Consider the following 144,179-nt stretch of genomic DNA (forward strand, 5'->3'; position numbering starts at 1 on the left):
TTAAAGATATAACTTTCTAGGCAAAATTCAAAAACTTTTTCAAAAAGCTCTTATTTCTTTCTAAATGGATTCCTAGACCTCAGTTGGAAGGGTTATTTGTAAGTCGTCCTGCTTGCATTAAGTTGATGTCAAAGTATCACCCCTAGGGCTGGTCTCCTTTATTTGGAGAATCTCCATCTTCATCTATTTCTAGCCAGCTGGAGGAGAAATTTTGACTGTCCTTTCTGCCGCTTCCTTTCTGCCTCTCTATTGTCCTTCTTCCCTTGAAATCAAAAGTAGGCAATGTCTCCTTTTTATAAGAAGAAAGAGAATCTCATGCTTTTCATAGCTTTCTGACTGCAGTTATTTGAAATTTAAATATAGAGCTCCTAGTAATAGTCTTGGTATAACTGTATTTTGTGCTTGTGTCTGCGAGATTCTTAGAACAGATTTCTAAAAACCTTATATTCTTATCAGACCATTACATTTTGAATAACATTCTTAAACTGACAACAGGATTTATAAGGAGACATTTAAAGTGCTTTTATCACGTCTTTCATTGGCGGTATGCTTATACACGGAAAAAAAAACACTAAACATAGGATGTAATGAAAACCTATCACATAACATCACAAATCCTTTGAATCCTATGTATGCAAAATAATTATTTTCAGATAAAGCATTGTTTGAGGCCTTCTGGAAAGAGAAACTCACATTATATCAATTTTTCTCCTACTTCCAATTCTGAGGAAAGTGCCTCGGGAAATGGAAATAAAACAGGGAAAAGTATGTATCAGTGAAAATAAAGACTTGAGTTAATCTAAGGTTTGACTGATAAAGGTGGGATAAAGGAGAAGCAGGAAAAGGAGAAGGCGAAGGAACATGTGTGCTGATGATCTCGTTTTACATGGAGGAAGAACTAAAGTGCGTTCTACTCCCAAGGCTAAGAGATAAGTGTTGTTTCAAATGCTTTGGACTTATTAAGAAATAACTACAGATGCAATTTTAACAAATTATATGCACCTTCCAAATTACTGGGAGAAAAAAAGTTTGTGTAGAAAACAATGAAGGAAATGAAGAAAATAGCAAAGAAACAAAAAATTGCGACAAGTACATTACAATACATGTTGTCATAAGAATTACTTTTTTACATGTATTTTTTTACAGATGTGGTCTTGCTATTTTGCCCAGGCAGGATTGGAACTCCTGGGCTCAATCTGTCCTCCTGCCTCAGCCTCCTGAGTAGCTGGGACTATAGATAGTGCCACCATGCCTGGCTAAGAGTTAATTTTAAGGGGTTAAATCCTTATATTGAAAAGCTTACCTATAATGTACAATGACCTAGTGAAGAAACAAGTCCAACTGTGAAAAGCTGGGAAGAGCAAATAGAAACCATAGAAAGAAGGGCTTGCAATTGTATTTTAGATAAAGAAGAATTCAAATAATGAAATGCTAAATAGGACTAATAGCTCATTTTACACTTATAAAAGTAAAATTCACAAGAAGATGTGACATCATGAAACAGTGTGCCAAATATCACAGCTTTAATGCAAGGAGAAATTTCTTAACAATAATGTAAGATAGAAACACCCCTCTCTCATATCTTGACAAATCAGGCACGTAAAAAATAAATGAGGGCAGAGAAGATTTAAATGGCAAAACTAATGGACATGATGTAACAGTTACGTATACACATCTGTATTTATAAATAACATGGCTTCTTTCTTTATGTCCAGATAATTTGAACAGAAGTAGTTCATATGTTAGGCCATTGTGAAAATGCAGTACATTCCCCAAAGCAGAAAAGACCATGGTTTTGGACTACACATAATAAAACCAGAAACTAGTCTCAAAAGATACACATTATAGCAACAATGAAAACCAAGCATTTGGAAATTAAAACAAACCAAAACCATCTTACTGAACAAGTCGTGAGTCAAAAAGAGAAGTAAATCTTCAGTGATACATGAAAAATTATAACGAAAAAACAACAATCATCAGAGATAAAGTAATGGCATTAACTTCTTTCATGATTAAATAGGAAGAAGGCAATTCAATAAATTAGATATTTGTCCCAGGAAGTTCAAAAGACAAGCTTAAGGAAATCAGACAGTATAAAATAATTTTTAAAAAGTATAAATTAATATATTAGAAAATGAAACCAATACCACCAATTAATGTAAGACTGGTTCTTTGAAAAGTTTATGTAAGAATAGAACAATAACAGTAAGTATTTGTTTTGGACACACATGTATTGTTTTAAGCGCTTTATATGTATGAACTAATCTCATCCTTATAATGAGCCAGTATGGTAAGTATTAGTAGTATCTTTACTTTTCAGTGGGAAAATTGAGGCCCAGAGAAGTTAAATAACTGACTGAAGATCATAAATCTAGCAAGTGGCAGAGCTGGAATTTGACACTAACAGTCTGGTTCCAAAGACTGTGTCCTTAATTCCCAACTATACTCACAATTATTAAGGAAGATGCTTACAGACTCATGGAAACAATGTCAATTTAAAAATCATAAGTGAAAACAATGTGTATGATACTATAGTAAAAACATGGATGATTTAAAATATTCTTCATAAGTTATTTATAGTGAAAGCCATCTGGCAATATCAGATAATGTTCAGATGAATAATTATTTCTGTGTTTCATCCATGTCAGTGCCAATGCATTGCCTTAAGGATGTATTATTAGGCTAAGGGTAAAGTGGTAAAGTTTTCACTTCTCGGCATGGCGCTGTGATAGATACCCGTTGACTGTAGTTCTCAACACTCCTTTCTGCTTTTTAGAAATGCTTCCTTCCTTCCAATAAATGCTTTTGCCCAATTCAACCATGTAGTTTGCATTGAGGTTGTCATCGTGTAAGTCTCATTTCCCTTGTCAGATATGAGCACTGGACTCTACTTGGGCCAATCAGAGCCTTTCCTCGGAAGTTTTGAACTTTGAATTGGAGAGAGCAAATCTCATGTTCTTCTTTGGTGTGGTGGAGAGGCTTGTCTTAGTCATACTTCTGCTGAAAACAACTAAAATTATGGTCAAAACAAAAAACAGGTGTTTGAAACAAGGAGCTACCACTATACACATATTAGAACGGCTAAAATCTAAAACGCTGATTCTAATGTGGGGCAACAGAAACTCTCATTCATTGCTGGTGGGAATACAAAATGGTACGAACACTTTGGAAGACAGTTTGGCAGTCTCTTACAAAACTAAACATACTCTTACCATACAATCCGGCAGTTGTCCTCTCTGGTACTTACCCAAATGAGTTGAAAAATTATTTTCACCTAAAAACCTGCACACAAATATTTAAAGTAGCTTTATTCATAATTCCCCAAATTTGGAGGTAACCAAGATGTCTTCAAGAGGTGAACAGATAAACAAAATATGGTGTATCCAGACAATGGAACGGTATTCAGTGATGAAAGTAAATGAGTTACCAAGTCATGAAAAGACCTGGAGAGACTGCAAAGGTGTACTACTAAATGAAATAACTGATCTGAAAAGGCAACATACTGTATGATTCCAATTAGCTGACATTCTTGAAAAAGAGACAGACAGGCAGATAGTACAGTGGAAAACAGGTCCAATAGAAAAACCTAGATTAAAGCATGGAGAGGGAAAACAATGGACAGTGCAGAAAATGCCGTAAGACACACTGGGACAAGGCCTGATGTATATGTGATTGGCACCCCAGAGAAAGAGGCAAAAGAAAATGAGGCCAATAAACACCTGAGGAAAGAAAGTCAGCTAATTTGTCAAACTTGACAAAAGACATCAAACCACTGATCCAAGAAGTACTATGAACCCAAATCAAGATGAATTCAGGTAAAACCACACTTTGGTACATAACAAAACTGCTGAAAATGAAAGCCAGAGAAAATAATAAAGGGGCCCAGAATAAAAACAAATAAACATTATCTTCAAAGGAGTAACAATAAGATGGAGAGTTATTTTTTAAGAGAAATAAAAACTGAAATGGCATCTTTAAAGTGTTGAGAAAGAAAATAAACCATCAACCTAGGATTTTGTACCTAACAAAAGTATCATTTAAAAATGAAGGACAATGCCAGACAAAAAGCGAGAGTTTGTTGTGAATGAAGCCACAATAAAATAAATACTAAGAGCTATTCTTTTTTGTTTGTTTTTTGAGACAGTCTTGCTCTTTCACCCAGGTTGGAGTGTGCAGTGGTGCGATCTTGGCTCACTGCAACCTCCACCCCTCTCGGGTTCAAGCGATTCTCCTGCCTCAGCCTCCCAAGTAGCTGGGATTACAGGTGCGCATCACCATACTTGGCTAAGTTTTGTACTTTTTGTAGAGATGGGGTTTCACCATGTTGGCCAGGCTGGTCTCAAACTCCCGGTCTCAAGTGATCCGCCTACCTCGGCCTCCCAAAGTGCTGGGATTATAGGAGTGAGCCACTGTGCCTGGCTAAGAGCATTCTTTAGGCAGAATAACATAATCCTAGATTGAAGCCTGGTAATGTACAGAGCAATACAGACTAATGCAAAGGATAAACATTTAGGTAAATCTACATTAATATTATTAAAACTTTATTATAATAAGATGTGGTGGGTTTTATTATATATATGTATAATTAAAATTTATGACAATAAGAGCACATAGGTAGGAGAGTGTGAATGTAGCTAAATTGTTCTAAGGACTTGCCTTGTCTGAGAAGCAAAAATTAATTTACATTAGAATATAATAAACCAAAGATATGCATTATAACCTCTAGAGTAATGGTTGAAGTAATAAAAAAGAAGTAAAAGCAAATGTGGTAAAAATGTAACAAAAATATTTAAATAATCCAAAAGAAGGGAAAAAGGAAGAGAGAAAAAATACAGATGAAACAAGTAGAAAATAAGATGGTAGATTAAACCCAAATATATTAATAATTATATAATATAAATGGACCACATAATTCAATCAAACGATAAAGATTTTCGGGCTAGATAAAGTCCAATTTTATGCTGCTTTTGAACCAGTACATTTCTGATTCTCTCTAGGGTAGCTCCACAGACTTGTTTCTTGAAACCACAAGAGTTCTGATGAATACAACACACAGCAAAACTTTTCCTGACCTGACCTCTGGTCTCCTGTCTTGATTTTTCCTCTTATACTCCAATCAGACCAAACTACTCAGAATTCCTGGGAACTGTCCAGGTCTTTGCACATGCCTTTACCTTCTTTGCCTTCTGACTCCTATTTGTTCTCAGGTCTCAGCTAAGACTTCCTTATAGGAAACGTTTTCTTGTCACTAGGCTAGGACTAGGTAAAGCACTCTTCCTCTGCACTCCCACTGCAGCCTGTGCTTCCCTTGATCATAGTGGTCATGGCAGTGTCAAGATTCAGGAAAATTTGATTTCCAATGTTGTGGCTTCCTAATTGTTTAACGTTGGGAAGTCACTTCTCCAAGGCTTGATTTTCTCATCTGTGAGACAAGGATACTAGCAGTACCTATCTCACAAGGTAATCACGATAATTAAATGGCATTAGACATGACACATGGTTAGACTAGTGCTTGGCACATAGCAAGTACTCAGTAAATGCTGAGTAGTATTATCGTCACTTCAGGGGTTTGTTATGAAGATGAAGGCACAATGTTTACGCAGTCTCTTTATTTCTCACTATAAAGCAATTCATCTATTTAGACATACTCCTCTTAGGCAACTTTTAAGTTTTTTCACCATTGCGTAACACTGCTCTATATTTTTCACTTTCAGTCTTGTCTTCAAACATCTTTTTTTTTTTTTTTTTTTTTTTTTAAGGAGAATCTGTATCACTGTCTCTGTTCCTGCTTCTTTATGCTCTCCAGTGAGAAGATCCAATGTGTCTCCCACCTTGACCATTTTGCTTTGCTTCTGCAGTTTTCCCCCATTCAGCCTGAGTTCATCTTTGTAGAATCCATCTTCTCATTGTTTCTCCCAACATCGAGGCCTCTGCTCAGGAAAATATTGTACTGAAAAGACTGCACTACTTTTTCCAGGTCTTTATAATCTTGGACCATAGTAGGCTCATCCTCAAGCTCCTCTTCCTGCTCACTCATCTCCTTAACAATCAACTTCTTCATCAGCGTCCTCGTCATCTTCCACTTTTTACAGAGACTTTTCAGTGGATTTTTTTTAGAGCTTATATTACTTTTGAGTCCTATAGAAAATGGAAAAATATGTTCTGGAGATATTACAAGTCCTGGGAGTCTCAGTGAGAAAATATTATGGAAAAGGGTTTTATAATTTGATGCATTTAACTTAGTACTAGAAAAAATATAAGTATTGAGTCCAGGAGTACAGAGTTTGTGTGAAAGTGTCCCTTGGAGCACACCCAAGAGTCCAAGCCAGGCATCTGGCTTTCTTAAGACACTGGCAAGCAATCTGACACTAGACATAGCCATGGCACAACCTGTATATTAGGGCCTCTCGTCCCCTGTGGCTGTGCTGACTGCAGGCCACCCTCTACCTATTTACAAACTATCACAATGCCTGGCGCATAGGAAGGCCTATGTAATTATCAGTCTGTTAGTGTGTCTGTCTTTTAGTGGACTGTGAGTTCTTCAAGACCTGGAACCGTATTGGAGATGGATTTAAAATCCCATGTCAACGCCATCATCCATGCTTTTCCTACTCTACATTATTGCCTCCTTTGAAGAAGTTGGGAAGCAGATGAGTTTTACTTTCAAAGTATTCCTTCCTTTCTTTTCTTTTAAGTTTAAAATATTTTAAAATTATTATTTTTGTTGGATTTTTGGGAACAGGTTGTGTTTGGTTACATGGATAAGTTCTTTAGTGGTAATTTCTGAGATTTAGAAATCACCCAAGCAAGGAGTTAATTATGGCAAAGTTAAATTAATGTTTTTTAAAAAATTTTACTTTAAGTTCCAGGATACATGTGCAAAACGTGCAGGTTTGTTACATAGGTAAACATATGCCATGGTAGTTTGCTGCACCTATCAGCTCATCACCTAGCTATTAAGCCCTGCATGCATTAAGTATTTATCTTGTTGTTCTCCCTCCCACTGTCCGCCAACAGGCCCTGGTGTGTGTTGTTCCCCTCCTTGTGTCCGTGTGTTCTCATTGTTCAGCTCCCACTTGTGAGTGAGAATATGCATTGTTTGGTTTTCCGTTCCTGTTTTAGTTTGCTGAGGATGATGGCCTCTAGCTTCATCCATGTCCCTGCAAAGGACATAATTTCATTCCTTTTTATAGCTGCATAGTATTCCATGGTGTATATGCACCACATTTTCTTAATCCAGTCTATCATTGATGGGCATTTGGGTTGATTTCATGTCTTTGCTATTGTGAATAGTGCTGCAATAAACATATGTGTGCATGTATCTTTATAATAGAATGATTTATATTCCTTTGGGTATATATCCAGTAATGGATTGCTGGGTCAAATGGTATTTCTGGTTCTAAATTCTTGAGGAATCACCACACCGTCTTCCACAATGGTTGAACTAATTTACATTCCCACCAACAGTACAAAAGCATTCCATTTCTCCACAGCCTTGCCAGCATCTGTTGTTTCTTGACTTTTTAATAATTGCCATTCTGACTGGCGTGAGATGGTATCTTGTTGTGGTTTTCATTTGCATTTCTGTAATGATCAATGATGTTGAGCTTTTTTTCATGTTTGTTGGTGGCATAAATGTCTTCTTTTGAGAAATGTCTGTTCATGTCCTTTGCCTACTTTTTGATGGTTTTTTTTTTTTCTTGTAAATTTGTTTAAGTTCCTTGTAAATTCTGGATATTAGACCTTTGTCAGATAGGTAGATTACAAAAATTTTCTCCCATTCTGTAAGTTGTCTCTTCACTCTGATGATAGTTTCTTTTGCTATGCAGAAGTTCTTTAGTTAGATTCCATTTGTCAGTTTTTGCTTTTGTTGCAATCGCTTTTGGTGATTTCATCATAAAATCTTTGCCCATCCCTATGTCCTGAATGGTATTGCCTAGATTTTCTGCTAGGATTTTTATGGTTTTGGGTTTTACATTTAAGTCTTTAATCCATCTTGAGTTAATTTTCATATAAGGTGTAAGGAAGGGGTCCAGTTTTAGTTTTCTGCATATGGCCAGCCAGTTTCCCAGCAGCATTTATTAAAATAGGGAATCCGTTCTCCATTGCTTGTTTTTGTCAAGTTTGTTGAAGATCAGATGGTTGTAGATGTGTAGTCTTATTTCTGAGATCTCCATTCTGTGCTATTGGTCCATATGTCTGTGTTGGTACCAGGACCATGGTGTTTTGGTTACTGTAGCCTTGTAGTATAGTTTTAAGTCAGGTATCATGATGTCTCCAGCTTTGTTCTTTTTGGCTAGGATTGTCTTTCTATATGGGTTCTTTTCTGGTTCCACATAAATTTTAAAGTAGTTTTTTCTAATTCTGTGAAGTATGTCAATGGTAGTTTGATGGGAATAGCATTGAATCTATAAATTACTTTGGGCAGTATGACCATATTACTTGGCTAATGATTCTTCTTAGCCAAGAGGATGCAATGTTTTTCCATTTGTTTGTGTCTTCTCTTATTTTCTTTAGCAGTGGTTTGTAGTTCTCCTTGAAGAGGTCTTTCACATCCCTTGTTAGCTGTATTCCTAGGTATTTTATTCTCTTTGTAGCAATTGTGAGTAGACATTTATTCATGATTTCACTCTCTACTTGTCTGTTGTTGGTGTGTAGGAATGCTTGTGATTTTTGCACATTGGTTTTTGTATCCTGAGACTTTGCTGAAGTTGCTTATCAGCTTAAGGAGCTTTTGGGCTGAGACGACGGGGTTCTCTAGATATAGGATCATGTCTTCTGCAAACAGAGACAATGTGACTTCCTCTCTTCCTATTTGAATACGCTTTTTTTCTTTCACTGGCCTGATTACCCTGGCCAGAACTTCCAATACTATGTTGAATAGGAGTGGTGAGAGAGGGTATCCTTTTCTTGTGCTGGTTTTCAAAGGGAATGCTTCCAGCCTTTGCCCATTCAGTGTGATGTTGGCTATGGGTTTGTCATACTTACTCTTACTATTTTGAGATATGTTCCACCAATACCTAGTTTATTGAGGGTTTTTTAACATGAAGGAATATTGAATTTTATTGTAGGCCTTTTCTGAATATAATGAGATAATCATTTTTTTTTGTCATTAGTTCTGTTTATGTGATGAATTACGTTTCTTGATTGTGTGTGTTGAACCAGCCTTGCATCCCAGGGAGGATGCCAGCTTAATCATGGTGGATAAGCTTTTTGATGTGCTGCTGGATTCGGTTTGCTAGTATTTTATCTAGGATTTCTCGTCGATGGTCATCAGAGATATTGGCCTAAAGTTTCTATTTTTTGTTATATCTCTGCCAGATTTTGGTATCAGGATGATTCTGGCCTCATAAAATGAGTTAGGGAGAAGTCTCTCCTTTTTGATTTTTTGAAATAGTTTCAGAAGGAATGGTACCGGCTCCTCTTTGTACCTCTGGTAGAATTTGGCTGTGAATCTGTCTGGTCCTAGGCTTTTTTTTGGTTGATAGGCTATTTATTACTGCCTCAATTTCAGAACTTGTTATTGGTCTATTCAAGGATTCAACTTCTTCCTGGTTTAGTCTTGGGAGGGTGTATGTGTCCAGGAGTTTATCCGTTCCTTCTAGATGTTCTAGTTTATTTGCATAGAGGTATGCTATTGTATTCTCTGATGGTTTTTTGTGTATCTGTGGGGTCAGTGGTGATATCCCCTTTATCATTTTTTGTTGTGTCTATTTGATTCTTTCTTATTAGTCTAGCTAGCAGTCTATTTTATTATTTTTTTCAAAACACAAGCTCCTAGATTCATTGATTTTTTGGAAGGATTTTTTGTGTGTGTGTCTATCTCAGTTCTGCTCAGATCATAGTTATTTCTTGTCTCCTGCTAGCTTTTGGATTTGTTTGCTCTTGCTTCTCTAGTTCTTTGAGTTGTGCTGTTAGGGTACCAATTTGGGATTTTCGTAACTTTCTGATGTGGGCATTTAGTGCTATAAATATCCCTCTTAACACTGCTTTAGCTGCATCCCAGAGATTTTGGTATGTTGTCTCTTTGTTCTCATTGATTTCAAAGCACTTCCTGATTTCTGCTTTAATTTCATTATTTACCCAGGAGTCATTCAGGAGCAGGTTGTTCAATATCCATATAGTTGTATGGTTTTGAGTGAGTTTCTTAATCTGGAGTTCTAATTTGATTGCACTGTGGTCTGAGTGACTGCTTGTTGTGATTTCAGTTCTTTTACATTTGCTGAGGAGTGCTTTACTTCCAATTATGTGATCAATTATAGAGTAAGTGCCATGTGGCACTGAGAAGAATGTATATTCTGTTGTTTTGGGATGTAGTGTTCTGTAGATATCTCTTAGGTTTACTTGTCAAGAGCTGAGTTCAAGTCCTGAATATCCTTGTTAATTTTTTGTCTTGATGATCTAATAGTGACAGTGGGGTATTAAAGTCTCCCACTATTACCATGTGGGAGTCTAAATCTCTGTAGATTTCTAAGAACTTGTTTTATGAATCTGGGTTCTCCTGCATTGGGTGCATATGTATTTAGGATAGTTAGCTCTTCTTGTTGAATTGATTTCTTTACCATTATGTAATGCCCTTCTTTGTCTTTTTTGATCTTTGTTGGTTTAAAGTCTGTTTTGTCAGAAACTAGGATTGCAACTTCTGCATTTTCCTGCTTTTCATTTGTTTGGTAAATTTCTCTCCATCCCTTTATTTTGAGCCTATGTATGTCTTTGTACATGAGATGGGTCTCTTGAATACAGCACACTGATGGGTCTTGACTCTTTATTCAGTTTGCCAGTCTGTCTTTTAATTGGGGCATTTATCCCATTTTTACTTAAGGTTAATGTTATGTGTGAATGTGATCCTATCATCATGATACTAGTAGTTATTTTGCACAGTAGTTGATGCAGTTTCTTCACTGTGCCATTGGTCTTTGTATTTCAGTGTGTTTTTGCAATGGCAGGTACCAGTTTTTCCTTTCCATATTTAGTGCTTCCTTCAGGAGGTCTTGCAAAGCAGGCCTAGTGGTGACAAATTCACTCAGCATTTGCTTGTCTAAAAAGTATTTTATTTCTCCTTTGCTTATGAAGCTTAGTTTGGCTGGATATGAAATTCAGGGTTGAAATGTTTTTTCTTTAAGAATGTTGAATATCAGCCCTCACTCTCTTCTGGCTTGCAGGGTTTCTTCTGAGAGGTCCGCTGTTGTTAGTCTGATGGGCTTCCCTTTGTAGGTGACCTGGCCTTTCTCTTTTGCTGCCCTTAACATTTTTTCCTGCATTTCAACCTTGGAGAATCTGATAATTATGTATCTTGGGGTTGATCTTCTCATGGAGTATCCTACTGGGGTTCTCTGTATTTCCTGAATTTGAGTGTTCGCTTTTCTTGCTAGGTTGGGAAAGTTTTCCTGGATGATATCATGAAGTGTGTTTTCCAACTTGGTCCCATTCTCCCCGTCTCTTTCAGGTACTCCAATCAGTCATAGGTTTGATCTTTTTACATAGTCCCATAGTTGTCAGAGGTTTTGTTCTTTCCTTTTCATTCTTCTTTCTCTAATCTTGTCTGCCTGCCTTAATTCAATAAAATAGTCTTCAATATCTGACATTCTTTCTTCCACTTGATTGATTCAGCTTTTGATACTTGTGTTTGCATCACAAAGTTCTCGTGCTGTGTTTTTCAGCTCCATCAGGTCATTTATGTTCCTCTCTGAACTGGCTATTCTAGTTGGCAGTTCCTATAACCTTTTATCATGGGTTTTTACCTTCTTTGCATTGGGTTAAAACATGTTCCTTTACCTCAGCGAAGTTTGTTATTACCCACCTTCTGAAGTCTACTTCTATCAATTCATCTATCTCATCCTCCATCCAGTTCTGTGCCCTTGCTGGAGAGATGTTGCAATCATTTGGAGGAGAATGATCTGGCCTTTTGAATTTTCATTGTTTTATCGTTAGTTCTTTCTCATCTTCATGAGTTTGTCTAGTTTCGATCTTTGAGGCTGCTGACCTTTGGATGAGATTTTTGTGGGGATGATTTTTGTTGATGCTGTTGTTGTTGCTTTCTGCTTGTTCGTTTTTCTTTCAGTAGTCAGGTCCCTCTTCTGTAGGGCTGCTGCATTTTGCCGGGAGTTCATTTCAGGCCCTATTCATCTGGGTATCTCCCACACCTGGAGATGTCACCCAAGGAGGCTGGAGAACAGCAAAGATGGGTACTTGCCTTTTCTCTGGGATCTCTGATCTTGAGAGGCACCAACCTGATGCCAGTAGGAATGCTCCTCTATAAGGTGTCTGGCAACCCCTCTTATGGGGTCTCACCCAGCTTGGGGGCATGGGAACCAGGACCCATTTAACAAAGCACTTTGGCTGTCCCTTGGTGGAGAGATAGTGCTGCATTAGGGGAGAAACTCACTTATCTGAGTTGCCTGGATTCCTCAGAACTAGCAGAAGGAAAGATTAAGTCTGCTGGTCCATGGAGACCATGGCCACCTCTCCTTCTAGAGGCTCAGGCCCAGGGAGATCAGAGCTCTGTCCCTAAGACCCTGGCTAGAGTTGCTGGAGTTCCTGGAGTTCCTGCAGGGTTGCCCTGCCCAGTGAGGAGGAATGTGTCAGGGTCCAGCCTGAGGAGGCAGTCTGGTCATGGTCTGCAACAGCCAGTGTGCTGTGCTGTGGGGAATACCTCTTGGGACCAAGCCATCCAGTCTCCTCACCTCCAGCAGGGAAAAATCACTGGAGCTATAGTGATGGCTGCCGCCCTTCTTCCCAACCCTGGGAGTTCAGTGTCTTAGGCAGCTAGCTGCTGCAGCGATGGCTGCCAGCCCTCCCCCAGGGAACTTGGTAGTCTTAGGTAGATTCCAGCTGAGTGGCTGTTGAGAACCTGTGCGGCTCTGTGATTGGGACCCAAGGCCCTGGTGGCATGGGCTCTCAAGTGGGATCTTCTGATTTGGGGTTGCACAGATCTGTGGAAAAAGCAGTTTCCCAGGCTGGGTAGCATGCTCACTCACCACCTCCCTTGGCTGCGGGTGAGGACTCCCCTTGCCCTGTGTGGCTCTCAGGTGGGCCAACACACCACCTTGCTTTTCATTTTTCTCTGTGGGTCATGCCAACCACCTAGTCAGTCCTGATGATAGAATATGGATACCTCGCTTGCCAGTGCAGGATTCTCATGCTGTTTTGGTTCTTCTCAGTGGGAGCCTCTGACCACTGCTAGTCAGCCATCTTGGCCCTGCCCACCCTTCGTTGTTTTTTTTTTAAATTTGTTTCCTCCGTTTAATCATGCTACATTTCCTTCCCTGTGCAAATGAGCTCTTGGGAAGGAATCTAATAGATTCATTCACACAAAGGCTGATTAAATTAATTATGTGATCTCCAGGACTGTAATGCTAATGATTTTGAACATCCTTTAATGTGCTTATTTGCTGTCTATTCATACTCTTTGATGAAGTATCCATCCAAGATTTTTGCCCACTTTTTAATAGTTTGTTTTTTTATTGTCAAATTATGAGGGTTCTTTACATATTCTGAGTACAAGTCTGTTGTCAGGTACATTTGCAAATATTTTCTCCAAGTCTTTAGCTTGTCTTATTATTTTTTCTTGACAGTGTCTTTGGCAAAACAAAATCTTAAAGTTTGATGAACCCCAATTTATCAATCTTATCTTTTATAGATTTTGCATTTGGTGTCAAGTGTATGAACTATTTGCCTAACCCTAGGACATGAAATATTTTTTCCTATGATTTATTCCAAACATTTTAGTTTCATATTTCACTTTTAGATGTGTAGTCTATATTTATATAAGATATGAGGTTTAGGTTAAAGCTCATTATTCAACATCATTTTAAAAAGACCATCTTTTCTCCACTGAATTGCATTTGTGCTATTGTCAAAAATCCATTGGCCATTATTTGTGTGGGTCTTTTTTTGTGCTCTCTCACCTCTCCCATTAATTTATATGTCTATCCCATTGCCATTACAGTGCTGTATAAAATACTATAGCTTTATAGTAAGTCTTAAAATTGAATAGTGTGATTCTTTCAATTTTATTTTCTTTTTAAAAATAATTGTTTTGGTTATTATAGTTATTTTGCCTCTCTCTATATATTTTGGAATAACCTTATCTACAAAAATTTCTGCCAGAGGTTAGAATTGAAAATTGACCCGTTTTATGAAAATTGACCTATTTCAATGAAAATTGACCATAAAAATAGGTCAATTTTTATGGATTTGACATCATTACTATGTTGAATGTCCAATTAGTGAACTTGTTATTCTTCAGTTACTTAGGCCTTTAGGATATTTCATAAGCATTTTGTAATTTTCACTATACAGATCCTATATGTATTTTGCTAGATTTATAGCAAGGTTTTTTATTTTGGGGAACTATTGTAAATGGTATTGTAAAAAACATTTTGATTTCTAATTATTCATTTCTGGTAAATAGAAATATGATTGGTTAAATTGTGCATATTCATATATTCATGAATGTTAAACCCACATATTAAATGGGTTCAAGATATTTAAAAAATACTTTTTTTTAATGCAAGCAATTATGTTCTCTACAAATAAAGACAGTTTTATTTCTTCCTCTCCAATCTGTATGCCTCTTATTAATTTTTCCTGCTTCATTGCACTGGCTAGTACAGTTCTAAATAAGAGTGGTGAGAGTGTTCCTTTGTTTCAGATATTAGGAGGAAGGCGTTTTGTCTTTTACTATTAAGTATAACATAGTGTTAATTTTAAAATTGTTTGCAGAGATGGGGCTCTCACTATGTTGCTTAGACTGGTTTCAAACTCCTGGCCTCAAGCAATCCTCCCACCTCTGCCTCCCAAAGTGCTGTGATTACAGGCATGAGCCATTATGCTTGGCCAAGTTTTATTTTATTTTTAAGATGTCCTTTATCAAGCTTAGTTTCCTTTTGTTCCAAGTTTGCTGAGAGTTTTTATTGTGAATGGACATAAATTTTATCAAATGTTTTTCTCTTCATCAATTTTGCTCCTAGGATAAAGCCTATGGTGTATTATTCTTTTTGTCTGTTGCTGGATTTGATTTTCTAATATTTTGTTGAAAAGTTTTGCACGTATGTTCATGAGGCATATTGGCCTGTATTTTTCTTGTCTTGGACTGTCTTTGGTTTTGGTATGAAAGTAATGCTGGCCTCATAGAATAAATTGGGAACTGTTTATCTCTTCTTCTGTTTTCTAGAAGAGATTATATAGAATTTTTTTTTTTTTTTAAAACATGTGTTCCCATGGTGAAACTGTCTGGTTTGAAGATTCCTTTTTGGGGGAAGATTTTTACTACAAATTCAATTCCCTTAATAGTTAGGATTATCATTTGGATTACCATTTCGTCTTCAGTAAGTTTTGCTAGTCTATGGGAGAAATTGGCCCATTTAATCTACTTTATCAAATTTATGTACATAGCATTGTTTGTAGTAGTCTCTTACCCTTTTAGTGTCTTCACGCTCTGTAGCATTAGCGCCTCTTTCATTCACGAGATTAGTAATTTGTGTGTTCTATCCTTCCTCTTTGTCAGTCTTTCTAGAGGTGTATCAAAGTTACAAATTTTTAAATTTAAATTTAAATTTTTTTGAAATAGAGTTTTGCTCTGTCACTGAGGCTGGAGTGCAGTGACTCTATCATAGCTCACTGCAGCCTTGACTTCTCTGGCTTGAGTGATTCTTCCAAGTGGCTCATGCCTGTAATTGAGTGGCTCATGCCTGTAATTCCAGCCTCCTGAGTAGCTGGGACTACAGGTATGTGCCACTATGCCTGACTAATTTTTAAATTTTTTTGTAGAGATGGGGTCTCCTATGGTGCCCAGGCTCATCTGGAACTCCTGGGCTCAAGTGATCCTCCTGCTTTGGCCTTCCAAGGTGCTGGGATTACAGGCATGAGCCACTTGGCCTGGCCAAATTTACTAATCTTTTTAAAGAACCAGCTTTTGCCTTTGTTGATTAGCTGCATTGTGTTTCTGTTTTCAGTTATATTGATTTCTGGTGTTTATTATGTCTTTCCTTCTGTTTGCTTTGGGTTTATTTTGCTCTTCTTATTTCTGGGTGAAAGGTTAGATGATTTATTTGAAAGCTTTCTTCTTTTATAATACACACATTTAATGCTGCAAATTTTTCTCTCATTACTACTGAAGGTGCACTCCTCAAATTTTGATATCTTGTATTTTCATTTTTGTTCCGTTCAACATGTGTTCTCATTTTTCTTGAGACTTTCTTTTTGATATATGAATTATTTCGAAGCATGTTGTTTAACTTCTGTTTGGAGACTTTCCTGTTACTATTCTGTCATTGATTTTTGGTCTAATTCCATTATAGTCAGAGAACAGTTTTTTTGTATTATCTCAATTTTAATTTTTTTCAGGTTTGTTTTATAACTCGGATGTGGTCTGTTTTGGTATGTGTTCAATGTGCACTAAAAGAAATGTTTATTCTCCTGTTTTGGGTGAATTATTCCATAAATGTCAGTTAGATCCAGTTAATTGATGATGTTCTGTTCTTCTATAGCAGTGGTTCTCAACTGAGAATGATTTTCCCCCACTTCCCTCAGGGGACATTTGTCAGTATCTGGAGACCTTTTTGATAATCACAGCTTAGAAGGAGATGCTGGTGGCATCTAGTAGTTAGAAACAGAGATGCTGCTAAGCATCCAGCAATACAGAGAACAGCCTTACCCCACAGCTCTCACCATAATTATCCAGTCCAAAATGGTAATATTCCTGAATTTTCTGTTTGCCCTATCAGTCAATTAAAGAGAGAGAAGTATTGAAGATTCCAACTATAATTGCAGTTTTGTCTATTTCTCTTTTTAGTTCTGTCAGGTTTTGGTCCACGCATTTTGAAGCTTTGTTACTAGGTTCGTACGCATTTAGGATTGTTATGTCTTCTTAGTGAATTGACCTTTTATCATGTGTAATGTCCCTCTTTATCTCTCTCTTCTTTGCTCTGAATGGTTTGTTTGATATTAATATAGCTACTCCAGCTTTCTTTTGGTCAATGTTACATTGGTGTATCTTGTTTCATCCCTTTACTGGTTTTTTTTTTTTTTTTTTTTGGTTGTCAAATGATCCTTCATTTAAATATTTTCCTTTGTAGTTGTTAACTAGCTGGACATTCCACTATGCCATTGTCGATGTCATCTATGATGCCACAAGGTTGGTAGCCATCAATAGTGCAGTCCACCAGTTGGTGGACAATCTCCAGGAGCTCTTTAAGGGTTCCACAGAGTTCTCTAGCTAAATGTCAGTGCTGCATTGGGAAATGCTGACAATTGCAACAAAAATGATATTTCCACCCTGCTTACTTTTATTTATTCATTTTATTTTATTTTATTTTATTTTTTGCTGCTTTCTGTCTCAGAGTGATTCTTGGAGAACTTTGATGTTAGTGCAGAGGCAGAATGTACCACCTCCATCTGAGCCTGCGTGTTCTGAATGGTTCATTTCACTGTAATCCTTAGGGTCTTCCAGTCACTAGCTTTCTTGGCAATGTCATCACCAACATTTATTTGGAGACAGATCCATGGAGTTGATCTCAGGGGTCAGGGCAGGCATGACACTGACTTCCCCACCAGTGTACCTCAGGTATACAACTTTCATCTTGGTGTGCTTGAACCTGAACGGCATGGAAGAGGCAGCTGGTGTTAGATGAAATCAGATGCTGCATGACAGAAGAAGGTTGCACTTTGACTTCCTCAGAGTCCATACTTTTACTTTGAATCTACTTATATTTTTACATTTGAAGTGAATTTCTTGTTGACAGCATATATTTGGTTTGTGTTTTTTCTCCATTTTGACAAACTTTTTAATTAGTTTGTTTAGCCCACTTACATTTAATGTAATTACTGATATGTTTGAAGTCTACTATTTCATTATTTGTTTTCTTGTCCCCTAATTTTTTTTTGTTCCTCTCCTTCTCCTTTTCTGCCTTCTTTTGAAACTTTTTTTGTATCCCATTTGATCTATTGCATTTTGACTATATCTCTTTGTATATTTTTGGTTGCCCTAGAGGTTACAATATAAAAATTTAACTTTGCATAGTTTAGTTAGAATAAATACTTCTGCCACTTCAAGTAGAATATAGAAACAGTCCTACCATATTGGTCCCTTTAGCCTCAATTCTTTGTATTGCAGTTGTCTTACATATTACTCTATATACATTGAATACCTCATCAGAAGATGTTATAACTACTTCTTTTCAACTACAAACATATTTTTGTTTTCAACTACAAACATATTTTAAAGAACTCCAGGCCAGGCATAGGTGGCTCATGCCTATAATCCCAGTGCTTTGGGAGGCCAAGGCAGTGGGATCACTTGAGGCCAAGAGTTTGAAGTTGCAGTGATCTATAATAGGATTGTGCCACTGCACTCCAGTGGGGGTGACAGAGCGAGACCCTGTCTCTTAAAAAAAAGACCGTTACATAGCAGAAAAATAGTCTGTTATACTATAATAGTCTATTGTATTAAGAACCTCTCACAGTAATGTAACTATAATTTATAAAAATCTATTGTATATTTCAAAATAGCTGGAAGAAGAAAAAATAGGACCTCGCCAACCAGGAGAAAATTTCCCATATCACTTCAGCCCTCTGTTTCTTCCTGCAGCTTCTCTCCTGGCCTCACATATCAGGAGACCTGAATTTCCCACTGCCTTGAGACAGGCTTGGGCCTTACTAAATTCAATACCGCTGGCTTCAAATTATTTTTTTAAACTTTGCTTTTAATTAACATAATAATTGTACATATGTATGGAGGATGGTGTGATGTTTTGATACATGTATACATTCATTTTTTTTTTTTTTTTTTGAGATGGAGTCTTACTCTGTTACCCAGGCTAGAGTGCAGTGGCATGATCTCTGCCCCCTGCAATCTCTACTTCCCAGGTCCAAGTGATTCTCCTGCCTCAGCCTCCCGAGTAGCTGGGATTACAGGCACCTGCCACCAAGTCTGGCTAATTTTTGTATTTTTAGTAGAGACGGGGTTTTACCATATTGACCAGGCTGGTCTTGAATTCCTGACCTCACGTGATCTGCCTGCCTCGGCCCCCCAAAGTGCTAGGATTACAGGTGTAAGCCACCATGCCCGGCTGATACATGTGTACATTCTATGGTGACAAAATCAGGCTATTTCGCATGTCCATCTCATTTATTTACCATCTCTTTGTATGAGAACATTCAAAATTGTTTTAGCTCTTTTAAAAATATACAATACAATATTGTTAACCATAGTTACCCTACTGTGCAATGTAACAGCATGATTTATTCCTCCTGTCTAACTGTAACTTTGTACCCCTGGACCAATCTCTAACCCTTCTTGCCTGCTCCCTACTATCTCCAGCCACTGGTAAACACTATTCTACTCTTTACTACTATGAGATTAACTTTTTTTTTTTTTTTAAGATTTCACATTAGTGAGATCATGCAGTATTTGTCCTTCTGTACCTGGCTTATTTCATTTTACAGAATGTCCAGGTTCATCCATGTAACCACAAATGACGTAATTTATTTTTTTGTGGCTGCATAGTATTCCACTGTATATGTGTGTGTGTGTGTGTGTGTGTGTGTATATATATAGTGTGTGTGTATATATATATATAGAGAGAGAGAGAGAGAGAGATCAGCTTTTTAAAATCCATTTATTTGTTGGATGCACACTTGGGTTGAATATTGAATATTGAATAATTGGCTATTGTGAATAGTGCTGTCATAAACATGAGAGTACAAATATCTCTTTGACATACTGGCTTCCTTTCCTTTAAATGAACATCCAGTAGTGGAATTGCTGTATCATATGGTAGTTATATTTTTAATTTTTTTGAGGAACCTCCACACTGTTCTTCATAATGGCTATACTAATTTACATTCGCACTAACAGTGTATAATGGTTCCTCTTTCTCCACGTTCATGACAGCATTTGTTATTTTTGTCTTTTAATGATAGCCATTGTAATTGGGGCGAGGTGATATCTCATTGTAGTTTTGATTTGCATTTCCCTGATGATTAGGGACATTGAGCACTTTTTCATATACATGTTAGCCATTTGTATGTCTTCTTTAGAGAAATGTCTATTCAGGTATTTTGCCATTTATTTTTGTTGTTGTTGAGACAGTCTCACTCTGTCACCCAGGCTGGAGTGCAGTGGCGTGTTCTCAGTTCACTGCAACCTCTGCCTCACAGGTTCAAGCGATTCTCCTGCCTCAGCCTCCTGGGTAGCTGGGATTACAGGCACCCGCCACCACGCCTGGCTAATTTTTGTATTTTTAGTTGAGACGAGGTTTCACCATGTTGGTCAGGCTGGTCTCAAACTCCTGACCTTGTGATCCACCCACCTCGGCCTTCCAAAGTGCTGGGATTACAGGCTTGAGCCACCATGCCTGGCCGCCAATTTTTAAATCAGATTTTTTTTTTTTTTTTTGGCTGTTGAGTTGTTTGAGTTTCTTATATATTCTGGGTATTAACCACTGGTCAGATGCATAGTTTGCAGATATTTTCTTCCATTTTGTAGGTTGTCTCTTTAGTCTGTTAATTGTTTCCTTTGCTGTGCAGAAGCTTGGCTTGGAATTATTAAAAGTGTGATTTCTACATATGAATCAATCACAAGACATGTCAAAGGGAATTTCTTTTTCCTCTGGAGGCAGCAATAACAGGATTAACCACAAGCGCTCACAATTGACTCCACGTGGTTGTCCACATTGTGCTGTCACAATGATTGCACCAGAAAAATCATCTAGGTCTTCGGAAAGAAGAGAGTGGAGGACTAACATTTATTGGGACACTCCCATATCATATATATGCATACTTCTACTAATATAGCCCTGTGCAGCTCAGATGTGCTAGCCCTTGTTGTCTCAGAAAATCTCTCTCTCTCTCTCTCTCTCTCCCCCACCCGCCCCTTCCACACACGCCCCTCTCCACATGTTTCATTACTGAACAGTATATATAATATCTAAGTTTTCTCCTGACCTTTTAGCTAGTAGAGTGTGTGCTCAGCACATGAGCACTAACTAGGGTGACCTAACAATTTATCACATAAACTAGAATACTTTTGAAAGCAAAAGGGGACCCTATTACAAATGCCAAGACAGCTGCGCCTCATGAAGTGCATCATAAACAGCACTGCAGCTGGGAATGAACAACCATCAGTGGCTTGAACCACAACTTAGTGAAGACAGTGGCAACAGCCTTGACCTCAGAGGATTTGAAGAGAATCTATGCGCAATCCCCAGGGATGAAATAATTCAGCCATTCAGAACCTTGTCCCTAAGTAATAAAGGGTTTCTTTGAGCACAATCTCTTCTCATATTTACAATCACTCTGCAAGAGAGATATTATTATTCTTACACCAGAGATAAGGAAAGGGAGGTTTAAAGAATGAATGCAAAATGTCCAAAATCCTTACAGCCAGAATTTGGTAGAGAAGACACTAGGACTTGGCCCTCTCTGATTCCAGACACCAACTTGGAAGCCATATAATGTCCTGGGCTGGATACAAATTTTGGTGGCCACCGATCAGCTTTCAAATTCCAGCTCTAGTTACCTTGGCTGACCTGTATGATCAGAGTACAATGTTGAATGTAGTAGCAAATGTGAATACAGTGCTTGCCATAGTCGCTGCTCTGTGCTAAATGCATTCCCTATGCTATCCCATTTCATGCTTTGTACTGACCCCATCATGTATGTACTGTTAGAAACCCCATTTTGCAAATGAGGGAAATAGTCTGAAAGAGGCTGGAAAAGTGCCCACTTCATGAAAGATACACGATAAATATATTTCCCTTCTGTCCTGACCACAGGGTCAGAGCACAGTAGAGGTCTTGAACCATTCTGTGTTTTATGATATTGTTCTTGAAGGTCTTAGGAGGCGATCTCTTCCCTAATGAATGTGCCTGCTTTTCCAGTTTTTCCAAAGGTTCAAGAATTACTTACTATATGGTGCATATTATTATTATTATTATTTTTGATTTGGCCAAAATACCTCCCACTTTCTTGAAACCATTTTGCCCCATGCAGTGGTTGTGGTCATGCATAAGAAACAGCAGGTGGTGCCAGATGACAGATGGTGTGGGAGCGCGTTCCCCGGTAGGAGGGGGCGCGAGCGAGCAAGCAGGCAGGCAGCTGCCAGGAGCTCTTCCCCGCTCGCTCACGCCTGCTCTCAGAAGCTCCGATCCAGACACACGCGAGGCGCTGTCCTTTCAGCACCACAAGCTCGGGCTGAGGAGGGAGGACTCCCGGCCGTCCTCCTCCTCTTCAAATTGGCTTGAATCTGCTCTGACCCCACAAGAGTGCAGCACAGTAAGTAGGCATTTGTTTTTGCTATAACCACTCCCCAATATCTTGCAAACCCTTTCACCCCCACAACAACCCTGTTTTGTCTAAACGTTCCATCAGCAGGATTGAGAGAAGAAATTCAGTTGTGTTGAGCTTCTGGGGGTGGGAGGGGAGCACCATTAGACTTCTGAGGGATCTGGAGATGAATAAATGTGATTTGTTTATTTAGTTGGCAATCCTGCAATATGGGAGCTGCTAACTTTCCGTGGAACCAAAAAAAATGGCCCTTCGCTATTGAGGAAATGGAGTCATTCCATGGCTGAATAACAGGATCAGGTTCAAGCTAGCCTTTTTTTTGCTTTTATTTTAGGAAATTGCACCTCATGTACAATCCACATATGATGTAATAGGGTACACACTGAGACATTGAATGTATTATTGTGTTTTACGGTATTACTGATTGAAAAACCAACATAATAGAATAGCAACCAGAGTGGTGAGGTGAAATTTATCATGCTGCAGGGGGGATGGTATAATAGGACTTCATTTTGCACTAAGTATAATCTTTTTACTGGCATTGTGTGAACACTTTAGCTCTAAAAGTGTATTTGTTTTACATTTATATTTTTTTGTGTGTAGGTTTAGGATTTTCCTTGAATTCCTTAAATTTGAGTGCTGTTGAACCCCATGGGAAGGTGGCATGTTTTGATGATTGAAGTTTTATTGGACAGTGGGAATCATGTCAGGAAATCTAGTGGAAGATCAATGACTGATCGCAGATTGAAAGCCCCTTGAGTGGAGCTGTTGAGGACAGTGCTGTTTTCTCTGTCGTCAGCCCTCTCTTTCTGCCTCACCTCCTGCTATAACCAGAATCCCACTGCTTGCCTTAGGTCTGGGAAGAAAGGCGTAAGGATGGTGAAGCTGAACAGTAACCCCAGCGAGAAGGGAACCAAGCCGCCTTCAGTTGAGGATGGCTTCCAGACCGTCCCTCTCATCACTCCCTTGGAGGTTAATCACTTACAGCTGCCTGCTCCAGAAAAGGTAAAGCAGGTGCTTTTGCTCTCATTAGCCCATTGGCCCCCAGGCTCCCCCCATCTCAGGAAATAAAGCAGCAAAAAATTCCACCCCCCAAATCCTTTCATCCCCTTATCTGCCAAATGTGCTCCCTTTCTTGTAAAATGTAGTTATTCCTTCCAGAGCCGAGACATCGCTTGTATTATTTCAGATTTATGGTAAGTGTTTATTCATTTTTTGTTTATATCTGCATAAATGGGCAAGCAAATTGATCTTTCCTTGTTAAAGTTTTCTTACAGCTGGTGAATACTAATAAACTTCTAGATGGTGACAGAAAATTCATCTTGATTATTTTGGGAAGGTCTTTCAAAAATTGACAGGTATAGATTTGAGGACAGAGGATTGGATTCACTCCAGCAAGCATTCAGTTTGCACCTGCTAAGACCCTGTCCCTATACTAGGAGTTGGTTATAAAAAGACAAAATTACAAAAACCTTTTCTAGTATGACAGTTTAATCTACTTCATCCTGGTAAATGTTACACCTGAGCATTACAAAGATTGTGAGGGTGCACAGGTGGAAACAACTAAATTCTGTTGGGGTGGAGAGGGTTTGGGAATGGGGCTGAGAGGACAGGTTAGGCAGACTGCAGAGGAGAGCATTTGAATTGGGCTTGTAAAGGTGAGTAAAAAATCTTCCTGGCAGACCATGGATTGGGCAAAGGAAGGCATTTTTAAGGCAAAGCATGGAGAGCTTTGGGGGAGCAGCATGACTGCGGGAGAATGTCTTTTGGGGAGGCGTGGCTGGAAATGAGTGACTGGCTGATGGCACATCTCCTGACATGGGAGTAGTCCATGAAGAATGGAGGTGGGCATTCACACAAAGGTGGGGTGGGGGTTACGGACACAGAAGGGAGAAACAGTATCATTTAAGGTCCACCTGGGACAACCTGGGGTTTTATTATGTGAGCTTTTGTACACGGTAAGGGAGAGACTTGGAGGCCAGTAATGGAGTTCCCTGACTGAAGAGCGAACAATGGATCATTCCATCTGTTTGGTTTCCCATTGGCATCTGCAGGAGGGCATTGTGTGTCTTAACCAATTGGCTTCAACCAATCAATAGAAGAGAAGCCAAAGCTAGATAAAGGGGCTGCTGATTGGCCAAGGGTTGAATCGTTTGTTTTGAAAGTGCAGAGATTGTCAATAGGAGAACGTGCAAGGGTGGGGTGGCTGACAGAGAGCATTCTTAAGAGCCATCCTAAGGAACTGATAAAGCCTTTAAAGATAAATTCTGAACAGGTAACTAACACTAAAGAGATGAGAAGGGGCAGTATTAATAGAGTACCTGCTACATGTATATCAGAGCTTCTTGGTTTTGAACTGCATATTAGAATCACCTGGGGAGATTTTGGAACTCCTGCTTTCTAGGCCACACCTCAGAACAACTGTATCAGAGTCTCTGAGAGTGAGACCCGGGCATTAATATGAATGAAATCTCCCAGGTGGCTCCTGCATGCAGCCAAAGTTGAGGACCATTGTTTTAGATGCTCATTAACCCTGGGAGTCAGGGATTATTCATTCATATTTATAGATGAAAATTTGGTGAGTTATCTAAGCTCACAGAAGGAGTAAGTAGAAATGTTGGAGTTTGAACTCAGATATAAGTAGAAGTTAGTAGGAGAAGGGAGGGATATTCTCTTGGGGCTTTGTGAGGCCAACAGCTATAGCCTTGCAGATCTGCATGTCTCTAAGAGGTGTGCAAAGAAAAGGGATTGTGGTGAGGTCATCTCTCCCCTAGCCTTCTACATGCCTGCAGGTCATCTAGAGATTATCATGGTCTCTGATCCCCCCCACCCCGCCACACACTTAGGCTCCCACCCACCTCCCAGGGCTTTATTCTTTCAATGAGAGAGGAGGCAGGTCTGAGAACCACTGAGTATCCAGTCCAGGTGTACCAGAAACTGTCCCAAAACCTGAAGGATAATGCATTGTCTCTCATGGTGGGCCTGCAAGCATGCAAGGGGAAGTCAATTATCCTGAAAGATCCAGGGGACCCAGTTTGACACTCTGATTGTCACCACACAGTCTTTCACCAGGGCAGCCTCAGTTTCCTGTTTTGTAATATGGGGAGGATCACACCTACCTCACAATGGTCCGAACAAAGTTAGATGTGGCCTCATATATAAAGTGCCTGGTTAAAAAAACTATAAAGTATAATGTCACCATTTTTCAGGTGCTTCCTAAATTCTTGATGCTAAGCTATATGCGTGCGCGTGCACACACACACACACACACACTCACTCATACATGCGCGCAATTTTCTTTCTTCTTCTCAGGAGTTAATAAGTTAATAAGCCCCAGTGAGGGAGCATCTACTTTGGTACAGAAACTCAGACACAGAGGGGTAAAGTAGCTCCCCACAGCAAACAGCTGGGAAAGCATCCTGGATGTAGAGCCCAGGCAGTGCTGTTCCAGAACCTTCCACCTCAGCAGGATGAGAAGTGAGCCAGCCTGGGAGTCCCCACGTGTGGTCTGTGGCTCAAGCTCAGCCACTGACCCACAGTGCAGTCCATTCCCCTCTCTTAAGTCTGTCTTCTCTGAGTGGGGAATTGTATTATCAGTTTTCTGTGCTAATATTTAGATTTTAGAATCTTTACAAGAGTAATTACATTTTTTTCCCCAATATGAGAACAGTAAATGTTAAAAGTAAATGTTGCTGAAGAAGCCAAAGGTCCTCTAAATGCTTAGAATAGTGTCCAGATGACCAGCAAGGACTCTGAAGTCACCTCTTTTGGTAGGTTCAAATCCCACTCCAACTCTTACCAGCCTGCTTTGGCTAAGAACTTGGAGGGTAGTTTCTTAAGTTGCCTCAGCCTCAGTCTTCTAGTGCATAGAATGGGGATGCTAATTTTGGGACTCACCTCACAGGACTTTTGTAGAGGAGGCAGAGCGAGCCCCGATACAGCTGTCAGCCCTTTGGTTATGCTCTGGTCAGATGGTGAGTATTTGAAGCTAAGATGGTTATCAGAAGGAAGGATATTTGACCCCAATGTCAGATCATGGCTTTTGTTTTTGAAAATGTAAAATACAGAGTGTGCTTGTAATACTGAAAGTCAGTATTCTAAGTATCCTTTAGTAGTATGAAGTCTGAATTTTGAGAGAACAGCGTCTGGAGGCTAGCTGGAGTCCTCTCGTGGAACATGTCTGAAGACTTGCTCTGGGCTAAGGAGGGGACTATGCAGGGCATTCAGATTATTTCAGTTAATCTTCCCAGCAGCCTTGTAAGGTGGGTCTCAGTGCCCCCATTTCACTGATGAGGAAACTGAGGTTCAGGACAATATAATGGCCTGCCTAAGCTTTACAGATGAAGAGTGGAAGGACTGGGGTTGGAAGTGTACTTGATGTTCCAGCTTTTTTTCTGCATTGCACTGCCTTCAGTAAGAAGTCTCTCATTCTGGGAGAGTGCTTCCTCAAACGCTAGGCTCCCTCATCCGTGGCTGCACCTGCCTCTTAAGCCCTCCCCCTGGCAGGCTCCTGGACCTGGAAGGGACCTGGACTGGTCCCCCAGACAGAACACCAGAGGCTCCAGTGCTCGCTCCCTGCCTGGTGCTGGAGAGACTGGTGTCAGCCTTGGGGAGGAGTGCCAGGCTCCTGAGTGGCCTCCTGCTTCTCTCTTTGATGGAACTCAGTCCTCCACATTGCCTCCAAGCCTCCCCAGGGCTGTACCTGGGTACCTCTCCCATGGAAACCTTCCTCATCTCCTCACCCCACAAGATCCCCTCCCTGAATCCTGACCTTGCCACTCCAGCTCCTTCACCACCTGGCCTGCTGGCTTCCATTCTTTTCACTCCCACGTTGTGCCTCGAATGTCAGCATGCCAGACCTACCTGGAGCAGCGGTGCTCTAGGGAGGTGGTTCTGTCTCCCTCGGGGACAGTTAGCAATGTCTGGAGACATTTTTCATTGTCATAACTAGAGGGAGGATTCTACTGGCATTTTATGGGTGGATGCCGTGCTGCTAAATATCCTACAGTATACAGGACACACCAGTCCTGCCCCTAGGAAGAATTATCCTGCCCCAAATGTCAACAGCGTCAAGGCTGGGGAACCCTGTCCTAGACTCTCGCACACTCCCCAGGATGTTCCATGCCTTCTCCTTCATGAACATGCCATTCCTTCTGCCCAGAATGCCCTTATGGCTCCTTTGCTTGTATGATGTCAGTATTCATCTTTCTAAACCCAGTTCGGAAAGCAACTCTCCTGAACGCCTTCCTCGACCACCAATAAGTAGAGCTGTAGTTGTACTTATCACCCTGGGAGGTATTCATTTATTCATCATCCATCTATCCATCTATCCACCAATCCATCCATCCATCTCCCCATCCGTTCATCATCCACCCATCCATCCATCCATCTCCCCATCCGTTCATCATCCACCATCGATCGATTTTTGACGAGCGATGACGATTGACGTGATCGATATTTTGATCGACGATATCGATGAGTCGATCGATCGTGGATTTTTGACGAAAGACGATTGATCGATTTATCGATTTTATCGATGACGATGGATCGATGTCGACGTGATTTTTTGACGAGCGACGCATTGATCGATCGATCGATTTTTCGATACGATCGACATCGACGACGTGATTTTGACGAAAATATTATCGCATTTGTCGATCGATCGATTTTTCGGATGAAGACGATGAGCGATTTATCGATGATTTCAGGCGATATCGATGACGACGATCGATTTTCGGATGATGACCACCCATCCATCCAGCCAGCAAGTCTTGCAGAGTACCCTCTGTGAGCCAGGCCCTGTGCTAGGCCATAGATACACAGCAATGAAAAGACAGCATTGGCCACTGCTTTCATGGAGCTTCCAGTCCAACGAAGAAGAGAGACTTCCAATAATCCATCAAACAAATAAAAGCATATAGATGCAAATTGTGGGAAGGGCTATTAAGGGAAGAACAAGGTGTTGTAATGTAAGGAGAGATAAGACATATAGGGGATCTAATTATAATGACAGGGTGGTCAGGCAGCAGGCCTAACTGAGCCCTGAGGAGGGTGGAGGAATGATCAGGGGGCCACGTTGGCTGATGATGTCAAATGATGGGGAGAGACTTAAGAGATGAGGTGGGGTGGGCACCGGTTTATGTGGGCCCCGGTGTATTTTTTTTTTTTTCAAAAGCTATTTAAAGCAGGAGAGTCACAGGATCAGAGTTTGATTTTTGGAAGATTGCCCTCATTGCTGTGAGCCACCCTAGGGACAAGGGACAAGGGACAGGCTCAGTCTCATGCCTGGTCTCTTGACCTCCTCTACCTCTTTCTGTTCAATCAGTCCTCCACACAGCACCAGATTAGTGTCCCCCAAAACAGGGGTGACTGAGTTGTCTGAAGCACCCCCAATACGGGAGTAGAAGAAAGGAATGGGGGGGGTCTGACACCAGCTAAAAGGCCACTGCTACATTCAGGGAGGAGAGGATAGTGGGGCAGTGGCAGTGGGGCGGGAAGGCTGATGGCATTTAGACATGGTGCCAGGTTGGTTGGGAGGAGAATTTGCTTTCTCTGCTCCATTTGCCCACTAGACCTGAGGCCCCAGCTAGACCTGAGACTGTGTCATCCTGGCAGCCTTAGGCCTGGCATGCAGTGGGCAGTGGAAATTACTGGCTGATCCCCCTCTTGCCTAGCTTAAAACTGGACTCAATTTCTCTACTTGGTAGCTGAGGGAATAGACTCAAATCTAGGTGACTTTCTCCAGGCCATGGGAGCAAGCTCCTGCGAAGCTGGAGCATTAGTCTGCAGACATCAAATTTCAGGACATGCCTTTGGTGCTTTGCTGCCTTTGGTTCATCTAAGGAGCCACAATAAACCAGGTGTCCCCACAACCCCTGTGAGGTTGCTACCATGATCCCCGTTTTACAGGTGCAGAAACAGGCTCAGACAGGTGGAAGGCCGTCCTAGGGTGCACCAAAGGAAAATGGTGTAGCCAAGATCTGCATGCAGGTGTGCTGGGAAGGGTGGCAGGTCTGCAGAAAGCAAACCACAGACAGGCACAACCCACCTTGGCAGAGCCCCAGGTGAACCATAATCGGCAGGTCTGCTGCTGCGTTCTGGGCAAACACTTCTTTTCTTTCTATTGATTATTAAGTCTTTATGCATCTTGGAGGAGGTCGCTTACCTGCTTGTGGGAGGAGAGGAACACAGATATTTAGAAACTAATGACTAATGTATGGCGTGTTTTAAATTTTGCATGGTAGGCCATATGCACTTTATAGTCCTAGAGACCTTGGTTCAAATCTCAGCTAAGCTATTTACTTACTGTGTGGCTTTAGGCACATTGCTTAGCATCTCTGGGCTTTGAGTTTGTTCAGCCCTAAAACAGGTAATAATATCTACCTAAGAGGGTGCCGGTGAGGGAAACAGTGTGACAGTTGTCTAATGGGCCCAGCTCAGTGCAAGGCATACTGAGGGAGCGCACAGATAGTTTCCTTTCTTTCACTGGGCATCTAGAATATGTCTCTTGAAGATGATAGCTCTAGAAGGAGACTGCAGAAGTGGGGCATGCTGGGAAGGACGGGGTTTCACAGGTGAGTGTGGGGCGGTGTGGGGCCTGATGATGCTCTGCAGGGGAGGCCTGAAAGGGGACCTAAGGCCTGTGTGCCTTCTGGGCCTCTCCCTGGGCTTTCTGCAGGGTTTCGTTTTCTCCCCGAGACACAAGATACGAGAAACGTAGCCTTTCGCCAGGGAACAGCAGAAATGCACATCCCTGCAGGCTCCAGGCCCTAGAGCCCCCTGGTTCTTCAGAGAATCTCAAGAGATGAATCTCAAATTGGGACAACGTCTCTGACTAGGCAGATCCTGCAAATAGGTAATGACAATAAACATAACAAAAATGCCGTATAATTTAAAAACACAATTTTAAACAAAATATACTTTTTTTACCTACCGGATTGGCGCAAAAAAAAAAAAAATGGATATTTCCTCATGTTGACAACACTGGGGCAAACTTGTCCTCAATTCGCTCTTGTTGGTTATGTAATGTGATGCAGTGTTTTTCAGAGTACCGGTATTTTGACATTGTCTGTAAAATGTAAACTGTGGATAGCATTGGACTGGTATGCTTTTCACTGGTAGGAAGTTACCCTATGGGTATATATTTCAAGTATGCAAAGGCCACTATATATTGAAAAGAACTGGGAACAACTTGGACTGTTCCCTGAGAAGGGCCTGGTTAACTGAGCTCTGGCGCACGCAGGCGGAAGCCTAAGCAGAGGTTTTGAGAGTGAGGCTGATCTGCATGCGCCAGCGTGGAAAGATGTAACAGACACGCTGCTTCGTCCAAACAGCTTTAAAGAGAATGGTGTGGAGTGATCCCATTTGGGGAAACACACACAGTGTGAGCATGTTTTATTCTTGTAATTCGTAAGACGGTTTTGGAAGGACACATAGAAAACTGTTAAATGTTTGGGAAATGGGGATGGGAGTAGGTGCGTTCCATTTGAAGAATTTGATTCTATACTTTTCATCTTTTTTTTTTTTTTTTTTTTTTTTTTTTTTCCAAAAAATTCTTTTTATTTTTTTTTTTTTTTTTTTTTTTTTTTTTACCATAAGAATGCATCAAATTTTATTCATTGATTTTTAGAGACAGGGTCTCTCTCTGTCGTCCTCAAGCTGGAGTCCTGGGCTCAAGCAATCCTCCTGCCTCTGTCCCCTAAGTAGCTGGGACTACAGGCACATGCTACCACACCCAGGCTGATTTTTAAATACTTTTTATAGCTGGAGTCTTGTTGCCCAGGCTAGTCCCAAACTCCTGGCCTCAACTGATCCTCCTGCCTTGGTCTCCCAAAGTGCTGGTCTCCCAAAGTGCTGGGATTACAGGCCACTGCACCTGGCCTTAGATTTTCTATAAAAAGAATTCACCCCCGTTTCACAGATGGCAAATGGTCTCAGGGAGTGGATGTAACTTGTTCACTTTCACACGCAGGGAGATCACAGTGAAGCCAGTGCCTCTGTCTGTACAGGGAGGTGTCAGAACAGCACAGTTTGAATTCAAATCCTACATCCACCTACTTGCACTGTGACACTGGGCAAGTTTATTCACCACTGTGGCCCTCTGTTTCCTCATGACACTAACGTCTTCCTCTGAGGTTTGTTGTAAGATAAAATGAGGAAAATACATAGCAAACGTTTATCATAGCGCCTAGCACATAGTACATGCTTAATGCAATGGTGTAATTATTATTGTTGTTGTTCTTAACATTATCTGTTTAGTCCCAGAATCAGGTTCCCTGTTTCTGGAGGTCACAGGGCTACCCCAGGCAGCAAGGAGAGGTGAGCAGTGACATGGCCTGGGCCTCCGGACTGTGAAAGACCCAGGTGGCAGCGCTCTGGGCTCCACTGTAATGATTCCAGCCCAGGCAGCCTGCCTCTGTTCAGAGCAGAAGGAGCTGGAAGTCCCCCGTAGAGGATCCCATGGAGAGTACCTCGTCTGGCCCCGTGCTATGCGTTGCCGTAGAAGTGGGGAGTTACAGACTTACTGAGGCAGATAGTTCATTTGAGACTAGCTTTTATACAGCCTCTGAGAAAGCAAAGGCCCAGCAAGAAAAACAAAGTTTATTCCATGGAAAGAGCTCTGGACTGAGAGTTGGCGTTCATACTAGAGACCTGCTTCCGACCCAGTCTTACTGTGTGACCTGTGGCACATCCCTTTCCCGCTCTGCGCCTCAGTCTCCCCATTTGTGAATTGATGGGGTTGGACAACACTGCCACTTAAGTCTTTTGAGCACTGACATTTTACCTTGTGTTCGGGGCCCAAAACCAACCTTCAAGGGCCCAGGAGAAAACACGAATCCAAAGAGGGAGTGTGGAGTGAGGAGCGATAGGTGCAAATGGGGGAAGCTCCCAACTAAGGACACAGGCCCCATCTGGGCAACTTCGCTTTCTCTGTTTAGAAATAGAAGTTATTTGTTCACTCATTCATTCCACAGTTTTTATGGCCTCCCTGTTATGTCCTGGTTCCCCAGGATCAGAGCTCAAGTGTTAGGTGGCACTTGGATCTGAGCTTGGGTTCAAGTCTGGGCTCTGCCTCCTAGTGGCCATGTGAGGTTATGAAGTTACTTCTGCTCTCTGGGACTCAGGCTCCTTATCTGTAAAATGGGAATGATTACCTTTACCTCACAGAATGATGGAGAAGATTTGCTGAGATATAGGATGTAAAGTGTTTGGCACAGTGCCCGGCATGTAGTGGGTACCTTTACAAAAAACCCCAAACCATGATCAGTAGGAAAGAGTATGATATTCTTGAGTTTGAATCTAGCTCAACCCGAGGCCAGTCATTTGATCACAGGCAAGCAACTGAACTCTTGGAGCCTAAATTTCCTCATCTGAAAAATGGGAATAATAATAATGATTTTGAAGGAGAGAACTGAGGCGTGGAGAGAATGTTGTCAGGAGAATGATGAGAATTGAATGAGTCCACATCAGCAGGGCACCCGGCACCATGCCTGGCTCATAGTAGGGACTCAGTGCCAGCCATTCATTGTCCTGGCTCTGAACCTGTCTCTCTGCTCCAGGGATGATGGGTACAGCTTAGATCTATTTTTGGACTGTGCAAGTCCAGCTCATAAAAATACAATCTTGCTCCTTGTCAGCACTTCTGCACTTTTATTTATTGTTCCTGCCAATCCTCGGACCTCTCCATGTGGGAACCTCTTCATTATTGATAATCCTGGGAAGTAGTATTTTAAATTTTTATGATCTGTACTTTGCACCATCTGAACCACCATGCATTATCTGGCCTTGCCAGTGAAATGGGAATTATATCCAGACGAGGGGTCCTTTAGGGATGAATAATTTATCCCATTTTCACAATGCCAATTATGTTAAATTATGTTCTTCATATTAGCAGCTGACAGGACAATGGGGATCCAACATGTAAATATGGAAAGAATACAAAGTTATTGCTTTGCCCAAATCCACAATCGTATTTGAAAACCTGGAGTTTCATTTTTCCAAATATCTATAAAACCCCACTTTAAAGAATACAAAGAGTAGGAGGAATTTTGCCTCTCCCCTCTCCTCTTTTCTTCTCTCGTTTCTGCTGATAGGCAAGGCACTCAGGGCTCTGTTTTGCTCCATTTTCTTTTAACTGTGGGAAAAAGAATGTCTAGAAGAGAGGCTTTCTTTGCAAATTTATTTTTCTCCTTTCTTGTTCTCTTTGCCTATGCACGCTGATAACTCCAAGGTACAATTAATTATGATTGGCTAACATTTCTTATGCTTTCCCTTTCAGAGTACTAAAAAGATGTAACTGTGACTCTATCGTTTATAGAAGGAAAATGTTTCTGGCTCTACTCCATAGGAACAAAACACCAAGCTTTATGCAAGTCCTCTAGCTGGCTGGTTGCAGTGATGCAGTGACTTTGTAGGGCTGTATTTTCCCTGCTCTCTGCCGGTCCCCACGCAGTGTACCTTCACTGTGGCCAGAGGCCTCTCTTGTGCCTGAAATGCATACCTGCAAAGCCATTTTCTCATTTACAATCATTCCTCAGCTCTTCACTGCCCTCACATTAATCTTCAAGGTGCCTAGTATAGCATTCAGAGCCTCTATGTGCCTCTCTAGCTTCCTCCCTGTCACCTACTCACCTCAGCCATCGTGTTCCCTGGCCACTTAAAACTGCTTCTCTGTAGTTGCCTCAGGTGTTGGCCTCCTGGATGTCTTCTGAAGGTTTACTGGTATTGTCTCTCCCTCAATATAGAGGGATCTTTCTCCTGGGTTTGGAAACAAAGAAGCTGCCTAGGGCAAAGATCCAAAGAGAGATGACGATGTCCTGTACTGGGGTAGAGGTCGTGCAACTGGATGAGTGGGTTGATTTAAGGGAAATTTTTGAGGAAGCTGGAGCTGGAATGGGTGGAATAATGGAAGGAATTTTGAGACTAAAGAGAAGGGAGGAATCATGAGAGGTATCTGTGTTTGATTTGACACAAACAGTGGTTTGGATAATGCTGCTGTTATCTTCTAAGTAGGGGATTACAGGGCATGAAGATGTTGAGAGTGAAGTGGCTGGGGCAGGAGGGTCAAGGGTGAATGTCCAGTAGGGTCATCTGAGTGTTGAGTGACATGTGAGTGGAAGTATAAATTTGGGAGTCATGAGGATAAACAATGAACTTGATTAGCCAGGTGTGGTGGCACATGCCTGTAGTCCAAGCTACTCGGGAGACTGAGACAGGAGAATTGCTTGAACCCAAAATGTAGAGGTTGCAGTGAGCTGAGATCATGCCACTGCACTCCAGCCTGGGCAACAGAGTGAGACTCTGTCTCAACCACAACCACAACAACAACAACAACAACAAAACCAACCAACCAAACAAAAAAACCAATGAACTTGGAAGTGATGGGAGTAAGAACATGCAGAGGGGTCTTGTAGATGTAAAGAAGAGCAGTCATGAGCTGGCTTTGAGAAATCCCAACACTGAGAGGTCAACAGAAAGAGGAGGAGCCTGGAGTGGAGACTGAGGAGGTCTGATGGGTGAGCCAGCAAGAGAACCGAGAGAGAGGCTGCCTTGGGCCCAAGGGAGGAGAACCTTTCAAGGAGGAGAGAGAGAACAAGCTTGTCAAAAACGATTGAGAGGTCGAAGAAGATGAAGGCAGAGCACTGTCCATTTGTTCCAGGCAAACAGGCCAAGACCTTTTGAAATGGAGATGGAGTTCCAAAGAGCTAACACTTCCTCGGGATGAAGATAAAATATTGTGTAGCAGCCTGAGTTGCTTTTGGAGAAAATGTGGCTTAGCTAAAGAGAAGAGTAGATGACTGAGGACTCACATGGTGTCAGGCACCCGCCTGTCTCTTGGCCTGTATTTGAGTTTTGTGGTTTGAGGAGTGAGGACCTGAAACTAAAGGGACTGTTTTCATTAGAAAGTCACTCAGAGCCTAAGTAGAATTTCATAGGGATTCACGGCAAGGCAGGACATGGATTTGAAGAGAGGGTTATGGCCCCAACTCTGCCTAACTTCAGTACCCTCTAACCCTATGACTGGGCAAATGGTGAGTGGTGTATTTTTATGATAAATATATTATACATATAAATTATTATACATATACTTGAAGTTGATGTAAATGACATCACACAGTATATAAAAACCTCTTGGTGTCTAATTTCTTTTGTTCAATGTAATGTCTATGAAATTCATCAATGCATATGTAATATAGCTTTGAGACATTCCATTTTCTGAGTAAACCACAATTTATCCATTCTGCTGTTAGTGCACATTTGAGATGTGCACATTTGAGATGTTCCCAGTTTGGGGCTATCAGGAACAAAGCTGCTATGAATGTTCTTGTATCTTTTGGTGGACCCATTATGTTTTTGAGCTGACTTTTTGCTGACACCTAGGAAATCTATTGATTTTGGTTTACTTATTTAGTTTTGGCTACCTTACTAAATTCTAATCGCTTTTCAGTTCATTTTCTTGGGTTTTCTTGGAAGACATGTGTATCAGATAGAAAGCTTTCAGTTTCAAGTAACAGAAAACCCAGCCAAAATTGGATTAAGGCCCAAAGAGTAGATATTTGCCCCATAACTGTGGATCCCAGAGTAGGTCTAACTTCAGGCATGGTGTAATCCCAGGGTAGGATGTCATCTGGACCCAGCTCCATTTCTCTGGGTTTCTCTTGGCTCTGCCCTTCTTTGTGTGCTGCCTTCGTTCTTCTCCTGGTTCCCATCAAGGTAGCAACAATTCCAGGACTCAAGACTTCACCACACCATCCAGAGGAAGAGTCACTCATGAAGACCTGCCAGGCTTCTTTCATCAAGACACTAGTCAATACTACCTCATAGCTCATTGGTCCACATTGGGTAACATGCCCATGTCTGAGTCAATCAAATTGTGTGATCAACAGGATGGTAGACCCTGATTGGCTCAGTTTCACTAAGGACCATCACTGTCACTGAGGAAGGGGTCAATCCCACTGAACCACATGGCTGCCACACAGTGAGGCAGGGGTGGATTCCTGAAAGTAATATCATAGAGCTTTTGGTTGAAGAAAGAGATGGATGCTAGAGAATCAACCTCAAACTCTTTATTATTATGAGAATGAGAATGATATTGCCTGTAACAATTATTCGTGGCCTTGTTCTGACAGTAATTTTTTTCAGTTCTGTCTCCTGCCTCAACATGTTAGTTAGAATATGGGGTCTTTTAAGTTCGCACAGAATGGAAACGGTTTTGAGCTTTTTCAAAAGCTCAGGGAAGGATGTTTATAAGAATAGAGAGGGAGAGAGAAAGACTAAGAAGCAAGTACTTCTTAATATTTTTAAAAAAATTTTACTGGTCTCTGAGTTTGCGTACAACATTTGATGTGAAGATGCTCAAGACCAGTCGGAGGACTGTGGATCTAGAAAGGAAGGGATCAAGCCAAGAGATGATTGAGATAGACTTGGCAATGTGGGAAGGTGGACTAGTATTCTATCACTGTGTGACAAATTACCAAAAATTAAGTGGCTTAAAAACCACAAACTTATTATCTCACAGTTTTCATAGGTCAGAAGTCTAGCCATAGGCTAGCTGGATTCTCTGCACAGGGTCTCATGAGCCTGAAATCAAGGTGTTGGCCAGACTGCATTCCCACTGACACTTGGGATCCTCTTTCAAGCTCATTGAGGCTGTCGGCAGATTTCAGTTCCTTGTGGTTGGAGGACTGAGGTCCTGGTTTTCTTGTTGGCTCCTGGTTGAGGGTTGCCCTCAGGTATTAGCTGCATGGCTCGCTTTCAGCATGTCAGTTTAATTCTTCAAGGTCAGTGGAGAATCTCTTTCCAGTCTGTTATGCTGGAGTTTTACATAGCACAGTGTAATCATGGGAGGGACTAGCCCATCATAACCACAGGTCCAGCCCACATTCTAAAGGGAGGAAATTACACAGCACATGAACACCATGGGGCAGGAATCTTTGGAGCCAAATTAGAATGCTGCCTACCACAAAAAGCAGTTATTACCCCAAGGGTTGTGGCTCATGCTGACCGGGAAACACATGTATTATATATATGTTAATAGATGCGTTATATATATATATCACACACACATATGTGTATATACACACATACATGGGGAGATAAAATTATAAATCCAAGTTTGTGAATATTTCTAAAACTGTAGATTAAGAGAAATAATCAGACATCTAAATTTTCTTTACCACTTCATAATCTGACAGTTGATCTAGTGACGTACAAAATATTTCTAATAACTGGAATTTGTAGAATATCCTTTCAGTTCACAAAGCACCTGCATGTATGTTCTTTCATCTGGTCCATCCCAGGTTGCTGTGAACTAGCCTAGGAGCTTTACCATTTGCTCTTTTGTTTACATTAGCTTCCAGCTCTTGCATTCGAATTGCAGTTCACATGCCAGCAAAGTGGGTCCTTGTAGATCTCATGCTATTTCACCCCTTTGTTTCTTTGGCTCTGTGGTTCACTTTGCAGAGACTGTCTTCCCTTGTCTTGTCCTCCCAGGAAACTTCTATTCCTCTCCCAAAACTCTTTTTTTTTTCTTTTTTTGAGGCAGAGTGTCGCTCTGTCTCCAGACTGCAGTGGCACGATCTCGGCTCACTGCAACCTCCGCCTCCCAGGTTCAAGTGATTCTCCTGCCTCAGCCTCCTGAGTAACTGGGATTATAGGTGCGTGCCACCACGTCCAGCTCATTTTTTTTTTTTAATTTTTAGTAGAGATGGGGTTTCACTATGTTGGCCAGGATGGTCTCGATCTCTTGACTCTGTGATCCGCCCGCCTCAGCCTTCCAAAGTGCTGGGATTGCAGGCGTGAGCCACTGCGCCTGGACCTCAAACTCTTTTTTTTTAGTCAGGTCAGTTGGGGGCATTCTTGGATGGCCTTGTTCTTGAGAAGTCCTTGCATTGCTCTTGATAGGCTGGGTAGCGTGACCCTGCAGCCTGACAGGTGCAAGGCTCCACTCTACAGCTGCCTCAGACATCTATGGAAGAAAATGTGATAGCACCCAGACGTTACTGGATTAATGTTCTAAATGTCTAACTTGTATCAACTCATTTATGCCTCCCAGCAATCCGACGAGGTGGTCATGGTGACTTCCCTATTTTATAGTTAAGAAAATCAAGACACAGAAGGCTTCATCAACTCACCCAAGGTCACCAGCTAGTAAGGGCCGGAGCCAGGATTTGAACTCAGCCCACACTTGTACACTCCCCTACAATATTGACAATATCGGTATCTGCTTTATAGTGTAGAATTAAGTAAGATAAGGCATGTCAAATGCTCACTGCGTGCTATATAGTAAATGCACAAAGTATGAGAATTATTTTTCTTAACCGTGGTACAGGGGCTTCTGTTTTCCTATTCTTTGGCCTAGAGGGTAGGAAGAAAATAAAAATCACAGAGCATCTTTCTGCCCCACCCCCTGTAAGCGCTCATCCATGTTTGGCTGCATTGCTTCCCTGTTTCAGGAAGCCGGGGGCTCTCTTATTGTTGTTTGGAGGAACAGACTGCAAAGAGGGTGGGATGCAACAGCAGAATTTCCATCTGGAAATGTGTTCTAGAGGTAAGAGAGGGTGGGGTGCTGATGGGCTGGGGCCCAGGGCCTCCTTCACCCCCGTAAGTGCAGCCATAGGTTAGCTGGGTTTAGGTACCACCTGGTAGATGTCTCGTGTGTGGTAGTGCTGTCCCTATCCCTTCCTTTTTGAGCTGCATTGAGTCCATGGCATGCCTCTCAGATGTTGAAGGACGTTCTTCATAGAAGAATTCTTGCTCTAGTTAATACACTTGACTGTTGTCTCCAGGGAAAGTTGGTGGGCGTTTTCAGTGAAAATTCTGTTAATTTAAATCATACGGGGAAGTAGGAGTGATCACGGTTAGAAGATTACTTCATTTTAGCTGTGTGACCCTGGGCAAGTGACTTAGCATCTCTGAGCTTGAGTTTCCTTGTTAGGAGAGTGGAAATAGTAGAGATAGGTGGGTAAGGCATATGAAGTGCTTGATCTAGTTCCAGCACATAATAAATGGTTCAAAAATATTGCTCATTATCATCTCACTTAACTCTCAAAGCAACCTTACAAAATAGGGATATGATTAGAATTATTCTCTGTCACAGGTGAGACCCTGAGGCTGAGACAGCTTCTGTGTTCCCCATGGCACTGCAGCACTTGGCAATAGTTATTGATTATCTGTCAGGTTTCTTTTTCTTTCACTTTGCCTGCACAGTGGGATGGAGTTACATAAATGTCTTGTCAGGTTGACAGCATATCTTGATAGGATGTTAACCACCTCTGCAAAAATATTCAGACTTTAGAAAAATAAGATGATACAACAGATTCAACAGAACTTTATATTTTTCTTCTTACAAGTCCCCAGATCAAATTGGAATTAAGTGTGTATACAAAGGTTTGGAAACAGAATCTTCATCATAGCTTTCTATTTTATTTTATTTATTTTCATATTTATTTATTTAATTTTTGTGGGTACATAGTAGGTATATATATTTTCGGGGTACAGGAGATATTTTGATACAGGCATGCAATGTGAAGCACATCATGGAGATTGGGTGTTTATCCCCTCCATCCCCTCCATTTATCCTTTGAGTTACAAACAATCCCATAACTTGTTTATATAACCAAAACTGTGGAGGCAACCTAAATGTATAACAATTAAAGTTTCATTAGATCAGTTGCAGTACACACATGCAGTGAAATGTTTTACTATACCAAAAGGCAAAATAAAATCATGTATTTGTTTACATTGGAAAATTGAAGTAAAATATAGCGTTGTGTGATAAAAGCAGGTTATAAAGTATGAATTCATCTCATAAAATATATGTTTTCATAAATAGTAAATATATAACAATATATACATATATAAGTCTATACAAATATCTAACAAGGTGTAATCAAAATTGTTACCTAGGGTTGTCTCTGTTGGAATGGGGAAGTATTATGAGTAATTTGAATTTTCTCTGATGTGTGTTTGAAGGGAGGGGTTCTTTATTTTTTTGATCTTTATGTCATGTGTAATAAATTCTGGTTACTAAAAAAAAAAGGAAGGAAAATGTTTCAAGTGTCCATGCATGCTAACACACTGATTAAATCTTTCAGGTGATTGTGAAGACAAGAACGGAATATCAGCCGGAACAGAAGAACAAAGGGAAGTTCCGGGTGCCGAAAATTGCTGAATTTACGGTCAGTTTCTTGATGGCATAATAGAAAGAGTAAAGGTGAGGCTGGCTCCAGCTGGCTCCAGCCAGCTCAGCACACCTCGTGCTTGGAGCAAGTACTGCTGTCGGTGGGGAAATGACGCAGGCTATTTCTGAAGGATTTCTTGAAGCCGTACGGTCTGGTCACTGAGTTTAATCAAATAACAAGAACTCTGCCTCTGAGGTCTGTCGTATTCTTGTGTACTCTGGAATGTTCTGATAAATCTCATAATTGATAAATGCCTCTTTTATTCCTTCTCCTTTCTCCTGTTCCCTTCCTCCTGCTTTTTCGTCACAATCTCCAGGAAATGTGATGGAAATGCAGTAAGTAACTCACATTTTAGTCCTTGGTTGCAACAAATATGAGAAAAAAAATGGTGGGGAAAGAAAAGCTGGCTTCTTGGTGGTGAAACCCTAATGGTTGATTTCCTGTTTCTTGGTGGAGGCGCCGCGAGCAGCACTGGGGAATATGTTGCTAGCTGTGATGAATTGCATGAAGGAGCCACAAAGCATTCTCTGTGAGGGTGAAAGAGGAACCCCAAGGGATGCCCTGAGGAAGTCACTTAGGAGCTGAGGTGGGTGGGGAAGCGGGTATGAAGTAGGCACAAGGTGCTGGCAGCTGAGGAAGGTGCAGCTTGTGCAAAGGCCCTGAGGCGGGAAGGAGGCTAGCCCTAACCCTGAATAGAAACAGAAATAGAAACCCTGAATAGAAATAAGGACAGTGAGGCTGGGCTCTAGGAGGGTGCGGGGAGCAGACACAGATGAGGCAGAAGTGGGCGGAGGACAGACAGTTCCAAGCATTGAAGGCTATATGAAGTCATTTAGGGTTTAATACTAAAAGCAACAGGAAGCCTTTGAAGGACTTCAGGAAGAGAAGGGACATGATTAAATTTGTGTTTTAGAAAAAGTATGCTGGCTTTTACATGGCTAATGGAGTGTAGTGGATGAAAGGGAATATGGGGCACTATTAGGCTACTGCAGTCATTCAAGTGAAAAAACACAAAAAACAGTGGCAGATCAGATAAGGCTGGTGAGTGGGTGGAGAGATGCAGGCAGATCTGAAATACTTAGGAGGCAAACAATCAACCCTGGAGGCAGTAGAACAAGTGGTCCTGTGGATGGACGATGCAGCAGCCTGGCTGGGCTTGAGCCTTGGTTCCACCTTGTCCTAGCTGTGTAGCCACAAGCGAGTCACCAAGCCTCACTTATCAAATGGAGATAATAGTAGGGTTGCTATGAAGATGAAGTACAAAATACTTGCAGAGAACTTGGATCTGTACAGGATAAGTGCACAATTAATAGTAACCTTTTTATGTCAACTGTGACCGGGAGCTTTGAAAGTGAACATGACTCGTGGTTGGTTATCTGGGAATGGAAGTGTATGCGGGGAGAAACATGTGGGTTTGTTTGTCTTTGACTATTTTTCTCCCCACTAAATGAATACTGAAGCAGCTGAGTATGTGGCCCAGGAGAGGAGTGTGGTCCCTCTGTGTGCCTCCCTTGGAATGTGGAACTTCCCTGGATGCCACCCTCCTCTTGGAGAGCAGCCGCTGGTCTTACTTTTTTATTGTACTTTAAGTGTCTGCCACACAGCACAGGTCCAGTGAAAGTGGACCAAGACCCAGCTGCACACAAGTACTTGCAGGAATAAGCAGGTACCTGCATGAATGAGCACAGAGCTTGCAGGAGAGGCCTGGGGTATCTTGGTGCCCCAGGCTGCGGGGTCAAGTTGACCTGTCTTCCTGGCAAGAGATCACAAGAAATATTCCCAGGTGCACATGTAGGAATGTTGACTGCAGTACTAGCTATAAAATTACAGTCCTGGAAACTAGACTTTCAACAACTTGCTTGTGATTTCATAAATGAGAACACATCCACATGATGAACTACTTCACAGTTTCTTCAGAATTACCTTTTTTTCCCTCAGAGAGTGGTTTTCTCTAAATTATATGTTTACGAGATACTTGCATCTAATGTTTACTTTTCTATGCTTTCCAAATTTTATGCAATGTGCACTTAATTATTTCAATAATCAGGCAAAAATGAGAATTATTTTTTAAGTGTGCTTTTTTAAAAAAAAAAAAACAGAGTGTTAAGAGTTTTTAATGAAATCCTGTATCCAGCAGTCATTTGAAATGATGGCTATGAAGTGCGATAATTTGGGCAAATACTTAAAGGGAGAATGTTGAGTGAGTAAAGCAGAGATTAAAATTGTATGCTTTCTAGGATTGGAGCTATGAAAAATTACAAATACAGAGGAACAACAACGTGGAAATAAATGTATTAATATTAAAATGCTGTCCATGGCTGTGTTATTAGCAGTGATGTAGGGCTATGGTTATTTTTCTGTCTTATTTGACAAGTTTTGGTGATGTGGCTATTTTTTCATATCTCCGTGAGAGATTGATATAATCCCCTATGGCTCCGAGAGGTGACACAACATGCTTACCCACCAGCAAGTGGCAGAGCCAGTGTGCAGAGCCAGGGTCTGGCGGCCTCTCTGCTCAGCCATGATGCGTGCAGTAGGTGGAACCGAAATGAGTCAGCTAAGAGAAAAAGGGGTGCTGGGTCAGGGACCAGGGCCTGTAGAAGTTCTCCACCCCCAGGCAGTTTGACTCAATTAGTCCTGGGGGTCAGGAAAGAAGGGCTTTGTGGTTCAGGGGCAGCCCTCTGTCAGCCCTGACTGTCAGGCATGGGCAGAGGGGGACCTGTACTTGAAACAAAATGGGAGGAATGGAGCAGATTCTCTTGTGCTTATGTAAAGCTGCAAGCATTAATTAGCCTGGTTTTTCGCTTTCTTAAAGAGAGCTCCCTCTGAGCCCCGTGAAGGATGCACCTGCAGGTGCAGAGGTGGATGCAGGGAGGCTAGGGAGGAGGCGTGGAGGTAATTAAGAAGAGTCTGAGGGTCTGAGCTGAGTCAGCAAGCTGGGGCTCAGGATCCAGGGAGGGGCTGCTGTGGAGGTGGAATTTACAGCACTTGCTCCCGGTTGGAGGAAGGGCATTGAGGGACTCGTTGGTGTTTGGCTTGTCTACCTGCTGCTGAGGTAGGGAGCTGGGGAGATGCCCTGAGTGTGAGGTGCCCGGAGTCCATGGGTGGGGAGGGGAAAGCAGGTGGTCTGACCACCCTTGGAACTAACAGGCTTGGAGCTCAGGATGGAGATTTCCACCAGAGAACCAGGGCTGGAGTCAGGGAATTTACAGTTAGAGAGCTTGGTGCTGTTACACAGTGACTGGGTCACCCCGCAGATACATTGCCCGAGGCTGAGGGAACCCTGGGAACAGCAAAGGTACACCCCTTCTCATTCCAATCCCTTCGTGGATCGGGGACAGCTTGTGATTTGAATTTCAAAATTAACCTGGAGAAAGCAGTTCATGGCAATTATACTGTGAGAGAGAAAAGAAGGGAGCAGGGTGGGGAGAGATGAATAGAGAAAGATTCACTGAAAGAATTGCCTGGAATTTTTGTCATTTCTGAAACTGAGGAGGCCCTGCAGTCATTGTAAAGGGCCACAGACTTGAAATATCATCAGGGTTATGTGAGAAAATGGGAACATGCAGACAAAAAACCCTTCCTTCTTTCTTTCTTTTTTTTTTTTTTTTTTTTTTTTTTTTTTTTTTTTGAGGCCAGTCTTACTGTGTCGCCCAGGCTGGAGTGCAGTGGCGGATCTCAGCTCCTGCAAGCTCCGCCTCCGGAGTTCAGCCATTCTCCTGCCTCAGCCTCCCAAGTAGCTGGGACTACAGGTGCCCCCACCTCACCCGGCTAGTTTTGTATTTTTAGTAGAGAGCGGGGTTTCACCATGTTAGCCAGGATGATGCCAATCTCCTGACCTCGTGATCCATGCGTCTCGGCCTCCCAAAGTGCTGGGATTACAGGCTTGAGCCACCGCGCCCGGCCCCCTTCCTTCTTTCTTAATCTGAGAGCGAGGGTTCTCTAAAACTGATTTTGCTATGAAAGGTGCTGGTGCTGGGGAGGGTGTTTGTGTCATGGGATCCTGATGCTGTGGAAGGTGCTGGTGCCATGTTGGGGGTGCTGGTGTTATGGTGATCCTGGTGCTGTGGAAGGTGCTGGTGCTGTGGAAGGTGCTGGTGCTGTGGAAGGTGCTGATGTCGTGGGAATCTTGGCGCTATGGAAGGTGCTGGTGCTATATAGGGTTCTGGTGTCATGGTGATCCTGGTGCTGTGGGAAGGTGCTGGTGCCATGTTGGGGGTGCTGGTGTTATGGTGATCCTGGTGCTGTGGAAGGTGCTGGTGCTATATAGGGTTCTGGTGTCATGGTGATCCTGGTGCTATGAAAGGTGCTGGTGCTATGGAGGTGCTGGTGTCAGAGTGATCCTGGTGCTATGGAAGGTGCTGGTGCTGTGGAAGGTGCTGGTGTCATGGGGATCCTAGTGCTGTGGGAGGTGCTAGTACTATGGAGGGTGCTGCTGTCTTGGTGATCCTGGTGCTATGGAGAGTGCTGTTGTCATGGTGATCCTGGAGCTGTGGAGAGTTCTGGTGTCATGGTGATCCTGGTACTGCTGTTTAAGGTGCTGGTGTCGTGGTGATTCTGGTGCTGTGGAGGGTGCTGGTGCTGTGGAAGGTGTTGGTGCTATGGAGGTGATCCTGGTGCTGTGGAGGGTGCTGGTGTCACGGTGACCCTGGTACTGTGGAGGGTGCTGGTGTCACGGTGACCCTGGTGCTGTGGAGGGTGCTGGTGTCACGGGGACCCTGGTGCTGTGGAGGGTGCTGGTGTCACGGTGACCCTGGTGCTGTGGAGGAGCTGGTGTCACGGTGACCCTGGTGCTGTGGAGGGTGCTGGTGTCACGGTGATCCTGGTGCTGTGGAGGGTGCTGGTGTAATGGTGATCCTGGTGCTATGGAGGGTGCTGGTGTAATGGTGATCCTGGTGCTATGGAGGGAGCTGGTGCCAAGGAGAGTGCTGGTGCTCTAGAGGTTGCTGGTGCTCTGAAGGTTGCTGGTGCTATGGAAGGTGCTGGTGCTGAGGAGGGTACTGAGGCTATGGAAGGTGCTTATGTACCTAGCCATGCTGCCAGGCCTGGTTGTTTCCAGGCTAGTCTGTGAGTTGGAACTGAGTTTGGATTTGGAAGTCACTGGTGCTAAGTTGTAGAGAGGCACAGCTGTCCTCCAGGAGGACACCTGGGCTTGAGGCCAGGCTCGCCTGGGCATCTTAGATCTTGGCTTTGCCGTGTCTTAGCTTCATGACCTTGGGAAAAATCTCTTCAGTCCCAAGCTCCCAATTTTTCATTAATAAAACCAGACAATATTAATGAATAGTCTGTCTTTGGTGCACTCTAGGGGCTTAATAAATGACCATTTTCTTTCCTTCCTATTTATATCTTTTTTCTTCCTCTTGTATTTTTAGCTTCCTGTCTAATTAGCTGGATTTTGTTTGTTGGTTGGGCTCTGGGCCTCTCTTTGCAGGCTTTTCTCCCTGGGAACGTGACAGGGAGAACCTGGAGGAAGATTTCAAGGGGTAGCCAGTTTATTGTTCATTGAGTTCATTGTCAGGATTCATGGGTGGTCTGTGGCTTCCCACAGTGATTCCTGGAGGCAGGTGTTTGCTTGTTTGCTTGTCGGTAAGGGTAGGTTTTTTTGTTTGTTTGTTTTTTGTTTTTTTTTTTGAGACAGGGTCTTACTTTGTCACCAAGGCTGGAGTGCACTGGCATGATCATGGCTCATGGCAGCCTTGACCTCCCAGGCTCAAGTGATCCTCTCACCTTAGCCTCCTGAACAACTGCGACTACAGGCACAGGCCACCATGCTCGGCTAATTTAAAAAGGTTTGTCTTTTTTTTGGTAGAGATAGGGTCTCACTTTGTTGCCCAGGCTGGTCTTGAACTCCTGGCCTCAAAGGATCCTCCCGCCTCGGCCTCCCAAAGTGCTGGGATTACAGGTGTGAGCCACCACCCCCCGTCTGTTCATTTTTTTTTTGTAGGCTATTTTTTAGTACTTCAGTTATAAGATGAATAATAATGATGTCTTAAATATGCTTTTACATCTGCTTTTCAGCCTAACAACAATCTTGGGGAGTAGGTACTTTTATTATCCCCATTTTACAGATGAGGAAACTGATGCTCAGAGAAGTGGGTGATTTTCCCAAGGTCGCTTAGCCAGGAAATGTGAGAACAAAGCAAGGACTCTGCTCCATGGCTCCATATCCCGTTCTCTCTGCCACAACTTGATGTCACCCTGCCATTGTCCTGGCCAAGCTGTGGCCTTCTTTCCCTCCTTCTTGGTCTCCCTCCCTTTTCTTCTTTGTCGTTATTAATATTGGTTCTGGCCTGGGCTCAATGCCTGTTGCTGGGAGATACAAAGATGGATAAAACAAAACCCCTGCCCTGAAGGAGATAACAAATGTGTGGATTAGACAAGAAACATTTTGTGCGGCTTCTCAGCTGTTCTTTTCCTGGAGTCAGCAACTCTGGGACCCCTTCCTGATCCTCTAGCTGGATTTGGGGCCTCCTCTGGGCTCTGTAGGGTCATGAGGCCTCCTTTCCCACTGTCCTCTGCCTGGCCTATCCTGCACCTGCAGCCCCCTCTAGCTTCTGATCCCTGGAGGGCAGGGAGGTGTCTGGTGCATCTCTGTGTTCCCAGTTCCCAGCACTGGCCTTGCATGGAGCGGGCTTTGGGTGTGTTGCATTGTGGGCCCTGTCTCTTGGGATGGTCTCAGGAGCATCCCTGACCCCACACCCTGATCCAGCATTCAGAGAATCTGCCTCATTAAGCTCTGGCCAGGGCCAGCTCAGACTGGAGGGTGTGCAGTCACTTGGGAAGGATCCTGGGAATGCCTGAGGTCCAGACCTAGAGCACATCCAGTGGGGCTGCAGTGGGAGGGGCACCTTCGTCCAAAGGGGACCAGAGCTCATCTTTCTCTCATTAAAATGAGGTGGGGCCAAGAACTGGAAATGAGAGGGCCAGTCCTTTTTAAAGAACCAGTGGCTCATGCCTGTTATCCTAGCACTTTGGGAAGCCGAAGTGGGTGGATCACGAGGTCAGGAGATGGAGACCATCCTGGCCAACATGGTAAAACACCATCTCTACTAAAATACAAAAAATTAGCCTGGCATGGTGGTGCGTACCTGTAGGTCCCAGCTACTTGGGAGGCTGAGGCAGGGGAATTGCTTGAAGCCGGGAGGCAGAGGCTGCAGTGAGCCAAGATTGAGCCACTGCACTCCAGCCTGGCGACAGAGAAAGACTCAGTCACAACAAAAACAACAACAATAACAACAACAACGAAAGAGAACCAGTGTCAGTGGGCTCTTATTACAACAAACAGCAGCGAGTAAAACAAAAATAAAACCCCAGCTGAAGTTTCAGGCTGACATTAGAAGGTGTGGATTTTCTGCTGTTTCATCCATTCACCGATCCATTCCACTCTTTGGGCTACTGCCTGTGACTAGCACTTTATGTGCACTACCCCACTGAATGGTCCCAGCACGCCAGGCTGGCGAGATTATTACGCCACGTGCACATGAGGAACACAGGCTCAGAGAGGTGGAGCGAGCTGTTTCAGGTCCACACCCTGGAGGCTGTGCAGCTGGGCCACCTGCCCGGCTAGACAGGGTCAGGGAAGGTTGCTCAGCGGAGGCTGCAGCTAAGTGGAAGGGAATCCCCGGCTACACAGGAATGGCTCCCCAAGGATGCTGCTGAGCTCACCTACCTGCCAGTGGCTCCTTCTCCTTTCCTTTTATAATCTAGGGCCAAGAAATGGGGGCCTTGGCTCCCTGTCTCAAGCCTCAACCCTGCTCACGTTCCCTCCAACACTAACAGGGGAAGAAGCAGGGAGAAACAGAGAAACCAGCCTCCTCATTGTTGGCCGCCGCATCTAGCAGCCATAGAGCCAGGCCCCTCTCCCTCTGGAAGTCTCTAGTGACTGTCCTTTCTTCTCTGTTCTCACTCCAGCACTCTGGTTCAACCCACATCACCGCCTGTCCTAGTCTTCTCCCTGGTCCCTGGCCCCTTTCCTCAGCAGCCCCAGTCCTTTCTCCCCCCTTCTAGAGCACATCCCCCACAGTGGCACTGCTGTGTCTCCATTGCTCGCCTGCCTCTCCCATAGGTGCATCCACCTCCTGGAAGCACTGGCCCTTCCCTCAGGATCCTGTCCATTTGAGGCCTCCCTGCCTTTGTCTGTGTCGTCTCTTCTAGCTGGATTCTTTCCTGCCCGCCATGGGGCCATCTCCCTATTCATCCCTCAACACCAAATGCACATGGCCTGGGCCTGTGCAGTCTTGCTTGCACTGACATGCATAGCCTGTCCTTTCTCCTTTGGGTTCCTGCACGTCCTATAGGACCCTCCATTCTAGTACCAATTGAACAGAGTTGGCATCAGTGAGTTACCTACTAGGTCTCCTGCTGATTGGACCAGGAGCTCTTTGAGGCAGGAATGGTATCTTCTTTGTCTCTGTACCCTAAGAAGCTAGCTGGCACCTGGCCGGGTGAAGCACTAAAAAATGCCCTTAATAAATGAATAAGACTGGGTGTGGTGGCTCACACCTGTAATCCTAGCACTTTGGGAGGCCGAGGTGGGAGAATTGCTTGAGCCCAGGAATTTGAGACCAGCCTGGGCAACATGGCAAAACCCCATCTCTACAAAAAAATGCAAAAAATTAGCTGGATGTAGTGATGCATGCCTGTGATCCCAGCTGCTCAGGAGGCTGAGGCAGGAGGATCATCTGAGCCTGGGAGGTTGAGGCTGCAGTGAGCCGCATTGTGCCATTGCACTCCAACCTGGTTAACAGAGTGAGACCGTCTCCAATGAATGAATGAATGAATGAATGAATGAGGAGGTGAATGAGCAAACAAAACAATCCTTATGGCTGACCAAGAAACTCCACCTCGATCACATCAACAGCTCTGGTTGCCTCATTTCCAGTATCTTTATTTAAAATCAGGGCCCTATCTTCTCTTCTGAACTCTTGCTGATAACACATCCTCGTAACTCTCTTTCTGATGCCACATTCCTAAGGAGGTGAGACAACATTTCTAGCTTCACCATTTGCTTCTACCAATTTTTCATCAAAACTCCAGGGCCTTCATTTCATGGGATTCTAATATTTGCTGACAGCAGCAAATGGAGATAAGCGATTTTACTTTATTATCTGTTGTCTTGGTTTTTATTGCTCTCTCTTTCTTTTTAATTTTGAGGAACATTTTTAGGCAAGTTATTAAAAACACTGCCTGCTGGGTTAGGAGCAGAGTCATTATTTGGCATGGAAAGAATTTGCACATGAGGACTTGGTGGAGAAAGGGTGCCAGAGTGTTTCATGTTTATTATTTCACTTCTGGCCAGGGTTTTATTGAAAATCAGACTGAAGAGGCTGGCCTATGCTTTTGTCCGGGTGCTTTCTCCTGGCTTTGTGAGTGTACTATTAGAGTGACCTTCAAAAATATATGCTGTTATTAATTGATAGTTGCAAAGCAATTGTGGCTTAATTTTTTAACAAAGCATTCCTCTGAGAGAGAAAACACACATGGCGCTGCCCTAGGAGGAATGTGCGTAGGGTTTGATGAGAGACAGGGTGATTCAGTGACTACCCCATAGCAAAAGGATGGGCTTTTGTTACCGGCTTTACATTCTCATTGATCCAAACAAACATTGGTAAGTAAATGCTGTAAGAAAGCAAGTCACTTGTTAATAAACATAGTGTAGGAGAAGACTTCTAGGGTATAGGGAGCACTCTTGTTTCCTATGGGACTCCTGCAGGGGTGGGCTGGAGTAACTCACACCCACTCCTGAGAGCCGATTCTCCCAAGTTTGCAAGCCAGTTGTGAAGCTGCTGGAAGCTTGAAATCAATCATGGTGGGAGTATTTACACCATGGAAATCAGCAAAGGCTACAGATCTCCTCCTTTCCCCCCAAGAGCTGGTTTCTCAGCACACCACTGTGGAAAGGCAATATGGAAGAAATACACGGGTTAGGGGTTTGATCCCATGGGTTTGTGAACTAGAATGTGTCATTTCAGTTCTCTGAACCTGTGTTTCTCAATCTGCAAAATGGGCGGCTGATGGCTCCATCATAGACCTAGTGGGAGGCCTAAGTGAGGCAATGTAAGCTAACACAGTTGTTCCACAGTGGCTCGATAAATGTGAGCTTCCTCTTGTAGCTGCATGGTAGTTTCATTTCTGGAGGGGGGGGTCTCTTGCTAGATGGATGCTGCTGCCTAGCTTGAGTCTCCTGGTACCACAGGTATGCCTGGTACCTGTGGGCCTCCATCCCAGGGGACGCTGCCCTAGCTCAGTTGCTCCTCTTGGCTTACCCTTTCCACTGTGCCAGCTCAGAGCTCTCCATCTCTGTCCCACCCCTTCACGAAATACGAGCAACACCAGGTTAGTTCATCAGATGACTCTCCTGCTTGAGAAATCTGCGATGTCTTCCTGCTTCCTAGGAGCTGCGGTGTGATGTTCTTAGCACGGCACTGCAGGCTCTTCCAAAGGTGGGCTTTGCTGCTGGTTCCTGTCCCTCTGCCACTGCCTTCCTGCACTCCCAGTGTTCTGGGGCTCTCATAGCACTGCAAAACTGCCATGCCTTTTCCCACTTCCAGCACTGCCCACGCAGTGTCCTCCGCCTCCATTGCTGTCCATGTTTTCTGCTTGGAGACCCCGCTTAGATTTCATCTCCCCTGGAACTGGTCCTTGACTCCCCACTTTCACACTGGAAGTCCTAGGGTCCCAGCATTACAACTTTTCCTTCTCTTCCTGCTCCTCACTGCCGAGACGGCACATCAGCTTTCCTAGAGTTCTGCTCCCTGGCTGGATTGCTGAAGGTGCCACTGAAGAGAGGGCCTCCTAAAGGTTTCTCAAATCCTTGGTTGGAGTAATAAAAGGAAGATACTCACACAAAGTAAAACAACATTTTAAAAATAATTATTTGCAGTAATAAATAATAACAACTTTATTTTATTAAACTTCTATTATGTGCCAGATAGTCCGTGAGTCATTTCTCATTTTATCTTTATTGTAACTCATGTAATAGGCATATTTTTAATATACGGATGAGAAAGTTGGGGATCAGTATGATTAGTTAAGCCACCCGGGGTCACACAGCCAATAAGGGGGCGGAGTCGGACTTTTCTGACCCAGAGGGGTATGTGCACCGACGTGTGGTTTTGTGTGTGTGTATGCATACATGTGTATTCTTCTATCTATACCATCTTCCAAATTGGGAAACCCTGCACATTTGGGGAATTGGCTAAATTAAGCTAAACTGAAATGTGGTTGCAAGAATACTAAAATTTTGCTGCAGATCCCTGTTATTTGCTGAGTGTTAGGTTAATTTTGCGTTGGCTGTCTCGTCCTCTTTTTTCTCTTTGAATGCACTGTTTGGCCGAGTCCTGAAATGCATTGAGCCAAAAGGGAAAAAGAAAAGCTACAATTTCCCAAGAAAGAGATGCCATTTTCCCCAGGGTCTGTCATGCCACCTGCTCCACACTCCCAGTCACAAGGCGGGAGGGTTCATCTCCTGGCTTCCTCATTCTCTGGGCCTCTGCTTCTGCAACGCATGATTCTATTAAATGTGATTCTTAAAACATTGATGACGTTTAAGCTCCTGGAACTGTCAGAAGAAGGCCATAATAAGATGACTGGATGTGCAGCTTTTCATGTTGCCACCAGGTTCTATAATTATAAGAAAACGAGTTGTTATAGCAACTGCCATGTAGGCCTCGCTTCCTCCTGGGGATGCTGAGTGCTCAGCTCTGTGATCCAAGTAACTGGGAGGGCATTTGGTTCTTTAAGGGGTTTCAACCCTCACTTGGGTAATCATCGTTAATTCATTCTAATTCTCAACAACCTGGACCCAGTTTTACTTTGCAATCTGACAGACCTGGTTTGATTGTTAGTTCTCTATAATGCACTGGACTGTGTGACCTTGAGCAAGTCACCTCACCTCCATCAGCCTCAGTTTTTACTTCTGTAAAATGGGAATGGCGGTGCCCACCACTTGAGAGAACCATTGTGATAGTGCTTGTGATGCGGCTGGGACAACGCCTGGCATGCAGTAGCCGCTAATCCAGATGGGACACATTCCTCTTAACTTCTTTCACTGGGAGCAAATGAAAAATGAAAATGCTACAAGTAGAGAGGGTAGGTGTTCTCATAGTCTTTAAAAAAGTATTTTCATTAATTTGGGTAGCACCTGTGGCTTGAAAACCAGGCTACTAAACAGAAATTCAAGGCTGAATCATATATAAGATATGAGACAGGGAAAAAAAGAGAGATGAAGAGAGAGAGAGAAAAGCTAAATATGAATGAATATTTAGCTAATGAAACTGACTTGAATGAAAACTCCTCCAACTTTATTTTGTATTGCCTTTCTCTGAGGCTAAGAGAAAAAATTTCTAATTTCTGAAAGAATCTCCAAACTGAGTCAGGAAACCTGGTTTCTGGTCTCAGTCTTTGGGCCTCAGTTTTCCCATCTGTAAAATGAGGAAGTTGGGTGAGTTCATCCACAGGGGCCCTGGCACAATGGTTCTCAGTCGCAGGTAATTTTGTTTCTCAGGGGACACTTGGCAATATCTGGAGACAGTTTTGGTTGTCACAACTGGGGGTGGGGGTGCTGTTGGCCTCTAGTGGGTAGAGACCAGGGACGCAGCTAAACATCCTATGCTGCATAGGACAGCTCCTTACAACAAAGCAATGTCCAGCCCCAAATGTTGAGAAGCCTTGCTCTAGGATTTACCAGCATGTTCGCTGGATCTAAAACCAGAAATCACACCATAGTCACGCCATCAAGGATAAGTCAGATTTGTTTGGTATTTCAGTGTCTTATCCTAGCAATCTCCCAGAGACCTGAAGCCTTAGAAAAATTAGAAGAGGTAAAGACAAAAAGACTTCTCAAGGTTGTAGGAAGCTTAATAAAAAAGGAGATAGCCGCAGGAAGCGCGATACTGCACAACTCTAAACAGACCCAATATGATTGTTTCGTGCACAAAGCAAAATGTACTGAATGCAAGTTTAGGTCTATAAATAGCTTAATTATTTTTTTGTATAGAGGAGGATAAAAATAAATCTTGCAGATATTTCAACTGCCCTTCTCATTTCCAGCTCCTGTCTTCGGTTTTGACATGTCAAGCCGCAGTCAGAGTGTGTCTCTTCTGAAACTCACAGGCGATCACTTCCTTCCCCTGCTTCAAACCATTCCGGGGATGCTCTTGGTCATTAGGGAAAAATCTGAACTCCTTCGTCTGCTATACTTGGTCTCTCGAGCCCGTCTCTTGCTCATCTCTTCAGTCTCCTCCCAACAAGCTAAATGACCTATGGAATTCTCAACACACTGGACCCCGTTTCATCTTTATGCCTCCGCGTAGCTGTTCTTTCTACTCCGAATGCTCTTCTCTCCCCACAGTCTGGTGGCCACCTATTCATCTCATAAAACTGGCTGGAACATCACCTCCTTTCCTAGTAGCCCCACCTCTCTTCCCCATTTTCAGAAAGGACTGACCATTTCCTTTGCTGGGACCTTACTCACTGGGCAGAATTCGTCATCTTTCCCTCCTTCATGTCGTTATTTCCTTACCTGTGCTTTTCTGGTCCTATGAAAGCCTGGGCTCTTGAGGACAGAAACTGCCCTGACTCAGTGTATAGCCCCTTATGCCTATACATTCTGGGGCCTCGAATACAGTAGGTGGTCAGTAATCTTTGTTTTAAAATAAGAATAACATACAAACGCACAACATCCCAACAGTACAGAAAAGCATTCACTGAGAAATTAAAGTCTCCCTTTCCTTCCTTCATAGTTCTCACAAAAAATACCTGTTGTCTACATCTGTGCTGTCCAAATTGGAAGCCCCTAGCCCCGTGTAGCCACATACATTTAAATTGGTCAAAACAAAATACAATTTAAAGTTTAATTTCTGTCACGCTAGCCACATTTCAAGTACTTAGTAGCCACATGAGCCTAGTGACTACCATATTGGACAGCTCAAATTTAGAGAACATTTCCATCATTGCAGAAAGTTCTGTTAGTCCAGGAGCAGCTTCCTGTGTTCCTATGCTCTCATCCAGGACATTTCCTGAAGGTCTTATATGTACAGTACGCACACACACACGCACACACACACGCACACACGCGCACACACACACACGCACACACACACACGCACACACACGCACGCACACACACGCACGCACACGCACGCACACGCACACACACGCACACACACGCGCACACACACGCACACGCACACACGCGCACACACACGCACGCGCACACACACGCACGCACACACGCACGCACACACGCATGCACACGCACGCGCGCACACACACGCACACACACGCGCACGCACGCACACACACACGCACGCGCACACACACGCGCACACACGCGCACACACACGCACGCGCGCACACACGCACGCACATGCGCGCGCACACGCGCCCACACGCGCGCACACACACGCACACGCGCACGCGCACACACACGCACACGCACACACACACGCGCACACACACACACTTAAACAAACTTGACTTCCTCGTTCACCTTCTCAAATGTAACCATTTTCTACACATCCTCGTGTACCTTGCTTTTTTCTCTTACTAATATATCTCAGAGTTCTTTCCACATCAGCACACTGAGATCCTTTTTATTCTTGTTAATGGCTGTAGACAGAGGATGTTTCATCATCTTTCTCAATTAGTCCACGATTGTTCTAGCCTCCAGCCTTCTGCTGCTGAAATCAAGCTGCAGTGAACTTCCTTCCGGTGAACTACACACACACCCCTACAGTTTGAATGTTTGTGTTTTCCCCCAAATGCCTGTGTTGAAATGCTAACTCCCAAGTTGATATTAGGTATTAGGAGGTGGGGCCTTTGGGAAGTGATTAGCTCACGGGGGTGGAGCTCTCATGAATGGGCTTAGTGCCCTTATAACAGAGGCCCCAGGAAGCTTGATCTACCCTTCCACCATGTGAGGACACAGATAGAAGGCACCATCTAGGAACCAGAAAGTGGGCCCGTCCCAGATGCCAAATCTCCTGGTGCCTTCATCTTAGGTCTCTCAACTTTCAGAACTGTGAGAAATAAATGTCTGTTGTTTCTAAACTATCCAGTCTATGGTATTTTGTTATAGCAGCCCAAATGGACTAAGACACATACACACATGCGCACACACACCCCTTTCATATGTTCTGCAAGTGTATGTGGACGGCATGAGAGTCTTCACTCTTAAAAACCTTGCCGGAGGGTATATACACCTTCCATTTTAATTAATAAATTTTGCCAAATTACCTTCCAAATATGTTCCACCAGTCTCTACTTCCCCACAGTGCCTAAGCGTGAGCTGCTCCTCCCCGTGTGCTGTCACCAGGTTTTAACCAACTCTAAGTCCTACCCATCTGATAGGTAGCAAATGGCCCCTCCTCTTGAAGTCTGCATGTCTTTCTCTCTCTCTCTCTTTTTTTTTTGAGATGGAGTCTCGCTCTGTTGCCCAGGCTGGAGTGCAGTGGTGCAATCTCAGCTCACTGTAATCTCCGCCTCCTGGGCTCAAGCAATTCCTGCCTCAGCTTCCTGAGTAGCTGGGATTACAGACGCCAGCCACCATGCCCAGCTAGTTTTTGTATTTTTAGTAGAGACGGGGTTTCACCATGTTGGCCAGGCTGATCTTGAACTCCTGACCTCGTGATCAGCCCACCTCAGCCTCCCAAAGTGCTGGGATTACAGGCGTGAGCCACCGCGCTCGGCCGTGCACATCTTTCATTATCAGTGAGCTTGAGCTTCTTTTTGGGTTCTTATTGCCTGTTTGATCATTGGTTCTTTTCTGGAAAAATTCTTATCTGGCTGGATCATTTGTTCCTTCCTCCTAATTTGTGTTGCTGTCTCCCAAAACCACAGACTTAGTTTTTCTCCCTTGTTGGGTATTTCCTCAGTCGTCCTTTGCCTTTTGGTTTTGTTTATGGTGTAACTGCTTTTTTTCATTCTACAATATTTCTAACTTTTGCTTTAACTCAGATTAATCAGGGACTCCAGAAGGCATGAGGGAAAATATTGATAAATTAAGGCCATCTCCCACCCTAAATTTACGTTTTCTTCTGGTGCTTTTATGATTGTGTTTTATATGTTACAATTTTGATTTATCTGGAATTTGTCTGTGTGAAGAGTGAGCTGGGAATCCAAGTTTATCTCTTTTTGAATGGTAGTTTGTCAGGTGTTCTAAGATCATTTATTAATCTTCTCCCTCTCTGACTTGACATACAACCTTTTAAAAAAGATACTGCATTTCCATATGGGTTTCAGTCTGCTTCTGTTCTCTCTTTTCTTCTATTGATCTGACAGTGTTTTGTTATTGTATACCAAATTCTTTCAATTACAGCTTTGTTATACATCTTTATATCTGTGTAAATTATTCTCTCATTCCTTTCACTCCTTAGAAACTCCTTACCCATTCTTGCATTTCACTTTGCAGGTAAATATATATATATTTATATATGTTATATATATATAACATTATATATAACCCTATGTATAATTTAACCTTATATATAACTATATATGTGTGGATATTTTGCTACTGTTACTGTTTACTTGGATTACATAAATTTATGGATTTCAGTTTGAGGAGATGCTACATCTTTAAAATATGGAGATTTTCTTTCTCTTTCTCTTTCTTTCTCTTTCTTTCTTTCTTTCTTTCTGTCTGTCTGTCTTTCTTTGTCTTTCTTTCTGTCTTTCCTTCTGTCTTTCTTGTCTTTCTTTCTTGTCTTTCTATCTTTCTTTTTTCAGTCTTGTTCTGTCATCCAGGCTGGAATGCGGTCGTGTGATCTCGGCTCACTGCAACCTCTGCCTCGCAGGTTCAAGAGATTGTTGTGTCTCAGTCTCCTCAGTAGCTGGGATTACAGGCACGCACCACCACACCCAGCTAATTTTTGTATTTTTTAGTAAAGATGGAGTTTTGCCATATTGGCCAGGCTGGTTTTAAATTCCTGACCTCAGGTGATCTGCCCGCCTCAGCCTCCCAAAGTGCTAGGATTACAGATGTGAGCCACCACACCTGGCCTAAAATACTGAGATTTTCTGTCCAGAAACAAGATCGCATCTGTTGAAGACTTTCATCACTTTCAGTTGAGCTTTAAGATCATTTTTGCAGTTCTTGTTAAGTTTATTCCAAAGTATTTTACTTGTTTGTTGTTGTTGTTGTTGTTGTTGTTGTTGTTGGTATTGTAAAAGAAATCTTTTCTTTCATTATTTTTTCTAACTGGGTATTATTTATACTTAATAAAAATGCTTTTGAATTTTGTATATTTATTTGCCACCAGACAGTCACCAACTTCTCTTATTATTTCTAATAATTTGTTTAAAATTTTGAATCTTTGTATTTACAAAGAATATACAATTGTTCCATCTGCCTGTAATTCTAATATTGCTTCTCTTTTTCTGTTATTTAGTTTCTTATGTTATTTCCTCTTTGCAATTTCTGGACTCCTGATGTCATTTTCCTGTCTAATTGCAGTGGTCAGTACTTTCAGATTTACTATTTCTAGTGTTTTAGCATTTACTTTTTGATGCTCCCCCCCGGCCCGCAAATGCCCTTTCTGCATTTATGGACATGGTGATATGGTTTGTTCTCTTTGACTCGGCATTAGGGTAAATTATACTAATATATTTTCAGATATTAAGCCATTCTTACATGTCCTCATTTGGTCATGGTGTACCATGGAGTTCTGTTTGCTAATACATTACTGTATTTAAAATTTTTGCTTTATTAATATTGTGAGGTTGTGTTGAGTTTTACTTTTTGTGTGGTATCTTCATCAGGTCTTGTATTAATGTCATTCTGCCTCTGTAAAAAAAAATGTACAAGCATTTTTTTTTTTTTAAAAAGCGTGCGGGCAGATCACGAGGTCAGGAGATTGAGACCATTCTGGCTAACATGGTGAAACCCTGACTCTACTAAAAATAAAAAAAAATTACCCTTGTGTGGTTGCGGGCACCTGTAGTCCCAGCTACTTGGGAGGCCGAGGCAGGAGAATGGCGTGAACCCAGGAGACAGAGCTTGCAGTGAGCCAAGATGGCACCATTGCACTCCAGCCTGAGTGACAGTGAGACTCCGACTCAAAAAAAAAAGAGAATGTACCTGCATTTCTTCTTTCTCCATGTCCTGGAAAATTTGACAGTAGAGAAATAATCTGTTTCTTTATATATATTTTTAAAAACAGAATTAACCCACAAAATCATCTTAGCATTTGGAAGGATGTGGGTAGTTTTCAGTAAATATGTGAAGAATTAATATACAAATAAATTTCATTTGTGCCCGGCCACCTGTCTGAAGCTTTGAAAGATTACATTTGGAAATGCACCCATTGCCATTCTCTTAATTATAACTCCCTTCAGCAATTTTTCTCAGAGTGGCCCCATTCAGTCGATAAGTGTTTACAGAGTAGCTTCCCTGTCCCCAGCCTTGGGGTAGATGGTGTGGGTGATTCCTGGAAGTACAAGACGTGGCCTACAATTTAATGTTCCCGGGGTGCTGACGTACAGCTGACGTTTCCATTTATATGAATTTGATTCTAAAGCAATATCCTTTATCATTGAATATTAATGGAGCAGTATTTGCAGATTACCCTTTAGGCTTACATTAGTCATCTTTGGATTTAGAGTTCAGTAGCTTACTCCAGGCTGCACACACTGAGCCAACACATTGTCTTCCCTTCCTACATCTGAGTCTGGCTTCCCTCTCTGCTGCCGGTCTGCAGAGTAGAGCACATGCATTGCCCTGTGGGGTGTGGCTCTGCCACTGGTTTCCTGTGTGACTCACTTCTCTTCCATGAGTTTGGGTCTTTCACCTGTGAGATGGAGACACTGATCTGATTTTGTCATACTTAGATAATATATGTAAAGCATCAAAACACAGTTGGCACCCAGAAAATCTGCGTTTACTGCCTTATTTTGGTATCTCCCAAAATACCTAGCTGAGTACTGGGCTATGAAGTACTATGGGGTATGGGACACTTGTTCAAGTCTAGATTATTTTTAGAACCCTTAACTGGTCTTCCTAGTTCCAAAATCTACTCTTTCCAATCAATTTCCATCCAAGCTGCCAAAGTGATTTTAAAAGCTCCAATGGAACCATGTCCATGAATGCTGGATATTAAAGACCCACTAGCTCTCTAGTGCGCCCAGTAAACTCTTCAGTCTGAACCTTGTGCTCCTTCCTCAGGCTGCCTCTGCTTACCATCCAAGACTTGTCTTTCACCGTCATGGGCCACCCCAACATCCACACCTTGGAATGCAGGCTGTTCTCTCCACCTGCATCCCCCTTTTACTCTCTCCTTCCAGGATGGCCCAGGAGCCCCACTCCCCCATGCCATCTCCATCACATCACTTCTCACCTTGCCTTCTATGAGTCTCTCCTGAGAGCAGACACCATGTATATGTCATCCCTGCATCCCATGTGCCAGGCCCAGGCCAGCGAAGGCCTAGGCATTCAGCTTGTATCTATTGTCCAGTGAACAATTAGGCTTTGGCTTACATGGTAAAATATGAATGAGATTTTCTCCATTTTAGTTCTCTGGGGATCCCTGGGGGAAACTGTTCTTTATGACAGAAATGAGGCCAGGAAAATCAATTGCGTTTCTCGGCTGCAGGAGATGATGGAACAGCGTGACTTTCCTGAATATCCCAGGGCACAGCACTGTAACAGAGTGGCAAGAGGTGGACTGTGCTGGAGGCCCCTTTCATTCTTACGTGCATTTCAAGCTTCTCACCATTCAGCTGCCCACTGCTCATGAAATTCAGGAGCTGGCGTGCTTGCAAAGCTTCCTTGCAAAGCTCCTTTCTTCTTTTTAGGTAATAATGAGCCAGTTGGGCAGCTGCTTGGTTGCCAATGACTTTGTAGTTAAACACCCACACTCCAAGATGCTGCCTTCAATAAGTGGAGGGAGAACAAAGGGCCACAAAAAAGACAGGAGAACGAACATTGATACAGTATCTTCTGGGTTCTAGGCAGAGTCTACTTCCTTGACCTGCATAACTGCCCTGTGATGGGGACATTATTGTAATCACTCCCTTTGTACAGAAGATAGAGAATGAGAGAGAAGTGACTTGTCCAAGGCCACTTGCGTTAGATAGGGGCCATTTTTGCATCTTCTGAGCAATCAGTTTGTTTTTATCTTCTGGACTCTATGAATATTATCACTGACCCATTTCCTATCATTGGTCAGGTTTCTGGAAAATCTTGAGCCATATGTCTTGCCCGCCTACTGCAAGTAGAGACACTGTTACCATACCTGCCTCCAACTTATGGCCATCCTTTTTCCTTCCATTTCCTCCATTACTATTTTCCTCATCTATAAAATGGGAATAACAATAATTATACCTATCACAATATTGTTGTGGAGAAACCAAGCAAAGTGCTCAAGGTAGAATTGAGCAGGGTGTGAGCACTCAACCTGGAGCCATTTCTGGAAAAAGACGGAAGTGTAATAAAGATAAGATAAGTGAAACAAGTTAGTTGGCATTTTTTACTTAGCATAGGTTTATCCAGCACCTACTGCAGCCAAGCCCTGGCCAGATGCAAGGGCTACCGAGATGAGTCCTCAGGGCCTCGGGCCTCAAGGAGCAAGCAGTTCAGTCAAAATCCAGGTCTGCCACAGGTGAATGTCAAACTGGCTTTCTCAGCTGGCTTGATGCGAGTCCCCTCCTTGGGAGAGCATTCCACGCTCTCTGCATCTCCTGTCCTGCTTTATTTTCTGTGTCCAGGAAGGAGCGCAAATCTGAAACTCACCTCCAGCCGTGTGGTTTATCCATAGCCCCTCAAGGAAGAGCTTTGCATAAAGGAAGACCCTCCTGGGCTGACGCCCCACCCTGGGTTGTGAGGCCCCACTCAGCCTGCCAGGGCTGCGGGGTCATGGTTGAATAAGCACACAAACAGGGGACCCAAATTGCAGCTGTGGCAGGCAGCTTGGCTGAGGGAAGATAATTTCATTAGGTTCTAGGCTCTTGCTCTAATGCTCTGTGGCGATGTCTCTGTGGCCTTGCAGGCTGGCTGTGCGTGCACTCCTGTGTCTACTGGATAATTTTCTTGTCTTTGTACAGTCAGAATGGTGGATAAGGCTGTGCATGTCCATCTTTATTGGAGCCAGGAAGAGTGGGTGAAATGCAAGAGTCTGATTTCTGCCCTGATCAAACCATGGGAAAGTTAATTAAGGCTGTGACTCACCAGACCATCTTGATGAAATTAAGCAGTCCAACCAAGCATCCGCCTATTTTAGTGGCAGGAAGTCAAATGGTTGGCTCTATTGGTGACTCCGTAGGCGTGTATTTAAGTAACAATGACAGTAATAATATCCAGCATTTATGGGAGCTTTACATCCAGCATCTTTGGAAGTCCACCCAATGAGATGCAGATAAGGAGAGTGAGGCTTAGAGAGGTGACATCGTGTACTGAAGGTAACACAGCCAGGAAATCGTGGAGCAGAGATTAAATCCTAGTCTGATGGTAAAGCCTGTTCTCCTTCTCCCACCTCAGACTGCATCCCAGGCTGCATCCCAGGCTCTGAACAGCCAAAACTAAACTGCTATGTCATCTGTATCCTGAACCCTTGCTAGCCCTTCATTTTCTTAATAACAAATTAAACTTTTCATCATGGCAGCAGTAAATAAGCTTCATGACCTCACTGCTCCAAACCCGTTTGCCTCCATTTTGGGACAAATTTGTAGCTACAATCATTGCCTGTGGAAACAGCAAGGCTTTGCAACAACATCTTAATTTCCTGAGTTTCACTTCGTACAAAATGACCCTGGTGAGACTTGTGAGGGTTTTCTTGTTTGGATCGTTTTTCCCAAGCGCTGACGATTGACAAGTTCACGGATGAAAGCTCCACATCCCAGGCCAGAGGAAGGCCTAGGTGTATTGAGCAAGTATCAGAAAGAAGAGGCTCGATCTGGTCTGGCTGTGTGAGGCTAGGAAGTCCTTTCACCTTGCCACAGTCAGATGGGGATTAATGACATCTTCGTCAAACCACTGTTGTTATTTTGGACTTAAACGAAAGCAATGCACGCAAAGCCCAGCTCCTGGCTTGTAGGGATGCTCAATGAATATTAGTTCCTTCTCCTCTACATTATCAAATCCCTCCATTGTGGTAGGTGGTGGCCTGTACTTATTTGGAGATTTTTTGTGGACGCATGTTTCAGACCCATTTAACCCCCTGCCCTGCCCTGTAAAGTAACTGGCCACAGGAGCCCATGGTGCCAGCTGGGAGCCAGCTCCCGGCTCAGCCCCGACAAGTCACACTCCTGGCCTCACCCTGGGCCTTGTTGAACAGACTGGGGTGATTGCTGGCTAACTGACCCCGGGCCAATCACTTTCTGGAAACTTATTTCCTCTAAAATAGGGATGAAAAGCCCAACCAGACAGCGTTGTTGAAAGGCTTAATACAAGTAACAAAAGCACCATCCCCAATTTAAAAACTGGGAAATTCCGTGTAATTTCATGATCTCTACCTTTCTTGAAAAATCAGATCGGCCATGTTAGAATCTCGTTCCCATCCTTGACAGTGATTATCTGGAGCTGTGCAGCTGCTGTCCGCTGTCAATAGGGCAGTTTCCCTCTAGGTCCTGCGCATGCCACACCAGCCTCTTCACTCGGTGGTGGTGTGTGCCTGCTCCCTGCTTGCACAGAGAAGGTCACCAGGCCAGGCTGGCTCCTTTCCTCTCAACAGGTCAGTGAGATCCAGGTAAACAGGTTTCCATCTATGACACACTTGCTTTTGCTTTGTCGCCTTATAAAGGCACAGCCTTGTGAGTTAAGGCCTCAGCTTCTCTATCCTGTAAGAGGTTCACTGTCAAAGGTCTTAATATTCTCTGGCCCATGTTGAATGATGGCTTGAACTTTTAAAATGAAAAACATTTCGGGAGCCCAGAGATTTATCTCCTACATCGGCAGGGCCCTCGGACCCTCGCTCTTCTTCCTAACGATTACACCGCAGCACATTAATTTGGGAAATGAATTACTGCTTTGGAATATTCCAGTTTGAACTGTGCTTTTTCTCTTTCAAGGATTCCACAAGTATTAATGAGTTTCTGGCTCTACACCCAGGAATCACAGTTCTGCACCCCTCCTTCTTCCCACAGGGAGCTTTCGTCTCTGGGTTCTGAAAGAGACTCCTGAATTATTGCTCATACACAGTTTGAGGCCACAGATGTGTCATTTTCCTTTTACTTTCAAAAGGCAATTTACTTAGATTCATTGAGGCCCTAGAGAATGGGCTTCTTTAATGGGTTTTTGGGGGGCTTCCTTGGGGAGCTGACCAAACATTATGATAATGCAATCTTTTTGGTTTGAGGATGCAGAGAACCCGTGTATTCCACGCTGCAACAATCATACAGCCACTCCAGAGGCTGTGGAGTAAGTAGAAGGTACACATGGCCTTTGGGGTCACACCTGAATTCAAATCTTGGCTACTCCATTCATTAACTGAGTTTCCTTATAGGCAGGTAACTTAACTACTCTGGGTTTCATTTTCTTCATGTATAAAACAGGAAAAATGACAGGATCTACCTTATAGAGTTGGTTTTAAAAATTACTAGTAAGAAATGAGGCTGAGCATGGTGGCTCATGCTTATAATCCCAGCACTTTGGGAGACTGAGGTAGGAGGGTTACTTGAAGCCAAGAGCTTGAAACAACCTGGGAAACATAGTGAGACTCCATCTCTACCAAAAATAATAAAAAAATTAGCTGGGCATAGTGGTACATACCTGTGGTCCAAGCTACTTGGGAGGCTGAGGTGGGAGGATCGCTTGAGCCTGGGAGGTTGAGGCTGCAGTGACCCGAGATCGCACCACTGCACTCCAGACTGGGTAACAGAGGGAGACCCTGTCTCAAAAAAAAAAATGTTAATAAGAAATGAAGTTAAAATACCTACATCATGTTTAGTAAATTCTAGTATGCATCTTAAGCCTTTCCAATGAAATCATCTTGGATATGAGAGCACAGCCCACAGACAAAGCCAACTCCTTCTTTAGGGACTGACCCCCATTGAGGGATTAGACAGAACAATGGGCAGTAAACAGGCCTTCCACAGATGTTACCTCCCAAACCTGTCTTGCCATTTTAGGATTGTCATTTCTATCCAAGAGAGGATCTTTACAGGAATTGTTCTGATATATTGACTTAGATGCCATTTACCGAACACACACTGTTTCAGACTGAAGCCAGACAGGTGAGCTCCATGATCTTGTTCCACCTTTCGGTGTTTTGGGGTGGGAGAGAGTATTCTAATTCCCATTTCGTGAGTGAAGAAACTGAGGCTTAGAGATGTCACAAATCTTGCTCAAAGTCACACAGGTGTCACGTAGTGGGAGAAGCTGCAGACGGAGAGTCCGTCTGCCCCCAGAAGCTACACTGGCTCCAGACCAGCTCTGGCCAGTAGCAAAGGCTGTCTTCAGTGTCATTCCAGTATTCCACAACACCCCAAGGAAACGATTTCTTTTCTTCTGATTAGGCCAAATAGAGCAACAGAAACCTCGTGGTCACCCTGGCTATCTCCTATTCTCAGATATGTGCATGAGTCTGATAAATCCAAAGCAGGAGAATGAATTCATTCATATTGAATAAATGCAGTCTGTTTGGCATGAAAAAAACTCATTTGAAACATGGGAACTACGGGACAGGGAGAGGGAACAAGACTTTAGGTCCCAAGGCGTGTTCCTTCTCCCAGATCCTTGGTCTCTGGGCACCTGCTCTATGCCAGGCGCTGGGCTTGGCATTTCCACACAAAGATTTCATTTCCTCCTTACATCGGTGCTTCAAGGTGGCTATTAGGATTCTCATTTCCAGATGAGACAGCTGAGCCCAGGAAATGTAATAAGAGACCCAGAAAGTGATGGGTGGGAATCTAAGTTTGGGTGTTTCTGGCTTCAGGCCAAAGCTGAGGTCAAGACCTGTTTTTCTCTTTATCAGGACAGAACAGATGGATGCAAAGGTGAAGTCACAGTGAAACATACTTCCTAATCTGGGAACATGGGAGCTTCTAGGTATTATTTAAAGGTGAAATTGGCGAGCCCCTTGAAGGGGCCGAGTGGACGTGGGGTCAGTCATGACCCCCATCTGCAGAGTGATACTGACAGGGATCAGAAAAGGGCTTTGGGTGCTGGAATCCCACCACTCTTGCCTTCTAAGGCTCACTGACGAGGAGGTCTATCTATAAGGACAAGCCCCAAATGACAAAGAACTGCCGTATTCACCTGGCAAGCATCCCTAACCCCAAGGGGCAGCACCTCCGATAAGCAAAGCTGGGGCTGAGGCTCAGGAAAGGGCCCTCAATGAATTTGTAGATTCCTGTCCTATTGTGCCCACCCTCACCCCAAAGAGGGGTCTCATCCTGCAATGCAAGGAGGCAGTCCAAAGTGTACGCCGCCACCAGAGGGAAACCCAGGAGGTGGAAGGTAGGAGAGAGTGTATCTTTTTTCCTGTGTTTAGTGTCAGGCTCATCGAAAGATAGCTGGGGTCAGGATGCCACAGGAAGGAGAGGAAAAGGGTCTTATTCTGCCTGCACAGAGGAGCCTGGCCCAAAAAAAGATACCCCAGGCTTCTCTATGCAGGAAGAATAAGACTCTTACCCTCATCCTGACCCATGAGGGAAGAAAGAAAGGAAGAGATTTTGGGGATTTTGTTGTTAGCATGTTTGAGACAGTTCTTGCTTGATTTCTTGCCCAGGCTGGAGTGAACGACTCACTGTAGTCTTAAACTCCCTGGGCTCAAGTGATCCTCCCAGCTCAGCCTCCTGAGTAGCTGGGACTACAGGCGTGCACCACCACCCCCAGCTAATTTTTACTTTTTCCTTTTTTGTAGAAATGGGATTTTGCTATGTTGCCCAGGCTGGTCTTGAACTCCTGGCCCCAAGTAATACTCCTGCCTCGACCTCCCAAAGTTCTGGGATTATAGGCACGAACCACCACACCCAGCCAGGAAGAGATGTCAGTGGGGCCTGGGCTCTGGGAGGCAGGAAGAGAAAGGCTAAGGGCTGGAACCTGGTGCCTGCCTTTTAAGGCACAGGTCCCTGGTAAAGCATAGCTAGTTGTGAGTTCAACTCTGAAAAGTAAGATACGGAATGCCTTCTCCTGCCTTCACATTGAGCACAGGGGCATCTCCCCAAGACCATGCGCATGTCCAGTGATTCACCAGGAGGACTCACAGCGCTCAGCATATGGCTGTATGCATCTCTTACAGCAAAGGGATACACAGCAAAATCAGCAAAAGAACAAAAAAGAGCGTGAGGCAACATTGAGGGGAAACCAGGCACCTTCCAAGCATCCTCTCCCAGTGGAATCGTGGAGAATGCGCTTCACTCCTGCAGCAGTTTCAGAGGCGCGTGGGCAATGTCCGCCGGGAAAGCTGGTTAGAGACTGTCTCCAGGGTTTTCACTGGGGGCTGGTCACATGGGCACTCTTCCCTCAACACCCACCCAAGTTTCAGACTCCAGGTGTTCAACATAAGCCATGTTGTAAGTACAGGTGAGGCAGGGTGAGCCACTCCTCTCAGTTCTGGCGGTGGTGGGAACACTTAAAATCCAGCTTCCCAGACACCAGCCAAGGGGCCAGTCTTGCCTGCAGACCTTTCCAAGGGTACCAATCTCAGGCTGACTACGTGAACTAAAAACGCCCTCCAAGACTCCTCTTAGGTAGAGGGTGTCTGTGTGTATTTGTTTAGGGCAGCAGGGTGGGGAGGTAGAAGACAAGGTAGAGATTCCTTCCTCCTCATGGACAAAGTAGCAAATTGAGCACAGGGGCAGAAGTGCCATCTTCCCCAACGTGGCTGACTTATGTCCAGAGGAGATGCTGGGTATGCTAGACTCTGGTATTAGCAGGCATTATTCTTATCCTTGCAAGAATTACAGGGAGACATGGAATAGTTTATCTGGCAGGGAAGCCCCCACTGGCATGCCTAGCAGTGCCACACATTGAAATTTGGAGATGATTTTTAATTTTCCAAACCAACTTTGCTGATCTGATTCTTTCTTTTCTTCTTCCTTTCCCTTCTTTTTTTTTTTTTTCTTTTCATCAACTTTTCTGCCAAGAAAGGGGATTGAGGAATGGATGTAGCTTAATGGAACAAGCTATTTGGGCTGCCGGGCTCATGTCTCCATGGAGATGGTAATGCAGGCTGTGTCTAGACAGAGGGTTGGCGGGGATGCAGCGAGACAGTTGTGCGCCTCTGACTGGAGCCGGGATCTGCACGGATGGCCCTCTGGGCTGAGGGGGAGGGTCTGGCTCTGCTCTGGGGCCTGTCTCTTGGAGTTGGCTGGAGCAAATAGATGTGAGTTCTTCCGAGTTCACCTGTGTGCCCTTTGTGCAGGCCCAGGCCAAGAGCTGGGTAGGCGGCCACTGAGGCATAGGCCCTACTCTTGAGGAGCTCATGGACTGCTGGGGCCAGCTGACGTGTCACATGGCCGTGATAGCACATGTGATGTGTGGCTGCAACTGGAGCTGATGGCCTTGGGAACCTGGGGGGACCTTGCTCACGGGGGAAGTCTGGGAAGGCTTCCTGCTGTGTGTGTGGAGCACCGTCTAAGTGGGAGGCCGTGGAAGGCATGCCAGTAGCAGACAGCCTAGAACTTCCAGGAACTAGGACTGTTGTGTCTGTGTGTGTGTGTGTGTGTGTGTGTGTGTGTGTGTGTGTGTGTGTCTGGGGCAGGAACAACTGGTGAAGTGCGACCGGAAAGCAGGGGCCAGATGATGGAAATGGCACAGTGCCAAGGAAATAATACGTGTTTTGAATCCAGGCAAACCTGGCTTCTAGGTCTTGCTTCACTACTAATGGGCTGGATAATCCATTATTTAATCCACAATTTACCCAACATCTCCAGTCAGTTTTGCCATCTGAAAACCAGGAATATCAACAGTCCTTGCTTTATGGAATCCTGGGTAGGACTTAGTGAGATGATACTTGTCAAGTGCTGAGTAGCTGACGATTTAAGGATGTAAGTTTTTTGCCCTCCTTTATTCAGAAGCCAGACAAAGGATTTTGAACATTGTCTTACTCCAATGACAATCTCCAGGCTACTTGCATTCAAACCTCCTGTATTTGTGTGGAAAATGCTGATTTCTGGGTATTATGGCAGAACAAGGAGATCAGAGTCTATGTGTACTTGGGACTTTGCATCTTACCAGTCTCCTTAGATGGTTCTGATGCTTAGTCAAGTCATAGACCTGCTGTGCCAGGAGATGGGAAGTCAGGGGAGGGCTTTCAGCCCCAGCATGCAGTGTTCAGAAGAGTAGTTGAAGAAGATAGCTTTGGTGGCCTACAGGGAGAATGGTTAGGATCGGGGAGACAGGAAGGGTCAGAGAGGAAATGATCCATGTGAAAGGTGCTTTTCTGCCCCGTTAACATGAATCATCAGCAAAACCCTTAAAGGGTGAGGCCCTCGGGCCCTGGGGAAGCTCAAACACAGAGGGTATGGCCCTGCCCTTGAGGGGCTGTCGGTTGGGGAGGACAGATCACAGATGTAATACAGTGTAATACCCAGGCAACACAGAGTAATACTCATTGGCTTCGTGCTGAGGAGATAGCCGAACCAAATTCATAAATGATGCATAATTATAAAAATAACAACAATGACAACAAGAAGCATTAATTTGTCACTTTAGCATTTACGTGGCACTCTTTCCTTTTGCATTAGTCATCTTGATTATACCTCATCACAGTTTTTTGTACATTAGCGTACTGATTTAGAGCCATCGTATAGGTGGTGAGGTCAAGGCCTGTCTTGATTCTGAGGTGGCCCAGACTCGGCACGTGAGGATGCTGTATGTGATTATACAAAGCTGGGGGGGTCACAGTGTGTAAAATGGAGTGGAACAGAAGGAATCAAGATTTAAGCTGGGATCCATGTCGATGGGAACAGGAAGCAAGCCTGTAAAAGCATGTGGGGGATTGATGGCAGGATTACGATAGGTGTTTTTCCTTTTGGATTTTCAATATTGTTCTTATAATAATGGTGCATTTATTAAAAATATATTTTTAATAAAATGAACGGTAATGTCATTGTAGGTTTATAGGCAGTCTAACATACGGTTAGCCAGCTGGGCTTCTGAGTGAGACAGGTCTGAGTTCTAATCCTCACCCTGCCCCTCACATGTGTAAAGTCTTTCCAGCTATGTCTGATACAACATTGTACCGTGGGCACATTGATAGCAGCTACTCCATGGAGTTGCAACGGCATGAAGTATTGTAATGCATGTGTGCATTCCGCGTATGCTAATTAACTAAAGGCATTCCCGGGAAAGGCTGAGCATCTATTAGGATAGGCTAGGCCTATCCTGAGGGCTTTTATGCACTACCACACCCTGCCATCCAACAGCTATTGTGAGGCAGCCGTCAGTGTCACCTACCTTTCAGGGAAGTAAGCTGAGGATTCCAAAGGGTAAGCAACTTTCCCAGGTTCACTGGTGAGCAGGTGGCGAGCTGGGCTTTCAGTCTAGACCTTCTGGCTTTGAAGGCTCTGCTTCATTCACTACTTGGTACTAGGGGAAGCATTAGGAAAACCCAGGTGTCATCTGGGCAGAATTTACTGAGATTGCAACCCCTTTGAACTTTCTGCTCAAGCCCCATTGTCAGGATCTTTGGGGCTCAGCCAGGAACAATTCTGTCTCTGGAGGTGCCAGCTGCCACATACAGAAGGCAAATGTCTGTTTGGCCGCTCTGTTTTTATTTCCCCACAAAGTTTAATTTCCCTGATGTGAGTGGTTCTGTTACTTTGAGGTTTCCAGGGTTTGCATTCTTCATAAAAAAGACTGGTTTATTGTGCACTGTGATGCCAAGATGTGGCAGTACCTGAGTGTTAATGAAGTTCCTGTTTCCTGACATGATGAGGGTCCTAGATCAGCATCCTGGCTTGACAGTGGAAGGGTTTCTGGTTTTCTCCACTGTCTTCCTAATTCCTGAGGTTTCTACCTGGGTGGTGACATATCTTCCTAGAATAAGTTTACAGTACGCATTGTGCATGGTTTCCTGCTTCATTGCACTGTTACAAGCAAATGTAGCTGCAGGACAGGAAAATATGTATCACAATGCCAGTTAAGGTATGGTGAGGGTTGAGGGCTTTAGAATGAGGTACTCCAGAGTTCTAAGCGGCTATCCTCCTTCAGTAACCATGTTACCTCAGACAAGTTACTAAACTTCCCTGTGCTTCAGTTTCTACAGCTGTAAAATGCAGGTAATAATTCAGCTTCCAGGGCTACCATGAGGTTTAAAGGAGATCATACATAAAAATCACTTGCCAAATGCCTTGCTCATTACTGAATAGCCAATACGTGATTGACTGTTATTATCAAGTAAGCCCATAGGCTGGGCCAATAATGCCAGGCAATTTATAGGCACATCTCATTTAATCTTCACAGCAATCCTATGGGGTGGGATTGATTTTTTTGGTTCCCATTTAACAGATGAAGAAAAAGGGGCTCAGCGAGATGAAGCATCTTACCCAAGGTCACACGGCTCATCAGAAGCAGAAGCGAGATTGACCCCTGTCACGATGTGGCCATAGTTACTGCAGAGAACTGCCTAAATATTTTCCAGAATTCAGGGTCCAACTCTCCCAGCTGTCAGAGAGAAGCCTCTCATCTTTGAGGGGCACAGTAGGCAGACAAAGAGGCCACTTCAGGATCAACTAAGAATTCTTCCAGTATCAGACAAACTATACTTCAGATGACCGTATGCAGTGATTTCATCCAACTGGATTCTTCTCTTCCCTTCAGTCACCCTGCCAAGCTATAGAACAGTTAAGACGGGTCCTGAAAACTCACTGTAGCCAGTGCTTTGTACCAAAAATGAGGATAAGGTATGGGCTAGGGAATGAATTACCATCTCCCCTATCCCATGCCCGGTCATGAGTTGGAAGTTGGGAATAAGATTTGGTCCCTGTCCACATGACACACACAACGAACAATGATTCAGTGGGCTGAGTGCTAAGTGGTAGATAGATGCAGAAAGTGTAGTGAGAGCACAAATAGGCAAAGGAAGGCTTATCGGAGGAGGTGATGTGGCGAGTTGGGCTTTGAAGCATGACTAGGAGTTCACCAAGGGGAGAGTGGCTGAAAAGATATGCAATAGCAGTTCATATGGCAGTCTTCCTGAGTGGCTGGAGCTTTTGAAGTCCATGCTGAGGAGCATGGCAGACAATATGGGGGAACAGAGGAGCCCACATTTGTAGCACGTATACCAGGCACTGCGGAGGGGCGGGGGGCACTGTATTCATTTCCTGGAGCTGCCAAAACAAATGACCATAAACTGTGTGGCTGAATGCAACAGAAACTTGTTCTCTCACAGTTCAGGATGTCAGACGTCCACAGCTGAGGTGTTGGCAGGGCCACATTTCCTCCGAAGCCTCCAGGAAAGAATCTCTCCTTGCCTCTTCTGGCTTGTGGTGAGCGCAGGTGTTCCCAGGCTTGTGGATGTGTCACTCAAATCCCACCTCCTGTTTCATGTGGCTTCTCTTCTCTCTGTGGGTCTGTCTCCCTCTGCATGTCTCTAATAAGGGCACTGCTGGAATTCAGGGCCTACCCGCATAATCCAGGATGATTTCATCTCAAGATTCTTAACTACATCTGCAAAGACCCCTTTTCCAAATAAGATCACGTTGACAGGTTCTGGAGATTCGGACATGGGCATATATTTCGGGGGCCACCACTCAACCCTCTGTCAGGTCCCGCATGCATTATCCCATGTAACCCTCAGTGCTCTGACAGTCTGGTGGTGTTTTGATTCTCCTTTGACAGAAAAGGAAACTCACTCGAAAGATTAAAGGTAGACTTTACGCAAGCAGGGACTCCCCTGTCCTCTTTGTATGCCCAATGTGTGCAATTATCTCTGACACACTGTTGGTGCCCAGTTAATAATTAGTGAATAAAATATCTCAGCCCAAGCTCTATGAGGAGCATGGCATAGGCTAAGAGCCCAGGCCATGCTACATAGAATTAGATGCCTGGCTGGATTACTTAATGAGCTGTGTGACCTTGAGAAAATTATGCAACCTCTCTGTGCCTTAGTCTTCTCATCTGAAAAATGAAGATACAATAGCACCTACCTCATAAGGCTGTCGTAAGGTTTGCAAGAGCAGATCCGTGTACAGTGCCAAGAACAGTGCCTGGCACAATCGGTGCCTAGTAAATGGAAGTGGGAAGTATTACCCCAGACTGTGTCCTGAGAGGGGCAGCAGACAGGTGAGGTTAATTACAGTGCCCTAGGAGAAGTGTCTTGAAGAGCTGTGATCAGACAGGATAGGCTCAACATTGCCTGAGGACTTTGGGGGAAGACTTTGGGGAGGAGATAGTTGAGCTGCGTCTAGGGTGAGCAGGGACTTGACAGGTTGGGGAGTGGGAAGTGGCATTCTAGGCAGAGACCAGCAGCTGCAAGATGATGGGGCTGGGGAACACTGGGGTGCCTGGAGCTTGGAGGGCCGGGGTTGGGACTGAAAGGGGAGTGGAAGTTAAATCCAGAAGGGCCTTTTCTGCTCTGCCAAGGAGATGAACCCTCATCCTGTAGGTGTGGCAACTCATTCATCAGGGAGGCAATGTGACCAAGTTGGCTTGTTGGAGAGTCTAGTCCTAGAGGCTGGAGGCCAAGGAGCAGCATGGAGGCTGCTGCACCCAGGGGAGAGGTGATGGTGGTCTGGCCAGGGGGCTTATGATGAATACGGGGGCAGGGGAGATAAATAAGCTATGTCAGAGGCAGAAGCTGGCAGAGCTGGTGTCTGACTGGGCATGGCTCTGGGGGAGAGGTGGAGGCAGGGGTCACTGCAGAGTCAGGTCCCAGACGCGGTGGGCAGCGCTGCCTTCTGCCACAGCTGAGGCTGGTCATGGGCATGGCGAAGTCAAGGTGCCCATGAGACACCTTGGTGCCTTTTCTGGACTTACCTCTTACCAACTGGGGAACCTTGGGCAAGTCACTTTACCTCTCAGAGCCTCACTTTCTCCATCAGCAAAATGGGGATAATAATTCTACTTCATATGATTGTGATGATAGCATACACTGTGTCCCCAATAACTCTTAGCCTCTGTTATTTTGATTACAACTCCTGCCACTGGGATTAGATGGAGGGAGGGTCATGGGGCAGCGGTCGCTGTGACTGTAGTCCCGGCACATCTTTGCCGGAGTCGCCAACTCCGTGCTCTATTTTGAGTTCTTCCTCTCTTCTCTCTTGGATCTCACAAGCCTGAAGAGGAATCGTGGGTGCGTCTTCGTGGGTGCCAACCCAAACCCTGATTCTCCTCAAGGTTAAGGTGCTTTTGTTGGGCACATGTGTCAGGTGGCGGGGTTGAGGAGAGGGAAGACAACAGGAGACACACAGGTGCTTCCGTGTACCACTCCGTCTGCACACGGCATGGTTTGGGCCAGGTTGCATGGCTGTCTGCTCGTGGATGTCTGGGGGGAGGCTGTGTGTGTGTATGTGTGTATGTCTGTGTGTGTGTGTCTTTCTCAGTGTGTGTGTCTCTGTATGTGTATAACTATGTGTGGTGTCTCTGTGTCTGTGTAACTGTGTAAGTGTCTCTGTGTGTAACTGTGTGTGTGTCTCTGTGTGTAACTGTGTGTGTGTGTCTCTGTGTGTAACTGTGTGTGTTTGTCTCTGTGTGTGTGTGTGTGTCTCTGTGTGTGTGTTTCTCTCTCAGTGTGTGTGTGTGTCTGTGTGTCTGTGTGTAACTGTGTCTCTTTGTGTGTGTTTGTCTCTGTGTGTGTGTGTCTCTCAGTGTGTGTGTGTCTCTTTGTGTGTGTGTGTCTCTGTGTCTGTGTGTCTGTGTCTGTTTTTGTGTGTGTGTCTGTGTGTCTGTGTGTGTACCTTTCTCTCTCAGTGTGTGTGTCTCTGTGTGTGTGTCTCTCTGTGTGTGTCTGTGTGTGTATGTCTGTGTGTCTCTCTCTCTGTCTCTCTGGTCTTAATTGAACTCAACTCTGCAGGTTAGGAAATGTGTCTGATCCCCACTTTGTATGAGTCACTGTGCTGGGCACAGAGAAAAGGGTGTGACTCGCTTGCTGCCCGAGGCCTTCCCAGTAGAAGGTGGCTGGGAGGCGTGAGGGGTGATGGGGATGCAGTGTGCTCCTGTGGAGGAGGAGCTGAAGCAGGCCCCAGCTACAGAGCAGGGACAGATTGGGGTTCAGGGCTGGAGCTGAACGCTGAGGAGATGTTCTCCTTGCTGAGGAAGGGCACATGGGGGCTCCAGGCCTGGCCCAAGGCCCAGAGAAGCAACTGCAGGAACTCTCAGGGTGCCGGGGCTGGAGGGGACAGTGTGACCCAGTGGGGAGAGGTACATGAGACTGGAGGGTGGCTGGGGGGGTGCAGGCTGAGCGGAGGTGTTACCCCGACAGCACCAGGGCTGCCTCTGTGGGGAGCTACTGTCTTGGGCAGGACAAGGGTGATGTTGGCCTCCAAAACCCTACAGGGCTGACCCCTGCCTTCCTTCCAGCCTCACCTCAGTGCTCTCTCCTCCTTGTCCCCTCTGTCACAACCAGACTGCTCCTTCCAGGCCCTCTGGAACCTCGAGCTCCTGTTCCTTGTAGGATCTCTGGAGAGCCTGGAATGCTCTGGCCTGGGGTTGCCTGGAGCCCAGTCCCCTCTCGCTTCCAGGACCACCCCATCAAAGAGCAACCTTCGTGTGCTCTGTTCAGACCACATTCAGTGCTTGGTTTGTGGTGATTTCTTTGGTGATTTGCTCATTGAATGTCTGACTCTCCCGCCTGTGAACTCCTTGAGGCCATGACTGTGCACAGCATCTGGCTCACAGTAGGCCCTTTAATAGACTCGCACTGAGTGGACGACGAGTGGCTGAGTGAGTGGATGAGGGCGGACGACGAGTGGCTGAGTGAGTGGATGAGGGGAGACGGGTGCAGAGAGAGTGTGTTCCGTGGTGAGGATTGTGCCTCTAATGAAACCCTCCAATCTAGCGCAGGAGAACTAGCAAGCTGTTTATTGCGAGGCTCAGGTTGTTACATTCAAGAGCTGAAACCAAGGGCTTTAGAACGTCTCTGAGGATGGAGGTTATAGAAACCGAGTCAATAAATATTGATGCGGAGTCCGGCTTTCATGTTGAGGTGCTTTGTGGGGAAGTGGCAGTTTCCCTCCCCAGCCCTCTTCGGCTCGCCCGGCATGGCGGGAGCTTTGTTGCAGGGATCAGGCACGTGGGGCCCCTGAATTTCACAAATCCACCAGAAAGGGAGGCCGGGGGCAGTAGGGTGCCTCGCAGAACTGAAACCTGCCTGTAGGAAATCTCGCCCTGGAACCAAATGAGGACTCCCCAGCTCCTGCCCCATCCCAGCAATCACTGGCAACTCCGTCATCCAGAATCCAGAAAGCCCACCTGTGAAACTCGCCAGCCTGAGCCGACCCTTCCTCCTCTTGTCTCGCAGTGCTGTGCTCACCTCCTACGACATCTTAGGCCATTGACTCCACCTCACTGCCCTGTCTGGCCTCAGCACCTGAGACACGCCCTACTACATCAGCCTTCCCACTGGCCTCCTTGCCTTCAGCCATCCCCCTGCAAACAGGCCTTCTGTTGCCCCAGAGACATTACTCCAAAACAATTCTGACCCTGTCACTTCCCTGCTTAGAACCGTCACTGGCTATCTGTTGTCCTTAAGATCAAGCCCAAGTGTAATCTGTTCTTTGCCCTCTGCCCAGGCCCCCAGGCTTCCCCATCACTCACACCTTTGGGCCAGTCATGCCAAGGCCTATGATGCTTCCAGAACAGCCCATGTGCTTTCCATGTTCTGTCCATGGCTGATGCCATTTCCTCTGCTCAGAGCCTTCTTCCCCCCGATCCTAATGTTCTTCCATGAAGTCACTTCTGATGTCACATCCCCCAGGAGGACGTCCCTGATGCCCCCACTCCCAGGTTGGTTAGGTCCAGCAGCCCCCTGTGCTGATGGCCTGTCATGGTGTCGCCTCTGTGTTGCAAGTGTCTGCGCCCATCAGTCTATCTCTCCCTCCCCCTATAGACTGTGAGGCCCCAAGAGACAGCCTGTGCCTGATTCACCACAACGTGCTGTGTGACCTCACCAGACTCCTAGGGAATGAAGGCAAACTCTCCTTCAGCTAAAACAGCCTCCATTCAGCCTAATTCTGGGGTCGTGGAACATGTGGTGCGGGCTGGCGGAAGTGAATCCCACGGGCTGGGCTGTACCCGTGGCAACCAGTCAGCATTAGGCCCTTGACTCTGATAGTCACGGAGGACACCCGGCAAGTGTCAGCACACAGGACTGCTTGCATGTGGGGACCACCTGGGGGCCTCAAAACATGCCGAGGCCTGGACTGCACCCCCAGAGACTCTGGCGTAATTGGTTTGAGGTGGGGCTAGAGCACCAGGATCATTTGAAACGTTTGAATCCCAGGGGATTCTAACATGTGCAGCTGCTGAGAACCACTCACAGGTAGTCCTACTAGAGCAGCGCTGCTCTTCCTGGTTACACATGCTAATTACCTGGAGAGCCTTGTCCTGGACCCATGGAATCAGAACCCATGGGGGTGGTGACAACCTAGGCATCAGCATTTCTGAGCTCCTCAGCTGCTTCTAATGTGAAGCAGGGTTTGAAACCACTACCTCACAGGGACCTCCCTCCCTCCCTTGTCTTTTTCCAGAAGCATTTGCTGGAGGCCTGCTCTGTGCTCAGGCTCTCTAGCCCTGGTGGCGCTTTGGCGAATCAGCCCCTGCAGTTCCTATTTGGGATTTCTTAACTCAGGGGGCGTTAGCAGTGGAGCAGCCCACCCTGTAAAGGGAACCTGTCCCACAGGCGGGCTTGCTGGGTCCTGCACCAGCTCCTAGTGCCCCTTTACTAACCCGCTGCTGACCAGGGGCCGCATCCAGCCCTGGCTGGGCATGTCCATACCTGTGTTGGGAGGTCTTGCCCAGCTCCTGAGTCTCCCAAGAGGCCTGGGACTCTGCCTAGGCAAGATTTGGGGTTGCACATGGTCACTGGGATGGGAACCTTTCCAGCAGCTCCCTCAGACCCTGCATCGTCAGGCTGGAGGCAATGGCAGGCTGGGGCTGAGGCTCTGAACTCCCTCCCGCGCACACACGAGCTCTGCAGCTGCACTGTAGTCCGTGGATGAGCCTGCGGCTATAGGCAACGCTCTTGGCTGGGCCCAGGTGTGTTCTCTTTGAGGGGACGGGATGCCAGCAGGATTTTAATGTCCCTTTAACAGAAAGGGTCACCACTTAGGAAATTGGCTCCCTGTCCCCAGGGCAGAGCTGCAGGTGCCAGGCTGCTGCCTAAACTCTGGGCATTTATCTTAAAAAACTAAGAGAAAACTCATGTAACATAAACGTAACGACTTTAAAGTGAGCAGTGCAGTGGCATTTAGTGCATTCATAATGTTGTGCAACCATCGCCTCTGTCTAGTTTCAAAACGTTTTCATTACCCCAAAAGGAAACCCTATACCCCTTATCAGTCATTCCCCATCCCCCCAGACCCCCTAGTCCTAGCAGGCTCCAGTCCGCACCTGCTTCTGTGCATTTCCCCGTTCTGGGTAGCTCATCAGATGGAATCACATGACATGTGGCCATTGGCATCTGGGTTCTTTGGCTCAGCATCACGTTTGGAAGGGCCGTCTGCATCTGCAGCTGGTCCTTCCTTCCCTTTCATGGCCGAATAACATTCCGCTGCATGGATAGACCACAATTTGTTTATTCATTCATCAGCGGATGGAAATTTGGGCTCTTTCTACCTTTTGGCTATTGGGAAATCTGGGCATTTAAAATTTTTTTATATCTCTACTCCATGTAGACTTGATCATGTGTTCCTGGGTCCTCAGCGTTTGTGGGTCGTGGTCTTGGGTGGCCCCCTTTCCTGTACTATTCAAATAGGAGGTTCCTAGGGTGCGTGTGTGTCTTCAGGGTATCTCTTGCTTTAAGTCCAACTTCTCTTGATTTCTCCATCTCGGCTCCACCTCTTGCCTGTGTGATAACTGGACTGATCTCTGCACCATCTCGCCCCATACTGTTATCACTGCAATCCAAGGCAGGAGGCTGATAAGCATGCAATGGCCTTCAACTGCTGGCTTGGGGTAATGGAGAGAATGGACAGTACATTGTGTCAACCGTAGCTTAAAAACAGTACTCTCCTAAAACTTCATACACACACTCATTAGGAATTGCTCATGGACGGTGTCTGCTCATGAGATTTGGACAGAATCCTCCCCACATCCATCTTCCTCTTTTCCTTTTCAAATTCCTCCTGTCCAGTATTTAAAACTGCCAACAAACAACTTCATATTTTTGGAGCAAGGTAGACTCCTGTCTCCTTCTTTCCTTATAAACATGCCCTGGGGTGGAAAAGACATGGCATGGACACTCCCAAAGTTATTTTTATTCTTTTCCTGAATCAAAAAGAACCTTTCTTCCGTGAGAAGAATCCTGCCATATTTCTGGGCCAACTGACTGAAAGGGACACCGGCTTTAAAAAATAACACACACACAAATTCTGCTTGTAATATTAGATGCTGCAGCATTGTGGGGGCATCCCTGCCCCTGTGTACATAGGTGGTGGGATGGGGTCAGTGCAAGCCTAGAGATGCCTCTGACGTTAACCAGTGACTGGTTTCAGATGAATCCTGATGGTGCCCCCACTTAGTTTGGTGTTGTATTATTTTTTTTAAAGGTTGCTTTCAGAGAGTGGGTAGGGACTGGGTTTATTCTCTGAATGAGCTGGAGACCACTGCATGCTTTCGAGCAGAAAAGGGCCATGCTTTTATTTATTTACTTATTTAGATGGAGTCTCACTCTGTCGCCCAGGCTGGAGTGCAGTGGCGCCATCTCAGCTCACTACAGCCTCCACCTTCCAGGTTCAAGCAGTTCTCCTGCCTCAGCCTCCCCAGTAGCTGGGATCACAGGTGCCTGCCATCACTCCTGGCTTTTTTTTTTTTTTTTTTTTGTATTTTTAGTAGAGATGGGGTTTCGCCGTGTTGGGCAAGCTGGTCACGAACTCCTGACCTCAAGTGATCTTCCCACCTCGGCCTCCCAAAGTGCTGAGATTACAGGTGTGAGCCACTGTACCTGGCCCCTGCTTTGTTTTAGATTTTTTAAGGCTCTCTCTGGTTGCTGTGTGCTGAATGCACCCTCGAGGACAGGGAAGTCATCGCTAGTTAGAAGGCTGTTAGATGCCGCAGATGAGATGATGATCGCTTCCACCCGGTTGGACGTGATTGAGGTGGTAAGAAGTGGTCAGGTTATGGGTGTCTTTGAAGGCAGAAATGATAGTTTCTTCTGGTAGATTGGATGTGGTGTGTGAGAAAAAGGGAGTCAAGGATGACTTCAGGATATTTGGCCTGAGTGGCTGCAAATGTGAAATTGACATATTCTGAGATGAAGAAGAATGCAGGTGGAGCAGGTTTGGGTTGGGAGGAGAGCGGGAATTTGGTTTGGGAATGTGTTGAAAGTGTGTTAGATGTCCAAGTAAAGGTGAAAGAAGCAGTTGATGTCCAAGGTTGGAATGCACCAGTGGTGGCATGGGGTAGGGATGGAAAGCAGGAAGCACTGAAAGTGATGGCTTGTTGATCAACCCCCCTATGTCCCACATAGTTATCAGGAAAAGTAAAATGAGGGGGAAATCACATGTTAAATCAGAAAGGAGCGGTTGGGCACAGTGGTTCATGCCTGTAATCCCAGTACTTTGGGAGGCGGAGGCAGGCGGATCACAGGAGATCAGGAGTTCAAGACCAGCCTGGCCAACATGGTGAAACCCTGTCTCTACTAAAAAATATAAAAATTACCCAGGTGTGTTGGTGGGTGCCTGTTATCCCAGTTACTTGGAAGCCTGAGGCAGAGAGAAGCGCTTGAACCCGGGAGGCGAAGGTTGCAGTGAGCTGAGATGGCACCATTGCACTCCAGCTCTCCAGCCTGGGTGACAGAGTGAGACTCCATCTCACAACAACAAACAAACAAACAAACAAAACAAAGCAAAACAAAACAAAACTGGAGCTTCAGAGATTATCCTGAAGAAGGAGTAAACAGGCCCAAAGAGCACAGGTGATTTGCCTAAGACTGCAAGTTACTAACAAAGCCAAGACAGAGCGAGTTCCTTGGACCTGTCCCCCTTTCTAGCACACCATGCTGCCTGCCAGTCCTAGGCTCTGAAGGCTGCATGCAGATACTGAAGGTGGGCAGACTGAGGCTGGATGACTCTCAATTTTGTGTTCCTCCAGGTCACCATCCTTGTCAGCCTGGCCCTAGCTTTCCTTGCGTGCATCGTGTTCCTGGTGGTTTACAAAGCCTTCACCTATGACCACAGCTGCCCAGAGGGATTCGTCTATAAGGTAAGAGGTGGTTGGGTAGCCCCAGGTCACTTTCAAATTCAGTAAGAGAGTTAATCAATGTCTTCTCTTCACTGGTGTCCAAATTCTGAGTATGACAACCTCCCTACTGACTGTTTAAAATGGAATATGTGTTTGGCAAGGAGTTTCCAAGTTTTCCTGAGGGACTCAGTCTCCAGTAGGCAGTAGAGTTCCTCCCCCAAGAGGGTGCTCTCCAGGGTCAGGAGATGGTCCAGCTTCTACGGCACATCAGCAATGAGGGAAGCAGCTCACTACCTCTTGACATGGACTGTTCCATTTTGGAAAAGCTCGGCTTGGTGTGGGCCTTCTTGGCTCAATGGCTGTTTGCTTACCCTTGCAGTGGCCCTCCAGAGGCGTGAAGGCAGGGCTGGTGCCTCTGAGGTTCTTTGAAGCTCTGTCTCCAAGTCTCCCCTTGACCCACACTCTGATTAAACTCCTCTGAGAGAACGGAACCTGCTGCATGACCTCCGGGAGTCTCCTTGCCCCTCTGAACCTCATTTTCTCCCCTGAAAAATGGGGGCTGATAATGCCTGCTCCCAGGATTTTTGGGAGACCTTAAGGAGAGAATTTAAGTAAAATCAGTTAACAAAGGGCCTATTAGATAATGCGCTCTCAACAAATGTTAGTTGCAGTAAAGACAGAGTCTGTTTCAGAGCGAACACAGCTGATGCTATTAATATTTATAATTACCATTTGCTGAGTATCTCTAATACATCAGAACCTTTGCTGGATGTTTCCTTAAACATTATCTCAATTGGGCTGTACAACCATTCTGAGAAATACGGTTTCTTTGACTCCCATTTCACACATGAGGAGTTAAACGTAGAGAGTGTTTAGTTAAGAGGGTTTTCCAAGACATCACAGTAATTATGTTTTGATGTGGGGAGATCAAATAGGAAGTGTGCCAGCCTAAAAATGTGTATCCTTCAGTTCTGTACCGCCTGGATTACACTCCAATCTGACCGCCTCTAGCTGGTTGACTCACCTATCACCTGGTTGCCTCTCTGGGCCATTGCTCACAGCCAATGACTGTTTATTTCCTCCATTATATACTTACATCTCTTTTCTCTTATATCAAAAGTCTTGGCTCCTAACAACGTTCATGAATGATGTATTTGCCTTATCCTACAATATATATAGAACAGTCACAAAATAGCACCAATATTACTACTAAGAGGTAATGAACCGGGAGACTCCTGAACGAACTTGGAGGTTTCTCTGCAGCTCCACGTGTCCTTAGAATACACTCCACCGGGGGTGTAATCTGACCTCCCAAACTTCCATGGAGGGGTTCAGATCTGGCTTCCTAGACTACACTCCAAGTGGTCAGAAACTGAGGTTCTGAGAGCATCCTGACCAACATGGAGAAACCCCATCTCTACTAAAAATACAAAATTAGCCAGGCGTGGTGGCACATGCCTGTAATCCCAGCTACTTGGGAGGCTGAGGTGGGAGAATCACTTTAACTTGGGAGGTAGAGGTTGCAGTAAGTTGAGGTCACGCCATTGCACTCCAGCCTGGGGGACAGAGCAAGACTCTGTCTCAAAAAAAAAGAAGCTGAGGTTCAGGAAGACTCAAAACAATGGGAACAGTAGGGGACAGTTGAATAAAATGTGACACATCCACACAGCAAACGTCACTACAACTGGGAAAATAAGGAAGGAAAGCCTACATACATGGACAGAGAACGCTCTTTTAGATAGTAAGGATGAATGATGGAAGGACGGTCCTGCCTGTGTGTGGGCAAAGGGGAGGTGAGCGCTGCTTGCTTATTGTTTTGGAAAGAAATTCAGGAAGGATAAATTTTAAAAATTAATAAAAATGGTTAATCAGGAGGAAGGGATGGACACAAGGCTTCTTCGGATCTATCTTCTTAAATATTTGTCCTTGAAATATGTAAATGTTTGACATATTTAAAAATAAATAAATGAAAAAAAGCAAGAGGTTCGTTGTTTAAAGAACCTAGCTCTATATCAAGTTAAGGACATAAACGTGCAAAGAAAATAAATATTTCAACCGGTTGTAGATGACAGCATGTTCACCTCCCACCCTTGGTGGAGTGTATTCTAAGGACACAGGGAGCTGCAGGGAAACCTCCAAGTTTGTCCAGTAGTCCCCAGGTTCATTACCTCATAGTAGTAGTATTAGTGCTGTTTTGTGACTGTTCTATATTTATTGTAGGATAATGCAAATACATCATTACATGAATGTTGTTAGGAACCAAGACTTTTTTTAATTTTAATTTTAATTTTTATTTTTTTTGAGATGGAATTTCGCTTTGTCACCCAGGCTAGAGTGCAGTGGCACCATCTCAGCTCACTGCAACCTCTGCCTCCTGGGTTCAAGTGATTCTCCTGCCTCAGCCTCCTGAGTAGCTGGGATTGTAGGCATGTGCCACCATGCCCAGCTAATTTTTGTATTTTTAGTAGTGGTGGGGTTTCACTCTGTTGGTCAGGCTGGTCTTGAACTCCTGACCTCGTGATGTGCCCACCTCGGCCTCCCAAAGTGCTGGAATTACAGGCGTGAGCCACCGCACCCGGCAACACTTTTGATATAAGAGAAAGGAGATGCAAGTGTAAAATGGAGGAAATAAATAGTCATTGGCCATGAACAACAGCCCAGAGAGGCAACCAGAGGATAGGTGAATCAGCCAGCTAGAGGGAATCTGTGGGGTTCCCTGGAGCATCCACTAGAGCCGGACAGTCAGTGCGCAGAGAAGGCTGGCCTTGAATCAGTGTCAGTATCAGGTTCAGGTGGTCTGGCTTCTTCTAAGTGGAGCTTTGGTATTTGTGCTGGCGCTGGTGTTGGGAAGGCTGCTGCATGCCAGGCCAGGTCGGGAGCTGTCACCTGCCCTCTGGCCGACAGCCCAGTGCAGCTGCGCCCTAGTCAGGGTGGCTGTGTTGCTAGGCAGGCTGGAAGCAGTTTGCTGAATGACCCCTGACTCTGTCTCTTTCTTCCTCAGCACAAACGCTGTATCCCAGCCTCCCTGGATGCGTACTACTCTTCCCAGGACCCCAATTCCAGAAGCCGCTTCTACACAGTCATCAGCCACTACAGTGTGGCCAAGCAGAGCACTGCCCGGGCCATCGGGCCGTGGCTGTCGGCAGCCGCTGTCATCCATGAGCCCAAGCCGCCCAAGACCCAGGGCCACTAGAGGCCTGCCCCAGCCGGAATGGGGGGCGGGGTGGAGAGGAGGACCCCCATTGGCTAAGCCAAGCTCCAGTTACAAGACAACACTGTACTCCTGGGATATGGGGGCGGGGGCGGGGCAGGGCAGGGTGGGGGGAGGAGCGCACCGAAAACATGGTGTGTGCTGGAGTTGTCTGAACCGATATTTCTTTTCGTTCCTTGGTATTGTTGATTCGTCCCCGAGTCAGGCTCATGTACAAAGGCATGTTTCGTGTTGATTGTTCCCATGTAAGATATTTTTAAAGCCACTGCTTATTCTTTGTTAGGAAAATGTAACAGCAGAAAAGGAAAGAAACAACGTGAACAAAAAGCATTAAACTGGCTCCATCGGAAGACGTTGAAGGGCAGTGATGAGCACAGACTCTGTGGGCTTCTTAGATAAGAAAACGTAGCTTCAGTGGGGGGGGTTCAGGGGTGCAGAATATGTGAGTGACACAGACTGGGACTCTTCGGTTAGCCTGTGTGCAGGGTAGGAACGCAGGAAATGAGGAATGGCCAAGCTGGAGAGAAGAACTGATTTTGGCATTACTAAGCCCAGAATGCACATAACCCATAGTGAAATGTACTGTCCTCTGGTGCATTTTGCAAGATGAGCACAAACTTTCTGGGCCTCCATACTAGGACCTGGGCAGACCCACATGACCTGGGCTCTGAATGTTCACCCTGCGGCGGTGGGTTCTGCATCAGCAAATGCTGAGGAGTGGGCAGAGTTTCTTTGTCTTTTGCTTGCATTTTCTAGATCCACACCTGGATACTGCCCATGTTGATGAGACAGCAGCGGGGAGAGAGGGAGGGAAGGAAGACAGCCAGGAAGAGATCTGAAGATCAGGGCCGCCACAATGCCAAATCATTTCTAAAGGAAGCTGAAAAATGGGACTGTCTTTTGCCCACTTCGTTGTGTTAAAAGGGGACATTTGTCCAAACTCCCCAACTGAGTTCTAGAAGCTCCTGACAAGGAGGCAGCCTCCAGCCTTGACCAGGCCTCCCAGTTCCCTGGAACCGTATCAGGCATTCCCCTGCCTCTCATAAACGTTTCAGGGAGGCCAGTTCTGCAGGGTGTCAGCTCCAGGACCCACAGGGCCAGAACCGGCTGGGAGAGTTGGTTATTTGAGATGTGGTACTGCTTCCTCACGAGTCTCCGACAGGTCATGTAAAGGGTATTTTTTTGTGGCTTGCTGTGTTGCTGAAATCATCATATGCAACAGCTGGGTACTAGGACTAGCATAGCTCAAACTATCCTGCCAAACGCTCTCATCTGATTTTTCCTCCCTTCTCCCCCAACCTCCCATCACCCTGAGTCACCTGTAAATTCATTTGTCATCCAAAGCGGAATAACAAATTGTCCCTAGCAAAACCGCTGAACGCTTTATAATTTTGTGGTGTATTTTTGTCAGTAGGCAGCAGAGGCTGAAGTATTTTTTGGTGTAATTCTTGAAATTTTCTGACAGGAAACAAATAAAGATAGATGTGTCTGAGAGTCTTGACCTTCCTTTGCAACGTTCTTTTACCTGCTGCTCAGTGAGCCTGATGGGGAAGATGCTGGGGGTGGGGGTCCCAGAGGGCAGGGTGAGCCCTACAGTGTCCTATTGGGCTGGGGCTAGAATTGGACTGTAGGGCAATGTCCATCCTCAGGTCACTGGGGCCTAAGATGGTGTTGTGGTCCTAAGGAAGGACCGAGAGGTGTACCGGCTGCTTATCTGCCAGCTCAATGTCCTTCATGCAGTGGATGCCTACTGGGTGGCTTCTAGGGCCAGGCTGTGCTGGGCATGGGGAATGGGAATACAGCAACGGATGACACAGAATCACTGCCCTGAAGTCTGGCGATGGAGTCAGATATGAAACTAAAGGTGTAGTGATGCCCTTGACTTAATGCAACTGGTGGTTAGCCACAACTGAGGAGGAAGATGTGGAGGATCCCTTTTTAAATTGCTCATTTCGGGCTTAGCGTGACCTTGGCAGGTAGGGGACATTGACCCCACTAGACAGATGAAGACATGGAGGCTCAGAGGGGAAAAAGAGACTGTACGAGGGCTGTCGCAGAGCAGTGGGGGTCCAAACCCGGGCTTGCGGGACTGCTTTGCACCCCCACACTACTTCTGTTCCACGTTAGACCCTGAGCAACACTGTCTAGTGCTTTTCCAGAAAGTGAAGTTGCAGCTCTAAGAGTGAATGAGCTGATTCTCAGCCGGAACTCGGTATCAGTGGTGACTGTGAAGAAAAGCCAGCACCGAAATGCCCTGTGCTCCATGCCGAGTACTAAATGCCTTATGTGTCTTAGTTCCTACAACCCTCCTACCAGTTCTGTGAAGTAGGTGCTCCCACCTTCAACACCACTGCCATCCACTTCGTCATCATCATCCCCGTTTGGGGACGAAGAACTGGAGGAACTGAGCGGCGAAGCAGCTTGCTCGAGGTCACGCAGTCAGTGAGCAGCAGAGCTGTGATTGAAGCCCACACCTTTTTGGTGCCGGGGTCTTAAGCACTGTGCCATGCTGCAGTGACCATGCATCTTTGCATCTTGCTTTATAGGTTACAGTTTGTGCTCACACATCTCCTCTAACATGGATGGCAGGCCATCTGAGGAAGAGACCAGGATTGACTTTGGGCAGAGTTGGAAGCTGAGGCTCCAAGTGGGTTGCTGTGCTAGGGGTTGGGGCTGAACATGCACAGTGTTTGGGAGAGAGAAGGGAGACGACACAGCACCTCCTGGCTGGGGCTGCACAGGCTGCGGAGCACAGGGCCTCAGACAACCCTGCCCACTCCCATACAGCCTCTGGTTTCCAGCCCGGCTTTGGGAGATGGCGAGTGGGAGAGTGCAGGGATCGGCGCTGGCATCCCACCCACAAAGCCTGGCTGAGCCACATAGCCAGCACAGAAACACCCAACATTTCTTTCAATTACACAGAATCAGTGAAAGGCTTAATGAACACATGTACAAACACTCTGTCATAAGTGGATTTGCCACTCCAGTGCCTCAAAAAGTAAGAAAGCTGTCACTTCTCTGGAATGAACAGGCTATGGGTGAATGAGTAGAAACGAGGGAGAAAGAGAGGGCCAGGAGATGGATGCAGATCTTTCTGTTTTAGGAGTGACTCTGGGGCCAAGTGCTATCCTTATCGGAATATAGTGCTATCCTCTATCGGAATGACGACGATGCCTAACTCTTCCCATGAATGTATCCAAGAGTGTGGCATCAGTTAGAAGAGTTTAACCCAAATGGGTTTGGTTAGGGACATCTCTGAATTTTGCAGGATGGGGTGTTACAGAGAGCCCTGCTGGTCAGGGGAGCCAGGCAATGATCCTAAAAACAGCACCTTGGTTTGTAGATCAAGCTCTGTTTGTGTATTTTGCATGCTTTTTAATCTATTCACCAACATTGGAACCTCCCCAGATAGTCCCCCAGATAAGACAGGATGAAGGTTGTGCAGAGAGGGTGACTGGGCTGGGCCTGCATGTGGCAAGAAATTCTGAGGCAGGAGGGCATGTCTGTGTGGGTGTCAGCCTGGGTTCTGGGAGAACCTGGCCTTGGAACTGGGCCTTGAAGGACGGGTTGCACTATGACAGGAAGAATTTGAGAGGGCGGAGGAGAGACAGGAGAATTCGGGAGGGAAAGCCCAGGGCTTCTGCTCATAAGGCTGCTGGGGTGCCTCCCCCAAGCCAGTGCCAGAGGCAAAGATTCAAGTCCGTGCCCCGGGCTCACAGTCTAGGCTGGGGGAGAGGAGGAGCGAGATGAAAGAGCAGCCCATAGCTACATACTGGAGAGAAGCAGTGATGGCGCCTGGAGTCATCCCAGCGGTCGATCGGATCAGAAGGTATTTAGGGAGATACATGTTTTTTCTGGAAAATTGAAAGGCCACCTGTCAGAACTGCTGTTGGTCAATTTATCTTCCCTCAACTCCTGCAATGTGCTCTAATCCAAATGGGGAGTCATGTGGAAGAAGACGAAATTGATCCCCAATAATTTTTCCAAGCAGTACACAATACCATCTCTTTAAAAAATAGCACTGCTGAACAGTGGAGAGAAAAGGACTGGTTTCCATGGCAACGGCAACGCCGTTTCCCATAGCTCGCTCAGTCTAGCAGAGCAGGCTGTTTATCTGAGTCTGTCCTTTTGTCAGAAATGACCTGTTTCTGGAAACACAGATCTAGAGTTCACTTAGTCAAAGTTGCCCCCAAAGATGGTTGCGCCTCTCTCTCTGGACACTCCCCAGTCCTCTCTCTCCTCACTATCTCCTCTCTTTCTCTTTTTCTGTCTCTGCCTCACTCTCTCCTTCCGAGGGAATGTTGTCTAGAGGCTGTGGACTGAGCTTACGTAATTTATTTTTCAATTCCAGGCCCTTGGTGAGAGCCTTGCTGGGTTTGGGCCCAGGTGTTGGGGGTGTGGCCGGTGGCACAAGGAGAGGTCGGACCCTGGAGGAGAGTAGGCGACCCTGGGACCCAGTGCGACTCCTGCACCTGCCTCTGCTAGTTCCCTTCCTCTCTTCACGCTGCAGTTCCTCATCTTTAAAATGGGAATAAGAATTGTTCCTACCTCGTTTTGTGAGAACTCCATGACGTAGTGTTTAAAGATTTACCTAGAGCAGGAACTCGACAAATTGTAGCTACTGTGGATCAATCTCTCTGCCTCAGTTTCCTTACCTGTAAATTGGAATTACTTGTAAATACCACCACTCCCCCGCCCTCCACCAATAGGGTTGTTGTGGGTTAAAATAAGGTACCAGCCTTGAAATGACTACAACAGAGAAATGAATTACCTCCTGCCCACCTTCAGGAAGCTCCCAGGCCCTGTCCCTTTCCTCCCAGGGCAGCCTCATGTCATCTACCACATGGGCCCGAACACAAAGCCACAGGCTGCCCCATTTTCTTCATGTCGACTCACAGTTTTCACTTGCTGCATTTAGTCACACAAATACATCATCTTAAAAAAAAAAATTCATTGAAAAGTTCTGGGATCCAGGTACAGGATGTCCTGGTTTGTTACATAGGTAAACGTGTTGTGGTGATTTGCTGCACCTGTCGACCCATCACTTAGGTATTAAGTCCAGCACACATTAGCTGTTTATCCTGATGCTCTCCCTCCCCTGACCCCATTCCCTGACAGGCCCCAGTGTGTGTTGTTCCCCTCCCTGTGTCCATGTGGTTCTCTTTGTGCAGTTCCCACTTATAAGTAGGAACATGCCATGTTTGGTTTTCTGTTCCTGTGTTAGTTTGCTGAGAATGATGGCTTCCAGTTCCATCCATGTCCCTGCAAAGACATGATCTCATTCCTTTTTATGGCTGCATAGTATTCCTTGGTATATATATGTCACATTTTCTGTACCCAGTCTATCATTGATGGGCACAAATACATCATTTTTGAAGATTACAAATAAAGTGTTGCTTTGAGGTCTCTGTCACATTTTCCAAAACCATTTTGATTAAATTATTTACATGAACTCAAAATAAGCAATAAATAAATAAATAATAAAATAAAAAAAAAACAAGACTACAGACTTTATTCAAATCTCACCAGTCTTTCCACTAAAATCCGTTCTCTGTTTCAGGATCTGATCCAAGCTCCTGGATTGCATTTAGTTGTCTCCTCAGTCCTTTCAGATTTGTGACAATTCCTGCCTTACCTAGTCTCTCACAACCTCAACACTTTGGATGTGCTGATCAGGTACTTTGTAGCCTCTCTCTCAATTTTGTCTGACGTTTTTCCATGATCACACTGAAGATATGGATTTTGGAGGAAGAATTGCACAGAGGTGCCCTTCTTAGAGCGTCATATCACGAGTACAAGATATTGATACGTCTTATTACTGGCAAAGTTAACCGTGATCCCTTGGTTTAGGTGGTATTTGCCAGGTTTCTCTATTACAAGTTACATTTTTTTCTTTGTAATTAGTAAAAATTTGAGAGAAGTTCCTTTGAGGACAATGCAAAATATTCTGTTTCTTCTTTCACACATGAATGTTAGTGTTTATCAATGGGTCTTACCTGCAGCAGTTACTGTTACAGTGTTCTAATAGTACTTCTATCTCTCCCATTTCTTGTACATTTATTGACTGGAATTCCCCTCTAAGGAAGAGTTGTCCCATCTCCACATTTATTTATTCAATCATTTATTTATATTAGTGTAGACTCATAAATATTTCTTTATTCTTTGGATTAAAATCCAATACGATTTTTATTTTGTTGCTCAAATTGTTTCTAATTTTGTCATTGAGGGCTCTTTCAGCTTAGCTCATGTGTCTTTTTGACACATCCCTTTTTTTTTTTTTAATAGTTCCTAATTTTCTGGCACCACAAGATACTCCAGGCTTATCTTATATTTTCCCCCTTTCAGTCCTGGAATCGATTGTGTCTCCAGGGAGCCCTGGTTCCTTTGATGAGGGAATGACATTTAGAAACCCAGTTCTGGATGTTAGCTGTGCTTACTGCTGCAGGGGTGCCATTGCTTCCATGCTTTCTTGGTATACAGAGCTAGGAAGTTATGGATGTATACTAGCCTGTGTATACATCTGTCTGTTTGTCTGTCTGCTATCTATCTATCTGTTCTCTATCTATCTATCTATCTATCTATCTATCTATCTATCTATCTATTATCTCTCTCTCTCTCTCTCTCTCTATGTCACACAAACATGAGTATTCTAATCCCTCTTACTCTAATGCAAAACCATAGGGTTTTTTTCCAGGATTCCCTCTTCACTTGCTTGTAATTTCTTTCTCTGACAGTGGGAAATATGTCTCTATTATTTACAATATATTTACTTATTCATTCATCTCTAGTGTACATGTGAAGTCACTTCAGATACATTTTTTTTTGGCATTTGGAATTTCTGACATTGTTAGAGACGCTTTCTGAGTCACTAACATTGTGTTTGAGAGTATAGCATCTTCGTGTTTCATTGTAAGGATTCATATATAAAATCACTTCATGTTTTCTGAAGGCTAACACTTTTGGAGGGCGCAATGTGTTGTATTATATTTAAGCGGAGTTTCCCAAGGCCTCACCACTTAGAGTAACAATGAGGTCTTATTAACAATAATCTCTTAAACGTCATAGATACCTACTCCCATCTGCTCATGCAGGATCCTGTCCCCCTTGTAAAGATCTCACTCATCAGCCCACTGCAGATATTTCTGGGCTCCCAGGTGGACTCTCACATGTGCCCAGGAACAGGTGTGTACCTGCTGGACCTGGCTGCTCCTCTGAGCTCCATGGATGCCCCAGATGTTCTCAGGCTCTGTTGGACAGCTCCTCAGATGCCCTGGAGTTCCTGCAGTTTCCTGTTGCCTCAGGATCCAGTGGAGTAAGTGAAGATGACATTCTTACTTTATTTATTCTGTTTTATTTAATTTATTATTTTTTTAGAGACAGGCTCTGTCACCCAGGCTGGAATGCAGTGGCATGATTTTAGCTCATTGCAACCTTGAACTCCTGGGCTCAAGAGATCCTTCCTCCTCAGCCAGAGGTACTCTTTTTCTTTTGAACTTCATTCCATTATCAGGGGCCCACTGCGGGATTGCTTTTGCTTCCAGTATCCAACAGAGTTTTAACCAAAATGGTTCTTTGTTCTTTCTGTTTTATCCACAGCACCCCTACCTTTGCCCTACTCCACGTGGGACCCATGCATGACTCCACGGGGGCTGCACTGAAGGCAAATCTGAGTAACAGCTGTCACGCTTGACACACACTATACCTGTTCCTACCTCCACCCATGGCAGGCTCTGCAAACCAGCCACATCACCCTTTCCCACTGAGCCCTGCCGCAACCAAGTAATCTTTCCTGCACAGCTCTCTGTGCTCCCTCTGCTACTCAATTTGATGCTGATAGTGACAGAGATTTCTGGCTCTTTAGAGTGTTTCATGGCCCCTGTTCACAGCATGGACTTGTTTCCAGGAAGGCCGTGACTGGTGGGGGATTTTCTTTCTCAGCCCCTCTTGCTTCAAGCTTGATGACATACTAGGAATCACCACTCAGATGTGAGTGGAAGTGATATATGTCAATTCTAGGATGTCATTTTTAAGCAACTGGTAGGTGCTTGTCTATTCTGTCTTCTACACCAACCCTCCCTATCCTGTAATATCTGGAAGCTGAGGCTTCTTAGGCCTTAGGGGATGATGGAGCTATAGGTTGGAAGGAGCCTGGATCCCTGAATCTCTGGGTGGACGAGAGCCACACAAAGCTGCACACGTCGGGCTGTTGCCTGAGTAAAATATAACTTTTACAGTATTATTAGTGGAATTTTGGGTTTTATTTTTTACAGTGGAATTGCCCTGACCAATACACAAAGGAAACCCATTTTCCCTCTGGACACCATACCTGGTTTAAGATTGGTTATAACTATGGCTGGGTTCATGATGCTCAACCTGGTTCTCCTGTAAGTGAGCTCTCTCCAGAAAATGCCTTGGCCTCCAAGCTTTCTCATCCATCAAACACGTTCCAGTTCATACTTCAGGACTCAGTTCAAGCATCACTTTTTCCAGGAAGTCTTCCCTGATCTTCCCAAACTAGGTAGCATCCTCCATTGTAGTTTCCTCGAATCCTGTATATCCCTCTTTCACAGAACTACCACAACCTATTTTTATCTTCCAATTACTTGTCTGTGAATTGCTGGATGGATGTTTGAATCAATAGATGAAAAAATAATCTCTATGCCCAAAACTCCAAAATGTCTGTCTCCAGCTCTGATCTTTCTGTTGAGATTCATACCCATAGACACTTCTTCCTGCTGGCTATTATAATTATCCTTTCAGGCACATCCAACTCAACACATCCCCCCAAACCTTCATCATATCTCCCCCTAATACGGTCCATTTCCTGTGTTCCTTAAATTGGATGATGACTTCACCAACCACTTGGGTTTCCAGACAGGAAACCTAAGTGTCATGATTATTTCATTGAATAGATGAAGAAATGGATGCTCAGAGAGGTTACCTGCAGAGAGTGGTGAACCTGATTTGCAGCCCAGTGCCGGGCACATGCCCCTGCACCTTGGCATGGGGCCCCTTTGTGCCCCTTTTGCCCTCCTCCAGCCTCCTTGCAGCCCTCTCCCAGCCTCAGTCTCCTCCAGGACTACAGCATCACTGACATCTCCACTGGCTGGCTTTCTCCCCTGCCACTTTAAATAAACACATCTGATTAGGAGGATGTGCCTTCCAATGTTGATAATTTATTCCCTTCTATGCAAATTGTTCAACTAATTAAAAAGGATAAAAAACAACACAATTTAGACCAGTGAGCTCTTGAGAGAGAAAATGAAGATGCTATCAGCAAATTGGTAGCATGTAGAGAATCCCGGGTCTCGAGTCAGACAGATAGTGGGTCTGAATCCCAGCTCCACTGCTTTCTGGCTGTGAGACCATGGGCATGTCATATCACCCTTCCAGCCTCACTTTCTTCATCTGCAAAATGAGGATAAGAATCCCAAGATGCTTCCTTGCAACCCTCTGAAAGGACCAACCCTGTGGATACCTTGATCTTCACAGGGTAGCTGTGAAGATCATTTGAGAAAGGATCCAGGTGTCTTCGAAACTCTAAGATGCAGTAGAAGTAGAGGAAGAATATTCCTTTACATTTGATTGCACAAAAACAAACAAGTGGCCCAGGTATCTTCCTGAGGACGCAAGAGTATGTGGTCACCCTGCTAGAAACTCACGGAATCCAGGCTGTGAGTGCAGTGGTGCCATCTCAGCTCACTGCAGCCTCTGACCCCCAGGTTCCAGCGATTCTCCTGCCTCAGCCTCCTGGGTACCTGGGATTAAAGATGCACGTCACCATGCCCGGCTAATTTTTGTATTTTTAGTAGAGATGGAGTTTCACCATGTTGGCCAGGCTGATCTCAAACTCCTGACTTCAGATGATCCTCCCACCTCAAACTCCCAAAGTGCTGGAATTACAGGTGTAAGCCACCATGCCCGGCCTAGATGCCCTTTCTCTGAAGACTGCACGAGTGAGGTGACTTTAAATACAATCCATTACAATAAAGATTGCCGGAAACCACCAGAAGTTGAGCAGATCTATTCAATTCAGCATCCACTGACCTCCAACCACATGCAGGGCTTCTAGGAATGGAGAAGCCAGCCATGACCAAAATGCAGACCCCCACCTTCAAGGCAATAGTGACAGATGCCAAACAGTTAAAAAATGGTGTCCTTTCATTCTTACAAATGTCCCACAGCCATTTAGGCAGTGCCCATACTGCTTGGATCAGATGGTGGGGACATAAAAGATGGGAGGGCCTGGCCCTGCCCTTAGGAAGCTCCCAAGTGAACACTGGTGCGGCTGGACATAGGGTTACAAAAAGCTTGGAGAGGACCATGTTAAGGAAGTAAACCACAGCCTCTAATGCTGGGGGTTTTGCAGTGTAGTGACAGAGGGGACAGTCCACAGACAATAATAACATCATCATGCTGACAGTCACATCCACAACAGCAACCCAACCATCAGCCAGCCAGGAGCAAAACAAGAGGAGAGAAACTTCGTTTGGACTCGATGAGCTGGAAAACAACCTCTCTTTCTTACATATTTGTTGGTAGCTCTCAAACTCCTCTTTTGTAATCATGAGAGGGAGATAAAAGAGCGTCAGCAATTTGAGCTGGAAATCAGCAAAGGTAGTTGACATTTAATTGCATTTGGAACAAAAAACAGAGGAACGTCTTTTAAAGTCATTATTGTATTTTTTCCAGCATGAGAAGTGGTGCTTTTAATTAGTTCTTTGACCCTTTTCTCAGTAACCCGGATGAAAGCTGGTCAAGCTGGGCTCAAGCCAACCCGAAATTCATTGGCATCCTCTGCCACATTCCTTAAGTAAGCGGAGAGGGCGACTGCTGGTATAGACAGACGCCTTCTCATTGGAGAGAGCACTGCCCCCCAAGTGAAGAAGGCAAAGGGGCTTCAGATTCTGCATCGTTGAAAAGCAACAAGCAGTACTTTCTGCTTGGGTTTTGACCTGCAGTGCCTTCCTGCAGCTGTGGGAAGAAAGCTGCTTTCAGCTGAGGCCTGGAAAATCCGTACAGCTGAGAAGCACACCATGTGATTCTGTGGTGCCCTGAAATGCCTATCTTTCATCCGGGCCCATCAGACAGCTTTATTGTGGCTGATCAAACTCTTTGCAAATGAATTTCCTTTCCTGAAAGCAAAGGGACAGCTTCATTACACACCCCTCCTCCCACTCAAAGGGATGGGGAGAATTCATTTTGCCAGATTTCCTCCTGAGAAGAGCACTGTATTTATTTGGAAGAAATGCTTTGAGAAGCCAGTTGGATGAAGGGGGATAAGCTCGGGCAGTGTTCTTAAAACAATTTTATTCAATGTCCCCTAAAACAACAATAATTTTAAAAACTATGTTTTCCCTTAACACGTTTTTAGGATGATATGTAAAGTTTTAAAATCACACATTTAAACACTTGTAAACGATATAACTTACGATTTTTTGCATTTAAGTATGGGCTTTAAATATAGTTTCTTTGAAACCTTGAAGCAGCACATTTAACTGTTTCAGTTTCAAAAAATGTCTGCCACGTAGCGCAAATGGCAAGGCTGTCTATTTAAACCATCAGCCAAATCAAACCGTCTGCTGGAAAACACCTGACCTCATTGCCGAGTTCACATACATTCGACCTTGAGACAAGTATCCCATTTCCAAATTCTAAGCTAGACAAACAGACGGACAGACAGAGATAGATAGATGGTTGAATAAAGTCGGCCAGGAGCCCCGCAAACAGTTTGCTTCAGTATTCCTCACTCACTGTTTTTGCTTTGTGGTGGAGCTGTCCATTCTCAAATCTTTCCCCCTTTTTGGGCCTGGAGAACTTGCCCCCTGTACCAAAGCACTATCGTAATAATGAGAAGCAGTTCTCACTTTTGCTAAGTGGGAGAAGGGTGACTGGGAAGCAGGGGCGGGGTGAGAAAGAAGTGCAGGCAGGCCTTGGAAATGGCCAGAGGCCCTGTATGGAAAGCCAGGCTTTTGGAAGCTGAAGATCTGAAAACTGATTCCCTACAACAAACCTAAGTCTTTGTGTGCCATCCTGGGGTCTGCTCCACCTAGCTGATGATTCTCAGGTACACAAGCGGAAAGGCGAATGAGGACAGCTTGCTAAAAGGTTCACAGATTCACTGAGAGGGCTGGAACCCACCCCCAGGCTCAGCTTCCTGAGCCTAAATCCGTGCTGCAGAGGGGCCTGCTAAGGAGGCCAGTGTTCCCTGCAACAGCTGCTGGGTGAAAGAACAGAGAAACAGCACTGAAATAGTCTCATCTCCCAGCCCAGATGGTTCCCCTCTGTATAAATAGGTCAAGCCTTTTTAGAGTTAATAAAATAATACAGTGATGTGGATATTAAAATATTCTACATTTATAGGTCTTTTTTTGTCCCAATAAATTATCTAAATTAAGAATGGTCTTTTCTCTCTAAACTCTGTCTGGTGTCTTGGTAGTAGTTTGGGATTATTTGGAGCACACAGAGAAAAAAATTATGCTGTGTTATCAACTTTTTAAAAAGAAGAGCGATGTCTTTGTGACTTCGGAGGTACCTGTCAAGCTTCTGTCATCCTTCTCCAGAATATTGCAAAACTTCCCAGCCAGTCACTCACCTGGCTGAGCACTTTTTTTCAAGTCTGTCTTCCTTAGAGGGCACCAGAGTGATCTTCCTTTTTAAAAATCTTAGAAATTTGTTGGTGGGAGTGTAGAATAATACAAATATTTTGGAAAACGTTTCTGGAAGTTTGTACCTATATATATGAACCAAACATATACTTACCCTATGACCAAGCATTTGCACTCCCAAGAAATAGGAAAGCACGGCCGGGCGCGGTGGCTCACGCCTGTAATCCCAGCACTTTGGGAGGCCAAGACGGGCGGATCAGGAGGAGTCAGGAGGTCGAGACCATCCTGGCTAACACGGTGAAACCCCGTCCCTACTAAAAATACAAAAAAATTAGCCAGGCGTGGTGGCGGGCGCCTGTAATCCCAGCTATTTGGGAGGCTGAGGCAGGAGAATGGCGTGAACCCAGGAGGTGGAGATTGCAGTAAGCAGAGATCGCATCACTGCACTCCAGCCTGGGCGACAGAGCAAGACTCTGTCTCAAAAAAAAAAAAAAAAAAAAAAAAAGGAAAGAAATAGGAAAGCACATGTCTGCACAAAGACTTGTATAAGAATATCCATAGCAGTGTTTCCACACTAGCCAAAACAGTGGAAGCATCCCAGGCCTCCATCAGTGGGAGGATGGGTAAAGGAAGTGTGATACATCCATATAATGGAATAGTACTCAGCAGCAGAAGGAACGAGCCTTGATTACATAATAACCATGGATGATTCACAAACACATTCTGCTGAGTGAAAGAATCCTTACTCCAAAGAATACATACTGTCTCATTCCATTTACACGAAGTTTTGTAACAGCCAAACTAGAATGATAGGAATTAGGACAATGGCTGCCTCTGAGGGTAGATGGGTGAGAAGAATTAACTGGGCAGGTTCTAGGATGATGGAAATGTTCTGTATCTTGAGAGGTGTTTGTGTTTTACAGGGATATCATTTGTCAAAGACTTGTGCATTTCACTGTATTAAATTTCACCCCAAACTACAAAAGGAACTGGAAACAAATATTGAACACTGGTTAATGAGATGCATGCTGAAATGTTTAAGGGGAAGTGTGTCAATGCCTGCAACTTAATTTGAAATGCATAAAAATGACAAGAGAGAAATGGATGGAGGGGATGGATAGATGGAAAGATATGTGATAAAGGAAATGCAGCCAAATCTTAATGATATGTTGGTGGTAGGTGCATGGCTGTTCACAGCACTACTCTTTTAAAGTAAGCCTATCTTATTTAAAAAATTGTTTTGAAAAATTTCAATAGCTTTTAGAGTACAAGTGGTTTTTGATTACCTGGATGAGCTGTGTAGTGGTTTAAGTCTGATGTATATATACACACACACACACACACACATATATGTGTGTGTGTACGTGTGTGTGTGTGTGTATATATGTGTGTGTATATATATATATATTTTTTGAGACGGAGTTTTACTCTTGTTGCCCAGGCTGGAGTGCAGTGGCGGGATCTCGGCTCACCGCAACCTCCACCTCCCTAGTTCAAGCAATTCTCCTGCCTCAGTCTCACAGGTAGCTGCTATTACAGGCATGTGCCACCACGCCTGGCTAATTTGGTATTTTTAGTAGAGACAGGGTTGCTCCATGTTGGTTCAGGCTGGTCTTGAACTCCTGACTGCAGGTGATCTGCCTGTCTTGGCCTCCCAAAGTGCTGGAATTACAGGTGTGAGCCACCAGGCCCAGCCAAGCCTGAGATTTTAGTGCACCCATCACCCAAGTAGTTTACATGGTACCCAATATGTAGTTTTCATCCCTCACTTTTCTTTCATCTTCCCTCCTCTTGAGTCTCCAAAGTCCATTATACCAGTCTGTATGCTTCTGCATACCCACGGCTTAGCTTCCATTTATAAGTAAGAACATACCATATGTAATTTTTCATTCCTGAGTTACTTCACTTAGAATAATGGCCTCCAGCTCATCTAAGTTGCTGCAAAAGACATTATTTTGTTTTTACGGATGAGAGTGTCCTGTGGTGTATGTATCTCATATTTTCTTTATCCACTTATTGGTTGATGGGCACTGAGGTTGGTTCCATGTCTTTGCAATTGTGAATTGTGCTGCAATAAACATATGTGTGCAGGTGTCTTTTTGATATAATGACTTACTTTTCTTTGGATAGATACCCAGTAGTGGTATTGCTGCAGGGAATGGTAGATCTACTTTTAGTTCTTTAAGAGATCTCCATACTGTTTCCATAGAGGTTTTACTAATTTACATTCCCACCTGCAGTGTATAAGCGTTCCATTTTCACTACATCCATACCAACATCTATTGTTTTTTGACTTTTTAATAACGACTATTCTTGCTGAGTAAGGTGGTATCTCACTGTGGCTTTGATATGAATTTCCTTAATCAGTAGTGATGCTGAGCATTTTCTCACACATTTGTTGGTCATTTGTATATCTTCTTTTGAGAAATGTCTACTCATGTCATTTGCCCACTTCTTGATGGGATTATTGTTTTTTATTGCTGATTTATTTGAGTTCCTTGTAGATTCTGGATGTTAGTCCTTCGTCAGATGCACAGTTTGCCAATATTTTCTTCCATTCTGTAGACTGTTTCTTTAGTCTGATGATATTTTTTTGCTGTACAGAAGTATTTTAGTTTAATTAGGCCCCCTTTATTTATTTTTGTTTTTGGGGTCTTAGTCATAAATTCTTTGCCTAGGCTAATGTCCAGAAGAGTTTTTCCTTGTTCACCCTCTAGAATTTTTACGATTTCAGCTCTTAGATTTAAGCCTTTGATCCATCTTGAGTTGATTTTTATATAAGGTGAGAGATGGGGATCCAGCTTTATTCTTCTACATGGGGCTATCTAGTTTTCCCAGCACCATTTATTAAATAGAGTGTCTTTTCCCCAATTTATGTTTTTGTTTGCTTTGATAAAGATCAGTTGGCTGTAAGTATTTGGCTTTATTTTTGGGTTGTCTATTCTGTTCCATTGGTCTATGTGCTGACTTTTATACTGGTACCATGCTGTTTTGGTAATTATAGCCTTGTGGTATAATTTGAAGTTGTGTAATGTGATGCCTCCAGATTTGTTCTTTTTTCTTAGGATTGCTCTGGCTATTTGGCCCTTTTTTTGGGGTCCATATGAATTTTAGGATTGCTCTTCCTAATTAGGTGAAAAATGATGCTGGTATTTTGAAAGGAATTGCGTTGAATCTGTAGATTGCTTTGGGTAGTATGGTCATTTTCATGACATTGATTCTCCAGTCCAAGAGCCTGGAGCGTGTTTCTATTTGTTTGTGTCATCTACGGTTTCTTTCAGCAGTGTTTTGTAGTTCTCCTTGTAGAGATCTTTCACCTCCTTGGTTAAGTGTATTCCAAGGTAGTTTATTTTTTTTGCAGCTGTCAAAAGGGGATTAAGTTCTTGATTTGATCCTCAGCTTGGTTGTTGTTGGTGTATAGAAGGGTTTCTAATTCATGAACATTGATTTTGTAACTTAAGACTTTACTGAATGTGTTGATCAAATCTAAGAGTCTTTACAGGTACTCTTAAGAGTTTTCTAGGCATAAGATCGTATCATTGGCGAACAGCAATAGTTTGGCTTCCTCTTTTCCAGTTTGGATGCCTTTTATTTCCTTCTCTTGCCTAATTGTGCTGGGTAGGACTTCCAGTACTATGTTGAATAGACGTGGCCAAAGTGGGGATCTTTGTTTTGCCCCAGTTCCCAGGGAGAATACTTTCAACTCTTCTCCATTCAGTATGATGTTGGCTGTGGGTTTGCCACATATGGCTTTTATTATTTTGAGGTATATTCCTTCCATGCCTAGTTTGTTTGGTCTGTCTTAAACACCACTTGATAGCACTATGAATTTAGCATTATGCCTGCTGTGAGCTACTTATCAGGTATTTTTCTCACTGGGTTTTCATACTGATCTTATGAGGCATGCATCATCCTGGGTTACAGATGAGAAAACACTGGTTCAGAGAGGCTCAAACAACATGTGCAAGTTCACATCATTGTTCAGACTTAAGTATGGATTAGAATCCAGGAATTCCACCTCTGACACACAACTTTGATAATCTCACCAAGATCAAAGGCTGCCCTTTTAGAGGTCAGTAGTTATTTAAAATCTTGAGAAGTAAGGTTGAACAAACCATCAAGTGTCGGCTAGTCTCTAGTGATAGACGTGACAGAGGCTGGTTGACTTTGGCGCCGTACATTTGACTCTCTTACATGGCCCCAACTGTTTTTCCTTTGAGCATTTTGATTTTTGAGACAAAGACTATTACGGGTTGAATCCTCCCCAAATTCATATGGTCAAGGCCTAACCCCCAGTACCTTTGAATGTGACCTTATTTGGAGATAGGAACTGTAAAAATGATGAAGTTAAGTGTGGGCCCTAATCCAATATGACTGACGCTCTTCTAAAAGGAGGAGATTTGAACATGGAGATAGACACGCACATAGGGAGAATACCACAGAGACATGAGGACAGAGATGGGATGATGTATCTACAAGTCAAGAAATTCGGAAGATTGATGGCAAACCAGCAGAAGCTAGAGGAGACGCGTGGAGCAGATTCTTTCTCAGCCAGCAGAAGAAGCCAATCCCATTAACATCTTGATCATGAACTTCTAGGCTCCAGAATGTCTGACAATCCATTTCTGTTGTATAAGCCATCCAGTGTGTAGCACTTTGTTAAGGCAGCCTTAGGAAATCATGCAACACCAATGTAATTCTTAGTCCTAGGACATTTTATGCTGCAATTTGTTTAGACACCCATCTCCCATACACACACACACACACACACACACACACACACACACACACACACACAAGCATGTTTAGCTAATTTCTTCAATATGACATGCCTTGGAAATATGTCCCCAGAGAAATGTGACTTTGATAACATAATGAGGGCCAGAAGAAGACAGGACTTAATTTATACAAATCTATTTTCCAGGTGACCTTTCAGGAATTATCTATATGTCATGTACTGCCATAGAGATGCTGGGAGTGAAAGTGAGACTGTTCAGTAAAACCATTAAGTTTTCACTGAGTTACGCTAACATCACTACATCTACGGAAAAAGTAGCTCACGCTCATTTAAAAGAGTGAAGACTCAAGGTGAATAGCATTTTTCCCACTTAAAGGGAAAGAATAGGGCACCTTCTCTTCCTGTCTCTCTTCCTTCCTTTTCTCCCTCATGTGAGCTCCTATAACATGCCCTATAGCATGTGTGCTAGCTGCTAGTGACAATGTGCAGCAGACATGGTTCACAAAAGATTCATGCATGTCTTCCATGGGGTAGAATTGATGCAGAAAGCAGTGGTTGAGCTTTGGACTACATTTCCCACTTCTTCCTAGATGGGCTCATATGACTGAATTCTGGCCAATGGAGTATGGGAGGGAATGTAGGCCATTTTCCCAGCAGCCTGATTCTTCATGATAAATCAGAAAACTTAGTCGATTTAACTGCAGATACCTCACTTTGTTGTGACGTGTTTTTGGTTGTGGTGACCAGAAACCTTTTAGAGGTTAAAGAGAAGGGAAATAAAAAGGCTATCGGGGAAGAAATGAGGGGACTTGTTAGAACACTAGCTTTTAAAGGCACCCCTGAGATAGGGAGATGCTCTTAGGAGGTTGGGGAAAAAGCTTTAAGTAATATTGAGTCACACAAAGAAAAGGATATACTTCTTCCAAATCTTTATACATTTTGATACATTAAAGAGACGGTCTCAATTTAGATCTACTTTATATTAGTACATTTCTCTGTGTCTCCTTCTTTAATGCGTAATGGTACCTAGCTAATATTTATATTGTTTTAGTTATATTTACTTTTGTCATTACCTGTGGGTATAGCAGATGCTGCTAATTTTCTGTTTACAGCCTTGATATGCAGTTTCTTCTTTAAATAAAACGTTTTAAGCAAACATCTGTTCAAGTTAAAGAAGAGTATCAAGTAAGTGGTTGGTGCGGTGTGAGGATAGGGCTAAGATAGGGGTGGTATTCGAATGCCCAAATATTACCTTTTGGAAAGGTGGTTGAGAAATACAAGCTGGGAAGACGCTGCACTGTTTCTAGGAGCAGGGCCTTAGGGATCAGAGAATGGAAAGAGGGTTCAGGAAACCCTCCACTTCTGTTCCCTCTCCGTTTCTCTTCACACGCCTACTGTATTTTGGTGTTTTCTCTGCAGACCAGCTTTATCCCGGTAGAAAATGGACGCTGATAGCTCCCAAATTCTATAGCCACTTGGGGCATGATTGACTTGCTCTGATTCTCAATTTCACATTCCATAGAAATGGGGTCCTTGTCCCAGTGGGGTCAGGGGCCCATCTGTGCACAATCACTTATATCCATGAAGGCAAGATGACATTGGAGGCAGATGACTGTCTGTGCTACAGTCATGTATTTAGGACCAGGAGTAAGTTTGGAGAGAAACAGAGATCCTGACAAGCCAGAGAGAAAAAAGTGGATGATTTTCACATTAAATCAGAAGACTCTCAATAAAAAACCCATCATGTTAATTGATAAATGACAGACTGAGTAAAGGTATTTGCAATATCTCATATCAACAAATTACTGATACTTCTGATATATATAAAACCCTTACAAATCAATTAAAAAAGAAAAGAACTCAAGAAGACATTAGGCAAAGAAGATGGACTGTTCCTTCACAGAAAGGAAAATCTAGTTGGCTAAACAATATGAGAAGAGAGGCCCAAACTCACTAGTAATGAGAGAAACAAAAATGCAAACAGCAATGAGATAATCCATTTATATCTATGAATTTGACAAACATTAGTAGGTGAATAATGCCAAGTGCTAGTGGGGATGTGGGGAGACGAGAGCTCTCCTGCTGTGAAGCTGGAATATAATTTGGCAGAGTCCTTCTAGAAGGTGACCTGTAACAGTTAGCAAAATTAAGCACACCTGTGCCCTATGTCCCAATTAGCGCATTCCTAGGCAGATAGTCCAGATCAATTATTTCCAATGTCTGCAAAGGAAGATGTACTAGGGTAGTTGTTGCTAGGCTCTGTGTGGAAGTGGAAGAGAGCATTGAAGGCAACCTTGGTGTCTGTCATTAGGGGCAAGAACAAGCACAATGTGGTGGATACACACTGTGTGGGATACCGTGCAAGAGCCAGAAACCACAAATCAGGTGTACACACAGTTGCGTGGAAAGGTCTCCATGCAACACAACTGGGAAGCAAGTAGGAAACCCAACGAAATTAACCTCATGGCACAATGTATCTAAATTAAATGCATCACACACAAAGCAATATTACCTATTTCATTCGAATCAATGCATATTTAAAGCTGTGTATGAGACATAGTAGGCTGGGTACTAAGAGAGTTCAGTCTAATAAAGAATCAGGGAAGAAAGGGTACAGTGGCTCACACCTGTAATCCCAGCACTTTGGGAGGTCAATGTGGGCAGATCACCTGAGGTCAGGAGTTTCAAACCAGCCTGGCCAACATATTGAAACCCCGTCTTTACTAAAAATACAAAAATTAGCCAGGTGTGGTGGCAGGAGCCTGTAGCCCCAACTACTTTGGAGGCTGAGGCAGAAGAGTTGCTTAAACCCAGGAGGTGGAGGTTGCAGTGAGCTGAGATTATACCACTGCACTCCAGCATGATCAACAGAGAAAGATTCCATCTCAAAAAAAAAAAAAAAAAAAAAAAAATCAGGGAGGAAGGAGAAAAATTTAAAATAAAGAAACAGGGTGTCTAGGCAGACACTTGGAAGATGTCTGATCACAAGTCTAGGCAGTAGAGACAGGAGTGGACTGGGACAGAGAACCCAGTTAGGGGCCACTAGAAAAGTCTGGGTGAAAAACAGATAAGAGGCTCACGTCTGTAATCCCAGCACTTTGGGAGGCTGAAGTGGCCAGATCGCTTGCACTCAGGAATTTGAGACCAGCCTGGGCAACATGATGAGATCCTGTATCTACAAAAAATACACAAAAAATTAGGCAAACATGGTGGTGTATACCTGTAGTCATTGCTACTCAGGAGGCTGAGGTGGGAGGAGAGGATCGCATGAGCCTGGGAGGCGGAGGTTGCAGTGAGCCGAGATCACATCACTGCACTCCAGCCTGGGTGACAGAGTGAGACCTGTCTCAAAACAAACAAACAAAAAAAGAAAAAAGATAAGACTTGAACTAAGTCTGGAAATAACATGATTCCCACAGATTTAAGGGACACATGGGAGGAGGCAGAAATGATGGGACGAGTGGGGGATTGAATGTGGAGGGTGAAGGAGAGGGATGCATCTAGAATACTTCTTGTGTTTCTGCACACCTAAGTGGACTGTGCTGGTATTGCTAGGATGGGGAAGCCACGAACGAGGAGCACCAGATTTGGCGTGAGAATAATGAGCTTCCTTTTGATTGTCCATACAGAATAAAATTATTGGTGTGTCCGTGATGAAGTATGTGAATGTTTTACTGCAAATAAACGTTTGGGCAACACGTTGGAGCAGGTTCCCTAGTATTACACAAGCTGCCATGCTAAATTAGCCTTTACAAAATGGCTAGGATGACTTAATGAAATGAATTTCTGGACCCAAGAAGAAAGTAAATAATATTTACATTTCAGTGAAGGTCAGAATTCGGGTCACCCCAGACTGAATAAAAGGTTTTCATTTGGAGTTTGAACCAAAATATGGCAGTTTATTTTTAAATCTCTAAGTTATAAACTGGGATTTGTGCAAACAATTTGATTCTCTATGGACTCCAAATCGTGATGAATATCAATACTTTAGGGCTTTCATAATGCAATGCCAGAGTTTATTGAAGAAAATAAATACTCATGACAGCAACAAAAATTTCCTCTCCCAAACTCTCAATTCACGTAGCAGTCGGCCACTGCAAGGACTGAGGGCTGGGAAAGTATCTATTTGCCCTACACGAAGGCTCAGAGAGGAGTAAGACTCATCTTTAGATGTTATACTGAACTCCACAAGGTCTCACTAGAAGTTTGAGCAGAAGAGACTGAAAATGAGATGAAAGGTGGGGGAGGGCACTGAACTCCCCCCCAAAAAGCCTGGGTTCCAGTTCTGCCACAGTCTCATTGGGGGACCTTGGGGGAGTCACCTCTGGGTACCTCCCTTGGGTTCTTCTGTTGCTTCATTGATAAAATAAGCCTGTTCAATGATAAGACCTCTGAGTTTTTTCCCTATTTGATTCCAATACTCTGCTCTGTCCCAACCTCTGTTTTCTGCAACCATGTTCTAAAACAGACAGGCTTACCCATGTGCCATTCTTCACCAAAGACGTTCCCACTCCCGATCGCTACGGACCCCTCATCATTACGTCCTTCATCTTTTCCTCTTTAAATAAAATAAAACTTTTTATTTAAAAAGTTTTAAGTAAACCTCTCTGGTCCATTTTTGAAAAGTGTGAGGTAAACGGTAGTTGATGTGCTCAATGATACGGCTGAGATAACAGTAGCGTTCGAAGGCACCGATATTCCTTTTGGTCCGGTAGTTGGGAAACAGATCAGGAAGATGCCGGGCTGTCCCAAGGAGCCTTACTTGCACTCTGCAGGCAGCGCGTACAGGGCTGGGCCTCACTTTCTAAGTGAAGGAAGCGGCGCTCAGAAAGAAAGCAACTCCCAAGACTGCACAGGTAAGACTTAGTGTGACCAGCTGTCTCAGCTTGCCTGGGACTGTCCCAGTTTGAACACGGGAAATACCACATCCCATGAAACCCCTCCCTCAGTTTGGGACCATTGGGCATCGTAGGAAAGTGCAGTCTCAGGGATTTTACAGTCCTTGAGTAAAGATCATTGATTCATAAGAATCTGCAGGAAGGTGGCAGCTGTTTGGATTCAGGCAACAAACCCCACCAGGTACTGTTTTGAGAAGGCCTTAAAGGCGAATGCTTGTGCTTAGAATATGTCAAAAGCAACTCTCATAGGTCTTTAACTTTTCTTCCCGGCCAGCATCAAGACTGTATCTTTTGGCCTACAGATTCCTGCTAATTTGAGTCAAAAGCAACTCTGATATTAGACAAACGTGTCACAGGTTGAATTGTGTCCCCCCCATCCCCGGCGAAAAAGATTTGCTGAGGTCCTAATCCCGGGCACCTGTGAATATCATCTTATTTGGCAAGAGGGTCTTTACGCATGATCAAGTTAAAATGAAGTCATTAGGATGGCCCTAATCCAAAAGGGCTAGTGTCCTTCTAAGAAGGGAAAAATGCCACAGGAAGCCACAGACCCAGGAAGGAGAACTCCATGTGAGAATGGGGGGCGAGGATTGAAGTGTGGCAGCTGCAAGCCACTGAACAACAAAGATTGTTAGCAAGTAGCCAGGAGCTGGAAGAGACCAGGAAGAAACTTTCTCTGCAGGTTTCAGAGGGATTTCCTGCAGCCCTGCAGGCACCTTGATTTCTGACTTCTAGCCTCTAGTGCTGTGAGGCAATCCGTTCTTGCTGTTTTAAGCCACTCTGTCGCAGCAGCCTTAGAAACCCATGCAGTACTCAACTGAACAGCTGCATGGGACAGTGGTCTTTCTAACACACCACGTCTGACTACGTCACTCCCCAAAGCAGAACGTCTCGTGGCTCCTACTGCATTTGGGATAAAACTCAAATATCTTTTCTCTCCACCATTCTCTCCTGCCTTGTTTTCTATGTGAACTGTGCTCCAGCCACACTTATCTTCTTTCTCCTCTTTGATCTTGCCAAGTGGGTTCCCATCTTAGGGAGGGTCTTGGAAGATTTCCTTGTGGGAAGCCTTGAGCTGAGTTTTTAGGCACTGCCCCAGGGTCACTGTGCCTGCCATTGACAACCTTCAAAACTCTGTCCCCAGCTGGCTTCTCCTCACCCTCAAGGAGTTAGTTCAGATGTCACCTCTAAAGGGCCTTTGCTGTGTACACCATCCAGGCCACTCTTCCTGGATCACTCACCGCCCTGCCACCCTGTTTCATTTCTATCATGGCACTTATTGCTAGCACATATCATCTGTCACGTTCATTTATTTGTCTATGTGCCTATTGCTTGTCTTCCCTCACTAGGGCATAAGGTGCATAAAGGCAAGAATCTTGTCTGTTTGAGTTATTACAATGTCTCTAGTGATCAGAACTGGGTCTGGCAGCCAGGAGAGCCTAATGCAGGTACGCCAAATAAATGGAGAATCACATATAGCAGGTAGAGCATTGTGCTAGGCCTGGTTTAAGTGCTTTAAATATGCTAAAGTTTTTCTAAATCTTGTTTGCAATCGCATGAGAAACACAGAGAGGTTTAGTGACTTGGCCAAGGTCACACAGCTGCTAAGCGGCAGAGTTAAGGTTTGAATTGAGAGCCAGCACTGCTAACTGCCATGCCACCATGCCATGCTACCTCTTGGTGGAAGGAAAGAAAGCTGTCACAGTCATTGTGTCCTTTCAGAATTCTTGCCAACTCTTCTCACATGCTTACCCAGGATTTCCTCCAGCTGCTGGGTGTACCTAAGCCGCAGCCTCCTCCCACTGCCTCCCAGGTATTATTATTGCTTATCTAGGTTTCCATCTCTCTTACTACACTGTATGTTCCTTTACACCTGCTGCTGTCTGCTTTTCCTGTACTCCATGGGGTGTGTCTGCAAAGTCCTATCAATGATCACTTCCCAACTTGCCTGTGTATTTCTCCTCCTCCCAGGTCCTGGATGTGCCAAGTTCTCTCTTGCCTCTGGACTGTTACACATGCATTGCCTTTGCCTGGAATGCTTTTCCCCTCTCCTCTTCCTGGTTCAGCCCCCTTGCCATTTAAGGTACATCACCTCCTTCAGGAAGGGTCTCTGGATTGCCTGGTTGAGTTGAGTGCCCTTGCCATGGGTACTCACACGCTGTTAATAGTTCTCCCATCATGGCAGCCATGTGAGTAGGGGCCACTGTCTGTTTACCCAGCTGCCTCCCTCCCTATGCTGCAGCCACATAGAGGCTGCAATCACATCTTGGTTATCTATCTCCCACATTCAGGACCTAGAAGAGAGTGGATGCTAAGTTAGGGCTAGGTATATAATGCCATATCTTTTTATTTTTATTTTTTAGACAGAGTCTCGCTCTGTCTCCAGGCTGGAGTGCAGTGGCACGATCTCGGCTCACTGCAACCTTCACCTCCCAGGTTCAAGTGATTCTCCTGCCTCAGGCTCCTGAGTAGCTGGGACTACAGGTGTGTGCCACCACACCCAGCTAATTTTTGTATTTTTTAGTAGAGACGAGATCTCACCATGTTGGCCAGGATGGTCTCAATCTCTTGACTTTGTGATCCACCCGCCTCAGCCTCCCAAAGTGCTGGGATTACAGGTGTGAGCCACCGTGCCAGGCCAATGGCACATCTTTTCATTTTTACTCTTGGCCAACATCTATTGGTATCTATTGGGTATCTGTAGTGTGCCAGGTATCATTCTCATGCTTTCTATGTGTGAACTCACTAATCCGTAAAACAACCCAATAAGGCAGGTGCCATTATTATTCTCAATTTACAGATTCAGAAACCAAGGCATGATGTGGGGGTCGTGCCACTTGCTCAAGGAACTCCATAAAAAGCAGAGTTGACTTTCAAACCCTGACAGTTGGGCTCCAGAGCCCACTCTCTCAGCTACTAAACTGTATCTGCAAAGGTATAACAAGCTCTCTGAGGGCCAGCCTCAAGTCCCCTGCCCCTGTGGGGCAGAGACAGCCCAATGGCTGTTTTGGCTATTTCCACTTTGGGGTGAAGACAGGACAGGGGGATGGAGATCATCACACCCACATCCTTGGCCTGTGCGCTCCAAACTCCTGCTTTAGTTATGCCAAGAGGGTAGGTGTGAGGGTAAGGCTCCTTCTCAGCTCACATCTATGCTTTTAAAAAGCACTACCTCTCAGGATGCTTGGGGAGGAGGATGTGCACCCTGTCTTGCATCTAGCTGTCCTAAATTCACTAAATCCCAAGATCTCATCAAAAATAACTATTCATTTATTATTTACCCATCCATTCATATTCCATTCATCAATTCATTCATCATATATCCATCCATCCACCCATTATCCATCCATTCACCCATCATCCATCCATCCATCCATTTTCCATCCATCCATCATCCATCCATTCACCCATCATTCACCCACCCACCCATCCATGCATCCATCCATCCATCATCCATCCATCCATCCATTCATCATCCATCCATCCATTATCCATCCATCCATTAATCATCCATCAATCCATCATCCATCCATCCATCCATTAATCATCTATCAAGTCATCATCCATCCATCCATTAATCATCTATCAAGCCATCATCCATCCATCCATTCATTATCCATTTTCCATCCATCAATCCATCCGTTCATCATCCATCCATCCATCTATCCATCTCTTATTCATTAGGCCCTCATTCTGTACCAACCATTATTCAGAGAACTTCACAGACCTCATCTCACCTAATCCTCACAGAAACCAGTTAGGTATTGTTAACTCCATTTGCAGGTACAGAAACGGGGTTTAGGGGCTGAGCACCTTGCCCATGGTAGGTAGCAGGGCTGGGATTCCAAACCAGGTCTGCCTGGCATTAGAACCTCTAGTGAACAGGCTACTGAGAAAAAGAATGAACTTACCAGTTACTGAGACTGGTTGTTGAGAAAGGAATGCCTGGAGAGGCAGCACCACCCTATGCAGCTACTCATTTGCTCAGCTGGGATGATTCCCAGTCATTCATTCATTCATTCATCACACATCAAGGAGAATCTAGAGTGTTTTAAGAACTCTGCTAAAATGTGTTTGCCAGGAAGGTGATGAGATACTGACCATGAGGTTCCCTGAATGGAGTGATGCAGAGGATACCTCTGAAAGGCCTTATGCCCCCTCTGCAGAGTTCTGGCAAACTCTCTCCAGCTTTGCCTAAGCATTCTCTTCTATCTGGAATGTTCTCCTCTTCCCTCTCTGCCTTCCCCCAGCCTACTGAGCCTCTTATAATTTCACTTACTTAATTTGCTCACACGCTTATGCAGGCCTTTGTTCAATACATGTTTATTGAGCACCTACGTTGTGTCAATCACTCAATCAGGTTTTGAGGATACAGTGATGAATAAGGCAGGCAGGGTCTCTGCCCCAGGGAGCTCACATTCTAGTGAAGGAGATCCACACAAACAAGATTAGGAAACAGACCAACTACTGTCCTGGGAAGTAATGGAGATGGGGAGAAGGGGCTTTACTTTTGGTGGAGGTGTGAGAGGGTGATTGGAGATGAAAGGGAGTTGGCCATTTGAAAAACCAAGGGCAGAGTGTCTTCAAGACAGGGAACAGCAGGCTCAGAGGCCTTTAAAAGCAAGGAGCTGGGAGAGCTGTAGTAGCTGCAGGATGTAGAATTGTTGACCCCCACCCTAAAGAGAATTAATTAGCTTTCCATCTGTGTTCCTGCAGCATTGTCCTTCCTTCTGCATGAGCTCCCATCATATGGTTATTATGGATTCATGTCTTTGTCTCCCCCGTGGAACTTGGAGTGCTTCTAGGTCAGGGACCATCTGTAATGTGTGGCTAATAACAGTGAAAGCCGTACAAACCTTACAAGGTTATTGGGAAGATTAAAGGTGATAATCTAGTAAAGGTCTTTAGTACAATTTCTGAAACTGTAAATGCTCCATAAAGTCTAATAATTATTATTGAGAGTAACCTAGTGCCCTCCCAGACCAGGGGCCAACACATAGTAAGGATTGAGTCCTGTTTCCAGTGTGCAGGAAGGAGGGAAACAGGTGAGCTCGTCCAAGAGCAAGGCCATCAGGACTGTCGATGGGTCACCACCAACTGGCTGGGGGCTGTGCTTCCAGGAAAGCGCCCCTGCTATGGCTCCCAGCCCACAGACAGCGCAAGAAACACGGCCTCATTTTGTATAACTTACCTGACTTCTACTTCTAGCCTCCATGTTAGGGTGGTGGACACAATCAAATGTTCCCCTACTTTCTCCTAGGTTGACATCTAAGATCTAGAGGTCTCAAATACTACACACACCTTGAGGATCTGGCTTCTCTGGTTTTTGGTAACATTCACTTAAGACTCGAGATCCCAGTCCACTGGCCCTTGATTATCTGTCAACATGGGCCATTTGTCCATTCAGTAAAAACTCATTGATCACATCTGAAGCATCAAGCACTGTCCTAGGTGTTTGAGATTCAGACATGAAAGAAACAGACAAAATCATGCTCTTGGAGCTACATTCTGATAGGGGTGAAGGTGGAGGATAGAAAATAATCCAGTAAACATCTGTCAGATGACAAGAGTTATGGAGATCAGAGTGTGGAGAGTGAATGAGTGGGGGCAATGATGGACAGGATTTGAAGGTGGTATTTAAGCCAAGATCTGAAAGAACTGAAGGAGTGAGTCCCGGGTCTGCCTAGGAGCACTCCAGGGCACGTGCAAAGGCCCCAGTGTGAGCTCCGTATGTTGGAGGGACAGCCCGGAGGGTGGGGTGGCTGGAACTGAGTGAGCAAGGGGGACATCACTGGGAAACAAGGCCCAAGAGGTGGGCAGGTAGCGCCTTGTAGGTCACAGAAAGGATTGGCCTTTTGGGCTCAGTGAGACCAGGGGGATGCTGGGGGATTCTGAGCAGAGGAGGAGTGACATGACCTAATCTATGTTTTGAAAGGATCACTCTGGCTACTATGGGAAGAAACAGCTGTAACAGGGTGAGGGGGGGAGTAAGTTAGGAGGCTGCTGTGGCAATTCAGGGGAGAGGTGGTGGCTAGGTCCAGGGTATAAGGATAGCGAGAAACATAAAAGTAGAAAGAGCAACACTAGTGGGGCATCTCCCTTGTACTTAGGTTTTGAAGGACCAGCCCGGTATCTGCTGATTCTTCAGAGAGAATGGGTCAAGGCTGCCCTCTCAGATGTGCAGGCCCTGCTGGGTGCTGGCAGGGTGCTTGGATGTCGTTTCACCACTTCTGCAGCCCCTGGCCACCAGCACATCTGTGTGAGCCTGTCTGGGGCCTTGTTTCCAAGACATACCATGCATTTTGGCTTTTGTGGTTTCTTTCAGCCTCCTTGTACTCCTGTGAGGTCTCTGCCCTGGGATCCCACAAACCTCTTGAAGATATTTATCTCTTCCTGGGGCTGTCTGGAGCAGAGATCAAAGCACTTTCTCTAAGACTCCCCTGAAGTGTCTTGATTCTCCTCTGATACCTTCTTGCTCCAAGTCTGGAGAAATCTGCGGGGACTTGAGGGGTGGCAAGCTATAAAGGAGGGGAAGGTCTCGCTTGTAGAGCCTCATGTTTTCTCCTAAATGTTTTGTGTGCTGTAAGGGGTTTCCCTCCGCTAAGAATTTAGGTTTTTCCATTTTCTCTGCTTTAAGCTCCGGAACAGTCCTGAGGGGAAGGGGTAAGGGAGGACAGAGAGCAGGGAAAGTAACATGGGTGTAGAACACCAGTTGTAATTTGCAAAGATTATTCTACCCCCAAAGCAAAAGGAGCAGTTTGTTTTGGATCCAAAACACAAAAATATGCATTTCAAAAACAGCTTTATTGGGGTGCTCTTCATAAAGAATTGCACATAGTTAATGTGTATGATTTCATGAGTTTGGACATCTTCGAACACCTGTGATACCATCCCCACAGTCAAGGTGACTGACATAGTCAGCCCCACCCAAAGTTTTCACGTGTAGCTTTGTTTTTGTTTGCTTTTCTTGTTTTGTGGTAAGAACACTTCACATGAGATCTACCCTCTTAATAAAATCAGAAGGGCCCAATACTGTATTGCTAACTAGAGGCACGACGTTGCACAGCAGAACTCTAGAACTTGTTCATCTTGCGTAACTGAACCTTTTTACCCATTGAACAACTCTCCATTTTCCACTGCCCCCACCCCCTGGCAACCACTATGGTATTCTCTACTTCTATGAGTTTGTCTATTTTAGATATAGATATAAGTGGAATTATAAAGTATTCCATTACATGGAATTATAAAGTATTTAGATAGAGATATAAGTGGAATTATAAATTATAAAGTCTTTCTGTGTCTGGCTTATTTCACTTAACATAATGTCCTCCAGATTCATCCGTGTTGTTGCAAATGGCAGGATTTCCTTCCTTTTTATGGCTGCATAATATTTCACGGTGTGTTTATACCACATCTTTCTCATTATTCCTCAAATGCTCACCCTGCTCATTTCTGCCTCAAGGGCTTTGTCCTTGTCGTTCCCTTTACCAGGCACGTGGCCTCAGCTGGGTCCAAATGGAGTCTTCCTATGTGCCTAGCTGGGGAGAGAGATGACTTTGGTGAGCAAGCAGCTTGTCTTCTCCATGGTGGCTCTGTGCCAGCCCGCCTTCATGACATCCACCCTTTGTCAACTGAGGTCTGCGGGGTTGGAATGGCCCTGTTTTGTGGGCGTAATGTTGGGATACAGTATGAAACTGTTCCACCTTTCTGCACCAGTTACAACATGATTTGTTACTCTTCTCAACAAACTTTAATGAAATAAACATTAGGTATAATGTGCTATACTTGGAAACGAAAATACAAATAAAAAGTTGTCATTAGGAGGAAAAGGATTACATCTTATCCATCACTGCATTCTCGGTAAAATACTTATTGAGTCCCCATATTGTGCTCAATGGTCATAGCCCCTATCACATGAAAAAAAGCCCATGGGCTTGGTATTTCATGATGGATGTGGACATAGGCTTGGTCTCTCACTTTTACTAGTGTGGACCCCGTGAATGAGTGCCACTTGACTCTCAGTTTTCTCACCTGTGAAATGGGAATGGTGATAAATTATGATTCAACAATCTTGCACATAAGGTGCCTGGAGGAATAGCCCTTTCTTGGGTTTTAATATCTGAGCTCTTTCTTCCCTCCCCACTCCATCTCCCCTGCCCTGCCACTTTTTTACAGAGACAGGTTTCACTCTGTGGTTCAGGCTGAAGAGAAGTTGCATAATCACAGATTGCTGTAATTTTGAATTTCTGGGTTCAAGTGAACTTCCCACCTCGGTCTCCCAAATAGCTGGGAATAAAGCCAGGTGTCATTGCATCTGGCTAATTTTTAAATTATTTCAGAAATGAGGTCTGTCTATGTTGCCCAGGATGGTTTCAAACTCTTGGCCTCAAGCAATCCTCCCACTTCAGCCTCCTGAGTTGCTGGCATTGCAGGCGTGAGCCACTGTGGACAGTTTTCTCTTTTTCCTTTTAAGAGCTCAGACTATCTGTTCAGAAATTCTCACTTTTGAAGCCAAGGTTTGCCAACAATTGGTGCCAAAAAAAAAAAAAAGAGAGAGAGAGAGAAAATAGGTCAGAGTTTAGGCCTCCACAATCTCACTTTATATGAACAAAAAGGAAAATAGTGCCTGAATCCAGGAATGGAGAAGGATTAAACAAATTTTTAATGTGAAGATAATTAGCAAGGAAGAAAAAGGGCAACTTGTTCTCTTTACTATTGACATTTAGACAAGACCGAGCTTGGCAACGAGAAAGGAAGAATTTCACGGAGGCCGAGCCCCGAAGCAGCATGGTTTTGTCCCCTGCTACTTTCCTCTCTTCCCTTTCTTCTGACACTCGTCCCCTTGAGTTTTCTGGGAGGTAGGTGGTATAATGTAAGGGATTTGGGTTTTGATGTCTAAAGGAACCAGATTTGATCTGGGAGGTAGGTGGTATAGTGTAAGGGATTTGGATTTTGATGTCTGAAGGAACCGGATTTGATTCTTGGCTCTCCCCTTTCCTACATGTGAAAACTTGGATGGATTTTTCAACTTCTCTGAGCCTCAGTTTCTTCATCTGTAAAATGGAGGTAGGGACGCCCCACTCATGGACTGACTGGGCAGTGTATGGGAACCACCTGGCCCATAGTAGGTATCCACACGTGTTTGTTTCTTCCCCTCCCATTTTTCCTTAGGAATCTAGGCCTGTGCTAAAATCATACAGTCAAATTTTTCATTTAAATTTTTCTTAGGTCTTCTTTTTCATGATTTCATTCTCACCTTGACTCCGGAAGCTCATTCCTGCCTCCTCATTTCCAGGTCTTGTTAGCTTCCTTCCCAGGCCCTTGTTCAGGACACTCCACCCCTCTCCTGCCCTACTCCCACCCTGATCTCCCGCCTGCATTCTCTTCCTCTCTCCTCCCCACTGCCCCAAAGCGATCTTCCCAACTGTAAATCTGACCTCACCACACTCCTGCTCAGAAGCTCTCAGAACTTCCTGCTGGCCTTGAGATGAGGGCCACTCATCCTGACCTTGCATTTCAGGGCCAGCCCTTGCTCAGCAGATTCTCAGTAAACCCCATGCTCCAGCCACAAGGAATGATGTGTCCAATTGCAAACACATCTCCTTGTTTGACCCCCTGGCTCTTTACGTGCACAATGTCCTCCCCCACCCGGCTAACTCCTGCTCATCTCTCAAAGCCCAACTCGAGTCTCTCCCGAGGGGAGCCTTCTTGGCCACTGCTGAGACAGAGCTCCTCCCTCATCTTGTTTTGTCTCTACTTTTTCTTATTCAACTGCTGTCACGGCATTAATCTTACTGAATTCCTATCGCCTGTGTGCTTGTCGGTTGTTCTACACCATACAGAGGTTCTCTGGGTGCAGAGGCTGCACCTTGTTATAATTTATTTATAAATTCATTCTACAGGCATGTGTCCCTTTTGCCAGGGCCCCGGCTGGCACTGACAACTCAGTGAAGAACAAGACAGACAAGGTCTCTGCTTGGAAGGGACTCACACTCTAGCAGGACAGTACAGATAGGCAAACAAATAGATGAAGGAGATACTATCCATTGGTGATGAGTGCTATAGAAAGAAGGAAACCAGCAGGGAGAGAATGCTGGGGGTGTGTGCTGGGTGCATGTTGGGTGGTCTGAGGAGGTCTCTCTGTATCTGTCATAGAAGACACTAGAATGCCTGTCGACAGAAAGGAGGAGGGGCAGGACTGATGGGTGTACTTCCTTCTCTTTGATGCATGTGGCCTTGTGACTGGTAGCAAGGTCATAAGTGAGTGCCCCTGGGTTTATGTTTTCCAGAATGGTCATTCTCAGATTGGATTCAAGTCTTAACAAAGCTGACAAATGCTTATCTTTCTCACCACAACCACTGCAATTACCCTACGGGTGGAGAGACCTGGTGAGTAGGTGCCAGAGGGGAACAAATGTGGGTTCAATATCAGGGGAAGCTCCAGAACAATGAGTGCCATGTGACATCCTCATAATAACAGTAATTATGACAAAAATAACCCTCGCCTTCCCTTTTGCTGCTTTGCCTTTTGCCGTTTCTAAAGTGTATTAGTAGCCAATGCCGTATTTGAGTCTCCGCAGCACTGTGAGATCACGAGCCCTGTCTGTAGGAAGGGCACCTGGAACCCACGGAGTGCAGTGGCTTTCCGGGTTCACACAGCTGAACCCAATATCCAACCCCAGGTTCTCATTCCCAAATCTAGGTTCCGGAAAGGGCTGTCTTGGGAAATAGTAAGCTCTATCAGCAGATAGGTGAGGAGAGGCTGAGCATCCTGCCTCCCAGGCAAGGAGACAGAGGAGACTGGGGGATGGGAGGGAGGATGTGGGGCTCTGCTGTCCCCTCTCAGGTTCTGGACTCCTCATTGTAAGACCATGGGAACAAGACATTTTTAGGTGCACAGGAGGCCTTTCATTTCTTCATTTCCTTGACATCAGCAAGAAAGCCCCACCTTCTTCTCATTGAGAGCTCTGCCAGCCTGCTTGCCAGGTTCGAGGGTGTGTGAAAGCTGGCCCATGCTTTGCTGCGTGAACTTCAAAATCTAACGTGCTGAGCCTCACATGGGTGCCCTAGCCTTTCCCCCATGTTCTGTTGTCCCCACACTGATAAGACCTAGGACAAAGGGCTATAAAAATGATGGAGTTTTCTGGCCGGGTGCAGTCGCTCACACCTGTAATCGCAGCACTTTGGGAGACTGAGGTGGGCAGATCACAAGGTCAAGAGATCGAGACCATCCTGGCCAACACGGTGAAACCCTGTTTCTACTAAAAATACAAAAATTAGCCTGGCGTGGTGGCGGGCGCCTGTAGTCTCAGCTACTCAGGAGGCTGAGGCAGCAGAATTGCTTCAACCCGGGAGGCAGAGGTTGTAGTGAGCTGAGATCACACCACTGCACTCTAGTCTGGCCACAGAGCGAGACTCCATCTCAAACAAACAAACAAACAAGATGATGGGGTTTTCAATAACCATTCGAAGGGTCACTATTTGATTTCCAGGCTCAGACAGGAGAATCGCTGGAACCCTGGAGGTAGGGGCTGTAGTGAGCCGAGATGGTGCCAAGCACTACAGCCTGGGCAACAGAGCAAGACTCAATCTCATGGAAATAAAAAAAAAAAAAAAAAAAAAAAAAAGAGAGAGAGAAGAAATAATGGCAATGGCTTTCAGCAATCACAGTATCAGTATCTAGGCTTCTGGTGGCAGATGCAATAAGCTGGTAACACCATTTTGGATGGAGGACCAGCCTCTTGAGTTTGGCTTTATTTGGAGTCTTTGGAAACAAATAATAAATCCTTTATAATAAATAATAGTAAGCAAAATGAAGGCTGATATTTTTCGAAAGTTTAATACATGCCGGGCACTGTGCTAAGTGTTTCCCAGTTACTAATTCTTTTAATCTTTTGAACACCAGTATACATATGTTCTTATGAACTCTGTTTTACAGGTGAGGAGATGGAGGAGTGGTGAGGTGAAGTGATGTGCTCTAGGATACTGTTTAGTCATCTGTTGCTGTGTATTAAATTTACAGCAACTTAGCAACTTACAACAACAAACACTTATTATCTCCTAGTTTCTGTGGGTCAGGAATTGGAGAATGGAATCGCTGGGTGGCTCTGGGCCAGGGGCTGTCATGAGGCTGTCATCAGGATGTTGGCTGGTGCTGCAGGCATCTGGAGGCTTGGTGGAGCTGAAGACCTGCGTCCAGGATGGCTCACTCACACGGCTCCTGGCAAGAGGCCTCAGGGCTTTGCTGTCTGTCGACGGGATCCTCCTCTTGGGCTTGCTTGAGCATCCTCATGACATGGCAGCTGTCTTTGCCCAGAGTGAGTGATCCGAGACAGACAGCCAAGTCAAAGTTTCTGACCTGGTCTTGGGAGTCACGTGCCATCATTTCCACTTTATTCTGTTTGCTAGAAGTGGATCACTAAATCCAGCAGACACCCAAAGGAAGGAGAACTAAGTTTTAAGTTTTGAAGGAAGTGTTAAAGAATGCTTGGACACATTTTAAAACCACTGTAGTCATGGACCTAGTAAGACTCCTTGCTAGGATTCAAATCTAAGTCATCTTGGTCCAGAAGCCTGGGGTCCTCCTGCTGCCTCCACGGGCCACCTTACACCCTCAGCAGTGACGTGACATTGTTGGTCAGTCTCAGGTGTAAACAGGCACCACCTGAGGGTGACTGGAGCATCCAGAATCAGGGATGAGTTGCACCTGACCTAGAACTTAGGATGTGTTTTTACTGGAAAACTGGTGGGTTAGAGACAGGCCTCAGTGGCTAAGGTTATCAGGTGTCTTTTGCTCACCTGTTGTCAGGGAACACTGAGGAGCACAGTCACTCAGAGTGTCAGGAGTTAAGGGTGGGGGGGTCCCTGTGTGTGTGTGTGTGTGTGTGTGTGTGTGTGTGTGTGTATGTTTATTGTAGGCAGCAGGCATAGAGACTGTGCAGGACCTTGAAGGCTTTGGTAAGAAGTATGGGTTTCAAACTGCGGGCAGGTGGAGCCATCACAGGGAATGATGAGGGCAGATGCAACCTTTAGACAGGGCTGCAGGGTGGAGAGGGATGGGCGGCTGAGTCTGCACACCAGGTGGTGGGTGCAGATCCAGGACACCATGGCCAGGTCTGGTCCTGAGAATGGAGAGGAGGCCTGTGGAGAAGACTGTTGCTGGGATCAAATTGGCCTTGAGGTAGACGAGGAAGAGAAGCATCCAGGATGACACCTGCTTCTTTAGGTGCGAGTCATGGGTAGCTGCTGGTGCTCTTGTGAGAAGAGGACTTAGAAGGAGAAGGAGCTGGATGGGGGAGGATGAAGAGTACAGCTTTGAGGCTCTTGAGTGAGCTGCCTGGAGTTCATTCATGGGAGAGGACGATGAGCATTTGACTATTTGTGTCTTGAGCTCAGTAGAGTCAGGGCTGGGGAGCAAGGCTGGGGAGGCATTGGTACCATTGTGGACGAGGGAACTGAGCATGGTCTATGGGGAAAGAAAGACTTGAACTTTAAATCTTTTCTAAGTCTCATCTTTCTCAGCTGTAAGTTGGGGATAAACATTATTCTGAAAACCATGAATGTACAATGTATGCAGAGGGCTATAGCATACCACTCAGATCCACTCTAAGTCCCCTCCTCATACCTGAAGGCCCAGATAATTGGGAGGGATGTGGGTCTCCCTAGGGAAGCAGAGGAAGCTAGAACTGGGGGGCTTCCCTCCAGAGTTAGATTCTGGGTGTATCTGATTCTTGCCAAAAACAAGGCCCTGCTCCCACCAGTTCCCAGAGCCTGGCTGTGACTCATTTCTTCTGCCTTTGTTTTGACTGGTGCCTGATGCAGCCTGGCTCTGCAATGATGCAGATGCTGATGCTGTTGCTAGGCAACCGAGCTACAGCACGAATCCTGAGAGGCCTCTGTTCCGCTCACCCCCAACCCAGGGCTGCTGACCGTGGTTGACTTGGAACTGGCTGGAAAAATTGGAGAGGTTCTTATGAGAGTCCATGGGCATGTTAGAGCAAGGAGCGCATCTGTGTGTGATGGGGAGAGAAAGGCAGCAATGATAGCAACTTCCACTTACTGGGGGCTCGTTCCGTGCCAGTCACTGCATGGGTTAACACATTTCATTTTGTTTAACATCTAACAGCCTCAGGATGCATGTTCTAAACTCTTCCCATTTTACGGACAAGAAACCAGGACTTAGAGAGGAAAGGGGGCTTATCCATGTCCACTTAAACATGAAGTGGTAAGGCTGAGAGGGAACCCTAGGCCTGTCTGATTCCAGGGCTCTGCAGAGCATGAGGAATTCGGCTTTGATTTCTTCCCGGCTCCACCCATTGTCCACTGTAACACGTTCTCTGAAACACAACCAGGGGTTTGTTTGGAAAACATGAAGCACATCACGCTGTGCTCCAGCCATGGCCCACCCTCGGGCATCACACTCCTTCATCTCCATACCCTCACTCCTTCTTTACCGTGTCTCCTTCCTGTTCTCTGAATGCCATGATCTTCTTGCCTCAGAGCAGGTGACTTCCTTGCCTTGACCTTGGTTGTTCCTCCCCCTCCTTCAGGTTTCAGCTCAGAACTCCCTCATCCCCACAGCCTACCCTCCTACCCTGAAACTGTGGGGTCTTTCTGCTCCCAGGACTCCATCCATCAGCCTCTGCAATTCACAGGGCTCTCCTCTATCAGGTGCTGAGGTTCTAGTCTTGCTCACCCCTTTATCTACCCCAACACCTGGCCCAGGACCCGGCACACAGGAGAGGGGAGAGGCCATTTAGTACTTTTTGAATGAATGAGGATCTGAAAAGTGAGTGTTAGAATTCGTGAAGTGAGCCTTCTGGGGTCTTTGATCTTACACTGATTTGGGAGGAAGCAGGTGATTAATATTTCTCTGTCTCTATTCCAGGCCAGACATTTAGCTGAGGATCTAGTGCATGTTATCAAACAAGCACTCCGGCCTTGCAAACAGCCCATTCTGCAGGTGAGGAACCTGAGGCTCAGAGACGGGAAGTGACTTGCCCCAGGTGGCACAGCTTGTGATCACGGTGCCAGGATCCAAACCCGAGTCCATCTGGTGCCATGGCTCTGCTAGGAAGCCCCAGGTCTCTTTGAAGGGCAGTTAAAATCAAACTGCACAGAAATAAGAGCTCTGACATAGTCACATTTCCACGGTGTTCGCAGACACCTTCAGTTTGGAGACAACACCTGCCAGAGAATGAAAAGGCCAACCAGGTGAGAGCATGGGCACAGGGGTGTGTGGAGAACCGTGGCGGAGAGGAGTTATGGGAAAAGCAGGTAGAGTGAGCTGTAGCCCTGCCGAGCATGGGTCTGGCCTCTGCCCAGGACACCAGGAGCCTCTTCCTTCCACACCATGCTCAGCAGGACCACCGACCCCAAACCAAGCCCCAACCAAAATACATTGCTCCTTCATAGGTCAGGGAACTGGCACCACTGCCTTCACCTCTGCACCCTCAGCAGGCTGGCCACTCTAACCCTGCACCCCGAGGAGCTGGGCAGGGTGTCCCCGGGCTGAGAGGGGCTGTGGACCCCTGGACTGCAGTGGCTCTTCTCAGGAAGAGGGGCAGGAGACACTTGAAGAAGGAAGTCAGAGATCTCTAAACACAGAGTGGAGGGCGGGCAGGGAGGGCAGGGGCAGGCATTGGGGCAGGGCAGGGCAGCTCAGGGGCAGGCAGGGGAGACCACTTCTCCCTCTCCAGGGCAGCAGCAGAGCAACTTCCTCCACCCATGACCTCTGCAGTCTCATGTTCTTTTCACAAAAGCGAGGCTTATGACTTCCACATTACGGAGGACCTGGGGTCTCATTCATTCATTTCTTCATTCATCCAACAGGTTTTATTGAGCACCAGTTCAGCACTAAGCATCTCCACTGGGATGCGTAACTGGCATTGGAACCTCCCCAACCTCTTCCTCTCTCAGTCTTCCCATCTCTCTCGGTAACTCCCTGTCCACCCCTGAGGGCAGCCCTTCGCTATTCTCTTCCACATCTTACACTTCCGTGCCTTCCTACTTCCTCCACTTCTGACATGTGGACAGACTAGATTCACTTCTTCCCAACTCTAATATCCCCTCCCTGGTCTCAGTGGCCCTTCTGTGCCAGGGTGTGGGCATTAGTCTCCTGGTTGGTTCCCTGATCCCCTTCTCCCCTTTATAAATCACACATTGGATCATGTCCAGCTCCTGATGGAAATTTTCCGTGGCTTCCCAGAGGACCTTGAAGGACGTGCTCTTCCTACCCGATACTGCTTACTCGAGATGAATTGCCCTCTGCCAACCTCTCTCCACCCTTGTACCTGTCCCAGGCCCTTTGCTTTTCTGTCCTTTGTGTTCTCCATCTTTGCATGGCCGACATTCATGTCACTCATGTCAGCTCATGTCACTCTCTATGTGGGGGTCATCCCTCTCTTAGTCACTCACTCTCTGTCACATCACCCTATTTTATTGATTGGTAACATTTATTTTCCTGTTTATTATTTCCCTTCCCCAAGATAGTATAATCTCTATGAAAGCAGGAATTAGTCCTGTTCATAGCACCCAGAACAATGCCAGGCACTGTGCTGGCAGGGATGATACACTGCAAACTCCAGGGGGCACAATTCATACCAAAGTCTGTATGAAGGATGCTCTGGAATAGTATAGTGCACAACTTGTGTAACTGTACATGGCAGACCTGAGGATAAAGTTCTGAGCAAGATAGAAACAGTTCCTGACTTCATAGAGGTTTCAAGGGCTTAGCTCAACAATTTGAGCCTTTTATAAGAGTAAGTGCCAGATACTGTCACACGATTCACATTTATTATTCATTCACATTTTTCCTAACAAAAGTCACTATTTTACAGATTACAAAATTTTACATTTTAGAGAATACGAAACTGAGGCTCGAAGAAGTAAAATGATCTGCCTTAAGCTTAACCACCTGATAAGAGGCAGAGCCAGGACACAGACACACTTCAATCTGGAAGCAAAGTCTAGGTCCTCAGAAATGCATGATGCGGAGGGTCCCTGTCCCCTGGAGCTCTCTGTCTTCTTGGGACAAAGACCTAGTATTTATTGTGCACTTACCATGTGCCTATCATGATGACAAACAGTTATGTGTATTTTTTCTTCTCACATTTAAAATGTCACATCAACTGGGGATAGAGACTCAAAGAGGAAAAGAGGCTTCTCCAGAGTCACACATGTGAAGAGTCAGAGCCTGGGATAGGGACCCTAAATCGTCTGAGTCTCAAGTTCTTTCATGGCACTTCATGGCACCGACCAGGAATGATGGTAGATAAATGTGGCAGCTGCTGTAATTGAGGAGTGAACTGGATGCTGAGGAAGGGAGAGGAGAATGTTTTGCTCTGTTCAGAGAGGGACAAGAGTCACCAAGAATGGCCTGGAAGCAGAAGCAGGAAGATTTCCCAGCAAGCCAGGGCATCTCAGAGGGTGGGCCTGGAGAACAGAACTCCATGCTTGGCGCCATCATCAGAAGTGGCCCTGGGGTCATAACCCGGGCCTCCTGACCCTTTCCCTAGCCCAGAACCCTGGATGATTTTGACTTTCTTCTGTCCCATCCCGACGACCAATGGAGACATTCCCTAGATGTCGGATAGAATTGAAAGGGAGGGTGATTTTCCAGCAACCTGAGCCCTGTTGAACTTAGACACACTGAAAATTGCTGGTGAACTAAAAGAAATGCAAAAATGGACCCAGTTTTTCTAGATACTTCCATCATCTAAATAAAGACCCTGAAATGTCAGTGACTTGAGACAAAGGGGTTACTTGGAAGACTCGGCCTCCAAAGGTCTTAACTGCATGTCAAGATTGCTCTCCTGAGAGATTGTAGGTTTGGTGCTGGGATTTCTCCCCCTAATGAGATTTTTAATCATCCCTCCACAGATGCCCCAACTGCCTTCCTCCATCCCTCTCAGCAAATGGCACCATCTTCCCCCTTTTGCTTTTAACCTGGAGCTGGGAGTATTCACGTCTCTCTCATCCAGCATATTCCCCGCATCCACCTAATCACCAAGTTCTGTTAATTCTGTCTCCGCATAAATCCCAGACCTGTGTATGGCCCTCCACTTCCCAGGTGTGCTCACCCACAAGGTTTTTTCCAGCATGAGATGCAGCTGACACACAGCTAGCTGTAATTCCAGGAGGGTGCTTCTGTAAGGGAGCTGTGGGTGTGAGGAGGAGAGAACCACTAGTTCTTTCTGGACTGAGACAAAAGGGTGACATTGGAGCTGAGCCTAGAAGGCTGGCTGAGGAGGTGGTCACAAAGCCTACAAAAGAACTGCTGACCAAGAGCCTCAGAAAGTTCCAGAACGTGCTCCAGGGCTCTGGAAGGGCAGTTTTCCAACAGACCTTTTAGTGTTCAGTTCTACAAACAGAACAGACCCCATCCCAAGTGCCATCTACCCCAACTCAATGTCTTTGCCCTGGGCAGGCAGAGATGGCACAGTCTGAATAAGGCTTGACAAAGGGGAAATGGGGATGAAGGATACTCCAACTTTTCCATCTGTACAGTGGATGGAATCACTCTCCTCATCAGATCTGAGAGAGGGTTAAGTAGGGTGACGGTTGACTGCAACCTGCCACGGGAGAGGAGGACAGGGAGGGGACAGAGCTAGAACTCAGGCCCAGGGTGTGTGCATAGCAGGCTCTCCCTACCGTGGAGGGTGGGCTTGAGAGCCTGACTGCTGGGACTCGAATCCCCTCCACCATTGACTAGCGGGGCTCTGGAGTGAATTGATTATCCTGATGTGTCCCACCATTTGCCAAGACTCATTCAGCAAATTATCAAATGTATTCGTCACCCTAGAGAAAGCAGATGAGTTTGCTCATAGTCAGGGGCTGACTATGTCCAGTGCTGAGGGCATCAAGGCTATCTCAGCACACACCTCATCCAATAGGAGCACCTTGCGGGGAAACATAACACAGCGTCTGTGAGCCTCAGTTTTCTTATCTGTGTAATGGAGATGATGATAAAAATAGAACTCTTCTAGAGTTGTGGTGAGGATAAAATGAGAACATCAGGCCTGGCATGGTGACTCACGCCTGTAATCCCAGCACTCTGGGAGGCTGAGGTGGGTGGATCACGAGGTCAGGAGTTTGAGACCAGCCTGACCAACATGGTGAAACCCCGTCTCTACTAAAAATACAAAAATTAGCCGGGTGTGGTGACACGCACCTATCCCAGCTACTCAGGAGGCTGAGGCAGGATAATCGTTTGCACCCAGGAGGCAGAGGTTGCAGTGAACAGAGATCGCGCCACTGCACTCCAGCCTGGGTGACAGAGCAAGACTCCGTCTCAAAAAAAAAAAAGAGAGAGAGAGAGAGAGAAAATTGATGCCAAGTGCTTCCTCCATAAGAATAACTCAATGCACATTCACTATTCTTGTCTATTCTCTCCCCTTGCTTTGCAACTGAAACCAGTCTGTTTCCTGCCCTGTTCTGCCTTCAGTCAGCTGCTGATGACTCCCAAGAGTGCCTCACCAAATGACCCAGCCTTTCTCTGTTTCGGGGAATGACAAAATGTGACTTCTGGTTCATGCATCCGTGTCTGGCAAGGCTGACAGATTCTGAGCCCAGTCAACTCCAGGGGCCCTCATCAAGTTGCATTTCTGGTCTGGCCAAGCTGAGGCATAGCTCTTGACCATGGTGGTTATACCAAGCATGGAGGGAGATACACACATGCACCCACATACACGTGTGTACACACACACACACGGGAATGGGAGAGAGAAATACACACATGCTTACATACGGTGGGGAGAGAGAAAAGTGAGATTAGCTGGGCGCGGTGGCTCACGCCTGTAATCCCAGCACTTTGGGAGGCCAAGGCGGGTGGATCACCTGAGGTCGGGAGTTCAAGACCAGCCTGACCAACATGGAGAAACCCCATCTCTACTAAAAATACAAAAATTAGCCAGGCATGGTGGCGCACGCCTGTAATCCCAGCTACTTGGGAGGCTGAGGCATGAGAATCGCTTGAACCCAGGAGATGGAGGTTGCAGTGAGCTGAGATCACGCCATTGCATTCCAGCCTGGGCAAAAAGAGTGAAACTACATCTCAAAAAAAAAAGTGAAATTATTTACTAAGTGGTAGACTCTGTACATGATCTTACTTGATTCTTACAATAGTCATGTGGGGTTGCTACTATTATTAACACTGTTTTAATAACAGATATGGAAGCTGAAACTGTGCTAGGGAAAGCTACTTGCCTTTAATCACACAGGTGCCAAGAGACAAAGAGGGTTCACACCCACATCTGTGTGGCTTCTGAATTGCGTGGTTTTCCATTCATCTATCCATATGTCCATCTATCCATCCACCCTTCCATCCATCCATCCATCCTCCATCCATCCAATATTAACCAAAGCCATGCCAGTGCCCATAAACCCTTGGTGAAGGGGCCTCTGTTTCTCTCTCACCTCCTTCACTCGCCCCTTTCCTCCTTGGGCTAAAGCTGCCCAGCTTCTTTCCAGTTCCTCCAAGGGGTCCCTCAATTCCCTGTCTCAGAGACTTCATCTTGGCTGTACTGTCTGCCGGAAGTACACTTCACCTGGCCAACACCTTCTCCTATTTCAGGTTCCAGCTTCCGTGTCCACTCTCAGAGAGGGCACCCCGATTACCCTTTCTAAAGTAGGTTCTTTCTCATTATTTCTATCACCGAATCAGGTTAACTTTCTTCCCAGCTATTGTTACAGCAGCAATTACGTTTAACAATTTAATATTCAGTAATAACAATATGAGTGAACACTTATTGAGTGCTTGCTGTGTGTCAGACACTGTTCTGTTGCTGCATGAAAACCTCATAACAACCCGATGGTTATTATCATCTCCATTTTATAGAGGAAGAAATGAGGCTCTGAGAACTTACCTTTATTCACTTGTTTACGTGATTATTCTTCTTCTTTCCAGCTATGCTGTAATCTTCATGAAGGCACAGCTGTTGACTAGCCCACAATAGGCGCAGATCACGTATTTGTTGAAAGAATGAATTCCAGACTCTGTGGGAGAGTTGGAGAAAATGAGACATGACAGGCTTAGGAAGAGAGACAAATGGTTTCAGAACCACACAGCAGTACTGTAAAAGGAACCTGTATAATATATCAGTGGAGTCCAGAGAGGGAAAGATTCACAATGTTGGGAGGAGCTTGGAGGGCTTTACAGAAGGCACAAAATTTGAGCTGGATTACAAAAAAAACTTTAGTGAGTTATAATTTATGGATAATACATTGCATCCATTAAAAAATGTAAAATTCAATGAATTTTGACAGAAGTATACAGTCATGAATGTACATACAGTAACAGTCACCCGTTTTAGTACACAGTTCTGTAAATTTTAGCAAATGTATATAATTATATAATGCTGCTAAGGTTATCAAGATAGACAATCAAGATGTAGAATAGTTCCATTAATCACTCCTCAAATTCCTCCATCCTTCTTGCAGTCAATCTGTGTCCCACCCTCAGCCCCTGGAGACTATGAATGTATTTTCTATCCTTACAGGTTTTGTATTTTCCAGGATACCATGTAAATGGAATTATACAGTATATAGCCTTATGAGTCTAGCTCCTTTCAGTTAGCATTATGAATTTAAGATTCATTCATGCTGTGGAATCTCAACCATCTATCGATAGTTAGCTGTTTTTTATTTCTGAGTAATATTTCACTGTATGACGTCTCAGAGTTTGTTCATTCGCTCACCAGTTGAAGAATGTTTAGAGTTGTAGGGAGGCAGAGGTTGCAGTGAGCCGAGATCATGCCATTGCGCTCCAGCCTGGGCAATAAGAGCGAAACTCCATCTCAAAATAAATAAATAAATAATAAAATAAAACGAAATTAAAATTTTAAAAAAGAATATTTAAGGTTGTATCTAGATTTTGTTGATTGCAAATAAAGCCACTAAGACATTTACACATACATTTCATTTCACTTATGTAAATACCTAGAAATAAATTGACTGGGTCCTCTGATGAGTGTATGTTTCATTTTATAGGAAGCTACCAACCTATTTTCACAGCGACTGTGCCATTTCACATTCTTATAGTAGTATATAAGAGTTCCAGTTGTTCCCCATCCACACTAATATTTAGTATTATTGTAAGTTCACAAAATTTTTAATGTTATTCATTCTAATAGGTGTGCGGTGGTATCTCATTTTGGCTTTAATTTGCATTTTCCTTATGTAAATTCTTATATGCTTTTTATTGGATTATTTGTTTTCTTATTATTGGATTTTGAGAGTTGTTTCGATATTCTGAATACAAGTTCCTCATCAGATATGTGATTTGCAAATAATTTCTTCCAGTCTGTGGCTTGTCTTTTAATTCTTTTAATAGTTTTAAAGAGTAGTAGAAGTATCTATCTTCAAATATTATGTTGCTCAATATTAAATTGTTTGTAGTAGAAGGACCTTACTACAGTATACTGCCAATTCTTCTCTCCCATCCTTTGTGCTACTGTTGCCGTACATTTTACTTTTATACGTATTATAAACACACAATACATTGCTACTCTTGTTGCTGTAGTCAGTTGTCATTTGAGGCAGGTAAAAATTTAAAAAAAAAACCCTAATTTTTATATTTCACTTTGCTTCTACTTCCAGTGTTTGTTTGTTTTGTTTTGCTGCAGCTCCAAGTTTCTGTCTGGTATCGTATTTCTTCTGCCTGATGAAGTTCTTTTAATTCTCTTTTGGTAATGTAAATCACCCAGCTGTGAGTTCTCTCTCCTTTTGTTTGTCTGAAAACCCTTATTTCTCTTTCATTTTTGAAAAACATATTTGCTGGGTATAAAATTTTGTGTTGACAGTATTTTTATTTCAGCTCTTTTTAACACCACTCCATTATCTTCCGGATTGCGTGGTTTCTTTCTTTTTTTCTCTTTTTTTAACAAGGGTAGTTGATAAGCTATCTTCTTTGCATATAACTTAACATATATTTTTTAACAATTTATTTATTTTTTATTATACTTTAAGGCTCAAAATAAAGGGATGGAGGAAGATCTACCAAGCAAATGGAGAACAAAACAAAACAAAAAGCAGGGGTTGCAATCCTAGTCTCTGATAAGACCAAAAGAGACAAAGAAGGCCATTACATCATGGTAAAGGGGTCAATTCAACAAGAAGAGCTAACTATCCTAAATATATATGCACTCAATACAGGAGCACCCAGATTAATAAAGTAGGTCCTTAGAGACTTACAAAGAGACTTAGACTCCCACACAATAATAATGGGAGATTTTAACACCCCACTGTCAACATTAGACAGACCAACAAGACAGAAAGTTAACAAGGATATCCAGGAATTGAACTCAGTTCTGCACCAAGGGGACCTAATAGACATCTACAGAACTCTCCACCCCAAATCAACAGAATATACATTCTTCTCAGCATCACATCGCACTTATTCCAAAATTGACCACATAGTTGGAAGTAAAGCACTCCTCAGCAAATGTAAAAGAACATAAATTATAACAAAGCATCTCTCAGACCACAGTGCAATGAAACTAGAACTCAGGATTAAGAAACTCAATCAAAACCGCTCAACTACATGGAAACTGAACAACCTGCTCCTGAATGACTACTGGGTACATAACGAAATGAAGGCAGAAATAAAGATGTTCTTTGAAACCAATGGGAACAGAGATACAACATACCAGAATCTCTGGGACACATTTAAAGTAGTGCTATAAATTTATACCAAATGCCCACAAGACAAAGCAGGGAAAAGATCTCAAAATGGACACCTAACATCACACCAAAGAACTAGAGAAGCGAAGAGCAAATACATTCCAAAGCTAGTGAAGGCAAGAAATAACTAAGATCAGGAGAAGAACTGAAAGTAGGAGACAAAAAAAAACCCTTCAAAAATTCAATGAATCCAGGAGCTGGTTATTTTTGAAAAGATCAACCAAATTGATAGACCGTTGGGGCAAGACTAATAAAGAAGAAAAGAGAGAAGAATCAAATAGATACAATAAAATGAGCAAGGGATATCACCACGATCCCATTAGAAATACAAACTACCATCAGAGAATACTATAAACACCTCTACACAAATAAACTAGAAAACCTAGAAGAAATGGATAAATTCCTGGACACATACACTCTGCCAAGACTAAACCAGGAAGAAGTTGAATCCCTGAATAGACCAGTAACAGGCTCTGAAATTGAGGCAAAAATTTATAGCCTACCAACCAAAAAAAAGTCCAGGACCAGACGGATACACAGCCGAATTCTACCAGAGGTACAAGGAGGAGCTGGTACCATTCTTTCTGAAACTATTCCAATCAATAGAAAAAGAGGGAATCCTCCCTAACTCATTTTATGAGGCCAGCATCATCCTGATACCAAAGCCTGGCAGAGACACAACAAAAAAAGAGAATTTTAGACCAATATCCGTGATGAACATTGATGCAAAAATCCTCAATAAAATACTGGCAAACCGAATCCAGCAGCACATCAAAAAGCTTATCCACCATGATCAAGTGGGCTTCATCCCTGGAATACAAGACTGGTTCAACACACGCAAATCAATAAATGTAATCCAGCATATAAACAGAACCAAAGACAAAAACCACATGATTATCTCAATAGATGCAGAAAAGGCCTTTGACAAAATTAAACAGCCCTTCATGCTAAAAACTCAATAAATTAGGTATTGATGGGACGTATCTCAAAATAATAAGAACTATTTATAACAACCCCACAGCCAATATCATACTGAATGGGCAAAAACTGGAAGCATTCCCTTTGAAAACTGGCACAAGACAGGGATGCCCTCTCTCACCACTCCTATTCAACATCGTATTGGAAGTTCTGGCCAGGTCAATCAGGCAGGAGAAAGAAATAAAGGGTATTCAATTAGGAAAAAAGGAAGTCAAATTGTCCCTGTTTACAGATGACATGATTGTCTATTTAGAAAACCCCATCGTCTCAGCCCAAAATCTCCTTAAGCTGATCAGCAACTTCAACAAAGTCTCAGGATACAAAATCAATGTGCAAAAATCACAGGCATTCCTATACACCAATAACAGACAAACAGAGCCAAATCATGAATGTACTCCCATTCACAATAGCTTCAAAGAGAATGAAATACCTAGGAATCCAACTTACAAGGGATGTGAAGGAACTCTTCAAGGAGAACTACAAACCACTGCTCAACGAAATAAAAGAGGACACAAACAAATGGAAAAACATTCCATGCTCATGGATAGGAAGAATCAATATCGTGAAAATGACCATACTGCCCAAGGTAATTTATAGATTTAATGCCATCCCCAACAAGCTACCAATGACTTTCTTCGCAGAAATAGAAAAAACTGCTTTAAAGTTCATATGGAAACAAAAAAGAGCTGACATTGCCAAGACAATCCTAAGCCAAAAGAACAAAGCTGGAGGCATCACGCTACCTGACTGGATTGCATAGCTTCTACTGAGAAGTCTGCAGTGAGTTAGTCTTATCTCTTTCCTCCCTGGCTATCTTAAATATATTGACTTTTTCTTATTCATTTGTTTTGTTTTATTTACTTGTTTACTTTGGTTACTCAGGTTTTTCTCAGAATACACATTGTCTTTTTCTTATGTTTTTAGCAGTTCGAATATAGTATGCCCAGTGTCTGGATGTGATAAATTCAAGAAAAACATTTTGTGTTTTTCAGGTTGCCTAAAATTTTGTCGTTTTTATAAAGGTGAGAGAAATGCTCTTTCTAGCTTTATGAATTCTAAGCTAAAGCTATAAGTTCATCATTACCTAGCAAGTGTATTTTAGATTTCAGACATGCTATTTTTCAGGTCTTGATTTTCTACGTGGTTAACACAGACATACAGACACATTCTATTTCTCTGATGGTGTTCCCTATCTTTTTATTCATTGATATATTTTCTTTTACCTCCTTGAGCAAAATTAGAATTTTAAAAAATGATTCAAACATCAGAGTCATCATATTGTTCACCATTGTTGAGTTTTCTGTTGCAAATGAGTCAAATTTTCTTAGTTCTTCATATCGTGAGTTATTTTGATTTTATCCCGAACATTTTGATTATTGCGCAATAATAAACTCTGGAATATAACAGGAACTCTGGCTTTCTGTTATATTCCCCCCAAGAATGTTAATGTTTTTGTTTTAGAAGATAGTTAGATTCCAACTGTGATCTCTCACTTGCCTGCAGTGGATGGTAGTGGATGGTAGCTCAATTCCCTGGTCTGGATTCAATCCTTATTTGGGCTACTTTGAGTGTGTCCCATTCATGCACGGTTCAGGGGCGTGGCCAGATACTTGGATAAAGTTTACATATCGAACCTGGGTCTCCCCATTCTCTGCATCTTTCCCTTCCTGGATCCTCACTCCCCTCCTTAGTTTCTGGTGGCCCTGGCCACGCTAACCTCTGTCCTCTTTTACCGCAGAAAGATTGTGGGTTTCCTGTCAGAGCTTCAGCTGCCTTACCCCACTCTGAGATTACAACCCTCCCTCAGACAAAGCTGCAAAACTGGGAACTCACCCGATGCCAGTCCTTTCAACATTTTGGCTTCCCTCCAAAATTTGCCTGCTTTTAATCACTCTCTAGAGTCTTTAATGTAGTTGCTTTTTATATTCTGTCCATAGTTTATAGTTGTTATTTCTGGGAGGATTGATGTCTGCTAGGACTTAACTCACCATCCTGTAAGCAGAATTCCAAGCTTATTCTTAAAGAAAAAGTAGTTCTTTTTGCAGAAATTATGGGCAAGGGCATCCAAGGCAAAAGGATCAGCATGATAAAGGCATGAAGGCAGGAAACAATGTCATAAGCTCAGGCTTCTCTTATGATATCTTTCCTTCAAATAAATATACAAGAGAAAAGTCTTGCCAACAGATACAGCTACAGTTTCTGGCATCTGTACAGCCTGCCTTTTTCCCTTGAGAGAATAACTGAGTTTCTGAATATAGACCAAATCCTACCACCCATGTTGTCTTCCACACAGTCCCTCAGCTAGAAGCCCTGAAGGGCAATGACACGCTTTGGACCCATTGTTTGAGACGAGGTCAGGAAACTTATTTCTGGCCTCTGGATACCGTCAAAAGGAATATATCTTTTCCTGTCTCTTTAAAATGCCTTGCAGATTTTTGTGGCACATCCATAAATTTATCTAGAAACAGATTGGCAGCAAGCTCAGTGTCAATGATTTAGAATGTGTGCCCCTTTGGACCCCTCTTCTGCTCATCCCTTCTCCCACCCCAGCATGGCACATGTGTCAGGAAAGCAATCTGCACATGAATCAGTGCTGTGGGCCGGAACTCTCTACAATGTGATCAAAGGCTACTACGTTTGATTCCTAGGAAGCTCATAAATGTACCATTATAGGGTGAAAAGAAGAAATACAAGATAATGTATTCCATCTGAGCCATGCATTTTTTTCTGACATTAGTTGAAATAATTTCTGAAAACTACATTTTTAATAGGCAAAAACTTAACTCACTAAAAAAAAAAAATAAGTAAACCTAGATGTTTTTTCCCCTCTACACACATCTACTCATAGTATTGGCAAACAGTGAAATCAGAATGGATTCACAAAAGATGAATATGATGTTTTATTTATGGAAGCATTGACTGATATTGCTTTTACCAATTAGGATTTACCAGGAAATAAATGTTTCTTTGTGAGTTGTTTCTTTTAAAGGAAGCTCTTTTCCCTCTTTAACTTCTTTTGGTGACAGCTGACCCTGATGCTGCAGCAGCCTATGTGGGTGAGAAGCTCTGCTTTTGCCACTGCTCCTTCAGTGGGAGGGAGGAGGTGGTCTTTAGTCCTGAGGGCAGGGCACTCAGACCTGCCTTTCTCTGCTTTGGGCTTCTGTGGAGGTTGCTCCGCTCAGGAAAGCCCACCCTATGGGCAGTGGAGGGGTGAGCATGGGGATACTGGGGCCACTCTCATTCTCAGCTATGCCCAGCTAAGCCAGCAGGTCCTTGGACAGGATGCCTGGGCCCCTTCACAATCTGGCTCCCGGCAACCTCCTGGAGCTCTTCTCTATCACTACTGTTGCTCCTACATCACCCAAACACACCTCTACCTCAGGACCTTTGCATGTGCTGTTTTCCCTGGCTGGACCACATGTCTCACTCACTCATTTTCTTTCATCTACTGCCAGCTCCTTAGAGAAGTCCTGTCTGGCCACAGTCTCTGTCCATCCCAGCTTTATTTTTCTCTGATCATCCCCTGATATTTTATATTTTTGTTTATTCATTGTGTGTCCCTCCCCATGGGAATGCCAGCTACCTGAGAACGGGGACTTTGTTTTGTTCACTGCTATATCCCTTGCCTTTTGAACAGTGCCTGGCACATGGCATGGCAAGCATTCAAAAAATTTGTTGAACAAATGAATAAAGTGTGACTTGCCATGTGTCTTGATTGCACTCATTCTTAGTTTACTCACCTTTAAAATGGGAACAGTGTAAATTAGTTCAGCCATTGTAGAAAGCAGTTTGGCAGCTCCTCGAAGAGCTAAAAGCAGAACTACCATTCAACCCAGCAATCCCATTACTGGGCAGACACCTAGAAGAATATATATCATTCTACCATAAAGACACTTGCACACAAATGGTCACTGCAGCACTATTCACAGTAGAGAAGACATGGAATCAACCTAAATGCCCATCGGTGGCAGACTGGATAAAGAAAATGTGGTACATATGCACCATGGAATACTATGCAGCTGTAAAAAAGAATGAGATCATGTCTTTTGCAGGAACACGGATGGAGCTGGAGGATACTATTCTTAGCCAACTAACGCAGGAACAGAAAACCAAATACGACATGTTCTTACTTATAAGCGGTAGCTAAATGATGAGAACACATGGACACAAAGAAGAGAACGACAGAGATTGGAGTCTACTTGAGGGTTGAGGGTGGAGGGTGGAAGAAGAGAGAGGAGAAGAAAAAAGAACTATTGGGTACTAAGCTTGATACCTGGGTGATGAAATAAGCTATAAAACAAACCCTTGTGACATGAGTTTACCTATGTAACAGACCTTCACATGTACCCCCAAACCTAAAATAACAGTTAAAAATAAAATGGGATTAGTGACACTTACCTCACAAGTTGTTATGGGAATATGAATTATGTTCCTTTACAGAATGGGGAGAGTTCCATAAAACAAATAATGTGAGTGAAAACAGCTTTTACTCTTTGAGTGAATATATATGCTGGGCATCGTCGTGTTACAGATGCATTTTACTGTGCACTTACCACCATGCAATGGAAAGGGTGCCAGCACCTTATGTGGATGGTCTTATCTGTGAGCAAGACTGGCATTGGGTTGGCCTACCCAAGTCAGTTCCAATCGGCCCAACAGCTGTCCTGATTAGTTGAAGGCCCTACTGAAAATGATCTGTGAAGTATTTATCTCCAGTCCTGTGAGGGAGCTAAAGGCTATTACCCCCTGAGTCTGATAATTGAGGAGACTCAGAGGTGAACTGCCTCACTGTCTGTCACATAGTAAATCTGGTGTGGAGTCAGGGTTTAAAGCAGTTCCATCACAATCCATCCATTCATTCCATCCATCCATCCATCCATCCATCCATCATCCATCCATCCATCCATCCATCCATCCATCCATCCATCATCCTTCCATCCATCCATCCATCCATCCATCCTCATCCAACCATCCATCATCATCCTTCCATCCATCACACTCCATCCATCCATCCATCCATCCACCATCCATCCATACATACATACATCCATCACACTCCATCCATCCATCCATCCATCCACCCATCCATCCATCACACTCCATCATCACACTCCATCCATCCATCCATCACACTCCATCCATCACACTCCATCCATCCATCCATCCATCCATCCATCCATCCATCCATCATCCTTCCATCCATCGTCCTTCCATCCATCCTTCATTCAACAAATACTTTTTGAATACCTACCATGTACCAGGCAGTATTTAAAGAATATGGCAGTGAACAAAATGAAGTTTCTTCCTTCGTGGAGCTCACATTCTTCTTGAGGAACACATGATGAACACGTAAAAACATAGTATGTCAGGTGGTGACAAGTGCTCTGTCTTGGAGGCCAGAGCAGGGCAGGAGGGTGGGTCCCAGAGTGGCAGCTGGTGGCAGCAGCCAGATGGGTGCAAAGCTTCAACACAGGGACTGGGGACTCCATGCAATGTTGCCCAGGGCCAACTCCAGGTCTGGGCTAACTGACAAGGCAGCCGTTTATTCAATGAGGTTGTACTGGCCCCGGGGACTGTTACATCCCTCAAAATTTGTCTCCTGGAGTAGGAATCCCTGGAGAGGAATTGTCCTCGGTCACATGACCCCATGGATGCTAATGTCCTCTGCCCATGAGCAGTGCAGAATGGGGCTCTCTGGTTTGTGGAGGGCTCCCTGTCCTGGGGCCTCAGTGACCAAGAGGCTGGGTGGCAGCTGGGGTCACAGTATGGACTGGAACGTACTGGAAAGTAGAGGATCATAGTAGTGAGAGTGAGTGTCCAGGCTGAGACACTCTTAGGAGGGTGGGAGGGACAGGGCGGGGACAAGAATTTGAAGAGTCCTGCCCCACGTAGTCACATACCCTGTGTGTCCTTTGGTGAGGCAACTGGCCTGCAACTCGGCAGGCTTTCTAGAGCCTTCTCCAGGGCACCAGGGAGACGAAGTGGACAAAACCCAGGCCCTGCCCTCAGGCTCTCCCAGTTTAGCAGGGCTTCCTCCTGTCAATGCTGGCTTTGTCCAGGGGCCAGAAGTGGGGTGTGGGGGGCTCTCCTGCCTGCTCTCCCTCCTCAGCCTCTGAAAGCTGTCTCACCTCCCGCTTCCTGCCTGGGAAAGTTCGATAAGAACTTGAAGTTTCAGCTTAAGAATCACCACCTTGGTTAGTGACCTGCTCCAGCCAAGTGACCTAGTTAGAGACCTCCCTCCCTTGTGCCTCCATAGAGAGGCAACATTTCAGAGCCTGAGCTTTGGAGTCAGACACACCTGTTCAAATCTCAGTGAACACTGATCACTGCCATGTGGTTCAGGGAAGTCATGTCACTCTGATTTTTCTCTTCTGTAAATGCCAATAAAGAATACTGTCTTCAAAGTGTTGTTGGAAAGATACATGAAGTGACTTAGGTACAGGGTCTGGTGCCGAGTAGGCGCTTGATATATCACGAACTACTAATTATCATTATCATCGTGCCTTTATCTTCTTCTGATGCCAGTGCAGGTTCCTTGTCTATCTTCGTTTCCAGACTCTGACCTCCATGAGGAAGGGGCCTGGGCCCTGTTTTCTTTTGTGTCCTGGAGTTTAGAGAGAGGTGAGCAAGCTGCAGCCCACCTTCTGTTTTTATAAACAATGTTGTGCTAGAACACAGTCACCCCACTTGTTTTCATGTTGTTTATGTCACAAGAACAGCCTTGAGTAGTTGCAATAGAAGCTGTACAGCTGTCAAGCCTTAAATATTCAGTCTCTTGTCATTTACAGAAAAAGAACAATCTGACACCTAATAGACGTTCATAAATACTTCTTCCAAGAACCAGCAGATGAATTGGTGTCCTACAACTGCGTCATGGACTGTGGTCATGCGTTAGCTCAATTGGAATATTCCTCTTGTCAGTTTTTTTTTTTTTTTTTTTTTTTTTTGGGGGGAAGGGGGGAGTAGGTTGGCTCTCTCCCCCTTGAGCTAACTTATATTTAAAGCTGACACTCTGATTATTAACTTCATCTGAATGTGGCTGGCTGTGTGAGTGGGTGGTGAAGCCCTGGAGAAAAGAAATGAGAGGGAGAATAAGCAGGGAAGAAGGGAGAGGAGGCACACAAAGAAGAGACAGGAGCTGCCTCTTAGCTTTTACTGGTGCCACCGGCCTTGATCTGGCCTTCATTAAGTCAAGCCTGGACCTTTGCAGTAGCCCAGCTCACAGCTTGGCATGTGGGAAGCACTCAGTAGATTTTTGTTGAGTGAATGAATGAGATGGCTGTGGACCATTAGAAGGAGTACAGGAGTGGAGCCCGAGGCGGAGTTTACATTCCAGCTTTATCCAGCAGAGTGACCTCACAGAGGTCAGCTCACCTCTGCTCCAGCAGGGACAGGATTCTTGCTGGCACAGAAGGCACCAAAAGGAAGAAAACTGTCATTTATGGAGCAACAACTATGTGCTGGTCATGGAGGAGGACGTTTTATATCCCTGAACCGATATTTACAACAATCCAGTGAGGTAGGGATCAGCCAGTTTTACAGCGGAGAAACTGAGGCTCAGGAAGTCGTGCTGATGGCCTTTTCATATCCTTTGAGCTTTACGATCTGGGCTTCCCTAGGATGAAGGGGGAAGAGGAGGTGATTTCCTCAAGTCTAAGAAGTGAACTTCTTAGCTGGACAAAAAGGAGAGGAGCTTACAATTTACTAAGAGCATTCTCAATCTGTCATCCTCATTCAATAAAATAATCTAAATACATTAAATGTGAATAACGCTACCATTTAGTGAGTGCTTATTTTGTGCCAGACACGCTGGGACTTGCTTTGGCATGTGTTATTTTGCTGACTTCACATGGCCAAGTGAGGGAAGTCATTTTAACCTCATTTTACAGATGAGGAAACTACGACTCTGAAATGTTAAGTGACTTGCCCAAGGTCACACAGCTAGTCAGGGCAAAACGGGGAACTCTCGCCTGTATGACTCAGACTGCTAAATTAACTGGTTCCCATCCTGCTACTTATTTGTCATTGAAAAGGGCTTCACCAATGAGAACACATGGACACAGGGAGGGGAACAACACACACTGGGGCCTGTTGGGTGGGAGAGAGCATTACGAAAAATTGCTAATGCATGCAGGGGTTAATACCTAGGTGCTGAGTTGACAGGTGCAGCAAACCACCATGGCACACGTTTACCTATGTAACAAACCTGCACATCCTGCACATGTATCCCGGAACTTAAAAAATAAAATAAAAAAGAAAAGGGGTTCACTTTGTTTTCTTTCCAGAAAAAAAGGTCACCATTTAGTACTGCGAGGGTAGCATGATTGATTACAATAATTATAATATTGTGCAATAGAGTTTTCACTGCTATTGGGTCCAACACCACAAACAGAGCCCAAGCATCCCGACTCTTTTGAAAGAGCTGATAATTAGGTTCTTATAATTACACACCCCATTTTCTCGGGCATAGAAAGAAAAAATTGGTTTTGTGAGTTGCAAGAGAGAGTTCTTTACTAATGGTCAAAAGTGGCTATTTTAGCAGAACTGGGGAAAATGTGAAATGTAAAAACATGCCTTTGGGAGCTGGGGCATATGGAGCGTATGGCCAATGACTTTGCATCTAGAACGGTTTTTACTTTTAATGACTCTATAACCAAAATGAGAAAAGATTTAGTCAAGGCTTAATTTTAGATTGGATTTCATTGAATGCAGCTGATGCTAAAGGCAAGTGTTTGATTATAGTGTGTACCTAGAGGTGCCCTGGAGTGTGGACTTGGGTGTTGATCTCCCCAGCACTTACTCCCCTTTCTTTGGCCAATAGACTGATCTTCACGTGGGACACACTCCTCTTGGACATCAAGAGGGGAACCTGGGACATAACCAACTACTGAGCTCTTCTGTTGCTCCTGGGCAAGTAAGCTGATCTCTCTAAGCCTCGGGTTCCTAATCTGTACAATATGCATAGAGATTGCACCTGTACAATAGATTGCTGTGAGCCTTAAATAATAAAAGCTGTCAGTGTTTTATAGAAGTAAAGTGCTTGGAAATGTTAAAGCTATCGTCAAAACTGTAACTGCTTGTCATGGTTTAGGAAGTTACAATCTCTGAAAGTGGAAAAACTCAAACTTTGGCCGAGTGCTGTGGCTCGTATGTAATCCCAGCACTTTAGGAGGCTAAGGAGGGCAGATCACCTAAGGTCAGGAGTTCGAGACCACCCTGGCCAACATGGTGAAACCCTGTTTCTACTAAAAATACAAAAATTAGCCAGGCCTGGTGGCACATGCCTGTAGTCCCAGCTACTCAGGAGGCTGAGGCAGGAGAATTACTTGACCCTGGGAAGTGAAGGCCACAGTAAGCTGATATAGCACCACTGCAATCCAGCCTGGACAACAGAGCAAGACTCCGTCTCAAATAATGATAATAACTCAAACTTTCTCCTCTGTTCTCACACCAAAATGACACACGGAAGACCGCTGAGACCCAATGTATGTGTATGTGTATTTCTCCCCACCAGCAAGCAAGCAATCAGTTCTGCCACAGACACCAGCCGGGTGTCCTCTAATTCAATTCCAACATTATCAACCTGGAGACAGCATCAGATCCCACAGGTTGAGGGCTCAGTCTCCAAGACTGTCCCCCTACAGACATCAGTTGCAAGTCTGGGCCTCTGGAACATCTGACAGACTGGCTTCAACTTGGGTTCCCACAACCCCCTCCTTGGGTTCCATTAACTTGCTAGAACTGCTCACAGAACTCAGGGGAAATCTTACATTTACCAGTTTATCACAAAGGATAATTTAAAGAATACGAATAAACAGCTAAATGAGGAGATACATAGGGCAAAATCTGGAAGGATCCCAAGTACAGTAGCTTCTGTCCCCATGGAGCTGGGGTGCACCAACTTCCCAGCACATGAATGAGTTCTTGTTCATTATCCTGTCAGCCTCCACGTGTCCATCTATCTGGAAGCTCTCAAAACCCAGTACTTTTGGATTTTTATGGAGGCTTCATTATGTGGGCAGGATTGAATAAACCAATGGTCATTGTGGAGGATGGAGGGTGGGGCTGAAAGTCCCAACCCTCTAGTCTTGCCTTGGTTTTTCTGGTGACCAGCTCCATCGTGAAGTTATCTAGGGGTGCCCAGCCAAGAGTCAACTCACTAGCAAACAAAACATAACACTTTGGAGTTTCTAAGGATTTTAGGAGTCGTATACCAGGAAACCGGGTTGAAGCCCAAATATATATTTCATGGTATCACAGTCACATTCTTTTTTCGTTTTTTTTTTTTTTTTTTGAGATGAAGTCTCACTCTGTCACCCAGGCTGGAGTGCGGTGGTGCAACCTTGGCTCACTGCAACTTCCACCTCCCTGGTTCAAGCAATTCTTCTGCCTCAGCCTCCCAAGTAGCTGGGATTACAGGTGCCCACCACCACGACCAACTAATTTTTGTATTTTTAGTAGAGACAGTGTTTCACCATATTGGCCAAGCTGGTCTTGAACTCCTGACCTTGTGATCCACACACCTCAGCCTCCCAAAGTGCTGGGATTACAGGCGTGAGCCGCTGCACCTGGCCCATAGTCACATTCTTTAAACTGTGAAGTTAAGCACATGCGAGTTATTACAAATCCCTCTGAGGATTTCAACCATCAGTCCCTTCTTGCCTGGCGGCTGGGCACATGCCTCCATTTTCTTGCCCTGTCCTTTAGTCTTCATGCCTGTCCTCTAGTGTTTATGCCCTGCCTTCTTCTGAGCTTCTCAGTTTTCTTCCAGGCTCTCATGAATTGGGCTGAACAGCAAGTACTTCTTCCAGCATCTCTTCTCTTGGTGACATTGTTGTGCCTATTTCATTGATTTGGGAAATGTCTGTGCAACGCCACCAGCAAGGCACGACGCTAGGGTTGTGTAGAGCTAGGGAGGTGGTTGATCAGCTGTCCCTACAAGCAAATGCCCATGTCTTGAGCTCTTCTCTGAGTCATGGCTCAGGATCTGCGAAATGCTATCCTTGGGACTTCACTCTCTTCTCCAGGGCCCTCTGATGCTCCCCTTGCTTCTCCCGCATTGTCGTCTTGGCTGCGCCCAGCCTCTCTGGGCCATTTCTGCTACTGCAGTCATGCCTTTGGCATGACTGGCTGTTCCAACTTGCCAGGGACTGAAGGATTTCTGGGATGCTCCCGGCCCTCGTTTCTCTCTTTCCTGTTCTTAGTGTGATGCTGATTCCCGCGCCCAGACCCCTTCACACTGCATGTGTGAGCGTCTCTCACCTTGCTTGCTTCCTTCCCTCCCCTGCCTCTCTTCCCTGCCCCTCCCCAGCACCCCAGGGAACTCCCATTTCTAAGGAGGAACAGAACTGGCATTCTCACCATGTGTCTGGGGACCGGAGCTTTCCCGACGAAATTAGCTCCCATCTCTGGATGCCCATGCATTCTAGTCTCACTCATCCTACATGATTTCATCCTTGCCACCACCCTGTGAGGAAGGGACTGTCATTATTGGCGTCTTATAGACAAGGAAGGTGTAGAGATGCAGAAGGTCGACCACCGGCCAAGGTCACACTGCAGGCCACTTGTGAAACTGGATTTAGAACCCAAATGTGTCTAGCTCCCCGCACATCTCCATCGGCCTAACTGCGCTCCCTGCCTCCTGGCCATGGAGGAATCTAGGACAGTTGTAAAAGCCGAGGTGAATGGAGACGTGAGGACGGCGCAGCAGTGGCCGGGTTTCTCAGCATTTCACATTCGCTTCCCTCCAGTACGGCTCCACTGTATGTGGACTGCGGTGGCACATAATTATTCCCGGATTATCTGGTCATAAATTTCAAAAAGCATTTATTGTGTGTTTGCCCCATGCCCAGCACATTATTAAATGTTTCACCAACATCATTTTATGGATGCTTTTTAAAAGTCACATGATGATCCAAGAGGGTGGATGTTAATATGCCTTTTCTATAGATACAGGACCAGGCATTGTGAGGCTGTCACCAGCCATGTGACACGGCTGGTGGCAGGCTGCGTGAGACCCTGTTCCCAGGGGTTCTAAGTAAAAGCCGCCTTGATCGAACACTCATCGCTGGCAAATACTCACTTTTATGTCCTCAAGCAAATGGTAAACTCTGACAAGGCAGAAAACACCTCTTAGGTTTCTTTATCATCTCCCAAGCTGCTTTGGCCCAGTGCTAAGCACACAGTCTGTGCTCAAAATTGACCTTTGAACGGACACTTTCCAAGGATTATAAAAACGAAAAAAAAAAAAAACCCTCCAAAACCAAAAAAACAAAAGAATCCCCAAACAACCAAAGCTGTGTGTGAGGCTCATTTTCTTGGTGGAGGGATTAGTGTCCGGGTTATAGGAGAAGTCTGGAGGGAAGAAGTGGTTCTGAGGCTCCCTGTCTGTGCTGGTCACACTCACGATTGTTATGGTCTTAGATGATAGGCCCAGAACTGCGGCACACAAGGGTGATTATGCCCATTGCATAGATGGGATGACTGAGGCCCAGCAGAGTTTGTTCTCTTTCCCCAAGTCTCAGATTTCAAAGTGACTGCTTTTCTCCTCCCTACATAAGCTTGCTGGCTTTTCCACGCTGCTGGCTGCCCTGCTTAGAGCTTTTGACGCAGAGCCAGGTGGGCCAGTTCCTGAGGTGCCTGTCAGAGTCTCCCCCGGGGGGCTGTGTTTGGCTGTGTTCGGCTGTGTTCTCTGACAAAGTCCTCCTGGACTCCTACTGAGACTCAGATGACAGTGGCTCCAGCTGGCAGGCACTCTCCTCATTAAGACCTCTGGAAGGGCTGGATCTATTGTGGCTTTTTCCTCAAGGAATCAATATTTTTGGTGACACAAAACCCAGGGAAAGAAAGCCACGGAGCACAGGGGACGGGAAGAAAATTAGAAATTCTCCTTGAGTTTGGTTGTGGAAAGGAGATACAGAAAATCTTTAGTCTGATGAATCCTTGGCCAGGGTGTACAGGGGAAATTTATGAGATGAAGCTCGCGAAAAAAATGCACATCCCGTGACTGCTGTCCTGGGAGCCACTCATGGGGCTGGCTGCCCTAGTCCTGACTTGTGTTGACGTGAGGATTTGGTGATTACATTATTCGGGAAGTGGATACTATAGCTTAGAGGCCCGAAGCCCACAAGATACGTTGTTCTGGGGAGAAGAAGGGAGACAGGGCCTACCATGAGTGAGAAGGGCATCCTGCACCCAGCCCTGAGGGGTCAGAAATCAGAGAGGTGTGTCCACAGCGGAGCTCTAAACATGAGGGTTCAACCCCTCCGGGGCACAGTTACTCAGACCTGGGCTGGGCCGAGGAAGCTGCTCTCTTTATATTTGCTCCATACCAACATTCCCAAAAGAGAATACAATTGACCTCATTTTGGTGAATTTAA

At 44.7% G+C, this 144,179-nt stretch overlaps 1 protein-coding gene and 1 pseudogene across 1 annotated transcript; one reads left to right on the forward strand and one right to left on the reverse strand.

The window, feature by feature from the left end:
• Positions 1 to 5,634: 5,634 nt before the first annotated feature.
• LOC110743405 lies at positions 5,635 to 6,698 on the reverse strand (annotated as a pseudogene).
• Positions 6,699 to 22,040: 15,342 nt separating this feature from the next.
• On the forward strand, positions 22,041 to 85,393 carry NSG2 (neuronal vesicle trafficking associated 2). Its single transcript, XM_031666609.1, has 5 exons — positions 22,041 to 22,275; positions 23,142 to 23,292; positions 40,383 to 40,466; positions 80,599 to 80,709; positions 83,690 to 85,393. The coding sequence occupies exons 2-5, from the start codon at positions 23,164 to 23,166 to the stop codon at positions 83,879 to 83,881; spliced, it is 516 nt and encodes a 171-aa protein (XP_031522469.1). The 5' UTR covers positions 22,041 to 22,275; positions 23,142 to 23,163; the 3' UTR covers positions 83,882 to 85,393.
• The last annotated feature ends 58,786 nt before the right edge of the window (positions 85,394 to 144,179 follow it).

This window comes from Papio anubis, chromosome 5 (assembly GCF_008728515.1).
Source record: "Papio anubis isolate 15944 chromosome 5, Panubis1.0, whole genome shotgun sequence".
Lineage (NCBI taxonomy): Eukaryota > Metazoa > Chordata > Mammalia > Primates > Cercopithecidae > Papio > Papio anubis.

Bases quoted from the DNA above. Each gene is read 5' to 3' on its own strand.
- NSG2 (XM_031666609.1), top strand. From the start codon at position 23,164: ATGGTGAAGCTGAACAGTAACCCCAGCGAGAAGGGAACCAAGCCGCCT. The intron at 40,467-80,598 runs GTCAGTTTCTTG...GTGTTCCTCCAG, and splicing joins CGAAAATTGCTGAATTTACG to GTCACCATCCTTGTCAGCCT. The intron at 80,710-83,689 runs GTAAGAGGTGGT...TTTCTTCCTCAG, and splicing joins CAGAGGGATTCGTCTATAAG to CACAAACGCTGTATCCCAGC.